We start from the raw sequence: 144,179 nt of genomic DNA on the forward strand, positions 1-144,179 counted from the left end.
CTGAATGAGCGAGCGAATTGTCTGTCCCTGTGTGCCCTGCGACTGGCTGGCAACCAGTTCAGGGTGTTCCCTGCCCACTGCCCGAAAAGAGCTGGGATGGGCACCAGCACCCCCGCGACCCTACTTAGGATAAGCGGTGCAGATAATGGATGGATGGAAATTATTTGTCATTGGGTTTTTATTTGCTTTCTTTTCATTTTAGTGGTTTTGTCTAGTTGATGATAAAGGCTTGGTTAAAATTATGGCCTTAAACAACCCCAAAAATAAAACCTTTTAAAAATGAACTTTTCCTTAATATGGGACAGAATGGGCCCAAATACGCTAGATAATGTGATATAAAATTAAAACATAAGAAAAATGCAGAGTTGGAAGTACTCCACTGCCTTGAAACTGTTCAGTCAATTTGAATCCTAGCACCACCCTCTTAAATTCATTCCTTCCAGAATAAAATCTAAGATTTTTTTCTGAGAACAAAGACTTTCAAGAGAGACAAAAAGGAATGAGAAACCACAATATCCATCAAATTTTGATGGATTATCTATAAAACGATTGAATAATCTGTGTGGATTCCTAACTTTACTGAATACTTATATTTTCGTGTGAGGTTAGCTTGTTTTTGAGAAAAGAGGTAGATTATTTTGTATTATTTGTTACTTGTTTTAATTTTAAAAAGCAAAGAAAAATAAATCATTTTTTAACCAGTCAGACACTGTTCTGAAGCTAAAATCGTCCCTGGTTAAAATGAATGTTTTATTTTCATTGAATCCCTACATATATCGTATTTTTCGGACTATAAATCGCAGATTATTTCATTGTTCAGCTGGGGTGTTCGACTGATTCTCTTTTGCAACTTGTATATGGTTTTTCCTTCTTAATTGTGCATTCTTTTTAGCTGGTGCGTTTTAAAATCCAGAGCGATTTATAGTCTGGAAGATATGTGTTGTTTTCCCTTTATTCTATAAATACTCCATTTGTGTCTTTGTCCAATACCCTGGAACATTCTGATACAAATGCATATAATGTTATAGAGATCGTTTGTGTGCGCGTGAAAAATAACTTTAAAAAGTAGCTGTGTGCTTGATTTCGATACTAAACATAAACTGATGAAATTCTTGACAGTATTTAGGGCACACTTTTTCATTTTCAATCTGACTATTTTATTATCGTACCACTAAACAAGAATATGAGACTAAGAACAAAATATAGCTTTCCTATGTATATAAAAATGCATATTCATATTTTGTTTCATTACTCTTATTTTGGATGTAGAGTGCTGTTCAAAGGAATAGCAGTGCAATGTGACTAACTAGAACATCTCAGGTTTTAGTAATTTTTTTCTATTGTCAAACAAGTTATCAGTAGGTGCAGTAGATTCTCAGAAAACAAACCAGACCCAGATTTCATAATAGGCATGCTCTGAAGGCTATGCAATTGGGCAAATCGCTCAAAGGGATGCGTTCAAAAAAAACTTGCAGTGTCTGCTGCTGACTGTAAAAACTCAAAACTAGTTTGGATTTTTTTTAAAAAGGTAGGATTTGGCAATCTTAATATTGAGTTGCATGCTCTGTTTTTTTATATAACTGCTTTACATCTGTGTGGCATAGAGTCAACCAACTTCTGGCACCTTTTTGGTTATTTCACTCCATGATTACTTAACAACATTCCACAATTCATTCACTTTTATTGGTTTTGCTTCAGTGTTTTTGTATCATCCAAGTTCTCGATTGGATTAAAACACCCTTTTCAGCATAAGGCAACGTAACCTCTCCAAGTATCTTGACAAAACAGATCCACGATCCCTGGTATCCGATAAAAAGATTGATTGCCACACTGCTATTTTTTGAAACAATTGCACAGGCTTCGGAGCGTGCCCATTATGAACACTAGGTCTTGTTTTTTGAGAATCTAGTAACCGGCATGTAACAATAAAAATACACTAAAAACTGGGATATTCTGGTTAGTCTATTTATATTGAACAGCACTGTTCATTGCTATGACATTGTACTATTTTTCATTGCATTGTTGTTCTGATGCTCTTACAACTTAGGCCAGACTGCAAGCTCTATATTGTATATCTTTTTCTTACATATCCTCACATTCTTTTTGGGGTATTATTTCCCTCTCAAGTATTCTATTACATGTTTATCTTTGTAGTGCCATGTCTTTTATCATTTTAAAGATGGTTCACTATGATGTTAGCTATGACAATAAAGACGATTGTAATTGTAACTCTAATCTAATGTAATTGCACAAAACAATATTACGGTAAATCAATTTTTCAACATTTCCTTTAATTAAATAGGTTTACACACTAGAATAGAATATAGAATAGAATATACCTTTATTGTCATTGTTACAAAATGGGTTAACATATTGTGACAACGAAATTGGGCATGACACTCCAGTTTTACACATTATACTGTATACATATATAGTATTTATACTTAAAAAGTGTAATTAGGTACACCATGCTAGTAACGACAGGTAGGACCCCTTTTGCCTTCAGAACTGCCTCAATTCTTCGTGGCATGGATTTAATAAGGTGCTGGAAGCATTCCTCAGAGACTTTGGTCCATATTAGCATGATTACACAGTTAGCACAGATTTGTCGGCTGCACATCCATGATGTAAACCTCCTGTTCCACCACATCCTAAAGATGCTCTATTGGATTGAGATCTGGTGACTGTGGAGGTCGTTTGAATACAGTGAACTCATTGTCATGTTCAAGAAACCAGTCTGAGATGATTCCAGCTTTATGACATGGAGCTGAAAGTAGCCATCAGAACTTGGGTACGTTGTCATAAAGAGATGGACATGGTCCGCAACGATACTCAGGTAGGCTGTGGCTTTGTAATCATGTTCAATTGGTGTCAAGGGGCCAAAAGAGGGCCAAGAAAATGTTCTCCACACCATTAAACCACCACCAGCAGCCTGAACTGTCAATACAAGGCAGGATCGATCCATGCGTTCATGCTGTTGACGCCAAATTATGACCATACCATCTGAATGTTGTTGCCCAAATAGAGACTCATCAGACCAGGTAGGCAATGTTTTTTTTCCAATCTTCTACTGTCCAATTTCGTTGATCTTGTGCAAATAGTAGCCTCAGTTTCCTGTTCTTAGCTAAAAGGAGTGGCACCCAGCGTGGTCTTCTGCAGCTGTAGGACATATGCCTCAAAGTTCGGCGTACTGTGCATTCAGAGATGTTCTTCTGCCTACCTAGGTTGTAACAGGTGGTTATTTGAGTCAGTGTCGCCTTTCAATCAGCTTGAACCTGTTTGGCCATTCTCTTCTGACCTCGCACCAACAAGTTATTTGCGACCACAGAACTGACACTCACTGTATATTTTTTTCTTTTTCAGACCATTCTCTGTAAACCCAAGAGATGGTTGTGCGTGAAAATCCCAGTAGATCAACAGTTACTGAGAAACTTAGACCAGCTCTTCTAGCACGAATACCAATGCCACATTCAAAGTCACTTAAATCAACTTTCTTCCTCATAGTGATACTCTTTTTGAATGGCAGGAGATTGTCTTCACCATGTCTACATCACTAAATGCACTGCTTTGCTGCTATGTGATTGGCTGTTTAGAACTTAAGTGTAAACGAGTAGTTGGACAGCAGTATCTAATAAAGTGGCTGGTGAGTTTGCTTCTACTTCCCTTCTCCATCCGTCCATTTCCTGTGCAGCTCATCCTCATTGGGGTGGCAGGGGTCCTGGAGCCCATCCCAGCCACTTCAAGCAGTGGGCAGGGGACACCCTGAACTGGTTGCCAGTCAGTTGCAGGGCATACAATGACCGACAATTGACTTGCTCATTCACACCTAGGTACAATTTGGACTGGCCAGAGGAAACCCACGCAGGCACGAGGAAGAACATGCAAACTCCACACGGGGAGGTTGCAGTAGCTGGAATCAAACCCCGGACCCCTGCACCGCGGGGCTGCATGCTAACATAAATATATGATGTGTGTGTGTATATTTATACATATAATATATAATGCTGGAGGGATCTTGGCCCACTCCTCCACATATATATATATATATATATATATATATATATATATATATATATATATATATTATATAAAAATACTTATACGTATTATTACAACTATATATACATATTTATACATATAATATTTTCCATATTGACTTTTAAAAATATATTTTATTTGTCAAACGCATATTGTTGAAGTTTAAGGTTTTTAACTGGTAAAGACCGCATCTGTCGTTCACTCTGCCTTGTGAAAGACATTTATTTCTCAGCGTGTAGGTTCCTCGTTACATATAAGATCTTTGGCGTGACTCAAAGGCTCCTGATTGGTCGCTTCACGTGGGGGATTTCCGCTGGAGAACTTCCTCACTACTCCAAAATTCTCGTCTTCTGTCACTTGACTGAGCAAGTCGAAACGCTTCTGACAAGTCAACACTTTGTTTGAGTGTGCAGTATGGATGGTGAGTAGTAATTCTTTCTTTTTAAATTAACTTTTAGAAAAAAGTTAATATTTTAATTCAGTGACATGTTATAAATGAAAATACCGTTTCTTGTGAGGTCATTTCTGACCCCTCGAATGACGACAATGTCGGCTTTTTTATTTTGATGTTTTTAAAAAAAAAAAAATCTCGTCTTTTTTCATAAACAGCGACTTTTTTCCCCTTTTTATACTGTTAGAATGTTAAACAATATTGTTAATTTTGTCAAATGAAGCAAAACTTTCGTCAAATATACCTTTTTACCCTATTATACATACAATGAGGTCACAATTTGCTTTCCTATTCTTCTAGTCCTTCTGCCCTCCATGCTTGAGGACGATCCACACATTAGTAAGTACAATTTTTTAAGACTTTAAAAATACACACACACGCTCTAAATCAGGGGGTCGAGAAACCTTTGGACCTAAAGAGCCATAAAAGCACAAATATTTATATTTTTCTTGATTTTGAGAGAGCCACACCATATATATATTTCTCCAGACAAAAGTAATTCTTCAGCACAATTGATTTTACTGTGTGATGTTTGATATAATCTATGAAATAACAATGCCAAAGCCTGTGTCTCATATTATTATAAATATACATCTTGAAATTTGTCTCCCTCCCGCAGTTAGTTCAAAGTTCTGAGGCTCATTATGACAGCCATTTTGTCCTAAATAATGGTTTCAAAACAAGGTGCAAGTAAAGTTCTTTTGTAAAAGTCTCACTGAGTACAGATGCTTCCCTACTTACTAACATTCGAGTGACGGAAAACTGTAGATACGAAGAATTTTTTTCGGGATATCGATTGTATTGTGTGCACCTTTTTCCAAAAACAGAACAGTACTATAGTACTTATTTCCACCGCTACTGGCGTGTGGCGCTGTGAGAGCTCACCGGCATCCACTCCGAAGTAGAAATCCGCTTCCTCTTCCTAGTTTGTGTGTAATGTAAACACACTGCACTGTATTTCTAGCGCTCTAAAAACGTTGACATTTATATGGTTTAATATCTCGTGCATCCATTCAATATGGTTGGTGTAAAGTGTGAAGAAGAGACAAGCAGTTTTCTTTTGAAATGAAAGTGGAATAGGAAAGCTTGATGCCGTTGAGAAAATGGTTGGATTGCTTTATATCGGCCTCTTTCTACAACAGAGGAGGAAGTCGACTAACTCTTGAAGCGCATCTCCCATAAGTAAGTTAAACTTAACTTTATCTTTATAGAACATATTATTCTAGGAAATGTCTATTTTTTAGTACAAAACTATCAGGTTACCTATACAAGCTTTAAACATACTTAATTAAACTTTAAAGATACAAAATATAGTGCTGAAGTAACTTACGAACTAATTCTACTTACAAAAGATCGTCCGGTACGTGTTTACACCTTTAGTGCAGACGGCGCCGGGCGAGGAGAAAGAGTGAGCTGTGTATAGCTCCGCCCATCTCTACTGCTCACCCAATCAAATTGTTCTGGGTGCTTTGCTAGAGCTTTTAGGTCAAAAGTTTGTTTTGAGTTCAATTTTTTTTTCCTGTGGCTTTTTATCATAGTGTCTCAACAGCCACAACGGGGTCTGTTGGTGTGACACCTTGACATAAACTTGAGTTAAAATGGTGTCCTATGCATAGTGGACCAAACCCATTGTCTCGGCTTCACCTGTGCGGCAATCGGCTTTCCAAACAATAGACTAAATAATAACACAATTTCAATTTTAGCCCCGAGCCATATGTACTTATTAAAAGCTATATATGGCTCGCGAGCCATAGGTTCCCAACCCCTGCTCTGAATGCATAGAGTTGTGCTTTCACTTCCACATTCTTTCAGGGAAGAACTAAAGTGGCTTTTTTTTTTGTTTCAATGCTGTGTTTGTGAGTTTGTGGGACTTCAACTTGGGGTTGATGTTGAGATTCACGTTTTCCTATTAGATTTGGGGTTGGAAACCTATTTGACCCAAAGAGCCATGAAGGATAAATATTTGGATTTTTGAGAGTGAGAGAGAGAGAAAGCAAGAGAGAGAGAAGGAGAGAGGGAGAGCAAGAGAAAGAGAGAGCAACCAAGAGAGAGGGAGAGCAAGAGAGAGAGAAACAGCAAGAGAGAATAAGAGAAAGAGAAAGCAAGAGAGTGAGAGCAAGAGAGAGAGAGCAAGAGAAAGAGAGAGAAATTTGATAACATTTTTAAAAACAAAATAAATACACCACTTAAAATTTGTCTCCATCCCGCAGTTGAGTGTGTTAAAACCTTGAAAGTAGAATATTTTTTCTTTTAAAAGTATGTGTTAACAATGCCCAACTGAGTTCAAAGAGCCTTTATTTATTTTTTCCCACCGCACCTATCTACTTTTATCTTACTTTGACCAGACCTGTTGGAGACGCTCGACACTTTAGGAAGCAGGAAACTTGGGTCGGGGGCGGAGGGGCGGAGAGTAATTCCATGCTAATGATTACAGTTTTTTAGAAGTGTAGCATAAAAATAGCGAAAGTACAAAAAGGCCTGTTTCAAATACAGTCCAAACGCCAATTTATAAACCAAAAAAGAAAAAAGTTAATCGAGTGCGTCCAGCCAGAAGATGGCCTCAGTGAGTAGAAAATGCTCAAATTCTGGACAGCACCTTTAAGATCGTCAAGGCTCATTTTACCGTCATTTTTCATAAATAATGGTTTCAAAATAAATGAGTTCTTTTGTAAAAATGTCACAAAATACTGCAAACGAGGAGAATATGGATGTATTTACCTATGCTCCAGGGCGCGCTGGGCAAGTATCCGCCCACACCCTACCACTCACAAAATCCAATTGCTCTGGGTTCTTGGCTGGCGTTTTTGGGTGTTTACAGTTGTTCCTGTGGGTTTTTGTCATAAAGTGTCTCAACAGTGACCATAGATTGTTTAGTGAGCTTCCATATACAGGATTTTTAAGAGACATACAGCTAAAACAAGGGCTGTAACACTGTGACTGTAAACTATCGTTGGGACTATGCACTATATATTCTGGACCAAACCAACTGGCCACAGCGTCGCTTCAACTTAGCATGTACAGTAGTACAACGGAGGCAATAAAACAAGAATAGAATTGCCCTCGTTTTATCTCCGAGCCTGACGTATTACCGTAAGTGAGATCGTGTGAGAGAGCTCAGTCTGCTTAGAATACTTGCCACAATGAAGTTCAGTCCACTTCCATAAAACTTCCTGGTTCGTTTCTAGTTCCTCTGCGTTGTTCTTCAAGTTTAAGAGAGGGCACTGAACTGATATTGCTCGGAAAGGAGAGCCACAACCAAACGCAACATAATAAAATTTATTTAAGTGAAGTTTTCTTCGTCCCACTCACTTACAGGCATTCTGTGTACACAAAGATCGTAACTGCGTGTAAATAAATAAATAAATTAACTGATTACAGATGAGTGTATGTTGTTCACAAGATTAGGTCAGGTCGGGTTGTCTCTTAAAGGTTTAGCATGTTTAAGAGCGGGGAAATCTGCACAGAAGGCAAAAGAATCGTCCGTTGACTATACTCAAATGAAATTGTAGTGTACAATATATACAAGAAAATGAGACGTGGTAGTCCATGAAAAACATGTAATAAAAAACGTAGAAAAGAAAAACAAGATTAAAAAAAAGAAATGTACGATAAATAGGTAAACATCGACAAGGTAGTGCTTGTAGACTACCCTTAGTTGTAAGTGAAAGTAGAAAGTCTGAGTTATCCCATGTTACTCTTGTGTGTGCAAGACTTAACACGACAAGAAACGATGTGCCTGTTTATTGGAACAGTCGTGACATCATCGAGGTGTACCTTAAAGGCCCAGCATGTTTAAGAGCAAGGAAATCTGCACATAAGGCAAAAAAAAAAAAATACGAACCGATCTGAATATTTGAGCAAATTTTTTTGTAAAATATGACTAAATAATATAGAATTAGAGTTGTCTTTATTGACTTTGATAATAAAATAGTGAACATTGTATCCAATGGGATTAGACGTGGGACTCCAGATCCAGAATAAACATGTAATTAAAAAGTAAGCTAAAAATAACGTTACGATAAGCCACATATTTTCAAAAAATAAAATATGAATACACATTTTTTCATACATATAAAAATATATATATTTTTCATCATCTTGGTGATAGTTTAGGGTGGTCATGGCCCTGAGGAAGACACTGTCCTTCAGCTAGTCAGTCTTTGTTTTAAGGGGAACTGTAGCATCTGCCAGAGGTTACCGAGTCCAAGAGGTTGTGGCCGGTGTTGGTGAAGGGGTCCTTAATAATGCCCCTCAGACTGGGCAGAGAACAGCCAATTATTTTCTGGGTGTGTTGATGACTCTTTGTTACACACAAAATACAGTCCGTGTTGTCTGCATAAACTTTCCTATAATAAAACCGCAAAGTGACCGCTTTGTAGGAGGTAGAAAGCTTTGCAAAAAAATAAAAAGTGGAAGTGTGTCCAAAGAATAGACGTTAAAAAGGGGAAACTGTCATCCCATGGTTTGTTTTTAAAAAGCCAGGCCCTGAACCGGAAACAAACCTATTACGATGTTTATACCCTGCTGATAAAATATTCGTTCTTCATATTGTTTTCTTCTTATACTATATTTTTCAAAATTGTCTTTTCATTTTTTTAACTAGATTTTTTGCTCTGCGAAACTTGAACAACTCCTACTATTTGCATCTCATCTCATCTCATTAGCTACACCGCTTATCCTCAGTAGGGTCGCGGGGGTGCTGGAGCCCATTCCAGCAATCATCAGGCAGTGGGCAGGGGACAAGTGAGAAGAAATTTGAAGTGTCCTTAAAGAGTTGAAAGTATTTTTTTCTCTCTATTAGGTATGTTTTGACATTGCCCAAATGAGTTCAAAGAGCCTTTATATATATTTTTTCCACCGCGCCTATCTGCTTTTATCTTTTACCCTCAGTGATCCGGCCACAGAGCGCGTTACACTGGAGGAAAGGAGGTGGGGGGATGAGAGGGATTTAACGCACGTGCTTGCTGTAGTCTTTCATTTCAGGATGAAAATGGTGAAAGTAAGAAAAGGACCGTTTCAAACACAACCCCAAAAAATAGCTTGACGGAAGTTACAAGGACGATTTCAGCCAGAAGATGGCGTCAGCTAGTAGAATATTTTAAAATGACAGACACCTCCTTTAACTGACTGAATTTTGACAAAGCCTTAAAGGCACAATGTATGGTATTTAGTACCTCCTAGTTGTAAAAACTTCATTAAAGAAAAAAAACAATACTAGTTTAGATAATAAAGCAAAAATATAAAACCCGTCATATTAACGTACATAATAAAATACTCGTAGGTTGAGAAATCCGTATTTGTTTTACATATCATGAGCCTCACCTAGAGGGAGCTGGCATAATTGTCATCGTCTTGCTACTACGGGTACACCAACAAAAACAAAAATTCAGAAGAAACAATGTCCAGTTCGGTCCCTTTAAGGCTGGATAGTTTGTATTCTTCCGAATTCTTTTTAGAACTCACTTTCTGTTGTACTACGCAATAAAGCGACACCTAGTGGTGAAATAACACTCTGCCTCTTATACTACACCGAAGTCCCTAAGTGATTAGAGTGAAATAAAAGCATTAGGCATGTTTTCCTGTCTAACAATGACACATGTTAATACATGTGAAAGAAAACAGTAAAAAAAAATAAACGACTCCATTTTAAGAGACTATGTTTTGTTTCTTAAGCTGACAAACTTGTCATCCTAAATAGTAATCACTGGATGTTTTTGTGTACTAATTATTATGATTACAATTGTTAACATGATAGACACGGGATTTTCTCAAGTACTCTACTGCACACTGTAATTCCTCTCTACTTATTGCTTCGAACTTAGAGGCCTCAGTGCATCTCGGGTTGAAAAATATCCCGCGATCCATTATTCCCGATCGCATACTGCTGCGAGAGGGTGTTTGAAAAGCGCATTTCTGAAGGGCCTGTGGATGTTTTTTCTGCAGTTCTGTCCACCAAAAGCTGTGCTCATGGCTGTCATCCATTATCCCTGATTGGATATGGCGGTGACTGGCAGAGCGCATTTTCGTGGGACCTGGTGGCTCTTTTTTTTTTTTTGCTGTTATTTCCGTCTAAAACGAACTGCACCTGTGCAACCACGATCCATTATCTCCGAATCCTGTATTGCTAAAAAGCCCTTTTGTTGGAAAGCATGCCGTTTTGGCCAACCTAAATTGAAATGCACCGTTGTTGCTGCGATTCTTTATCCCCGGTCGACTATTGCTGTTTTTTTGTTTTGTTCAGGCAACTAAAGTGTGACATTGTATCCTGCCTGAAATGGACCACACGGTTTTGGCTGAGATTCATTATCGCCAGTCAACTATTGCTCAGTGTAGAGGCTGGCAGAGCGCATTTCCTTCATAGGTTCAAGCTGCTGAACCGTGTCATTGTGGCCTGCCTAAAATGAATGGGACTGTTTTCGCCATGATCTATTGTCCCCAGTAGATTATTGCTGAGTTCAGGGGGCCAAGAGATGAAATTTGTCTCATGTGTACCAGATTTTCTTTAGATTTCTTTGCGCCTAAAATGAATCGCACTGTTGTGGTCGTGATCCATTATTTCTGGTCAACTATTGCTAACAGCAAGGATGGGTGGAGTACTTTTTTTCCCGGTTTGGGTCCCTGAAACATGCCTTTGGGACCTTCCTAAAATGAATTGCACTGTTTAGGCCACGATCCATCATCCCATGTCGACTATTGCTGAAAACGGGGGCAGAGAGAGCTAATTTGGTCTCTTGGGTGGCTGGTCTTTTTTTTTTGTCTTCTTTCCACCTAAAACGGACATCACGGTTGTGATCCATTATCCCCAGTGGACTAGTGCTCAAAACAGGGGCGGGGAGAACAAATTTGGGTCATGGGTGGCAGGTCTTTTTGCCTGCTCCTTACGTCCAATATGAACCGCACCCGTGCGGTCGCGATCCATTATTCTAGGTCAATTATGTGTTGTGGTCAAGGGCTGCTAAAAATAGGGGGGGACTAGTGTATGCAGATTTTCTATTCTCTCAGACTGTTTAGCCAATCAGAATAACGAATGCACAATCTGTGAAGAACCAAGACATGAAAGGGGTTACTGTAATGAGCAAAAAGAGCAAAATGTTCTGCCAGTGGTAGCTTAAATATCATGTTAAAACATAATAAGTTCACAATATTACTGACTTACTGGAAACCAAAGAATATTACTGTTAGTTTGCTGATTACTGGAAGACCGCACATATACTTGAGAACAGAACAATTTATTGTCTCCAATTAGACATAATTGGATGACAGGCATGTTTTGGCAAACACAAGTACATTTGTGCAAAGTCATCGTTTTAAACCTTGTGTCATCTCATAGTTGAACTGCCGGTTCTGAATCATATTTTATCTTGCTGAAAATTTTATGTCAAGTCATATTTATTTGGGTGGCCCTTAATCACGAAGAGTCTCAAAGGGCTGCACAGACCACAGATTATTGCAAACCACAGACTATTATGACACCATTTCCTGATCTAAAACCTACACGAGGGCAAGGTTAAAACTCAAAAACTAATGAAAGCCAAGTCAAGTTATGTTTATTTGTATTGCCCTTATCACAAGGAGTCTCATAGGGCTGCATAGACCACAGATTGTTGCAAACCACAGACTATTATTATACAATCCCCTGATCTAAAACCTACATCAGGGCAAGGAAAAACTTAAAAACTTAAACATGAGGAAAATGAAGAAACCTTCAGAAGGGACCACAAATGAGTTTAATCCAACTTCCACGATGACCAGGAGCAATGGATGTTGCAATAACAAATACTAAACACATATTGTCAATATAAAATATAGGTTATTCATATGCTATAGAGTAGAAGTGTGTTTTAAGCCTAGATTTAAAAAATTCCACTGAGGTTGCAGATCGAATCTCAGGGGGAAGAGCATTCCACAGCACCGGGGCCCGAAATTTATTTTGTTTTTTTCCCATTTATTATTTGAAGGCATGTTTTAGCAAACAGCAAATCACAAAGTGCACAAACTATTCAGTGTCATTTATGAATGTTGAAATGAATCCATCGATGAATAATACAAGAAGTACATTTCAATATTTTAATCACTATTTTTCGTCTTTACTAATAAGAATTCTTACCAAAATTGTAAATAAGAAGAATAATGCCAGGATATTCAACAACAAAAATGTTCGAAAGGTTTAGTATTTTACTCGCACTATTTTAATGATCTTTTTTTATCCTTAATTTCACATAAAAATTAATAAAAATACTCAGAATTATTAAAAAAATGTATTTTATTTAAGTTTTGTACAAAACAAGTTAAAAATATGGAAAAAGAAAAACATATTTATCTCAATTAAAGGATTTTTGAATTTTTTTTGTAAAATGATTGAAAATACTTACAATTAGTAGAACATTTGACTACATTTTTTTAAATATTGACAAAGAATTGTTTTAGTTTTATATAAATATTATTCTATGTATTTGTTATTGTTGACCAAAATCAATCCAAGGAAAGTCAGAAAAAAGCAAAGAAATGCTTATCACTACCTACCGGGTGCTCCGTGGATTGTTTTTGTGTCCGGGGAGAGACTGATACTTAAATCTAGTAAAGTTGTCTCTTATGTTATTACAAAAACAAGTGAACAAGTGTATCTTGACTTAATACTATTTTAGGACATTGATCTTATTTTAGAACAAAGACAAGTTTAAAATACGTATTGTAAAAGGGGTAATTATTCAAATTTAAGGATTATTTGAAGTATTCATAGTAAAATATAAGGAATACAAGAGCAAGTTTAAAATATTAAAAAATAAAAATCTATGTAGCCCAGGTTAATGGTTCTTTGAAGTACCAATATTATTTTCAATATTTAAAAAAAAAATAGGTTTAAATATAGTAACATGAAAAAAGTATTACAATTCTTCAACATTTCTTATTACCAAAACTGTTTAAAAAATGTCAATAATTTGGTTTAGTTTAAGTATTACAGTATTTTTGTTTTAGTAAAATAATAAAAAAGACAAAACATGCAAAACATTTTGTCTGTTTCATTACAAAAACACGGTGGAGTATTTGAAAATAATCTCATCTCATCTCAATTGGAATATTTTTCACCCATTAATTAAAAACCACGATTACAAAAAAAACAAGTTATACTTTGGAAAATTCTTCTAATGGAAATTTTCTTTTTTAATGTACTTTTTAAAAAAAATAAAATAACAACTACGGTGTAATGATAGATGTGGCATTTATTCACCATGCTTGTACTTTCCAGAGATCAAGTCTCTTTATAGAATCCAACCTGTCTTTATCACTGATTATTGTTATTAGTGTCTATAAACGTGTTACTAGGATTCTGTTGGTTACAAATTTAGTTTAGTACTGTTATTTGTGTGCGTGTACTGCAGTCATTATGAAAATCCGTACAAAGAATTCAGAGAGTTAAGAGAAAATGACTGCGGTTATTTAAGGGAAGTATGCTCATGGGGCGGATACTTCCTCCGTCATATTGTCTTTCTCCTCCCCAGTGAGCGAGCCCGCCATCCGCATCTTTGAGCAACCCCGAGCGAGAGGGATGCGATTTCGCTACAAATGCGAAGGTCGCTCCGCCGGCAGCATCCCTGGCGAGAACAGCACGGACAACAACAGGACCTACCCCAGCCTGCAGGTGACCACTTCCTGCCGGCATTTGCGTTTATAGCTCATAAGATACCTCAAACAAGGAGAGAAGACATTAATGTATTTTGAGCTTGCAAGGAGGATAAGAGAGGAAGCCTCAGGATGTAAAAACCTGTTCTAACGGTCCTCTCTTTTATCAAAATTCCCTAGTTTATAAAATCAGAAAAACCCTAAAGCGGGGGACAGTTGAGGTTCTGAGTCATTGTGATTTTCTAATGTTTCTATTTTTTGACTGAGTCCATTCAACCACATTTTTAATAATCAACCAGGTGATAAGATAGTAAAAACAAATAAATTCCAGTTCATTGGCTTCAAGAACAAAAAAACATCAATTCAAGTATTTCTAATTATTTTTAAGCAATTAATTAGGAGAATAGAATGAGTATCTGTTTATGTTTTAAAGAAATGTATTTGTCCTTTTATCAATTTATTTTAAAGGAAATACAACAAACTAAATTCGTACTTACGGGTTTTACAAAGCGTATGGGAATAAATATGCCCATTTTTAGCTAGCTATTTTCCTGCTTCCAGCCATCCATCCATTATCTGCACCACTTATCCTCAGTAGGGTCGCTAACCACTGTGCCGCCGTGTTGCCCTATCTTCCTACATTTGTAGCTATTTAACAAGCTATCGAGTTAGCTTTTTACATTTTTATACATGCTATCTAGTTAGCTTTTCACATTTTTATGCATGCTATCAAGCTAAATTTTGGCCGACCTTCTAGCTAGCTATCTTTAACTTTCAAGCTGGCTATTTAGATGACTTTTACTCTTTCAGCTAGCTATCTAGCTATCTTTGAGTTTTTACCTATTAGCTTGATAGTTGGCTAGAAAGGTTATCTTTTTAGCTATTTAGCAAGCCACTACCTAAGTTGCTATTTTAGAAAACATATCAAACTGGGTTCCCTTGATGCTAATTGGTAACAAAAAGTAGCTCAACGCTTGGGAAATATTGGAGACTCCTGCCCTAAAGGGTGTGCAAATCAAAGAACAGCAACATGATTGGCAAATGGTGACGATGATTCAAACAGTAAACAAGCTTTCAATAATAGTTGACATGTTGTCTGTCTGCCGCCATACTTGCTGCTGTTTGTTGCGTTGAGAACGTTGGTTACTCATAGTAGTAGTTGTCAGTGGGTTAACAGCGGGTTTACAGGGTTAACAGTGCGGCATTATCAGGTTGAAAACCAGTTCCGTATGACCTTCAAACTGAGGATCTTGTTTACATTCTTCAATTTTTGCTTGGTTTTCTGAACAAACGTTTTGCTTTCTTTCTCTGGAGCACATGTTGGGTCGAAGCCAATATGGCTGTCTTTCAGGAAGTTGCTGTCACCTGAGGAAGTTAGGAACTTTTTGTTCACTGAGTGTTGTACTGACCCCTGCAGGTCCGGATAAAGACATAGGTGAATGTGACTGAAGATGTGTGTGATTTGTTTCTGTTTAGACAATTGACGTAACAATAGTCAAAATAACCTAAGCCAAGTCATGTTTATTTGTATAGCCCTTAATCACAAAGAGTCTCAAAGGGCTGCACAGATCAAAGACTATTGCAAACTATTATTACAGACTATTATGTTTCCCTACTTCTTTTGAGCCAAGTTGTTGTCAAGTCAAGTTTATGTGTATAGCCCTTAATTACAAGAAGTTTCGAAAGGCTGCACAGTCTACAGACTACCATTACCACCACCCCCTGATCACCACCTGTCAAAAATGTTTGAAAATTAATTCCTCGATTCAGTTTTATCGATTTTTTTTAAAAGAATAAATGACCATATTAGACAGTATAAGGTTTTCCTTATCATTTTTGCTCAGAGGGCAATCCATGTTATTTTTTTTGGTCGATAACTTTGTTGTCATTTGACTATATTTTAACATATTTTTAGAGTTTTACTACATTGTTATCTTGTTTTTGTTCCTTCAACCAACAATAGTTCTAAAAAGGAGCAAAAATGATCTGCTATTGGAACGAAAGAAAAATCTTTTACTATATTGTAATTATATTGTATTTTTTTTTAATAAGGAAAAAAGTTTTCTGTCATTTTTTTATTTTACTATTCTTCAACCTGTTATATCATATTTTATTTTGTTTTGTAACCTAAAACATTTGTAGGTAGAGGTATTTTATAGTTGTCAATCTGGCTTAGATGCAAGTATATACAGTTGGGAGAATATCTGCATAAGGAGAAATTCAGCATCCTTATACCCTGTGCTTGAGATGGTGGATGCCACGTAACTGTATTCAGTCGTACTTTGTCGGTATATATAAACATGGCCACTTATTACTTCTGTTCGAATGAGGGTTGACACTATGAACGATTCAACTACTCAACAGTCGGAGAACTTTGCAATTCTTTACCTGCATTTGACGAGTAACACGGTAAGGGTGTCCCCTGCCCACTGCCTGAAGATGGCTGGGATGGGCTCCAGCATCGCTGTGACCCTACTGAGAATAAGCGGTGTTGATAATGGATGGATATATGAAAGTAGAACCCATTACATTAAATTAGGTGTTCCCCAAGGTTCATTTCGAGACCCAGTACTTTTTTCATATTCAATAGTAACTTCAATGGTTAAGCACCTTCGAGTTGCATTTTTATGTAGGAATTTTGCTCCACAAATAAATGTCAACATTAATAAAAATGATGTCATAAAATAAGCTCCGCGTAACAATCGTTAAGTATCCGATTTGTATTAGGTGTAAGAGTAAATCCCGAAACGTTCCAGGGTGAGTCACCGACCGACTTGATGATTGTTCCCGACGTTTCCCACAGATTCTCAACTACTGCGGCAGAGGTAAAGTGTGCGTTTACCTGGTGACCAAGAACGAGCCTTACAGACCGCACCCTCACGACCTGGTGGGGAAGGACTGCAAAGACGGCTACTACGAGGCCGAGTTCGGACCGGAACGCAAAGTCATCGCGTGAGCATTCCAAACTCGGCGTCGGTCCGCACACAAACAAATAACAACACATGGCACAATGGAATTTCCCCATTGACATCACTAATACGAGGAGAAAGGGAAAACCGCGGTTCTCCTTCAACATTTGTAATGAGTCACAATGTTTTTTGCTGTGTCTAATTTTAAATTCTTTCATGGGCCGGGCAGTAGTAAACGATGACATAAAACATACCGCACCCCGCTCCGTCGTTTATTCGCTTGGATAAAAAATGTCGAGATTACACAACGAGCGGAAGAGAGTAGTAAAGAGACTATTATGCTTTATTGACGTTTATTTTTAGTGTCTTCGGGTCGAAATGCAATCATGGAGTCGAATCCCTTGATGGTTTTTGTGCTCGTTTTCACTTTTCGGTTCTGTCCTTCAGTTTCCAGAATCTCGGTATACGATGTGTGAAAAAGCGGGAGGTGAAGGACGCCATTTTGCAAAGGATTAACAGAGGGATCAACCCCTTCAACGGTGAGTTTCCTTTTCGTTACGGTTCAAGGAAATCATGTTTGTGCGGTTTGGTTTTCACGCTCGATTTTCATCAACACTTGCCTGCATTATAAATTTAACACACTAGAAAAAGGCGTGTTATTTTGTTTTATTTGATTTATTAACCACCAAGCCAAATTGTGAATGGAGGCCTTAGTACTTAATGTGGTATTGTAAACATTAAATGGAACATTATTTTTTTTAAAAGTCCTTCAGATATTGCAAAATCTTAATTTTAATGCATGATGGAATATCCGACTGCATTTGAATGCACCTCACGACTCCTAAGCAGTTTGTAAGAAAACCTATTTTGTTACACAGGAAATAGTGTTGTACCTCCCTTAATTCCGATGCTATAAAGCACGATACCACCCAAATAGCTTTCTGTAAAGCTTAATTTATTTGGTTTGAGATGTTGTTTTTCAATTTATAATCATAAATATATATATATATATATCTCAAAGTGCTGCACGGTAGTGCAGTGGTTAGCGTGTCAGCTGCACAGTTCTGAGGTCATGGGTTCAAAGCCAGCCTTCTGGTGCGGAGTTTGTATGTTCTCTCCGTGCTTGCATGGGTTTCATCCGGGCACTCCGGTTTCCTCCCACATTCCCAAGAACACGCATGTCGGGTAAATTGGACGATCCAAATTGTCCCTAGGTGTGAATGAGCGAGTGAGTTGTCCTTCCTGTGTGGAGTTTGCATGTTCTCCCCGTGCTTGCGTAGGATTCCTCCGGGCGCTCCGGTTTCCTCCCGCATTCCACAAACATTGCATGTCAGGTTGATTGGCCATATCCAAATTGTCCCAATTAGCGAGTGAGTTGTCCATCTCTGTGTGCCCTGCGACTGGCTTGTAACTCGTTCAGGGTGTCCCCTGCCCACTGCCCGAAGATGGCTGGGATGGGCTCCAGCACCGCCGTGACCCTACTGAGGATAAGGGGTGCAGATAATTGATGGATATATCAAAATAGAACCCATTACATTAAATTAGGTGTTCCCCAAGACTCATTTCGAGACCCAGTACTTTTTCATCTTCAATAGCAACTTCAATAGTTAAGCACCTTTGAGTTGCATTTTTATGTAGGAATTGTGCTCCACGAATAAATGTAAACTTTAATAAAAATGATGTCATAAAATAAGAAAATAATGATTTGAATAGCTTAAGTATCAGCCAAAGGAACAGGGAAATTTGACTAGGAATGTTTTTACTGTTATATCACTTGTTTTATTTTTTAAATTTACTTTTTTTAATTGAGTGATTGCGGTGACGTGGGAAAATGAGATAAAAGTAGGTCTACCTTGGTTTATATTATTTCTATTCCAAGAATTTAATATATACTTATTGACCGTCAGTCTAGTTAAAAGGATATTGTTTATTATTTATCACCTTTTAGTGGTAAAAAACAAAACAGTATTTATTTGAACAACAATCAAAAAGACATGAACTATCATGTAATCATACATTCTTTTAAACATTTGTATATTATGATATTTGTTTTCTTTTTACACAAATTGAGTCTCAATAGTTTTTAGTCTTCCTTGTGCTTTGTAGCACTCTTTTTGGACAAAACAGTGACATCTAGTGATCAAATATTACACAGTGTCCCTTTTAAAATAGATATTTGATGTTTTGGACCCCAGTGGCATTAAAATGTGCTCGTTAAAATAAAGTATAGGCGTACATACAACATACTTATCCAAATCATTTGAGGGTTTCAGTTCTTCTAATTTCTCAACACATCCAACTCGAGTCCATAAATCAAGTGCTCTAAAAAATGAATGGAAAACTACAAACCCACATTCCTCTTTTACAATACAGTATATTTTATCTGCTGCTGCTAAAAGAAAAAAAAAGCAGAAAGCTTAACCGTGATTAATGCATCACAGCATACTTGAATCCTCAATCGTTTAATACGGTATCAAAACGCCCCAAAGCAAAGTGTTTGGAGACGTCATTCATGATGAGATCTCTCTTTTTTTTTCCGCCGAGATTAAAGTGGCCAAAATGCGACTACAATTACAATAATAAACTACTAATTGCTTTCCATTGTAGGTAAGCTTGTGGTGAGCCAGGTAAAACAACTGACTCATGTTTCCCACTCGTCTTAAGTGTACTGCCAATGTTTTATTTACAATGTTTCTACATCGTTAACATGTATGCAAATAAATAATGATTACGTTTTAAAATAAAACTATTTGTGTGAACAAAATAGTAAGTCTACTCTACTAGTTTCAGTTTTCCATCGACTAAAGCACGGACTACAACTGTGGTGGACTGCTGCTGCCTTTGTGGAAATAAATGCATGAATAAATACCTACAAATATATGCCATGTCAATAAATGAACACTAAAATACCTAACTGTGCACTGTTAGAGCATCACCCGCATGGAGACATATTTGGGTGGCATTTTCCTTTTTTGGCACGTGACGATGAAAAACCCAAAGAGTAAGAGTGTGGCCTTGGAGAGTAGAATGTCTTTCTGGGAAAACTGCTGGGTCACCAAAACCAAAAAGTCATTTTTGGAGCAGTTTTCACATTCGGGTAACCTACCTACCTACCTGACTGCCTGTAAAATATGATGTTGACATTCAACGTGATTGTGTTCTGGGAAAGTGGAATGTCTTGCAAAGTCAACAAAAGCAGAAGTGATGAGTCAGCTTTTTTTCACATCTAGGTTTACTTACCTGTTTGCCTGTGAAATATGATGTTGACATTCAATGTGATTGTGGTCTGGAAAAGTGGAATGTCTTTCTGGGGAAAAAAATGCAAAGGCAACAAAAGCAGAAGTGCTGAGTCAGCTTTTTTCACATCCAGGTTTACTTACCTGATTGCCTGTGAAATATGATGTTGACATTCAATGAGATTGTGGTCTGGAAAAGTGGAATGTCTTTCTAGGGAAAAAAATGCAAAGGCAACAAAAGCAGAAGTGCTGAGTCAGCTTTTTTTCACATCTAGGTTTACTTACCTGATTCCCTGTGAAAGATGGTGTCTATATCTAAACTGTATAAAATCCCAAACATGACAGATTAGCTTAATTTGAGGGACTGGGCCCGAAGTAAACCTGCATTTCGGTGACGTGCGTACTTCGAGTTGACTTGTACTTCTGCGCCGAAGTGTTACTCAAGTCAAAGTACAGTTACTTCAGAATAATATCACTCAAGTAAAAGCAAAAAGTAGTCATCCAAATAATGACTTGAGTGAAAGTTCTTGTTGTAGTTTATATGGTTTCACCACTTAACACAGAAATGATTCATATTTCGCTATTGTGGACTAAATTTCAAGCATTTTTCAAAGGCAACCTCCAACCTGCCGTACTTCAGAATCCTGCAAGCGTGCGGTACATACTTAAAGTCCTTCAGAGAGATCCTAAGACAAAATGAAATGTCCATATCTATGGGCAATTATTATGCAATGACCCGTTTCAGAAGAAGCAGGAGAGGAGTTGTCTTTAATATGACACAGTATTTCTATTCAATGACTACCATTTCAGTGTACTTTGAAGTGTGTGTGTGTACACACACAGAATACATGTGCAGTTGACAGCAGCAAGTGGCTAACAAAGGTTAGAATAGAATAGAATATACCTTTATTGTCATTGTTACAAAATGCGTTAACATATTGTGACAACAAATTTGGGCATGACACTCCAGATTACACATTCACAGTGAGGTAAAAAAAAACAAGAAGATAAAGGAACAGAGAAGATAAGGTTATAAAACAAGGAGGATAAAGTTAGTTAAAATTTACACTATATTTACACAAGAAATGTCGTCATGTAGGATGTTACATACAGTTTGGTATCGTAAGGGTTTGTGCAATATGCATTTGGTGCAAAAATAGTCATCATAGTGCAAAAAAATCGTCAACATTGTGCAAGGCGAGCAGTAAACATAGTGCAGTCAACATGTGCAAGAAACATAGACATTTTACGTTCGTATGAGGTAGTTGTTTTGCAAGAGTTTTTCAGTTTTTTTGTGCAGTGTCTGTTTAGGGTGGTAATGGCTCTGGGGAAGAAACTGAGCCATTACCACCCTAAACGGCACAGTGTATATTTGTAAGCACATGCTGTGCAGATGACACACACGTCACCAGTTGTTTGGAGAATGAGCTCTAGATCATACACGCGATGGCAGGCCCATTTCTTTCCATTCTGCCGTGACGTCGCCCGGAACCGCGATGATGACAAATCGCGGGCGGGGAACTCGATGCCTTTCGATTGCTCGGTGACAGTAACACATTTGGAGCGCACGCTTGTTTGTGTTTGACCACAGTACCACAAGAGCATCTGCTGCAGACGGAAGAGTACGACCTCAACGTGGTACGCTTGTGTATACAAGTCTTCCTGCAGGATGACAAGAGCCACTACACTCGAGCGCTCCACCCCGTCGTCAGCAACCCCATCTATGATAACAGTGAGTCGCTTTTGGCTGTCCTTTTCAATGCGGAGACGTTATGGGTCAAAAAGACTATCGTCGAATCGAGACTTTCTTGAGAGGGTCCTAAATCACTCTCAATAGTAAGTTCTTTTACAAGTCACAAATGTGTCATTTTCAAGGAAATACCTGTATATCGTAGCTACCAAATACTCAGAATCTTATGGAGTTTACTACGCCAGTTTATGGCATATTACTAAATAGACAATATCTACGGAAACTACAAAAAGTTGATTGTTACAAATATTAAACAGTTATATTCATACAATTTTTTTACGATAAAGGTATTATTGATCCACTATTTTATAAAGGAACAGAGTATTATTTAGCAGATAATCGTGGTAAAAAGTGTTCTGACCATTTTCTCAACCGCATCAAGCTTTCTTATTCCACTTTAATTTCAAAAGAAACAGCTCACAGCTTCTTTACACTTTATACCAACCGTATTGAATGGATGCACGAGATATTAAACATTAAAAATGTCAAAGTTCTTAGCGCGCTGGAGATACAATATAGAACGTTTACACACGAACTAGGAAGAGGAAGCTGATTTTTTCTTAGCGGTGGATGCTGGGTGACCTCTCACAGCGCTACCACACGTAGGTAGTGGCGGAAAGAAGTACTACAGTACTGTCCTGTACTCTGAAAAAGGTGCACACAATAAAAAATCTAACAGAACTGTCCAAGTATTTTTCAATATCCTTAAAAATATGTCCGTTACTACAGTTTTGCGTTAGTGAAATGGTCGTAAGTAGGGGAGCGTCTGTATGCATCGAGAGTAGAGTTGGCACTCCTCGGTAAAACATATACTAAAGACTTTAAAGAGATAAAAAGAAAAAAATACTATCGGATAAATGGCCAATGAAAATAATTTCAACGTAGTGCTTTGAAAAGTTATAACAATAAAAATGCAATGAGAAAGAATAGTGCATTGTAACTATAGTGCAATGGAAAAATATATATATATATCAATTCACAGTTTAATGAAATTGCTTTTCTTTCATTTTTATTCAGCAACAACAAAAAAAGATTTTCTTTTTTTGGAGTACTTGTTGGTCGAGAAAATTACATTGATTTGACATAACATGAGCCCCACCTCGAGGGAGCTAACATCATTGTCCGACATCTTGTTGGTACCCAAAAATCTCAAAATGAGACTTTGAGTCTCTGTAGTTTGTATTCTTCCATTTGTTTTTTTAGCACTCGCTGACATCAAGTGCACACTGTCTTTTTAAGCGAAAACATTGTCTAAGAACCACTTTCAGCCTAAAAATGGCAATCAAAATCTCTGATTTAATCTATTGAACATTTTGGAATATGATTTTTATTATCTGTGCATATTTATTCTAGATATTGCTAATTGGGATAATAGAAAAGTGCTATTCATTATGCATTCAGGGCTTTAAAATATGTTTCAATATCATGCATCCTCCACCAATGTACACTGATCCCTCGACATATTCCAATTCTTCTTTTGCGTCCTCGGTGTATCACGTGTTTTTTTCCTCTCACGTATAAATATGTACTTTGCGCAATTACAACACCGCTTCACAACTGCCTTTACATGCAAGCCTTTTTTTAGAACTGCCTTCTCTTTCTCAACAGTCTGAATGAGTTTCTTCAAGACTAGTGACGATCCAATAACCCCTCATTCATGCACTTATCGAGCAAACATATCTGGGGCCAAGCACGAGCTGTATCTCGTGTGTTGCCAGAATCCTAGACTTACACTGTACATGGATGGATACAAATGTGGCATTTTCGTTGTGGCGCCAGAAAATAAAATCTACAGGAGTAATCGACCAATACACACGCGTGGATAATTTGTCTCTGTACTACCAGTTTTGCGACATGATAGTATGCTGAATGATGGAAACTGTAATTCGCAGTTGTGTTACACCAACCTGTATACCGTATTGTCCAGACTATAAGGCGTATTTGATTATAAGGCGCTCCTTTAGAAGTATTTCCCTTGTAAACGGTTTTTCATGTATTGGCACACTTGACTATACAGCACATGAAATTAAAACTTTAGTCAGCAAGAGGATTGCACGAAAACAAAATGTCAGAAAATGTAAAAACTCGAATTCATTGAATAGAAATTCTAGTGGCACAACGGCAGTGCATTAATTCCTTCATAAATTGTTTCTAAATGTAGAGGTATTTAGTTGAAACTGTGCATTTCTTTTTTTTAACCGTATTTCCCGTTTATAAGGTGCACCAGATTATGTGCAGTCCCTTCTCAAGGTTTCTTCATTTTCCTCATGTTGAGGTTTTTGAGTTTTTCCTTGCCCTTATGTAGGTTTTAGATCAGGGGATGGTGTCATAATAGTCTGTGGTCTGTGCAGCCCTCTGAGACTCCTTGTGATAAGGGCTATACAAACTAACATATCTTGACTTGACTTTCCTTATTCTAAAGTTTTTGAGTTTTTCCTTGCCCTCATGTAGGTTTTAGATCAGGGCATGGTGTCATAATAGTCTGTAGTTTGCAATATTATGTGGTTTGTGAAGGCCTTTGAGACTCCTAGTGATTATGGGCTATAAAAATAAACATGACTTGACTTTAGGTTTTTGAGTTTTTCCTTGCCCTCATGTAGGTTTTAGATCAGGGGATAGTGTAATAATAGTCTGTAGTTTGCAGTAGTCTGTGCAGCTTTTTCAGATTAAGGGTGTCACAATTAAACATGACTTGACTTTCCTCACAGTAAAGTTTTGGAGATTTTCCTTGCCCTCATGTAGGTTTTAGATCAGGGGATGGTGTCTTAATAGTCTGTAGTTTGCAATAATCTGTAGTCTGTGCAGCCCTTTGAGACTCTTTGTGATTAAGGGCATCACAAATAAACATGACTTGACCTTTGAATTTCCGGCAAATTTTTAGTTGCGCCTTATAGTACATAAAATACGCTAAATGGTGTTCTACCTCATGGAAATTCACTTAATACGGAACGTTATGGATCAGATTAGCTGTGAAAATAAAGGGAATACTGTAGAATGTAGTTTTTTTTATTTTACTTCCCACAAACTTCAAATAAAGCGACTTTCTTGGAAGTTTCTCGTCATATATAAAACAAAGAGTAACAGTATTTTAGAGACAACCGTTGCAGGTGCCCAATCACTCGTGACCTAATTCAGGAGAAATCATGCACGCACTGAAAAAAGGGGAAGTAGAAGTCACATTCTACACCGACACTCAAACCAACGTCGCTGAGGAAAACTTCCTCTTCTGACAGCGAGTCATGTGACTCAACTCGAAGTCAAATATTTCACGCGTTGCTTTTCGTTTAACGTCCGGAATGCGTTGACAACCCGGATGCCGCTCTTGATTGGGCCTTGACCCACTTCTCCATTTGCGATTCTTAGGGGCCCCCAACACTGCCGAGCTGAAGATCTGCCGAGTGAACAGCAACAGCGGTTCCGTGAAGGGGGGAGACGAGCTCTTCCTGCTTTGTGATAAAGTGCAAAAAGGTAAGGCGGGGTCTGTTTGTGGTTTAGGGTAAGGGGCTTGAATAACTATGTCATAAATCAGGAGTCATCAACCTTTTTCAGAATGAGAGCTATTTTATATTTACAGATTAAACCTACCAGCATTTCTAGAAAGAATGTTATTATTATGGTATAACCAGGTTGTAATCATTAATCGCATCAAAAACTTATCCGAGTGATCAACATTTAGAAATTATTGGTGATAAGTTTATAGTCACTCAAAATAAGGAGAGAAGACATCAATGTACTTTAAGCTTGCAAGGGGAACAGGGGAGAGAGCCAGAACCTCAGATAAGAAAATCCAACCTGTTCTAAAAGCCCGCCCCTGAGTCCTTTCTTTTTATAAAATCTCCTGGGTTACGAAAGCATATCCGCTTTTAAGGTTTCGGAAATCAAATCATTCATCAAAATCAAACGAACTGGCATCAAATGCAATCTTCTTTGCAAGTGTCCGATATTAAAAACAGAATTAGCTTATCTATAGAGTAATTTTCAAGAGAAATTGGATGAGTTTATCATATACTTAAAGACTGTGATCATCCATCCATCCATCCATTATCTGCACCGCTTATCCTCAGTAGGGTCGCGGGGGTGCTGGAGCCCATCCCAGCCATCTTTGGGCAGTGGGCAGGGGACACCCTGAACTGGTTGCCAGCCAGTCGCAGGGCACACAGGAACAGACAAACCGTTCGCTCATTCACACCTAGGGACAATTTGGACGGGCCATTAACCTAACATGCATGTTTTTGGAAGGTGGGAGGAAACCAGAGTGCCTTAAAGGAAACCCACGCAAGCACGGGGAGAACATGCAAACTCCACACAGGAAGGTTCAATCTCATGAACTCAGAACTGTGCCGCACACGCAATAACCACTGCGCCGCCGTGCTGCCCTAGACTGTGATCATGCCGGTTAGAAATCAAATTTCCTAGAAAATCGCAATATCACTGGGGAGTGCTGATCATTTGAGATTTTTCGATCCACAAAATACTTTACACAAAAACTAATTTAAAAAACTCTTCTTTGGCCAAAACAATAAGCGGATAACTCTTATCTGAGATCACTGATAATAAAATAAAAACAATGGAAATAAAGATAAATCGTCTTTGGTACTGAGTGAGTTAGGCTATTCGTGGAACACGTGGCCAAATCATGGCCTGTGGGTCAAATGAGGCCCGCCAGATAATTTTATGTGGCCTGGGAGACAATGCTGAGAGAAGCACAAGGGAAAAACGATTTAAATCGCGTCAAACAATGACTTGCAGATTTAGATATACCCACTGGATGTCGCCAAGGCAACCACCAATAGTTGACTACCATTAATCCAACAGAGAACATCAGGGAAACCCATCCTGATGTTATTTTACTTCAAATAAAAATCTGTTTAAGGCAAAAAAAGAAAAAAAAATAGCACCTTGGTGATTTTGCAGAAGATTAAAGAAGCTTTAGCATCTTTTCATGATATATCTAATCGAAAAGTTCCCATATACAGGTAAACTGTTTTATATAAAAGTAAATACAGAAAGAGTTTTGACTGATTTATCATTCAAATGAGTGTCTTACGCTACTTTTGTGACTTTCCACTCTGCATGAGTTTACCAAGGTTAAACTGTACTAGAAATCAATTCAGTTGTTAGTTTACTTTATTCACTCATGCACAGTTGAGGGACTTAGAAACTCTTGATATATCAAATCTTACATCCCTGAATCATAATTTAATTAGTCGCTTCCAAAAAGAACCCCGTCCTTCCAGCGAAAGCATACTTTTATTGCCTTTAGATTACTAATCCTGCCTCCTTCAGAATGTCTTTTCTTTCATGTGGCCCCTGAGCGAAAATGAGTTTGACACTCCTGTCCTAGAAAATCACAATGACCCATTTCTGTTGTTCTTTTCAGAACCGGTCCGCGGCCTATGTAGGTGTTTTTATGGCAGTGTTCTTCAACTTTTTTTGAGCCGAGGCACATTTCTTTCATTAAAATAATCCCACCATCTGAAAATGTATATTTTTATTAGCAATATGTGTTTTTTAACATTGAAGAATGACCTTCTATGCTAGTGGTTTGAAAAGGAATCAAATAAACACAAAGAAGAAAGTATTTCATAATCCATTACATTTATACTCACTCAGTGTGAAACCTGGGGGTGTTGAGATGAACAAAGAGCTGATATCCTAGCATGAATCGATGGAAAAGACACGCAGGAAGCTCTTCCTCCACAGCTCTCGGTCTTTCTCTCACTAATTCGCTTGACTCCAAGCGCAAGGCTTCCTGCTGCTGCCGCTTATGGTCTGGAAGAGTATTGCATGATGACTGCCAGGTGCTAGACGGCACAGGCACACAAATTGGAAATTTCCCACGGCACACCTGACGTCTGTAATCGTCGATGTCAAGTCCTTCTTTTTTTTTCTTCGAGTCTTATCGTCCGCACCCCCCCTCTTTTTCAGATGACATCGAGGTGTTTTTCTCCTGCAACGGCTGGGAAGCCAAAGGCTCTTTCTCCCAAGCCGACGTCCACAGGCAGGTGGCCATCGTCTTCAAAACACCTCCTTTCTACAACACGTCCATCGGCGAGTCCGTCACCGTCCGCATGCAACTGCGCCGCCCTTCTGACGGGGAGGTCAGCGAGCCGCTGGACTTTCGATACGTCCCCGACGATAAAGGTTAGCCCCGTGCCTACAAAACTAGCGCCCACTTTTGGAGAATAATCCCCTTTTTCTGTGTGTGTGTGTTTGTTTTTAGACCCTTATGGTTATAATAAGAAGAAACGCAGTAGAGAGAACTTAATGAAGATGTCAGGGTTGTCAGGTAAGGTTTTTCCCTGAATATCAATCTGCTTAATGAATACATAAATGTGTTTCTGCATGTTTTTTTTCAGCTGTTCCGTTTCATGGTCTAACTATGAGCAGACAAAGGGCTGTGCCGCAGAATACCAGGAATCCCATGCAGGGTACGATTGGTTTTTATATTTGTTTAATATCCGTTATCTTACTTGCAGAATGAATGAAACTTTATTTTGTACATAACAACAAAAACAAAACTAAAAGTTAAAAAATGAAGATGTCCGAGAAGGAATACAGAGAAGCATATGCTTATTTGATCCTACCCCACTTCCTTAATAATTGTGTCTTACAGCTAAATATCCCGTGTATTTACATGTAACAAACACTGAATGTCAGGTCCAGGACAGGAAGCAGAACCCACTCGCGTAACGTTACTCACAGGTTATTGGGGAGAAGAGAAAGGAGCGCACACTCGATCCGGAGATCGTTGGTCGCGGGGAGTCGATTGCTCAGAACGCGGAAGTGGTCAAAATCAAACAGATCGTGGTGAGAGTAAAACAGGAGCAAAAACACAGGAAAAAAACGGAGATTTGCAGGGATTGGCAAAACAAGAGCAAAAACACAGAAAAAAACGGAGATTCTCAGGACGTGACGTGTCAAAACAGTTACGCAGGCGCTCTGACCAAAAAACGGCTCACAGGACAGCGTTTAAGTAGTCACAGGGAGCAATCTGTTAACGAGTTTCAGTTGGTGTCCATGGGCAGGGCCAATTGGGCGCCCTGGCAACCGTGACACTAAAGAATATACATATTTACATTGTATATTTTTCAGTTTTGTGGATGCACAGTCACTCTGTCATCGTCATCATCATTGCTGTCTCCATCCGTTCTCAGTATACTATATAATAAGAGTATCGATTAAAAATAGCAATTCCTGTGGCGTGTGTTTCCCCTCATACAAAGTGTACGTTTCTCTCAGTTTTATTGGGAAGAAATGAAAGGATTGCACACACGATCCGGTGATCGCTGGCCACGGGAAACGGGTCGCTCTGAACGCGGAAGTGGCTTTTCCGTGGCGAGCGATGGCGGTGTCGGGAATGGAAAAAACCGGTCAGTAGCCAGGACAGGAAAGCAAAAATGTGGTCGGGATCAGCAACGAGTCGAACGCCAGGAGAGGAGAGTAGACGTGGTCAAGATCAAAAAACGGGTCGAAGCTGGGAAACAGACGGGAGCAAAAGCAGGAGTGAGTCAGGGTCGAAACGCTTGCCTAGTGTAAACTGAGGTTCGCAGACGGACTGACAACAGGGGACATATAGGAGTGAGTTTAAATAGGGACAGAGAGCCAATCAGAGTCCGAGGCAGTTGGTGCCAAAGGAGCGGGCGCAGGTGAAGCATATCGGTAATCATGACAGACCGATCAGTCCAAAATATCGCCGAACAAAATTCCAAAACATTGGATGCAGCAGGAATCAAACCTGATCTGCCGGTATCTTAACCACTAGATCATCAGTGATACAGACGGCATACGGAAAAGCATTCCATTTGACCTCGTTGTCGTACTGTTTTTATTCACGGTACCAAAGACGAACGTTAGAGAACGGAGAAAATGGAAGGTTGTACTGGATATAAAAAAACAGGGAGGGGAGCAACTCTTAGGTGTATCTAATGATGAATCCAAATTTGAAGGACATGTTGGTAGTGTGTTCCTATCCAGTTGGTTTCTTACAATGGTTAGATTGAGCTTAGAAAAAGTCACATTAGTAGCACGTGCTATACACGCTATACACAAATAGTCTTCGGCAAGAGATCATCCTCAAGGAAATTGCGTTTGTGGTTGACTGAGCCCGATTTAGAAGTACTTCCAATAACACAATATAGTAACAACATAGTAATAACGGTTATTTCAGAATATACTTGTGAAACCGGTCGCCCTTTAGATGAATCGGAATCCAAGAAGTAGCTCTCCGCCAATATTCCTGTTGTAAACAATGCTTTGTTTGTATCCCATTTCCCGCTTTGCTGTTTCACGATCAAAAGGGATTTTATTACAATAGTGTAGTGACTTGACTATTAGGGCTTTAAAATCGGTGGATTATTGAGAATATCTAATCCAAACGTCTAGATTCAAGTCAAGTCATGTTTATTTGTATAGCCCTTAATCACAGAGTCTCACAGATCAAAGACTATTGCAAACTACAGACTATTATGGCAGCATCCCCTGATCTAAAACCTACATGAGGGCAAGGAAAAACTCCAAAACTTTAGCATGAGGAAAGTCAAGTCATGTTTATTTGTATAGCTACCGATTCCGGTTGGCCTTGTTAACAATTTTGGGCATTAACACGATGTCTCGTCGGCATTTTGGTAAGGATCGGTTTTCTTGACAAAGGACCAAAGCGCGTCAACACAAATAAAGACATATTTACTGTAGGGCACTTTTCTGTTTTCCAGACAGCAACATGTACCAGAGACCACCCACACGTCCCACGCAGCAACAACCCGTCTTCAACCAACCTTACCATCCAAATATTGCAGTCAGCGATTCCTGGACAAAACCTAACCCGGTTCTTCCCATGGACACCGTCCCCGTCAACCATTCCGACGTGATGAGCAGCCCTTCCCAGCACAATACTTGTCCAAATTCAGCTTCTGCGTTTCCCAGCCAAAACAATATCCTTCCCGAGCTCTCCATGAGGGACTTGCAGTGCTTGGAGGCAGTTCCTCAAGTTCCTGCGATGAGCCAGGCCAACTCAAACACGCTCTTCCAGAACCAGCCGGGATTCACCGATCGGGGGCATCTCGGGACCTTTCAGAACGTGTGGAACTTCGGCAGCCCCGGTTCATTTCAGAACACGTTTGAAAAGGGTGTCCGAGGGTCTTTCCCGCTATTGGAGGGGATGGAGAGGAACGAGTATTTGAAGGTCCGAGTCGAGCGAGAACCTCAGACCGGGTTCCGCCTGAAGCAAGATTCTCACATCTCGGTCAAACGAGAGTCTCAGATGCCGTTTGAAGCAAACACGTACACGAATCTCCTCCCTCACCCGGTGAGGAACGGCACCAACGTTTCGAGTCAAGACGGTGCCAGGAAACCGGATCTCAAAGACCCTTACTCTGACCATATGACTTCGGAGACTCACTTTTCGTCTTTGGATGACTGGATCCGAGCAGAGACCGGTCGTTCCTCCAAACAGTGACAACTGCGACTAAAATCGGGTCGCGTTTAGAATAGAGTCCCTGAAAACTGAAACCGAAATCTTGGGCCTTCGACTGTCTATACCCTGCAAAGATAAACTCTTACCTCATTGGCTAAAATTTCTGTTTTTTCTTGTTATATTTCTGTCTTATTTCCAGATGTTTTTCCAAAATGAGCAAAATATCTCTTAAGTCAGGAGTGAACCGTTAGACCTGGTTTGGTTTTCTGCAGGAAATGATCGGATTATTTGAGGTTTTCAGGTGAATATTAACACAATTTATTTGGCCTGAAAATGCTGTAATCACTCGTTTACTGCAGGTTAATGTGGACCAGAATCCCTTCCAATATGTGGAAATTTGCGAATTAGCCCCACCCCCCATTTTCAACATGCGCTATTTCACAGCAAAAGTCAACCAGGGATAGTGGATCGCTGCCACTTTGCATTTCATCTCATGGCAGGCCAGAACTGACAAAAGTGCCTTCTTCCCGTCCCCGCTCGCAGCAATATAAGATTGACTATAATTGATTGCGGCCGCGCAAGTGCAGCTTAACGTGAAATAAAAGGCGCTGCCAGGCCAAACATAAGTGCGCTCTGCCAGTGCCTGCTTGCACCAATATGAGATTGTGGATATTGGGTCACAGCCGCAACAGTGCAGTTCACTTTTTGCTGGACGTTTGATTTGGGATAATGGCTCGGGGAATATTTTTCAACACGCGATGCACCGAGGTCACAAAGCGTAAAATAGTGTAGGATAACAGTCATGTTTGAGCTACCAATGCCCCCCTAAACTCTCATTTGTCCTATTTAAAGTATTTATATTATATTAGTGAAAAAATAACTTGTTGTTCTACGAGAAGATAAATGCTACATCAATTTGTTGTCAGGACCAGACGGAAACAGGACCCACTCGCGTAACGTTTATCACAAGTTTTAAGAAAGAGAGGGGGTTGCGCCCACGATCCGGGGATTGCTGGTCGCAGGAAACAGGTCGCTCTGAACGCGGAAGTGGATGGCGATGGCGGGAACAGAAAAAACGGGTCAGTAGCTGGGAAAGAAGAGCAAAAACGTGATCGGGAACGGAAACAAGTTGAAAGCCAGGATAGAGTAGACGTGGTCGAGATCAAAAAAACGGATCATTATTCGGGACGGGAGAGCAGACGTGGTCTAGCTCAAAACAGATCGTAACGGGAGACTAACAGGAACAAAACAATAGGACAGGCGAAAAAGGGCTTGCTGTGTAAAAACAGGGATTCGCAGACGGGACCGACAAAAGGGGACTGACAGGACAGAGTGTAAATACAGACAGGGAGCCAATCTGTCAACATGCTGCAGCTGGCGGCACACAGGCAGGGCCAATTGGGCGCCATGGCAAACGTGACACACAAGCCGGGCAAATTGGGCGCCATGGCAACCGTGACATTTGTATTAATAATATTATCTTATTTTACTTGACAAAAATAAACAGTTTTGAAAGACCAATAACAATGAAAGTAGTTGCCAAAATGATGTCCCCATACCACTTCCTAAGGCACAGCAATGAAATAATAAACCTATTCATCACATCAAATGTATGTTGTCAACGTTTAACTCCGTTATAGCCCTTTAACAATGTAAATGTAAAACGGAAACAGAAAAGCTGTATTTCATCTAAAAATGTTTTATGGTTGGGGTTCCATAACATCCATCCATCCATCAGCTGTACCGCTTATCCTCAGTAGGGTCGCGGGGGTGCTGGAGCCCATCCAGGCAATCATCGGGCAGTGGGCAGGGGACACCCTGAACTGGTTGCCAGCCAATCGCAGGGCACACGGGGACAGACAACTCACTTGCTCATTCACACCTAGGGACAATTTGGACCGGCCAATTCACCTGACATGCATGTTTTTGGAATGTGGGAGGAAACCGGGGTGCCCGGAGGAAACCCACGCAAGCACGGGGAGAACATACAAACTCCGCACAGGAAGTCGGGTAGCTGGATTTGAACCCACGCAGGAGGTTCCCAAGACCTTAGAACTGTGCCGCGCACGCGCTAACCACTGCGCTGCCGTGCTGCCCGGTTCCATAAAAAACAGTGGAAAAACACATTTGTAAATAGTAGATGAGAAATATTTTCGACCAAGATTAGAAAAAAAACTTAACAATGTACAAGACAATCTAAAAAAAACAATAAGATAAATGTCTTACAATAAGAAAAAAAAAATATATATATGTATATATATACCTGGGCAGCATAGCGACGCACTGGTTATCGCTTGTGTGGCACAGTTCTGAGGTCATGAGATCAAGCCTCCTGTGTGGAGTTTGCATGTTCCCCTCGTGCCTGCATGCGTTTTCTCCCACGTTCCCAAAAACATGCATATTAGGTTAATTGACTGGTCCTGATTGTCCCCAGGTGTGAATGAGCGAGCGGATTGTCTGTCTCTTTGTGCCCTGCGACTGGCTGGCAACCGGTTCAGGGTGTTTGAAGATAACTGGGATGGGCTCCAGCACCCCCGCGACCCTACTGAGAATAAGTGGTGCAGATAATGAATGAATGAATGAATGAATGAACAAACCCACAGGAAAAGTTTTATCTTGTATGGGCCAACAAGGCATGGAGCAGAGGTTCAGGGTTCAAGTCCAGCTACCGCAACCTTCCTGTGTGGAGTTTGCGTGTTCTCCCTGTGCCTGCGTGGGTTTTCCTCCGGGCACTCCGGTTTCCTCCCACATTCCAAAAACATGCATGTCAGGTGAATTGGCCGGTCCAAATTGTCCCTAGGTGTGACTGAGGCTGTCCCCTGCCTGAAGATAGCTGGGATGGGCTCCAGCACCCCCGCGTGACCCTACTGATGATAAGCGGTGCAGATAATGGATATAAATATATATACTGGACTGTCTCAGAAAATTAGAATATTGTGATAAAGTTCTTTATTTTCTGTAATGCAATTAAAAAAACAAAAATGTCATACATTCTGGATTCATTACACATCAACTGAACTATTTCAAGCCTTTTATTATTTGAATATTGCTGAATTTGGCTTACAGCTTAAGAAAACTCAAAAATCCTATCTCAAAATATTAGAATATCATGAAAAAGTATACAAGTAGGCTATTCAAGTAATCACCTGAATCATCTAATTAACTCGAAACACCTTGCGAGGGTTTCCTGAGCCTTAAAAACACTCAGCTTGGTTCAGTAAACTAAATCACAAATATGCGGCAGACTGCTGATCTGACTGCTGTCCAGAGAACCATCATTGATACCCTCCATCAGGAGGGTAAGACACAAAAAGAAATTTCTCAAAGAGCAGGCTGTTCACAGAGTGCAGTTTCAAAGCATATCCACAAAAAGTCTGTTGGAAGGGAAAAATGTGGCCGGAAACGCTGCACAACCAAGAGAGATGACCGCAGCCTTAACAAAATTGTGAAGAAGAGCCGCTTCCAGAATTTTGGGGAGCTTCAAAGACAGTGGGCTGAAGCTGGAGTCCAGGTATCAAAAGCCACAGTTCACAGACGTGTCCGGGAAATGGGCTACAATAGCCGTATTCCCATGGTCAAGCCACTTCTGAACTCAAGACGACGGAAGAAGCGTCTGACTTGGGCTATGGAGAAGAAGCACTGGACAGTTGCAGAGTGGTCCAAAGTCCTCTTTTCAGACGAAAGCAAGTTTTGCATTTCATTTGGAAGTCAAGGCGCCAGAGTCTGGAGAAAGGCTGGAGAAGAGCAAAATCCAAGTTGCTTGAAATCCAGTGTGAAGTTCCCACAGTCAGCAATGGTTTGGGGAGCCATGTCAGCTGCTGGTGTTGGTCCACTGTGTTTCATCAAGTCCAGAGTAAATGCAACTGTGTACCAAGAGATTTTAGAGCACTACATGCTTCCATCTGCTGAAAAGCTCTATGGAGATGAGGATTTCATTTTCCAGCATGATCTGGCACCTGCCCACAGTGCCAAAACCACCAGTAACTGGTGCACTGACCATGGCATCACTGTCCTTGATTGGCCTGCTAATTCCCCTGACCTGAACCCCATCGAGAATTTGTGGGGTATAGTTAAGAAGAAGATGAAAGACACCAGACCTACAAATGCAAATGAGCTGAAGGCCGCTATCGAAGCATCCTGGGCATCAATAACACCTCAGCAACGCCACAGGCTGATTGCCTCCATGCCACGCCGGATTGATGCAGTAATCCGTGCAAAAGGATTCCCAACCAAGTACTGAGTGCATCAATGGACATTTTCAAATGTTTGATTTAGTTTTGCTGTTATAAAATTATTTTTTTTACTTGGTCTGAGGAAGTATTCTAATATTTTGAGATAGGATTTTGGAGTTTTTTTCAGCTGTAAGCCAAAATCAGCAATATTCAAATAATAAAAGGCTTGAAATAGTTCAGTTGATGTGTAATGAATCCAGAATGTATGACATTTTTGTTTTTTTAATTGCATTACAGAAAATAAAGAACTTTATCACAATATTCTAATTTTCTGAGACAGTCCAGTATATATACCTGTGCTTAAAACGAGCAAAACGTCCTGCCAATGGAGTAAGAGTGTATTTTCTGCAGGGTATTGAACTACACCAGCTCAGTAGCCTAGATGGTAGTGTGGCCGCTTTGAGACTGGGAGGTCGCTGGTTCGCGCCTCGACCGAGACATACCTAATTGGTATAATGGCGGCGCCCTCTGGCTGCGGTTGCATCGACTCGCTACAACGGGTCAGGTGTATCGACATTTCGTTCTGTGTACATTGTTACAAAGAATGACAATACAAAGGAAATTATTATTATTATTATATTATTACATCAGACCATACCATCACAAATCAATGCAAATCTTTGATATGATGCAGTGAAGTACTCACATTTAACGCTACTTCTAATATGCTTTTACACGCAATTTTTAACTCGTGAGTACTCTGCAAGCTCATAAACGACTTAAAAGTGGGTTAGTTAGCAGTACTGCATGTGTTCGAAAGGATATCCGAACATACTGTATCAAATTTCATTGAAAGTTCTATTATCAGGGGGAAAGTGGGGGATTTTTTATTCGATTTTTATTCGCTTATATAAGAATGTATATCGGATGTACGGAGTTGCGTATTTTCTTATTTTCTTTCACGGCACTTGTCATTTTCGGCATCAATCGGTCCTACCTGGCTTATGAACCGACGAGGTTTTGATTCAAATTTCCAAAGAGGAAGTTGAAGGAAGCGCACGGAGTTGTGACTTTCCTCTGTAATGACTATGTCACGCTAATGCTAACGATCTTCGCACGTGATTTTCTGAGAGGCAAACGTGTTTGACTGATGTGCCGAGGTTACACCCTTTCATTCAACTCGGGCTTAGAATGCTATGACGGTTGTTTTGCCAGACGGTTAATTAGGGGGGGAAACGCTTTCGCTTATGCGCGAGTGCTTAATTAACGCTTGTACATTTGTCAAAGAATTGCTGTTGTTTTTTGGGGGGGGTGAGGGTTTTGCAACAGAAGCGTTTTTAATAAAGAATTTTGTACAGGAGTTGAGCGATTGACTTTTTTTCAAGGGGGGGGGAAACGACACTGGTGCCAGTTATTGAGTGATTTAACAAATTATTTTTATCTTTTACTCCACAGAATTGAGTTAGGATAAAGTTCTTATGAGATTTCAAAATTATCAAAATAAAATTGCTGAGGCAATAGTGTGAAAGGTCGTGATTATAAAATGAATTACATTCAGATTCAATTCAAAATGAGTCGGTACAAACTTGCTAACATAAGGTGTCTCTGTCACAAACCAGAGCAGGATCAGGACCCAAACGCGTGACGTTCCACACACAAGCCTTTCATTTTACAGGAAATGGGGAGTCATGCACGTTAGGCAGCCGTCTGGCGTGAAATGATAGGAAGCCAGAGGCCGACGAGATGGATACCAATTGCCCGAGTTGATATCGGACAGACGGGGTCGATACCGAACAGGACGGGACAGACAGGATATATAGTGAAATAGGATATCGAAATTAAACAGGACCAACTAGACGGGAACGAAGACTGGAGAGAATAAACAGGACAAAAATAGACGGGAACAAAACTGGAAACCGATATTAAACAGGTCAAAAATAAACAGGAACAATACCAGACAGGAAATACCAACAGGAAAACAGGACCAAGTCAAAACCCAGGTCTTGCGGGGCAGAGGTTCGTTGACGGACTGACAAAAGAAAAATGAGAGAACTGAGCTTAAATAGACGGAAAGCCAATCTGTCAATGAGCTGCCACACAGGCGGGGCCAAATGGGCGCCAAATGAATTTTCTATATCTATCTACCCTGGTCATATCCCTCAAGAGGGGAGATGGACAACAAGACAAACACATACACAAAATCAAAAAAAAGTAGCAAAAAACTCACACAAAAATGTTTTGGGCCATGACCAACCTAAACCCCCAAAAGAGTTAAGCACCTCTGCACCCAAGTTGTTCATCTTTTCATCCCTCCAGATGAAACGGGACACAAGAAAGCGGCCATGTCACTCGGGTCAGGGTGACACAACACACTCTTCTGTTCAACAGCAGGGCCTGACAGCTTTCGCTGGTTTACCCCTGTTGCATCATACAGGTGCCCTGCCCCCATCCCTTAGAACACGTCTATACATCCCACTATCCTTTCACAACACCTCTCCACTCATTCCTATCACCAACGAGAGGAAACCGGAGTGCCCAGAGGAAACCCACGCAAGCAAGGGGAGAACATGCAAACTCCACACAGGAAGGTTTGATAAGATTGAACATAATAAAGATAAAAATCTACAACATGTATTTTAAAGTCAAAGCACACAGGCCAAATCCAACCCAATAGAAGGTCTTCTACGGCCCCTAAGGCACAGGTGTCAAACAGGCAGCCCGCGGGCCAGATCAGGCCCGCTAAGGGATTGAATCCGGCCTGCGAGACAACACTCAGAGAGGCGCAAGAGAAAAACAAGCTGCAGGTTGAAATAGGTCCAATTGATGTTGCCAAAGCCAGGTTCCTCGAACAAAGACACTGTACTTGTATTTCTTTGTCCCTAACTCTCTCTCTCTCTCTTTTCCAACCCTTTTCTCCCACTCTCTGTCTATTTCACTCTCTGTCTCTCTCTTTTTCTCTTCCTTTGTTGCTCGTTGTCTCTTTCTCTCTCGCTGTATTTTTAACTTCTTTTCCTCTAACTTCCTTTTTTCCTTTTCTCTTTCTCTCTTCCTACCCTTTGCGCTTTCTTTTTCTCTTTTCTCTCTTTCTATTTCTCTTTGGATTTCTTTCTTCCGCTCCCTTTCTTTTTCCCCTCTCTCATGACTTTTTATCTCTTTTGTTTCTCACGCTCTCTCCCTCTCTCTCTTTTTCTTTCTTTGTCCCGCCCTCTCTCCTTTTCCCTCCCTCTTTCTCTTATTTCTTTATCCCTCTTTTTCTTTCTCTTTAATCTACTAGTCTGGCCCCCGAGTTCAAATGAGTTTGACACCCCTGCCCTAAGGTGATCTTGCTTCACTATTGTATTACTGTATACGCCAACAATTGTTGTGTTGTTGTTTTTTTTTTAATATTTGCACCTTTTTATAATTCAAATCAGATTACGATTTAACAAATATTTCTGTTAAGTGAATGATGGAAAATGGCTGCTAAGTAAATTTAGCCTACTTCTGCTAAAATCGAAATTGAAAGCTAATGATGGTGTCTGAATAATACCAGCTTCTTCCTTTTAATTGTCATGTTATAGGGATTTTTATTAGTATATGGCTGGCAACCAGTTCAGGGTGTCCCCTGCCCACTGCCCGATGGTTGCTGGGCTGGGCTCCAGCACCCCCGCGACCCTACTGAGGATAAGCGGTGTAGCTAATGACATGACATGACATGACATATATTTTTTTTTCTAGTTGAGAATTGAAACATTACTGATAGAGCCATAAAAAATATGACTACATTTATCTGATCATATTGGAAAATATCTATTTGGTTTTCATTGGGTTCAATGAAGTTCACTAGACTATAACGCTCAATTCGTCCAACCCTCCATTTTTTGTATTTGGCCCCTCTGACCATTTGGTGTTGGCACCTCTGATATAGAGCCATGCACTGTACCTTTTAGAAGCAGTTTGATGTCAGACACTCGTACACCGTTCTTGTATTTCGCATCTCGATCGTCGTTCTCACTGTTTTGCTTTATCGCTCACTTTCTTGGGACCCATTAGTATCTGCAAAAGAGGAAATAAGACACACAAAATCACAAAACGCTCTCAACACGCGTTGTCAGACTGACAACCTCTCTCTAAATCAGGGGTGTCAAACTCATTTGAACTCGGGGGCCACACCATAGAACAAACATTCTGTCGGGGGCCGGACTAGGAGATTAAAGAGAAAGAAAAAGAGAGATAAAGAAATAAGAGAAAGAGGGAGGGAAAAGGAGAGAGGGCGGGACAAAGAGAGAGAGGGAGGGAGTGTGAGAAACAAAAGAGATAAAAAGAGAAGTCGTGAGAGAAGGGGAAAGAAAGGGAGAGGAAGAAAGAAATCCAAAGAGAAATAGTGAGACAGAAGGAGAGAAAAGAGAAAAAGCGCAAAGGGTATGAGGAGAGAAAGAGAAAAGAGACAAAAGGAAAAAAGGGAGAGAGAGAGAGAGAGAGAGAAAGAGAGACAAATAGAGAGAGAGACAAAGAGAGAGAGACAAAGAGAGAGAGAGAGAGACAGAGACAAAGATGAGATACAAAGAGACAAAGATGAGAGAGAGACAAAGATGAGAAAGAGAGAGAAACAAAGATGAGAAAGGGAGAGGGAGAGACAAAGATGAGAGAGAGAGAGAGAGAGGGAGACAAAGATGAGAAAGGGAGAGAGAGAGACAAAGATGAGAGAGAGAGAGAGAGAGAGACAAAGATGAGAGAGAGAGACAAAGATGAGAGAGAGAGAGAGAGGGAGACAAAGATGAGAGAGAGAGAGAGAGAGAGAGAGAGAGAGAGAGAGAGAGACAAAGATGAGAGAGAGAGACAAAGATGAGAGAGAGAGAGAGAGAGAGAGAGAGAGAGAGAGAGAGAGAGAGAGAGAGAGAGAGAGAGAGAGAGAGAGAGACAAAGATGAGAGAGAGAGACAAAGATGAGAGAGAGAGAGAGAGAGAGAGAGAGAGAGAGAGAGAGAGAGAGAGAGAGAGAGAGAGAGAGAGAGAGAGAGAGAGAGAAATAAATACAAGTACAGTGTCTTTGTTGGAGGCACCTGGCTTTGGCAACATCAAGTTGACATATTTCAACCTGCAGCTTGTTTTTCTCTTGCACCTCTCTGAGGGCCGCCTGTTTGACACCTGTGCTCTAAATGATGCTACCCGCCCCATGGTCTTCAAGATGGCCACTCATCTCACACGTGTTCAATTTCTGAATGTTCCTTCCAATACCAAAGCAAGAACGACCGTATTTTTGAGACCATAAGACGCCCCTAAAAACCAAAGTACACCAGAAATTTGAAAGTGCGCCTTAATAATCCAGTGCGCCTTATATATACTAAAATACCCTGATTTTAATTGGGAATGAATAGTTACAATTAAATGATACCACATACACTAACTGCTTTACCTTTGAGAAACATATAGATAGATAGATAGATAGATAGGGAAATTCACACTTCCAGCAGTATCCTTTTGTTGTTTATTAACAGATTAACAGGATGGCCTCAGGGTACTGTGTTGTAGTTTAGCAACAGCGGAGTGGATGACGTCACACGCTAGGCCAAAAGTGCGACGTCCCTGCAGCAGATGGAAATCTTTGTGCCCAGGGTTACACCGTCTCGTGTCCACGTAGATAGCGAGTCCACCTCCTCTCCGCTTCCCGCAGGCTTTTGTGTCTCTGTGTGTCCTAACAGCGCTGAAGCCAGGTAGCTCCACGTTAGCTAGATGCTAGACGTGAGCCATGTTTCCATAAAACACAGCAAACTGCACTCCCTGTACGCTTTGATGTTTTTCACCAGCGCAGCCAGTTCTTCGGTCTAATTTGGTAGAGAGTTCGCATTTACCATGATTACGGACGGGACCGATGGCTTATAACGCCGCTAGCCGCTTAGCCTTCATCTTAACTCCGGCTCTGCGGCCAGGATAGGGCCCCCTCATCACGCCGGCACGAGAATTTTTCAGGGCAAGGAGTCGATTCCTCGAATAAACGCATTTTTGTGCCTCAAAACCCATAACCATAGGATAGAAAGTAATAGAGAGTGGTCTTTGAAAATTTTAGCCCATTTTCAAACTCATTTTCGAAAAAATGTCCACAAGTATAGAACGTAGTGTGCTTATTTTATACAAAATAAAGTACTTTTGTTTAAATGACAGAGAACAGAGCAATCTCGTTTGTCTGAAGAGCTGAAGATTTGGAACAAAGTTCAGTCCTAAAGATAATAAATCAAAATTGAAGACGAGAATAATAGCGTGATGATGAACTGTTGTGTTTGTTTGTTACGATTGACTTACCAAACAAAGCCTCATTATTTTAATGACACAATTAAGATGATTAAGAATCATTATCCATTGTCTTTCCCCACTGCTGTATATTTTGCATCATGCATGCAGCATCTTCAGTCAAATTGCTGAATAAACATTTTCCCTTGTTAGGGATTTATTGCATATGCAACTGTTAAACGATGTAAAACTTGTGCACGGCTACACAATATTTTGCATGGTATCTTCTCGAGAATTATTTTTGGAAAGTACAAGCTGGACCAGTTTGCTCTACCCGCTTCCAGGAAAGTCCCGCCTCATCTGGCTCGGGTTAGAGCGCCTCACCTTCTTAAAGCTTGTCATCGTCCCCTAAACATGGCACAGTGACAATGCGACGCGCTGTACCGTTTTCGTGTTATCTAAGCTAATTATACGGAACAGGGCAGCCGGGTTGTTATGTTTTCCCCTCGACGACGTTGACACCGGCTATTGTAGGATACTTTTCCAATACAAGTTCTAAATGAGCTCATATTTACAAAGACTTTAGTCGTGTATCTTTGTAGTGTATTCATTTGTGTTGAAGGATTTTATACATTTGACTATAAAGGATTTTATATGATTAAATACAAGTTACTACGTCTACTCTCCCGTTCTGGATTACGACTCGTTTCAGACCCCCACCACGCGTTGCTCTCCCAGTCCCGGCTACTGACCAGTTTTTCCATCCCCGACATCACCAGCGCTCGCTACGGAAGATCCACTTCCGTGTTCGGAACACAAACGAGAGCGACTTGCTTCCCGCGTCCAGCAAACACTGGATCGTGGGTGCTGCCCTTCCTCTTTCCTTCAATAAAACTTGAGGCAAATGCTACACAATTAGGTCCTGTTTCCGTTCTGGTCCTGACATTTAGTATATATTTTCATTGTTACATGTCAGACAAGTTAGCAGTAGATCCAGTAGATACTGAAGAATTGTATACATTTGACTATAAAGGATTTTATACTGATTAAATACAAGTTACATTTATCGAGTGCAATGAAGATTTTCACTGAGTGGGTTTCAGGTCGCGCCGTTCCAAGTGATGAGTGTTTTGGCTGGGCAATTTTGATAACAGGGCGCAGACGAAGGACGTCAGGCATTGTTTTGATAAACGCTTAGTGTTGTTTGAGTTTCTTCAGACATCGAGGAGCCGTGAAGCCCACATGGGGGGTTCTTTCCTGACGCGCCCATGGGAGAAGCCGACACACCAGCTTGGGAAAAAGGCGTGGGCAGAGGAAGAACTTCAGAAGATTGGAGATTGAGAAGGACGATCGAGAGAGGAGGCTCAGCGAAGACTAATTCAGCTAATTCGATGGAGTTCACTTAGTTAAATACTTTAAGAAAATCAATCTGCCCCTGTGTCTCTTGTCAGTCTTTTCACAAAAAGAAACGAGCATGCATTGTTAGGTGAACGAAGGTTATGTTTAGTTAATGGAGTCAGGTAACTAATTCGAACAATTTGGTAAACAATACAATTTTAAGATATTTATTTCCTAACAGTATAGATGTATTTATATTATCACAGTGTCTGAAACTCATGACAAAAAGTTATCGGACATCAGGGCAAAAAACTCTAAAAAGTTGCCTGCCCCATTTTTCATAACTTGAAACACAATAGACGACTACTGGTAATCACAAAAAAAACATTGTTGCAAGTAGTAAGGATTGATAATGAGAATAAATCATAGAGCAATACTTTAAAATTAAGTTTATTATAAATCTACTTATAAGATTCATTGCATGTATATGACATCGCTGTTTTCCATCTGCCATCAGTATGTATCTGTATTTACTCATCTTCATTCCAATGCTTGCGTTGCGTCGTCTGCTTTTAATGTACGTTTACGTTTTGTAGCGCCATAAATGTTGTTAGCTTCTTTTGAATCTTTCTTCTGGGGCTGAGGTTTTGGCTTGATTCCTAACCACTTATCCATTTTTCTTGTGTTCTCTGTGCGTCTACTTTGGAAAACCATATGCAAATGCACGACCTTATAACACTCAGGAAAGTCCGGAAGCACGAAGTTATTCGATGCGGGCTTCTGAATGGCTGCCGAGTATGCAAATTGCCAAACGAACCGATATTCAATAAATTTCCAAACCGAACGAAGATTTCGAAATTGGAATAAAGCAAACATTTTTGTTTTTTTCCTTGAAAAAGTTGTCGGCCAGCCGGGCGGAGACGTTTTGTAAGTTGTACGCCCGATGTAAAAGATGCCCGGGCGTCCGGGCAGACGTTATTTCAGACACTGATTATCAGCAAATGAATCTCTGTCTTTTTCATCATACACTTAAAATGCTAACCTCACTGCTATTGGTTTGTATTGCTTCCTGTATCAAAAGTATTGGAACAACAACTAATCCATCATTAAATTAATTAAAGACTATTTTTCATAATTGATTATTCTTTTTAATATGTTGCATTCGATAGTTTCTAGTCGTGTCATGTTTATTTCTATAGCCCTTCATCGCAAGAAGTCACAAAAGGCTTTCTAAATCTGTCAGGACCCAATTGCGTAGCGTTTACCACAAGTTTTATTGAAAGAAAGAGGATCCGGTGTTTGCTGGACGCGAGAAGTAAGTCGCTCTCGTACTCGGATTGTGATCCGAACACGGAAGTGGATCTTCCGTAGCGAGCGATGGTGGTGTCAAGGACGGAAAAACTGGTCGATAGCCGGGACCGGGAGAGCAAGGTGTGGTCGCGGTCGGAAACGAGACGTAAGCCAGAACTGGAGAGTAGACATAGTCGGGGACAAAAAGAGGTCGTAAGACGAGGCGGAGGAGCAGACGTGGTCAGGATCAAAACAGGTCGTAGCCGGAGGAAGACGGGAGCAAAAACGGGACAGGTGGGAGTCGGGGTCAAAAAAGGCTTGCCTAGTATACACTGGGCGTGCACATCTCCGACGACCTCTCCTGGTCAGCCAACACCAGGGCGGTTCCTCCACTTCCTGGGGGTCCTCAGGAGGAACAATCTGGAACAAAAGCTACTGGTGTCCTTCCACAAAGCCACACTGATGAGCATTCTGGCATAGAGCATCACCATGTGGTGTGCTAGGAGCGCGGCAGCGGGCAAGAAAAACATACAGAGAACGATCAACACAACCCAGAAGATCATCGGCTGCTCTCTGCCCAGTCTGGAAGACATTTCTAGCTTGCGATACCATAGCAGAGCCATCAACATTGTAAAAGATTCTTCCCTAGGCACTACCGGTCCCTTATTTCTTTTTTTGTTGCCGCTAAATGTTATTGTTCTTCTTTTCATTGCACCATTGTTACAATGCACTACTTTTTTCATACACAAACATTGCACTATTACGTAAAGTTAGGCCAGTCTCTAGGCATTCATTCATTTTTTATCTTTAAATTGTTATGACATGTTTACTCTGGAGTACCATGTCTAATATTGTTGTCTTTAACGACAATAAGGACAATTCAAATCAAAATACATCATTGATTCTTCCAAAATGAACTCATATTTGTAACTTACACTATAGTTATAACCCAATAATAACATAGTCATGATAAATGGTTTATTTTAGTGAAGTTACAAATACTGGTACCCTTTTGCGCTAATCAAGTCTACTAGATTTGAAATAGTCTCTTGTAGCTTAAGACAATATACCTCTTAGAATTGCTTCTCAGAGTTAAAATTCGCAGAATTTAAGAAAATCGACATGACATGTAGAGACCTGGCCTAACTTGAATGCGAACATTGTTAGACCCAAAATCGATTCCTTGCAATTTTTTTCTTAAAACATCTTAGTATTGCAGGTGTTATCTTGACAAAGTAATCACTGTTTCTAGGGTTTGCTTATGAATGAATGGCTTCGGCCTGACGTTGTACTAGGAACTGAATTATCCTAAATGCATGTTTCTGTAATGGTTTTAACCATTTTTTTTCTGTTTTGTACCATAAAGATTGAGACAAAATCTTTTGCTTATTATTTGACTCATCAACATGATAAAAAATGATTGAAATTGTACTTTAAACATTATTTTTGATTATTTAAAGCCTTGGTGCATATTATACAGCAACCCCTACTGGTTTAAATGTACCTAAATGAAATGTTTTTCAATGAAACACCATTGATTCAACTAACTAGCAAAACCACATATACTCACTCATATCTGCATGTGATCTGTAATTCAGGCATCTTAGACTTTTTTTCCACTGTTCCCTTCTCTAGCCACTTAGCTGCAGGCTATGGCTTGCCACTGGCTGCTTTTATTATTGTCAGCTGCTCCGTGGAAATAAGGCTTACTGGCTTTGCTATGCTATTACTGTGTTATTATTAGGTTATTACTAGAGGGTCTCTTGCATTCCACATTTGGTCAATCAAGTTCTCAGATTCAGAGTCCTGACGTTTTACAAATTCTGGCTCGGCTCTTTTTAGTAGCTTCTTCTTTAGTAGATTCTTTCGCTAGCCATTAAAGTAAGCTACTGAAGTTATATACTATTTCATACACTGTTTTATCTTACGCAAAGTCAAATATACTTGTTCTATAATCTGACTTCAGTGTTTGAGGGCAAACTATGAGAGAAGGATGTCGTAAAACGCCTGTGCTTTGGAATGTTTTCTTTGGTTTACTTATCACCCCGCTTGGGGGGATTAGAATGTGTGTGTGCCCTATTCTGTCCGGAGGGCGATGACTTATCACCCTTCTCCCAAGCTTCAAAGGACGATTGGGAAATTCGCATCAATACGGCGCGGACCAATCAGCCAGAGGCTTGGCCATGGGGCGCTCCGGGTGTATTGGCATGCTTGGTCTTTCGTTGTTGTTCGCAAGGATTAACACCAGTTCTCATGTCCTGTTGCTGGCTGCAATTCATTTTTACTCACGTAAGGAAATACTGAATCCATCTTCTGAACTTTCCACAGTTGAGCTATGCAGGTCATTCCGACATCTTCGACTTCTTTTTTTTTGACTGTTTCCTACCCTAGCCACTCACGTTAGCCAGGCGAATGAGAGTTATGAGTCGCCGCTAGCAAATTTGGTGAAGTGGTAGCCTTGGAGCTTCTTCAAATGCACACGCTACAGCTCCCTTCAAAGGTACTATGACCTCTAGTGGGGACTTGTGTAACTTTCCCGTTAATGTCTTCTGCTCTGTATTCGTAAGTTGTCTTACTGTACAGACAGATATGTATATACAGTGGAACCTCGGTTTTCGAACGCCTCTCAGTTCGAACAAATCGGAGTCCGACCAAAAATTTGGAAAAATTCTTGCTTCGCTGTTTGGTCAAAAAAATCGGAGTTCGGACGCCGGTAATGCCTGAGTGCGTACGCTAGGGTGCGATGCTGAGCAGCGTACGGGTGTTTTAGCCCCTAATTATGCCTCCAAAGAAAGTCAGTGCAAGCAGCAAGGTTGCTACAGGTGAAAAAAGAAGAGTAGTGCGTACAACTATTGCTGATCTTGCCTGTGCCTTCTGCTGACCACCACAAAGGTAAGAAATCCTATTCATAATTCTTTTCTTTATCCTTTTTTTTTATTTTTACACGTTCATGTTAGCGTAATCTTTCGTACGGAAGATTACGATAACGCGAACGTACGATTAGCCTGGGTTAGCTTTAAGTTTACGTTAAACATTCAAGGTAAACATTCAGGGTGTTGGAACGGAGCCCAACATTGAGGGTGTTGGAACGGAGCCCCCTTTCCAATGAACCGCTCACCACTTGTTGTGGAGACCCGGGTGCTAAATGACTTGTAAACGACCTGATTTTTAAAATTTTTACACGTTCATGCTAGCGTAATCTTTCGTACGGAAGATTACGATAATGCGGACATACGATTAGCCTGGGTTAGCTTTATGTTTATGTTAAACATTCAAGGTAAACATTAAGGGTGTTCGAACGGATTAAAACAATTTACATTATTTGTAATGGGAAAAATGAATTCGGTGATCGAACAAATCTGTTTTCGAACAGGGTTCTGGAACGGATTATGGTCGAGAACCGAGGTTCCACTGTATGTAACTATGGTATGTTGAGCTCATCGAGATGCCCAAGTGACATTCGGCTGATTTATGATCAAAGTCATGGAATAATTCCAAGTTGTACTCTCATCTTGTATAACACAATGTGAATTCAGGTTTAAAATAAACTTTCTCTTGTAATTATAGCAATCACAGTTCAACAAGTCTACTCTCTTGCTTGAAGAACTCATATGGAAAGGGGAAAACCTACAGTCATATGAAAAATGTTGGGCAGCCCTGATCATTTTCAGGTTTTTCCTTCATATATCATCGTTTTAAGCATTGTCAGTTAATGAAATCTTATAGCAAACGAACATGGAGCGGTATTAGAAAAGTGAAATGACGTTTATAGGTTTTACAGTGTGTGTGAAATAATCACTTAAACAAAAGTAGGTGTATAAATTCTGGACACCCCAAAAGAAAAATGGCATCAATGTTTCGTAGATCCTCCTTTGGCAGAAATAACCGTCATGACTCTGATTGGCTCCCTGTCCCTATTTAAACACACTGTCTGTCGTCTTTTGTCAGTCCGTCTGCGAACCTAAGTTAACGCTAGGCAAGCCTTTTTCGACTCTGACTCCCATCTGTTTTTTGCTCCCGTCCTTACCCCGGCTTCTACCCGTTTTTGATCCCTACCACGTCTACTCTCGTTTTCCTGGCTTCCGACCCCGACCACTTTTTTGCTCTCTGGTCCTGGCTACTGACCCGTTTTTCCGTTCCCGACACCACCAGCGCTCGCCACGGAAGTCCCACTTCCACGTTCAGAGCAACCTGCTTCCCGTGTACAGCAATCACCGGATCGTGGGCGCAACCCTTTTCCTTTTTTCCATTAAAACTGAGAGAAACATAATGAAAGTAGGTCCTGTCTCCATTCTGGTCCTGACAATAACAAACTCTAAACAAGCGGTCTCAAACTCAATTGAGTTGGGGGCCACTGAAGCTAGAATCCAGGTGAGGTTGGGCCAAATGGGGTTTTCCACAAAAAAAACATGCTGATGAAAATATTCCGCTGTTCTTAAAGGGACAGTGTTTTAGATATCACTGTAATGTGTAGTGCAACTAAAGATAAGTCCAAGTAAGACTACAAACTACAGAGGCTGAAAGTGAGCAGAAAACAAACAGTTTTTTCCATTTTTTTACCCAGCCTTTCTCAAGGAAAGGCAAAAAGAAGGGATTTTTTTTAATAAAAAAAGAATAAAAAACAGGGAAGAAGAAATAAAAAAGGAGGCAAAAAAGAATAGCGGGAATAAAGAGAAAAGTAGGGGTAAAGAAAGCAAATAAAGGAAAATAGAGGAGAAAAAAAAGAAAAGGAAAGAAAGAAAATAATTACAGAGTAAATCCAAATTTCTCTCTTTCTTTTTCCCTTTTTACTTTATTTTTCATTTTTCTTGAATTTTACGTTTTGCCTTTTTTTTTCATTTTTCCCTTTTCATCATTCTTTTCTTCTCTTGTTTCTCTCTTTTCAAAAGTAATAAGGTGCGTTATGGTCACTTAAATCCCCGTATTTTGTCTACTCCCGTTGTGTTTTTAGCACTTGTTTTCGATAGCACAAAAGAATACAGCAACATATAGTGGGAAAACAATACACACTGTCCCTTTGAATTTCAAGGGGTGGGCCCCGAACTATCTTCCTGGGGGCCGCAATTGGCCTCTACCATCAGACCACTGCTCAATGCTTCCTATAGCTTCCAATGACATTCTGTATTCTGGTTGAAGGAATTTGGCCCATTCTTCTTTACAAAACATTTCCATTTCACTCAGGTTTGTTGGTTTCCAGGCACGGACAGTGTGCTTTAAATCACACCACAGATTTTCAATAATAATCAGGTCTAGGCACTGACATGGCCATTCCTGTCAAGGCCAGTACGGAAACGGGGCACAATTACGTAACGTTTACCACAAGTTTTATTGAAAGAAAGAGGAAGGGCAGCACCCGCGATCCGGTGCTCACTAGATCCGAATACGGAAGTGGATCTTCCGTAGCGAGCGATAGCGGTGTTAGGGACGCAAAAACCGGTCGGTAGCCGGGACAGGGAGAGAAAACGTGGCCAAGGTTGGAAACGAGTCGTAAGCCAGGACGGGAGAGTAGACGTAGTCGGTATTAAAAATGGGTCGTAAGACGGGACGGGAGAGCAGACGTGGTCGGGATCAAAACAGGTCGTCGCCGGAGACAAACGGGACAGGGTCGAAAAAGGCCTCCCCTTTATAAACAGAGGTTCGCAGACGGACTGACAACAGGGGACTGACAGGACTGGGTTTAAATAGTGAATGGGAGACAATCAGAGCCCGCAGCGGTTGGCGGCAAATGAGTGGGCACAGGCGATTCACATCGGTAATCATGACAATTCCAGGACGTTCATACGTGTTCCTTTGTGTGAATACCTCAGTAGAATATGAGCAATTTTTAGGGTCGTTGTCTAGTTGAAGTATCCAGCCTTGGCGCAACTTCAACTTTGTCAATGATTCTTGAACATTGTTCTTAAGTACAGTGTCGGTGTTGATACTGACTGGAATCCATGCGACCTTCCTCAAAACAAGATTGCCGTTGTGAGCACTGGACGCACAACCCCACAACATGATAGAACCAGCACCAAATTTTACCGTGGGTAGTAAAGGATTTTATACATTTGACTATAAAGGATTTTATACGATTGACCACAAGTTACATATGTTCAGTTTAATGCAATAAAGATATTCACTGACTGTGCTTTAGTTCAATGTACAATAAAAGGTCAGGACGGGCTGTGTGAAATGCAGAATGTTTTGTCTAGGACTTTGAAGAAACAAGTGGCAAGTATTTGTCTTGGAATTCTGTATTCTACTGCAGCCATGCATACCGCCCTTTATTTGGTCTAAGTACTTCAATATTAGTTTCATGAGTCGGCTTGAAGAATACTGAAGCACATTTCGACAAGCCAGTTCCATGATGGAATAAGGTGCCATTAAACGAATGAAGTACTTTTACACGAGTAAGGGTCACTGGATAATACCCAACGAGGGTTTAAGTGTGTGGTTGCAATTATAAAAAGAATGGTTAAAACGCTGCACGAATAAAATGCTGGGTAGAAAAAGTTCCTAATGAATTGATTAATGGATGGCTATTGCACTGGAAAGGAAAACAAACGTCACTGTATTTGAAGGCATCGACAAGTGGAACGGCAGTCGGGTACAACCAGTTCTTAAGTCTATGTTTTATTTTAAACTTCTGACTCTGATGCCGGAGGCCAGATCTTGGAAGAGTTCATGGCCTGGGAGGAATGGATCCTGGTAGGGTTCAAGAATTGTTTGAAAGATTTTGAGACAATTGCTGCATTCAATTGATTTGGGTGAGATCTTCTGTATCCGTTGGACAGGGTTCGTACACCTTTTTCATGGCCAAATTCAAGCACTTTTTTAGCCATTTTTTCATTTTTTTCCAGTGCCAAAAGAAAAAAATCCGGTATGAATCATGTATCTTATAGAGCCACGAGTATATCGGTGATTTACATATACCATTTTTTAATCTTGGGTGTGCTTTTATCAAGACATAAAATCTTTTAGAATCCTGTGTAATTCACAAATATATTTGTGGATCCAAACAATACATGTATAAATATTTTTGAGAAAAATATCTCCACACATGACTTTAATATGTACCTTACTTTTTACAGGAAGTTCTTCCCATTACAATTTACCACTAGGAAAGACAACCATAATTTTTGCATTGCCCATAATAAATGTCCATAATGGATAAATACTCGTTGCACTAATACACTTTTCATAGTACCCTGTTTAGGTGTAGCATGAAGCAAACTGTTAGCAAAAGAAAATCATATTTAAGCGAGTCATCTGCGTGGAAAACGCTGCCTCTCCCATTGTAAAGAGATTTCTTTATTTTGCACATGTTGCAGCATGCTGTGCGTGGATTTGTTCTATATTTTAGCCATGGTTTGTATTCTTTTTCAGGCCACCCTCTATTAAAACTGCATCCTCCTAACATTTTGGTGTGGCTTACATGCTCTAAGGCACCTTTCCTAATGTGTTATGCGTGGCTGAAATAGAATACAGAATTCCAAGATGACGATTCATATGCCATACAAAGGCATCGCAGCTTCCGTGTTGGCGTCATTTTTAGGAGCCTTCAGCTGGTACAAAATGCTGCAGCGAGGCTTTTAACTAAGAAAGTTTGATCCCTGTTAGCTTAAGATGTGATTTTAAGATTCTGTTGGTAGTATACAAAATCATGCATGGACTTACTCCCTCATATCTTTCAGATATAATCTCCCCCCTATGTTTCGGTCCGGAGCCTTCGCACTGAAAATGCTGTTCTACTAGTGATCTCAAGATCCAAGAAGAGATCCGCAGTTTGAGAGTGTTCTCCATTCGGGCCCCAGTGCTGTGGAATGCTCTTCCCCCTGAGATTTGATCTGGAACCTCAGTGGAAATGTTTAAATCTAAGCTTAAAACACACTTCTATTCTATAGCATATGAATAACCTATATTTTATGTTGACAGTATCTGTTTATTACTTGTTATTGCAACATCCATTGCAGCCTGGTCATCCTGGAAGGGGGATTACCTCATGTGCGGTCCCTCCTCAAGGTTTCTTCATTTTCCTCATGTTGAGGTTTTTGAGTTTTTCCTTGCTCTCATGTAGGTTTTAGATCAGGGGGATGGTGTCTTAATAGTCTGTAGTTTGCAATAGTCTATGGTCTGTGAAGCCCTTTCAGACTCCTTGTGATTAAGGGCGTCACCAATAAACATAACTTGACCTAACTATGAGAACTGCTTTATTTCAGTAGTTGGTCAGCAGTCTTTATTATTTGTAATATATGATATACATACAAAACAACATGACTTCACTTGACTAATAATAGTCTGTGGTCTGCAATAGTCTGTGGTCTGTCCTTTGAGACTTTTTTGTGAATAAGGGTGTCACAAATAAGGGATCATGATACAAAAGTTTTAAAATCGCTACATTGGCTCTCTCTGCATTTCAGGATTGATTTTAATGTGCTTTTACAAATTTTTAAATGTCTTAAAGGTCTTGGGCCATGCTATTTGTCTTTTTTTTTTTTTAATTATATCAGCCCGCACGGTCCCTGGGGACTAATGCCCACAATGGTAAGATGTGGTTCTCGGCTGTGATTGATTATCCACGGATGGGTAGAATCACGGAATGATATGGACGGACGGACAGAAGTACAGCTATTGATAGAGAGATGGATAGATAGAGATTAGATGGATGGATGAATAGATAGATGCAGGCATAGAGAGATTGAATGGTTGCATAGATACAGAGATAGAGAGATTAAATGGAGGGATAGATAGAGAGAGAGAGAGAGAGCGCGAGAGAGAGTGATGCTTGGATGGATAGATAGATGGATGGAGATTAGATGGATGGATGAAAAGATAGATAGATAGAGAGAATAGATAGACCAAGGGGGAGAACAGAGAGAGAGAAATAGATCTGATGGATAGATAGATAAAAAGACAGAGATTACATGGATGGCTGGATATATAGATAGAGATAGAGGGGGGGTGAGAGACAGAGAGAGAGAGAGAGAAAGAGAGAGATTTAATGCATGAATAGAGAGAAATGAAAAGAGAGAGATTAGATGGATGGATGGATGGAAGGATGGGTGGATAGAGAGAGAGGGAAAGAATGGATAGATAGATATATAGATGGACAGAGAGAGCAAGAGCAAGGGGGAGAAAGAGAGACACAGAGAGAGAAATAGATTTAATGGATGGATGGATAGATTGATAGATAGAAAGAGACCGAGATTAGATGGATAGATAGATAGATAGATAGATAGATAGATAGATAGATAGATAGATAGATAGATAGATAGATAGATAGATAGATAGATAGATAGATAGATAGATAGATAGATAGATAGATAGATAGATAGATAGATAGATAGATAGATAGATAGATAGATAGATAGATAGATAGATAGATAGATAGATAGATAGATAGATAGATAGATACTTTATTCATCCTTGTAGGCAAATTGAGGCCATCTGCTGCTATCCCTATCTCACATGGTTAGTCTGTGCCTTGTCGTGATCATATTTCATTTCTATGAGTGTTTATTTTGTCTTTATTGTATTTTAACTATTGTGTGTGTCAGTATTAGGTGTTTCTGGTTGAAGGGTGGGGATACAGAAAGGGACTTAACGTCTTCTTGATTTCATTTGAATGTTGTACGCATATACGGCATTTCAGCTCAAACAAAGGCAACGCCTATTTTGACCATAAATCAAAAGGTGAGAGGCCCAAATACCATCTCCACACACCGTGACATCACAAACCTCTACTTTCCCATCCCTGAAAAGCGACAGCATCGTCACACAAATGGCATTCAAACTTTCGCACGCCTCCACCTGCAGCATCTCGTCGCATTGACATCACTCGGCTTTTTGGGGCAAACCACAAGACACGCTTCTCCGCTGGCTTTCTTCAAAGAAGGTGTCGGCATTCTCACAGCAGCCGCCTCCTCGCACGCCCCAATCGGGCGTCGATGTCACTTCCAATTTAATATCTACCGCAAAGTGGGGGGAATTCATGTTTCACGACCATATTGAATAGGAAATCGAAACTAGATGTATCTAGGGGCGGGAGGACAGAAATTATTTGTTTTTTAGGATCATTTTGCTTTTGATAATCAGGGCAAATAGAAATGATATTTAAAAAGGTGCATAACAACTGACAATACAGTACATCCCTTGTATTGTTTGTTAGTTGCATCATTAATATGTGTTTTGAGATTATAAACCGCTACTTTTTTTATAGGTTTTAAGTCATTCAGCCTAGAGAACTATTGTGTGGACTTTTCTTCCAGATGAATTGTAAAGGATTAAAGAAAATATTCATTTGATTTAAATGTTTTCGTTTTGGGTAATGAATGGCCTAAATTAGCATACGGCAAATTTACAATCACAGTCTTTTGACATAAACCACATGTACTAAGACAGATAAGAAAATGTAACCATGTCCTAATAATAAGATGATGATCTTTTTTTGTGGTGGGTAGATCATTTTGACTGGTTATTTTGTCAGTAGCTCTTATGCTAATAAGGGCCTGGCAAACAACATAATGGATTATCCATTTTTGCAAATTAGGGATGCACCAAAATGAAAAACTGGGGCCGAAATCAAAAAAACGAAGATGGGAATTTTAAGCGTTTTATTTATTAAATTTAAGTTCTTCAAAAATCCGGTCAGACAATAAATATATTCAGAAAAGTAAAACTTTTAGTACACCTTTTGCATTTTTTTCAGCTTTTAGTGGACAAACAATGGAAAAAGGGAACATGTACTGAATCCCTAAGGCCCCCAATGAGCAGGTAGGCGCCTGGCATGGCTGACTCCCTATCAGTGTGTGAGTGTGCGTGTGAATGGGTAAGTGTGAAGCACATTGTAAAGCGCTTTGGAAGGTCTTCATTGACTTGAAAAGCGCTATAGAAATGCAGACCATTTACATAACTATACAATTATACATTTTGTAAACAGGCCTCAAGAAAAATCACATTTATTTCATGTATTTTTATTTAATTTAGTTTAATGACAATATTCAATCAACTAAATGCCGATAACTCTTATAACTTAGATCAGGGGGTGTCAAACAGGCGGCCCGCGGGCCAGATGAGGCTTGCTAAGGGATTGAATCCAGCCCGCGAGACAACGATGAGGGAAACACAAGAGAAAAATGAGCTGCAAGTTGAAATATGTCCACTTGAGGTTGCCAAAGCCAGGTGCCTCGAACAAAGGCTGTAGTTGTATTTCTTTCTCTCGCTCTCTCTCACTCTCTCTCTCTCTTTTTTGATTTCTTTGTTCCTCTTTGTCTCTCTCTGTGTCTTTTTACCTTCTTTTGCTCTCTCTTCCTTTTTTTGCTTTTCTATGTCTTTTCTCTCTTTTTCTTTCTCCCACTTGCTTTCGTGTTCTCTCTTACTCCCTTCTCTTATTCTCTCCTTCTCTTTTCTCTCCTCCTCTTTTTCTATTTCTCTTTGGATTATTTTCTTTCCCCCCTCTCTCACCATTTCTCTTTTAACGCTTTTGTTTCTCACATTCACTCTCTCTCTCTTTCTCACCCTCTCTCTCTCTCTCTCTCTCTCTCTTCTCTCTCTCTTTTTTTCCTTGTTTCTCTTTTTTTGTCCCACCCTCTCTCTTTTTCTCTCCCTCTCGCTCTTATTTCTTCCTCTCTATTTTTCTTTCTCTCTAATCTACTAGTCCGGCCCCCGAGTTTTACACCCCTGACTTAGATTAAATCAGAACAACGTAGAAAATACACAACAATGAAATTTGCCAAGGCTTTTAAAAGCTTTTTGAAATCAAGGTGGTTGTCATAAATTAAGGAGCACAAAAAAAGAGAACGCACATAAATCAAACATGTTTTATATTTAAGGAGTGAATTTGTGGAAAAATTACGATGTATGATTATAAAAAGTACTTCTTTTGTTATTTCTTGAAAATATTTTAAAATATTTTCTTATAAAATAGGCATCATGCTTGATTATACTTCGATTACATGCATATAATTAAACTGTTTAGCCTATTTATCATTTTATAATTCTCCTTTTTGAGCAATTTGGCAGGCTGAGTTTCGTTTCCTTTTTATTATATATTTCTATATATAATTTGTATAAATAATCGTTTGCTATGATGATATGGAAATCACTTATAGGACTGGATAACCTCTTGTACTTTTTCCTACCCCGTTTGAATATGTAAATAAAGTGTGTACTTTGCTGTTTACAAATTATTGTTTTCCAAAATATATTCATATAACCAATATGATGGTTGGTTGGTGGGTTGGATCCCTTAGCCCACATGTGTCAAACAGGCGGCCCGTGGGCCGAATCAGGCCCGCCGAGGATTTTAATCCGGCCCGCTACACAACACTGAGCAAAGCGCAAGAGAAAAATGAGCTGTATTTTAAATAGCAAAGCATTTGTAGTAGTATTTCTTTCTCTCTCTCTCTCTCTCTCTCTCTCTCTCTCTCTCTCTCTCTCTCTCTCTCTCTCTCTCTCTCTCTCTTTTTTTCTTTCTCTTTCTTGCTCTCTTTTTCTCTTTCTTGCTTTCTCTTTCTTCTCTTTCCTTCTCACACTCTCTTTCCCTTGTTATCTTCTCTCTCTCTCTTTCATTTTTTCTCTCTATTGTTTTCTTTCTCTGTCTTGCTCCTTTCTTGTTTTGATCTTTCTCTCTCTTTCTCACTTTCTTTCTTTAATTTTTTTTTCGGTCTCTTTTTACTCCTTTTTTCTCACTTTCTGTCTATCGTGTTCTCTCTGTCTCAATTTCTCTCACTTTTTCTCCATGTTTGTGTCTCTCTCACCTTCTGTGTCTCTTACGCTGTCTCCCATGTTCTCTCTCTCTCTTTATCTTTCTCTCTTCTTTCCCCCTCTCCTTTTCTCTTTCCTTTTCTCTTTCTTTTTCTTAGACCCCTGAGATTTTTCTTTGAAGCATGTGGCCCCCAGCTCAATTGAGTTTGACACTCCTGCCTTAACCACTGAAATTCTTAGGGGCGCTATTTCCTGTGGTGTGTCTTGGGCAAGTATAGCCAAGTGGCGCCCATCCCTCTTCAGAAATGAAAGTTAATCAAGCTAGCTATGTTATTTTGTGCCCAATAAAAAATCTCTTCTACAATGGCGCTCTCTAGTGCAGGAAAATTGCATTACATTTCATGCACGATTAGCAAAAGTACAAACACAGGGAAAGGGGGAAATGTAACTACACGTTTGAACAACCCTATTGCAAATATTGACAGCAAATGATTAAAATAGAATACATGAATTTCTTCTGAACCTTTCCAAGGGAAAATGAACAAGAAACACAAATTTACGATCCAAACCTGAAGGCATCACAAGAGGCGTTCACGGACGTTCCGTCTAGCCCACTAGTGGTTTATTTTGACACCGACGGTTCATTTTTCTGCAAATGGACCCGCAACGGCCTCCAAAGCCGTGGGAACGGCGAATTCCTGGCACCATCGGCCCACCTGTAAATTACAGGTAAAGAAAAAGGCGATTAAATATCATCATATACGGTTGGATCGTTATTTACTTACAATAACTTTGTAATCCTGATAGCTTGGTTGCGTGCTTGCTAACCACCAATGCTAAAGTCCAAGTTTGTGCGTCTAAAGTTTGGCATTTTGAGAGCGGGACTGTGATAATTAATAACAAGAATAACAGTGTCACGTACCTCCATATTGTGCGGCTTATCTCTGCTTGGAGAAGTTAATGAGGAAATATATTGTTTAGCTAACTTTAGCTTTTCTGATATTGTGGCCTTCGAGTTTGTTTTTGGCACATTACTCGCACTTGTTTATTTTATTTGTTTATCTTTTTATATTTAGAAAATTGTATATAAAATGGAAGCAGTCAGACTAAAATTTACGACTTATTCGTACTTATAAGATACCGACGTATGAGACGTACCGTTGCCATATGTCACAAACTTTTGGCGAAAGTGAAGAATGCTAATACTCAACTTTCGGTTGTTAATAATTGAATTAAATGAAAAGCTTCTTGGATTAGCCCTGTTCATCTCTGTTTACCTATGTTTCCTGAAAGAAATAATGAGAAAATAATCGTATATTAAGTTAGACATCATATACAAGAGGGCGCTGTTGTTCATGTTACGGCTGCTATAATGGCGTATCTTGTCCGTCCGCAATCCGGTCCGTCGGCAAGTAAATGTTGCTCATCGCAAAATCCACTTAAGGAAGGTAAATAATAAAATAAACCCCACAAATTATGTATAATAAATCTTTAGATATTTTTAAATTGTTTTTGAGGATTTTGTATTAGTTTTCGCTAATAATGACTTTCGGAACCAAGTATTTGCGACTGTTTTACCCGAGACGAGTATGTATGAACGTTATACCTAAAATATATTTGTTTGTAATATTTATTTATCCATTTATTTATTTTTATTGGACAACAGGTATTAAATTGTTTATTCAAGCAAAAAATAACTACAGTCATTCATATAATGTCGTATAATATTGGAAAAACAAAATGTCAGGGGTTCACCTAGATTTAAAGAACTATTTCTTAAAAATATTGTTAGTTTTCCACTACTTTCATTGGATGAGAGTTTCAAGTAAGCGATTCTCTTAAAATAAAAGTATTAAAAAATGTCATTGCTTGCCATTCTTGCGTTTACAATGCAATCTCAAATGTGTTACTAAAATGAATAACATCTTTAATGGCATGTTTTCTAAAATGTAAAACGTATTTTTGCTCAATTCAAGGAAAAGTCTTGGTGCAGAGGTCCAACAATGACTATGAATCTTTTCAAATGTTCATAGGGTTTTATGCATTCTTTTCTTGTCTAGATAAATAACTGAAAAAAATATCAACCATATTTTCCAGACTTTAAGGCACCTATAAAATCCTAAATCGGCCAGAAAACCGAAGGTGCGCCTCATGAACTGGTGCGCCTTATATACTGCAAAATATGATGGATTAGATTAGAAAAGCATGCAGTATTTATACGTGTGGGTCACTACACAACGTTTTAAGGAACGCTACTGTATTTTTGCAATGTTGATCATTTAAAAACATAGCTGACCATAATCGCAAAGCATTGTATGAAATGGGAATCCAACCTGAGTCGCGGTGGTGAGAGAAGTGACACTGTACCCCTAGACCACGAGTGATACAGATGACGTACAAAAAGGCATTCGATTTTATCTTATCATCACACTATTGTGTTCATCCATCCATTCATCCATTATCTGCACCACTTATCCTCAGTAGGGTCGCGGGAGTGCTGGAGCCCATCCCAGCTATCTTCGGGCAGTGGGCAGGGGACACCCTGAACTGGTTGCCAGCCTGTCGCAGGGCACAGACAACTCGTTCATTCACACTTAGGGACAGTTTGGACTAGCCAATTAACCTAACATACATGTTTTTGGAATGTGGGAGGAAACCAGAGTGCCCGGAGGAAACCCACGCAAGCACGGGGTAGAACATGCAAACTCCACATAGGAGGTTCGATCTCATGTCCTCAGAACTGTGCCGCTTACGCACTAACCACTGTGCCGCCGCGCTGCCCTCTATTGTATTCATGTTGCCAGAAATGGATGTTAGAGATTGGAGAAAACAAAAAATGTCCTGAAATATATAAGTAGACGCAAATTCTAATTCATCATCACACACACCGGAGTTGTTTCCCTCGTCATGCTTTTTTTGATTTATTAATATATTTCAAGGCATTTTTCAGGTTTCTTAATTTTCTAACATTCGCCTCTGGCACTGTGAGTAAAAATGGTCTGTTAACGAGATGAAATCCAATATCTTTTCGCTTGTGCTATGTATCAGAGGGGGAAAAAGAGAGAGAAAGAAAGAAATCCAAAGAGAAATAAAAAAGAGAAGGAGAGAAGGGGAGAAAGAGAGTGGGTAAGCGAGAGAAAGAGAGAGAGAATAGGAAAGAGTGAGAGAGAGAAAGGGAGGAAGAGAGAGATACAGAGAGAGAGAGAATGTGAGAAACAAAAGAGAAATTGTGAAAGAAGGGGATAGAAAGTGAGAGAAAGAGAGAGAATAGGAAAAAAGGAAGAAAGCAAAAGAAGGTGAAACGACAGAGAGAGAGAAAGACAAAGAGGAACAAGAAAAGAGAAAAAGAGAGAGAGAGAATGTGAGAAACAAAAGAGAAACAGTGAAAGAAGGGGATAGAAAGTGAGAGAAAGAGAGAGGGAATAGGAAAAAAAAGAAAGCAAAATAAGGTAAAACGACACAAAGAGAGAAAGAGACAAAGAAGAACAAAGAAAGAGACAGAGAGAGAGAGAGAGAGAGAGAGAGAGAGAGAATGTGAGAAACAAAAGAGAAATAGTGAAAGAAGGGGATAGAAAGCGAGAGAAATAAAGAAATCCAAAGAGAAATAGAAAAAGGTTTGTTAATGAGATAAAATCCAATACCTTTTCGTGTATCTACGCATCACCAGTGGGCTAGTGGTTAGGTTTCAACATATATACTGCTGTGACCTGGGTTCAATTCCCGTTGAATACAATGTTTTGCAATATTGGTCAAGGCCATTTTAGACTGATCCATCATTGCGCAATATTAAGCATGTAAAATGTCCAATTTCCGAATAAATACGGTAGCTTTTGATGTACTGTAGTTTCAATTCCATAGTCCAGTCCTTGTATCTGAAAAATATATGACATAAGACTAATTGGGAGGGCCAGCACGGCGGAACAGTGGTTAGCGTGTGCAGCACAGTTCTGAGGTCATGAGATCGAACCTTCCTGTGTGGAGTTTGCATGTTCTCCCCGTGCTTGCGTGGGTTTCCTCCGGGCACTCCGGTTTCCTCCCACATTCCAAAAACATGCATGTCAGGTTAATTGGCCGGTCCAAATTGTCCCTAGGTGTGAATGAGTGAGTGACTTGTCTTTCAGGGTGCCCATTGCCCGAAGATAGCTGGGATGGGCTCCAGCACCCCCGCGACCCTCCTGAGGATAAGTGGTGGAGATAATGGATAATGGAGAATCTGGAGGGCTGTGATTTATAATCCGCTGCTCTTTTTTTTTAAGTGTGTAAAATACAGTATTCAAGCACATCTGTTCTCCTCACCCAACAGGTCTACAGACTTTGGACCTCCTTCCGGCCCGTCTATGGGCCCCCCCATGATGACCCGAGTCGCGCCTCCCCTCCCTCCCCGTCCCTTGCAGCAGTCCTACCGTCCGGCCTACAGCTCCTTCACCTCCTCCTACAGCCCGTACGGGAGCTCCATGTACACCGGTTACAACCACTACAACAGCGGTTACGTCCCCGGCAGTTACAGCCGCTTCCCACAAGGGGACGACATCCCCCCTAACCGCTTCGTGCAACAGGCCGAGGAAAGCAGCCGCGGCGCTTTCCAGTCCATCGAAAGCATCGTCCAAGCTTTCTCCTCCGTTAGCATGATGCTGGACGCGACGTTTTCCGCCGTCTACAACAGTTTCCGCGCCGTGCTGGATGTGGCCAATCACCTGTCGCGCTTACGTGCGCATCTCACTAGGGTTTTGTCCGCTTTTGCCTTGGTGCGCACTTTGAGGTACCTGTACCGGCGGCTGCAGAGACTCGTGGGTCGGGGGTCCGGGACCGACGTTGATGACCTATGGGCGGATAGCGCCGGTGATGCCCTGGCAGTACCAAGAGGGTCTGGAACCGGAACGGAGGATCAGACTGTGAAGTCGTGGCCCATCTTGCTCTTTTTTGCCGTCGTGCTTGGGGGACCGTACCTGGTTTGGAAACTGCTGAGCTCTGACACTTCCGCTGAAGAGAAAAGTGAGTGCATCGAAGTATCCAGTCGTTTATCAGCCAATGGGTGGAAAGCTAGTAGCGCACGGGTTGCGCAAACTACGGCTAGTAGGTCACATAACCAGAATATCACTGGTTTTTAGCATATTTTCTATCCTCCGAAAAATAGTAGTGTGCCAATCTTTGAGTTCATTGAGTTTTTTGAACACACCCCTTTGAACTATTTGTCCAATTGCACGGCCTTCGGAGCGTTCCCATTATGAATGTTGGGTCTTCTTTGTTTTCCGAGGGTTGTTAGGAATTAAATATTAAAATGTACCGTTTACCAGATTGTTCGGATTAGTTATCTGACTCCATTAACCAGACACAACATACATTCACCTAACGATGCGCGCTCGTTTCTTGATGGAAAAATGAACAAGAGACCGGCATTTCCACACGGGGGGCAGATTTAGTTTCTTAAACGAATTAACTAAGTGAACTCCATCCAATATGGCCGGACTAGTATCGCTCGAGTCTCTGTCAAGCCTCCTCTCTCGTTCTTCTGCTTCCTTCTCTCGGCCCACGTTTTTTTCCGCAAGCTGGTGTGCCGGCTCCTCCCATGGGCGTGCCAGGAAAGCCCCCACGTGGGGTCCACCTCCTTTGAGACATCTTGTGATTAAGGGCGTCACAAATAAACATGACTTGACTGTCCGCATGTTGAGGTTTTTGAGTTTTTCCTTGCCCTCATAATAGTCCGTGGTTTGCAATAATCTGTGGTCTGTTTAGCCCTTTGAGACCCCTTGTGATGAAGGGCGTCACAAATAAACATGACTTGACTTTCCTCATGCTAAAGTTTTTGAGCTTTTCCTTGCCCCCATGTAGGTTTTAGATCAGGGGATGGTGTCATCATAGTCTGTAGTTTGCAATAATCTGTGGTCTGTGCAGCTCTTTGAGACTCTTTGTGATTAAGGGCGTCACAAATTAACATGGCTTGACTTGACTTTCATCATGCTAAAGTTTTTGAGTTTTTTCCTTGTCCTCATGTAGGTTTTAGATCAGGGGATGGTGTCATTTTTGTCTGTAGTTTGCAATAATCTGTGGTCTGTGCAGCCCTTTGAGACTCCCTGTGATTAAGGGTGTCACAAATAAACATGACTTGACTTGAATTTGAATGTATTTTTGTCTGTAATCTCACCCGATTGTGTCTTGCAGCCACCAACTGGGCCAATGGAGAAGACGATCACGTGGTGGCGAGAGCTGACTTCGATTTTGCAGCTTCATCCGAGGAAGAGATTTCTTTCCGGGCTGGGGATATGCTCAATCTGGCACCTAAAGGTGAGGAGAGGGATCTGTCACAATCTATCTTTAAATGATTCATCTCTCAGGGAAATTCCAAATCGCATGTGCTTCATCTCTCATCTCATCTCATTAGCTACACCGCTTATCCTCAGTAGGGTCGCGGGGGTGCTGGAGCCCATCCCAGCAATCATCGGGCAGTGGGCAGGGGACACCCTGAACTGGTTGCCAGCCAATCGCAGGGCACACTGGAGCAGACAACTCACTCGCTCATTCACACCTAGGGACAATTTGGCCCGGCCAATTCACATGAAATGCATGTTTTTGGAATGTGGGAGGAAACCGGAGTGCCCGGAGGAAACCCACGCAAGCACGGGGAGAACATACAAACTCCGCACAGGAAGTCTGGAGCTGGATTTGAACCCACGCAGGAGGTTCCCAAGACATGAACTGTGCCGCGCATGTGCTAACCACTGCTCCGCCGTGCTGTAAGGATGTGCTTCATGTGGTTCTTAAAAGGAGATTTCAATGGTATTTTATTTAGATTTTCTTTCAGATTTTTCTTCAGATCGGTTGTTTGTTAGACATTCCTGATTTCTTTGATTTTCAAACATCCATCCCTCCATTATCTGCACCGCTTATCCTCAGTAGGGTCGCGGGGGTGCTGGAGCCCATCCCAGCAATCATCGGGCAGTAGGCAGGGGACACCCTGAACTGGTTGCCAGCCAGTCGCAGGACACACAGGGACAGACTATTCACTCGCTCATTCACACCTAGGTCCAATTAATCTGACATTCTTGTTTTTGTAATGTGGGAGGAAACAAGAGAGCCCAGAGGAAACCCACGCAAGCACAGGGAGAACATGCAAACTCCACACAGGAGGTTCGATCTCATGACCTCAGAACTATGCCGCACACGCGCAAACCACTGCGCCGCCGCGCTGCCCGATTTTCAAACATGTCATCGATTAAAACTTTCACGAAAGCTTCATCCCATTATGATAGTCTACATCAGGGGTGTCAAACTCATTTTAACTCGGGGGGCCACACGGTAGAGCAAATACTCTCTCGGGGGCCGGATTAGTAGATTAGAGAGAAAGCAAAAGCGAGATAGAGAAACAAGAGAAAGAAAGGGAGAGAAAAAAAAGAGGGTGGGACAAAGAAAGAAGGAAAGGGAGAAAGAGTTAGAGAGTGAGAAACAAAAGAGAAAGGGGGGAAAGAAAGAGAAAGAAAGAAAGTAATCCAAAGAGAGATTGAAAAAGAGAAGGGGAGAAAGAGAGTAGGGGAAAGCAAGAGAGAGAAAAGAAAAAGGAGAGCAAAAGAAGGTAAAAGGCATACTATATAATAAGATGGCTTGGATCAGGCCCGCTAAGGGATTGAATCATGCCTGCGAGGCTACGCCTAGAGAAGCGCAAGAGAAAAATGAGCTGCAGGTCAAAATATAGTCCACTTGATGTTGCCAAAGCCAGGTGCCTCTCACAAACGCTGTACTTGTATCCCTCTTTCTCTCTCTCTGTCTCCCTCCCTCCCCTTTTCTCTTCCTCAATTTCTCTTTCTCTCTCTCTCTTCCAATCTTTCTCCCCTTCTCTTTCTCTCCTCTTTTTCTTTCCATTTCTCTTTGGATTGCTTTCTTTCTCTCACTTTCTTCCCCCTTCTTTGACTATATCTCTTTGTAACTCACATTATCTGTCTCTCTCTCTCTCTCCCTCTTTTTTCTTTCTTTGTTCATCTTTGTCTCTTTCTCTGTGTCTTTTTACCCTCTTTTGCTTTCTTCCTTTTCTCCTTTTCTCTCTCTCTTTTTCTCTCTTGCTTTCCTATTCTCTCTTTCTCCCCTTCTCTCCTTTTCATTTTCATTTCTCTTTCGATTTGTTTCTCTTTCTTACCGCCTCTTTTACTATGTCTCTTTTGTTTCTCACTCTCTTTTCTCTCTTTTTTTGTTGGTTCGCTATCTCTCTTTTTCTTTCTCTCTAATCTACTAGCCCGACCCCCGAGAGAATGTTTATTCTATCGTGTGGCCCCCGATTTAAAATGAGATTGACAACCCTGGGTTAAGGGATCCAACCACCCAACCATAGAATACGAGTATCTATTACTGTATAATAGAGAATAGAATAGAATATACCTTTATTGTCATTGTTACAACATGGGATATATTGTGACAACGAAATTGGACGACTCCAGTTCCACATTTTACAGTGAGGATAAGGAAACAAAGAGATAAAGGAACAAAGAAGATGTTTGTACTGTCCTTGTTGTATAGGCTTTGTTTTCCTCCGGAGGGGGGGTGTATGAGGGGGTGAGGGACAGACAGAGATGGGCGGATCCAACTAGATATTTGATCTTACTGTAAACACGGTCCAGTGTTTTTTTCCCTAATTGCTCAGTCCACGTATTGAATGGATTTGGGAAGTACAGTCCTTAAACATGCCCGTTTAAAGTCGCCGGCGACGATAAAAGCTCCGTCGGGGTGTGCAAGCTGCTGTTTATTGATAGCAGCGGGCAGGAGATTTAGCGCTATGCTAATGTTAGCATCCAGTGGAACGTTAGAATCTGGTGGGGTGTAAACAGCAAGCACAATGACCACAGTTAGCTCTCTCGGTTGATAGAAGGGTCTACACCAGGGGTGTCAAACAGGCGGACCGTGGGTCGGATTAGGCCCGCTAAGGGATTGAAACCGGCCCGCGAGACAAGGCTGAGGGAAGTGCAGGAGAAAAACGAGCTGCAGGTTGTCCACTTGATGTTGCCAAAGCCAGGTTTCTCTCACAAAGATGCTGTAGTTGTATTTCTTTCTCTCTCTCTATCTCTCTCACTGTCTATCTCTCTCTTTCACACTCTCTGTCTCTCTTTTTCTCTTTCTTTGTTCCTCTGTCTCTTTCTCTCTGTGTGTCTTTCTAGCTTATTTTGCTCTCTTTTCCTTTTCTATATTTATCTCTCTCTCGTTTTCCCCTTCTCTTGTCTCACCCTTCTCTCTTTCTCTCCTCTTTTCTCTCCTTTTTTCGGTCTATTTCACTTTGGATTTCTTTCTCTCTCTTTTTTTACCCCTCTCACTATTTCTCTTTTTATCTCTTTTGTTTCTCATGTTATCTCTCTCTCTCTCTCTCGTTTTTTTTCCTTGTCCCACACTATCTCTTTTTCTCTCCCTCTTTTTCTCTTATTCCTTTTACTCTCTTTTTCTTTCTCCTCAATCTACTAGTCCGGCCCCCGAGAGAAGTTTGTTCTATAGTGTGGCCCCCGAGTTAAAATGAGTTTGACACCCCTGGTCTACACGATACTGCTAGAAACTCTATATCGAGTGAGCAGTGTGTGTCAATGATTCGGCTGTTATAGTAGCGCATAGTCCCCCACCCCTGTTTTTACCGGAGTCTCCGGTGGACGATGGATCTGGCGTTGGTTAGGAACATGCTTGGGAGCGCTGGTCTGTGTGGTCGTCTTCTCAGCCCAGACCCGACTGGCAGCCTTTTTCTTTTGCTCCGTCGTTGTCGGCAGGCAGATCACCCAGGGAGATCCGGTGGTCTCTGTATATCCCTCGGGATGTTGTGGATGTTATTGTATTTGCGAAGGGAGTCGAAGGAAAAATATGAGGGATAAAGGGACACTGAAAAACAAAAGACGAACTGGAGCCCATGAAGCCGCTGCGTTTAGACGCGCCGCCATCTTGGAGGTAATAACAATGATTCTCATTGGTGCTCATGGTGACACCTGACTGTTCTCTGGTGTGTGTTGTCTATCCTACAAAGTATTTTGCAGTGGTTATGAAAATTTCGCTCCTCTTTTGTTATCATTTTTTTTTGTGCTTATCGTGTGCCTCGTTGTTCTTTTTCGTCCCGTTCAGAGCAACAGCCCCGTGTGCGTGGCTGGCTTCTGGCCAGCCAGGACGGGCAGACTACGGGTCTCATCCCTGCAAATTACGTCAAGGTCCTCGGCAAGAGGAAAGGCCTCAAGGTGGAGAAACCCACTCAGGTGCAGCAAGGGAACACCCAAGACTCCCAGACCTTCAATGCAAATCTCCCCCGAGAAGAATTGATGGAGTCTACGTGTAAAGAAACGCCAACTTCTAATGATGTGGGACTTTCGAATTCCACTTCCAGCGCTGTGGTTGACATCCCAGAAAAAGCAGATCTGTGAATCTTGGGCGCTATTTTTTAATGACTTTCACTCTTCGTGTGGAAAGCATTACTGATGAAAGGTAATTTGTGCAAATGTTTAATTTATCGTCAATTCAGAGTTTTTCTTGTTTTTGTGTGTTAATGGCGTGGAGGCGGGGTTTTAGATGAGTTCAACTAAATATTTTACATGTGAAGAATAATGAGAGAAATCCTATCATTGATGCAGTACATGAGGACTATGTTATGTCTGTTTATAATAAGAAGAAAATGACTTCCGGCTTCCCAAAACATATTTTATTGTAAATACTAATTAATCGATACCATTATTTTCTGAAATAAAGCTTTAAAAAAATCTTTTGTCTCAATTTATGTCTTAATTTTATTGTTCACATTACAAAATCCTGTGGCTTGAATTAGTCAAATCAAATGGCATCAGGGCTCAGGCTATCTGCTGCCATTTCTATCAACGTGGATGAGTCTTCCTCTGGTCCTTTTCCTCACATGGGCTGGGGCAAGGGTGTCAATTTTAACTCTGGGGCCACACGATAGAAAAGCATTCTCTCGGGGGCCAGACTAGTAAATTAGAGAGAAAGAAGAAAAGAGAGAAAGAAAGAGGGAGAGAAAAGTAGAGAGGTCGAGACAAAGAGAGACAGAAAAGAGAGAGAGAAACAAAAGAGATAAAAAATAGTGAGAGAGGGGGAAAGAAATAGAAAGAAAGAAATCCAAAGGGAAATAGAAAGAGAAAATGGGAGAAAAGAGAAGGGAAGAAAGAGAGAAGGGGAAAGGAAGCGAGCAAAAGAAGATAAAAGGATACAGAGAGAAAGACAAAGAGGAACAAAGAAAGAGAGAAAGAGCGAGTGAAAAGGAGTGAGAGAAAAGGGGAGGATGAGAGAGGGATTAACAGTGAAAGAGAGAGAGAGAAAGAAAAACAAGTACAGCATTTGTGAGAGGCAACGAGCTTTGGCAACATCAAGTCGACATATTTCAACCTGTAAAAGAGATCAAAAATAGTGAGAGAGGGGGAAAGAAATAGAAAGAAAGAAATCCAAAGGGAAATAGAAAGAGAGAATGGGAGAAAAGAGAAGGGAAGAAAGGGAGAAGGGGAAAGGAAGAGAGCAAAAGAAGATAAAAGGATACAGAGAGAAAGACAAAGAGGAACAAAGAAAGAGAGAAAGAATGGATTCTTATTGACTTAATTAATGTACACTGAAAGTTTTAATACACTAGTGTTTGTAAATGCTTGAGATTGTTGCAATGTTTCTCTGCAGTTTGACTTAATAGACCATGCGTTAAATGAAGAAAAATAAAACCAGTTTGCTTAAAAATGACGCTTTTATAATCCTGCAGTCGTCTCCTACTTAAAGTGTTAATATTGACAGGTATGCATCATTAGTGTTAGTGTTTGTAGGATCAATGATAATAAAAACAATCAGTAAATATCATTCCTAACAGTATAATACTGTAATGCGTTTCTTGTTTTAATTGTACTGGAGAAATTTGAAAATTGTCTTTAAAAGTCCTTAAAATCTGTGGTCTGTGCAGCCCTTTGAGATTCCTTGTGATTAAGGGCGTCACAAATAAATATGACTTCACTTGACTTGACTTTCCTCGTGCTTGTTTTTGAGTTTTTCCTTGCCCTCATGTAGGTTTTAGATCTGGGGATGGTGTCATAATAGTCTGTGGTTTTCAATAGTCTGTGGTCTGTGCAGCCCTTTGAGACTCTTTGTGATTAAGGGCGTCACAAATAAACATGACTTGACTTAACTTCCATCATGCTAAAGTTTTTGAGTTTTTCCTTGCCCTCATGCAGGTTTTAGATCAGGGGATGGTGTCATAATAGTCTGTGGTTTTCAATAGTCTGTGGTCTGTGCAGCCCTTTGAGACTCTTTGTGATTAAGGGCTGTACAAATAAACATGACTTGACTTGACTTTCATCATGCCAAAGTTTTTGAGTTTTTCCTTGCCCTCATGTAGGTTTTAGATCAGGGGATGATGTCATTATAGTCTGCAGTCTTTAATAGTCTGTGGTCTGTGCAGCCTTTTCAGACTCCTTGTGATTAAGGGCGTCACAAATAAACATGACTTGACTTGAATGTCCTCATGTTGAGGTTTTTGAGTTTTTCCTTGCCCTCATGCAGGTTTTAGATCAGGGGATGGTGTCATAATAGTCTGTGGTTTTCAATAGTCTGTGGTCTGTGCAGCCCTTTGAGACTCTTTGTGATTAAGGGCGTCACAAATAAACATGTCTTGACTTGGCTTTCATCATGCTAAAGTTTTTGAGTTTTTCCTTTCCCTCATGCAGGTTTTAGATCAGGGGATGGTGTCATAATAGTCTGTGGTTTTCAATAGTCTGTGGTCTGTGCAGCCCTTTGAGACTCCTTGTGATTAAGGGCGTCACAAATAAACATGACTTGACTTGAATGTCCTCATGTTGAGGTTTTTGAGTTTTTCCTTGCCCTCATGCAGGTTTTAGATCAGGGGATGGTGTCATAATAGTCTGTGGTTTTCAATAGTCTGTGGTCTGTGCAGCCCTTTGAGACTCTTTGTGATTAAGGCCATCACAAATAAAAATCACTTGACTTGACAATAAATACCGTCAATTTTATCTCGAGGGGACTCGCTAACAGCCGTCGCTTAGCAACGGGACGCTAATTATCCAGTTTCGGTTCAATGAAGACGCAAAAAAGGGAAGTGCAAGTGCCTAAAATATATTTTTCATCGTTATTGAAGACTTTCTAGCAGGATGTGTTTTCTCGGCACAAATTTAGTAAATCAAGTGAGTATAAATATGTTAACGAACTAGTCATTGCTAAGAGCGCTAAAGGAGGATTCACGTAAAGTAGTAATATTGTAACTTTACGATATAATAGTGAATGCATCTAATAATACCACGCTCGAGAAAAATCATTTACCTTTATGTTTTTAACTTATATTGTCATCATGGAGGTTTTAAAGAGGAAAGCTTGTAAAAATAACCTACTACAGCAAAAGAGAGGTTAAATTCCGAGGAGCCGTGAAAGCACCACGTCCAGCAAAGTTAGCTAGCAATAGCAATGCAGTGAGCCGCCAGCAGGACGCCTCAGCATCAGCATCATTGACATCGTTCCCGGTATAAACCCGCAACAAATTTCATCTGACGGTAGATAAGTATGTATTTTATGCTTTTGGTGTTTTCAGCAAGGATTTATTTACCCAGGAAATTGAATAAGCCATCTTTTAGTCGAGGGACCCGGCCTTTGTTAGCATCTTCTCTCTAACATCAATGTATGGATGAAGATACATTTTCTAGATCCAATTCTTTAATTGTCACACGAAGATTCTTAAAACAGTTAAAATACAACTTATTTCCTGTTTTGCAAGCTAACAATAACTATTACTTGCATATGTCTGAGGGGAGGAGGTTTCATCCATCCATCCATCCATTATCTGCACCGCTTATCCATAGTAGGGCCGCGGGGGTAATGGAGCCCATCCCAGTCATCTTCGTGCAGTGGGAAGGGGACACCCTGAACTGGTTGTCAGCCAGTCGCAGCGCACACACAGACAGATTACCTACTTTGTGGAGTTTGCATGTTCTCCCCATGCTTGCATGTTTTTTGTTGGAATAATGTACATGAATTATTCAACTTTACTATAATTTATGTGTGTTATATGTTTGCTTGAAATATTGTGCTTACAAAATAGGATAATTCTCACAGCAAAAGTTTTCCACTGCACCCTGGCAAGAACTAACGGTATGAATCAGTTACACATTTGACCGCAGGCCAAGGATCTTTCCTGAAGATAGCGTGAAGAGAGTTAATCAGTCACATTTCAAATAACAAGTTGTTGTGCAAGAACTGGTTTCAACTAGAACATTTAACCTTCAAACGTATTCCGTTTAGCAGTCGAAACCACCTTGTAACTAGGGCGTTCCCTTTCTAAATAAAAGGCAAGCAGAGGGAAGACTGCTTTGGAGTGAGTTGGAAGCAGTTTTCCGTTCACTTCCCTTGCAAGTAAAACCATACACAATTCGCTGTGTCTTTTTGTATGCAGGTTTTTGTTACAAGTGTTGGGTTGAACCTGACAGTTTTCCTTCGGGCAATCCGGTTTCCTCCCACATTCGAAAAATATGCATGTCAGGTGAATTGACCAATCCAAATTGTCCCTAGGTGTGAATGAGCGAGCGAACTGTCTGTTCCTGTGTGCCCTGCGACTGGCTGTCAACCAGTTCAGGGTGTCCCCTGCCCACTGCCCGAAGATGGCTGGGATGGGCTCCAGCACCCCCGCGACCCTACTGAGGATAAGCAGTGCAGATAATGGATGGATGGGAGGCGGTTTCATTTTATTAAAAACAATTTTGACTTTTCGTTATGCTGCTAGAGATGAGCCACTGCTCCGTGGACAACAACAACTTTCCCTACGACAACAATGTCCTGGTGCTAGACATGGTGCTGGGTTCCCTCTGGGGACTGTCCAAGCCAATAGATTGGGACAGTGTAGCAAAGATTGTTCCAAGCTTCACTCCTAAAGAGGTATGTAAATGCGGAGTAGACCCCAGAATATGACATTTCTTTTGTCTTTTATTAGCATATTTGGTATTGGAGTAATCCAAAAGTCATTGAAAGTAATCCAGTTAAAGTAACCCTACCCAATCCTGCTCGTCATGTGCATGAACCCCACAAAATTGGAATATTATACGTTTTGGGGAATTAGTTAGTGTTATATAGCAAGGGGAAATTGCCCTAAAGAATGACCAAAAAACACGTTATGTGGCATTGTAGAGGGAAAAGATAGGAAAGCGGGGATGCCGTTTCCCGGGTTTCCACTCTATATTCATGAAGTTGCTTGCGACCAGTTGTTAACATCGAACTTTTTCCCGAACGTCACAGTGCGCTCTTCGCTTTGAGGAACTGAAAAGTTCCGGAAGTCTTCCCCTTGTGGACGACCAGTGTAATTCAATCACAACCGGAGCGGCCTTACTGGACACTGGTCAAGAAACGGGGACAGGATGTAAGCACAGTTTTAATCAAAGTACAGGAAAATGAGTTAATCCATGCTGAAGTGAGATCCATTATCTCTTATAGCAGCTCTAAAATCCACACAATCAGGAAATATTTGCAAATTAGAGAAGAAAGACTTGGAAGAAGATGCGGAGAAACCTCAAAAACCAAGAGAGTGAGGTTTCATTTTCCTCGTTTGAGGGCCTCAGTTGAGATAACCAACGTTGAAAATGTGTCTTCCCCTCCACAGTCCCAACATGGTCATCCACGTTTGTGATGAGACCAAGAACCTGAAGCAAGAATTCACATGTCCCAGAGATCTTCTCGTCAAAGAAATGCGCTATTTTGCCGAGTATCTGTCGGTGGACTCGCAGAGATGGGAAGAGGTGGACATCTCGGTCCACTGCGACGTCCAGATCTTCCACTGGCTCATGAACTTCGTCAAAAGGAACTCGTCCAAGGAAAAGCCTCGGCTCGGTAAAATCCTGGACGGTGTTGCAAGTATTCCAACTTTGAAAGTGGTTGATTGTGTTTTTGATTTTTTGTTGGGGTTTTTCACTCGCAGAGCCCAGTAATGTGATCTCAATCCTGATCTCCTCGGAGTTCTTGAAGATGGACACGTTGGTAAGTGTTGTGATGTGCATCGTTGGGTTCTGTCAAATTTGAGGTCACTTTTGTAAATATGGTTGTTAATTCTATCCATTTATCTATCAATCTATATTCATATCCATCCATCTAATCTCTCTATCTCTCTCTCCCTCAATATATATGGATATATAGCTATCTATCTGTCTATCTATCTATCCATCTATCTATCTATTTATCCAATCCCTCTCTCTTTCTATTTATGCATCCAGCTAATCTCTCTCTCTTTATCTCTATCTACGGTATATATCCATCCATCTAATCTCTGTCTCTATCTATTCATTCATCCATCTGATCTCTTTCTCTTCTACTCTGTCCATCCATCAAATCACTATCTCTCTCTCTCCCCCTCGCTCTCTCTTACTCTCTATCTATCTATCTATCTATCTATCTATCTATCTATCTATCTATCTATCTATCTATCTATCTATCTATCTATCTAATCCCTCTCTCTTTCTATCCATGCATCCAGCTAATCTCTCTCTCTTTATCTCTATCTACAGTATATATCCATCCATCTAATCTCTGTCTCTATCTATCTATTTATTCATCCATCTTATCTCTTTCTCTTCCTCTTTCTCTCTGTCCATCCATCAAATCACTATCTCTCTCTCCCCTCGCTCTCTCTTACCATCTATCTATCTATCTATCTATCTATCCAGACATCTATCTATCTATCTATCTATCCATCTATCTATCTAGCTAGCTATCTATCTATCTAGCTATCCATCCATCTAATCTCGGTCTCTTTCTATCTATCTATCTATCCATCCATCCATCCATCCATCCATTAAATCTATTTCTCTCTCTCTCTGTCTCTCTTTCTCCCCCTTGCTCTCACTCTCTCTATCCATCTATATATATGTATATATATCTATTCTTTCCCTCTCTATCCCTCTCTCTCTATCCATCCATCCATCTAATCTCTATCTTTTTATTTCTCTCTATTCATCCATTAAATCTCTCTCTTTCTTTCTCTCTCTCTGTCTCTTTCCCCCCTCTATCTATCTATCCATCCATCCATCCATCAGATCTATTTCTCTCTCTCCGTCTCTCTTTCTCCCCCTGGGTCTATCTATCTATTCTCTCTATCTATCTATCTTTTCATCCATCCATCTAATCTCCATCCATATATCTATCCATCCAAGCATCACTCTCTCTCACGCTCTCTCTCTCTATCTATCCCTCCATCTAATCTCTCTATGTATCTATGCAACCATTCAATCTCTCTATGTCTCTATCTATCTATTCATCCATCCATCTAATCTCTATCTATCCATCTCTCTATCAATAGCTGTACTTCAGTCCGTCCGTCCATATCATTCTGTGATTCTACCCATCCGTCTGCCATCCATCCATCCATCCATCCGTTCCTCCGTCACTAATGAGCACAAATATGTAAAAACACATGGAAAGAATCGAAAAACTTTGTGCAGCATTCTAGCCGGCACACTCACCAGAACCTCAACTGTGGTAGTGATATCATCCGCATTTCCTAATAATATCCATTCTTCCGTCTGCACACAGGTGGAAGAGTGCGTCCAGTACTGCCACAAACATATGAGCGCCATTGTGGCCACGCCCTGCAACATGAACTGCATCAACAGCAATCTGGTGGCACGCATCGCCGAGCTTTTTAACCACAACGAGGCCGACGACATCCGGGATCAAAAAGACAAGTTCAAAAGGTAAGAAGCTTTGAAAGTGCGTTAAAGTCAAGCTCAGTTTTGGGAAAGACACAGAACCCCTACCGCTAGTGGTGTGTAAGTGTGTGTGTGAATGGGTAAGTGTAAAGCACATACCTGTCGCGCTCCAGGGCTCCATGCCCTTACAACATATCCTATTTCCCTTACAAAATACAAAAAAATCTTACACCATATATTTTTTTTAAACGTGTTTATTGATGCAGTTTAACATGTTATATTCTACATGTGTTTCGTGATATCATATATACTAATGAACATTTTGTTGTGAGATACTGAGTTGCTGGACATGAATGAGGTTTATTAAAAAAAAGGTTCAAAAATGAAGTCGCTTGGAAAAATACATGCAAATATAATGAAGTAGAATAATACATTTTCTTATTCCAATTATGAATTTATTTTCTGCATTCAATTATTGTTAGTAATATACTGATTCAAGGGATAACCACAAACCTGTCATTTTTCATTTTCTCCTTTTATACTTCCTTTTTTTCTTAAACTTCTTTATACAACAATAATGATAGCAAGTGAGCCGTTTGAAAGACGGCTCACTTTAATGAGTTGAGCCGAAAAAGCCGGTTCTCTAAGAAGAGACGGACTTCCTTTCACTACACAACTACCACGGAATGATGCATGATGGGAAATCCCCAGGCGGCAGACGCATGCGCACAGTAGCATCAAACCGCTCGCTTCGTTTGCAACGGAAAAAAAACGATACCGAGATAGAGGCTACCGCGGCGAACTGGTTTGACTTGATTGATTTGCCACCAGGCTGTACTTTCCCAAGACACACCACTGGTAATGGTTCCCCTATAAAACGTGTAGTTGAGGGATCCACCCCACCAACCAGGAATATGACCTTCTTCTTTGACTGTTCTTTTCCTTTTACTTCACAAAGCAAATTGTTCCAAAAGAAGATCGAGCTCCTCTTCGACCCCAACCACAAGAACCGAGACTCCCCCAGAAACGCCGCAACTCTCTACAGGTCAGACATTTTTTTATTGTTGGATAAAAATGATTGGATTTTGCTTCTGATCCTGAATATCACGTAAAGATTTGTGACAACATATTTTCATAAAGAAATCTTTTGGCTTGACTTCCCCTTTAAGACGTTACAATTTGGTTTCAGATGCGGTTCCTGTTTGAAGATGCTAACCGATGACACGGAGCGGAAGATTTCTTGCATGCCAGGAAAAATTAACATCGACCCTCGCGGAGAAATTGTCTACACGCATTCGAGGTGCTGCAGATGAGTCCCCTCCTTGCAGTTTGTGAACTCCCGACATCAATTTTTGCTTGATTTTCCTGGCCTTATGTAGGTTTTGGATCAGGGGATGGTGTCATAATAGTCTTTAGTTTGCAATAGTCTGTGCAGCCCTTTGAGACTCCTTGTGATTAAGGGTGGCACAAATAAACATGACTTGACTTTCCTCACAGTAAAGTTTTTTAGATTTTCCTTGCCCTCATGTAGGTTTTAGATCAGGGGATAGTGTCATAATAGTCTTTAGTTTGCAATAGTCTGTGCAGCCCTTTGAGACTCCTTGTGATTAAGGGTGTCACAATTAAACATGACTTGACTTGACTTGACTTGAGGTTTTTGATTTTTTTTCCTTGCCCTCATGTAGGTTTTAGATCAGGGGATGGTGTCATACTAGTCTGTAGTTTGCAATAATCTGTAGTCTGTGCAGCTCTTAGAGACTCCTTGTGATTAAGGGGGTCACAAATAAACATGACTTGACTTTCCTCATAGTAAAGTTTTTGAGATTTTCCTTTCCCTCGTGTAGGTCTTAGATCAGGGGATAGTGTCATAATAGTCTGTAGTTTGCAATGGTCTGTGGTCTGTGCAGCCCTTTGGAACTCCTTGTGATTAAGGGCGTCACAAATAAAAATCACTTGACTTAACTTTCTTCAAGCTAAAGTTTTTAAGCTTTTTCCTTGCCCTTATGTAGGTTTTAGATCAGGGAATGGTGTCATAATAGACTGTAGTTTGCAATAATCTGTGGTCTTTGCAGCCCTTTGAGACTCCTTTTGACAAAGGGCGTTACAAATAAACATGACTTGACTTAAGGTTTTTTAGTTTTTCCTTGCCCTCATGTTGGTTTTAGATCAGGGGTTGGTGTCATAATAGTCTGTAGTTTGGAATAGTCTTTGATCTGAGCAGCCCTTTGAGACTCCTTTTGACAAAGGGCGTTACAAATAAACATGACTTGACTGAAGGTTTTTTAGTTTTTCCTTGCTCCCATGTAGGTTTTAGATCAGGGGATGTTATCATAATAGTCTGTAGTTTGCAATAGTCTGTGGTCTGTGCAGCCCTTTGAGACTCCTTTTGACAAAGGGCGTTACAAATAAACATGACTTGACTTACGGTTTTTTAGTTTTTCCTTGCTCCCATGTAGGTTTTAGATCAGGGGATGGTATCATAATAGTCTGTAGTTTGCAATAGTCTGTGGTCTGTGCAGCCCTTTGAGACTCTTTGTGATTAAGGGCGTCACAAATAAACTTGACTTGACTTAAGGTTTTTTAGTTTTTCCTTGCCCTCATGTTGGTTTTAGATCAGGGGTTGGTGTCATAATAGTCTGTAGTTTGGAATAGTCTTTGATCTGAGCAGCCCTTTGAGACTCCTTTTGACAAAGGGCGTTACAAATAAACATGACTTGACTGAAGGTTTTTTAGTTTTTCCTTGCTCCCATGTAGGTTTTAGATCAGGGGATGGTATCATAATAGTCTGTAGTTTGCAATAGTCTGTGGTCTGTGCAGCCCTTAGAGACTCCTTATGAAAAGGAGTCACATAAAACATGACTTGACTTGAGGTCTTTGAGTTTTTCCTTGCCCTCATGTAGGTTTTAGATCAGGGGATGGTATCATAATAGTCTGTAGTTTGCAATAGCCTGTGGTCTGTGCAGCCCTTAGAGACTCCTTATGATTAAGGGCGTCACAAATGAACATGACTTGTGTTTTTGCAGGCAGAAGAACTGGGACATCAACGAATACATCAGTAGTCTGTTCGAGGAGCTAAAATCTTGGGTCCTGGTTTATTGGAGGATCTGGGGGACCGTCAACTGTCTGACCTGCTTCCGTTGCCAGCAGGTTTGAATTTACGATGTAGGGCTGGGTGAGCGAAATCTTGAGTTTATCGGTCATTCTGTACGATTACGACTTTTAACCGGTTTTAAGTCATAAATATCCCTAGCAGATATTTTTTTCAAGATAATTATATTTATTAAAAATACATAAAGATGTATTGTTATTGGCTGGCAACCAATTTAAGGTGTCCCCTATCCACCGCCCAAACAATGGCTGGGACGGATAAGCAGTCCAGAAAAAAATGATTTATGGACAAGTCAAAAAATGATAAAAATAACAAATTTAGAATTGGTTTTAATACAAATTTGCGTGAGTTAACACCGTATCTCCAGCTTCGGTCACTTCTCCTGCTAAATTCCTAACGTCAATTTCCCGATTCAGCAAATTTTCAAATTCTACATTTGAAAACGTATTGATCGCCCAGCCCTAATACAAGATCTCAGCTCAAATTTTGGAATATTTGTTTTCTAGTGTCGGTGTTGTGTGCGTACTGTAGGAGTTTGTATGTGCAGAGTTGAATCACTGCCGCTACCACCCAGAAAGTGTCACCTACCCCAACCCGGGGGACAAAAGCTGCCGAGGGACGGGACTCTACCCTTGCTGCAACCGGACCGTATTACGCTTTGACCCTTCTGGTGTCCCTCAGGTACCAACAATGTTCCCTGTAAGCTGCGCCATGAGGCTCTTTAACTTCACCCGGGGGAGTAAAAGCCCACATTAAACCCCACATTTGCATATTACCCTATTTTTATTACAGTGTGTATTTTATGTAGCACTATTTAAATACTTTAAATAATATATATGTCAAACTCATTTGAACTCGGGGGCCACACGATAGAACAAGCATTCTGTAGGGGGCCGGACGAGTAGATTAAAGAGAAAGAAAAAGAGAGATAAAGAAAAAAGAGAAAGAGGAAGGGAAAAGGAGAGAGGGCGGGACAAAGAAAGAGAGAGAGGGAGAGAGCGTGAGAAACAAAAGATAAAAAGTTGTGAGAGGGGGGGAAAAGAAAGGGAGAGGAAAAAAGAAATCCAAAGAGAAATAGAAAGACAGAAGGAGAGAAAAGAGAAAAGAAAGTGCAAAGGGTAGGAAGAGAGAAAGAGAAAAGAGAGAAAAGGAAAAAGGGAAGTTAGAGCAAAAGAAATGAAAAAGACACCGAGAGAGAAAGAGACAAAGAGCAACAAAGGAAGAGAAAAAGAGACACAGAGAGTGAAAGAGACAGAGAGTGGGAGAAAAGGTGTGAAAAGAGAGAGAGAGGTACAAGTACAGTGTCTTTGCTTGAGGCACCTTTCTTTGGCAACATCAAGTGGACATATTTCAACCTGCAGCTTGTTTTCCTCTTGCGCTTCTCTGAGTGTTGTCTCGCGAGCCTGATTTGGCCCGCGGGACGCCTGTTTGACACACGTAGAGACTACAATCGCGAGAGTGGGAGAAAAGTGGTGAGAGAGAGAGTGAAAGAGACAGAGAGTGGGAGAAAAGGGGAGAGAGAGAGAGAGATTGAAAGAGACAGAGTGTGAGAAAAGGGGTGAGAGAGAAAGAGAGAGAGAGAGAGAGAGAAAGAGAGAGAGAGAGAGCGAGAGAGAGAGAGAGACAGACAGACAGAGAGTGGGAGAAAGGGGGTGAGAGAGAGAGAGAAAGAGACAGAGAGTGGGAGAAAAGGGGAGAGAGAGAGAGATTGAAAGAGACAGAGTGTGAGAAAAGGGGTGAGAGAGAAAGAGAGAGAGAGAGAGAGAAAGAGAGAGAGAGAGAGAGAGAGAGAGAGAGAGACAGAGAGTGGGAGAAAGGGGGTGAGAGAGAGAGAGATTGAAAGAGACAGAGTGTGAGAAAAGCGGTGAGAGAGAAAGAGAGAGAGAGAGAGAGAGAGAGAAAGAGAGAGAGAGAGCGCGAGAGAGAGAGAGAGACAGACAGACAGAGAGTGGGATGGGAGAAAGGGGGTGAGAGAGAGAGAGAAAGAGACAGAGAGTGGGAGAAAAGGGGAGAGAGAGAGAGAGATTGAAAGAGACAGAGTGTGAGAAAAGCGGTGAGAGAGAAAGAGAGAGAGAGAGAAAGAGAGAGAGAGAGAGCGAGAGAGAGAGAGAGACAGACAGACAGAGAGTGGGAGAAAGGGGGTGAGAGAGAGAGAGAAAGAGACAGAGAGTGGGAGAAAAGGGGAGAGAGAGAGAGATTGAAAGAGACAGAGTGTGAGAAAAGCGGTGAGAGAGAAAGAGAGAGAGAGAGAGAGAGAGAGAAAGAGAGAGAGAGAGCGCGAGAGAGAGAGAGAGACAGACAGACAGAGAGTGGGAGAAAGGGGGTGAGAGAGAGAGAGAAAGAGACAGAGAGTGGGAGAAAAGGGGAGAGAGAGAGAGAGAGAGATTGAAAGAGACAGAGTGTGAGAAAAGCGGTGAGAGAGAAAGAGAGAGAGAGAGAGAGAGAGAAAGAGAGAGAGCGAGAGAGAGAGAGACAGACAGACAGAGAGTGGGAGAAAGGGGGTGAGAGAGAGAGAGAAAGAGACAGAGAGTGGGAGTAAAGGGGAGAGAGAGAGAGAGATTGAAAGAGACAGAGTGTGAGAAAAGGGGTGAGAGAGAAAGAGAGAGAGAGAGAAAGAGAGAGAGAGAGAGAGAGACAGACAGACAGACAGAGAGTGGGAAAAGGGATGAGAGAGAGAGAGAAAGAGACAGAGAGTGGGAGAAAAGGGGAGAGAGAGAGAGAGATTGAAAGAGACAGAGTGTGAGAAAAGCGGTGAGAGAGAAAGAGAGAGAGAGAGAGAGAGAGAAAGAGAGAGAGCGAGAGAGAGAGAGACAGACAGACAGAGAGTGGGAGAAAGGGGGTGAGAGAGAGAGAGAAAGAGACAGAGAGTGGGAGTAAAGGGGAGAGAGAGAGAGAGATTGAAAGAGACAGAGTGTGAGAAAAGCGGTGAGAGAGAAAGAGAGAGAGAGAGAGAGAAAGAGAGAGAGAGAGTGAGAGAGAGACAGACAGACAGAGAGTGGGAGAAAGGGGGTGAGAGAGAGAGAGAAAGAGACAGAGAGTGGGAGAGAGTGGGATAATGTCATCTTCCCTTATTCTCACTCCCTGAAGCCTGTTGGAGAGATAAAGTATCTATCTATCTATCTAATCATGACAACCGATTGCCAAATCTAAACCCTAACTCTAAGCTGAAAAAGCCTAACTTGGATGTAAACTCTAAACCAAGTTTTTTTTAACACTTATTGAGGGTTAAGCTAATCACCCTTGCCCACAAGATCCTCTTCCTTGGTAAAAAGAGACCGGAAAAAAAGCGATCCAACCATTTTATCAACCGCATCAAGCTTTCTTATTCCAATTGAATTTCAAAAGAAACGGCTCGCCTCTTCTTAACACCAACCATATTGAATGGATGCACGAGATATTAAACAATAAAAACGACAAAGTTCTGGAGATACGGTAGAGAATGTTTACACATGAAAGAAGGCAGAAAATAGGAGAAAGAGAGAGAGGAAAAAAAGATGGGAAAAGAAAGTGATAAAAGAATGACAAAGGGAAAGAGTTAGAAAAAAAGAATGAAGGAAGAAAAAGAAAGACAAAGAGAGGGAGAGAAAGATAGCACAATAGGGAAATAGGGCGCAATAAGGAGAAAGAGCACAATAAGGGAGAGAAAGGGAGAAAAAAAGATGGGAAACAAAAGTTGTAAGGGGATAAAGAGAACAAAAGAATGAGGGAAGAGAAAGAGAGAGACGGAAGAGAGAGAGACATAGATGAAAGAGAAAAAGAGTGAGTGTGAGAAAAGAAAGAATGAGAAAGCAAGTGAGAAAAAGAAAAAGTGAGAGTGAGGAGAGAGAAATGGAAAAGGAGAAAAGGAAATAAGGTCAGGGAGAAAAAAGATAAAAAAAAGATAGGGTGAGAAACAAAGAAAAGACAGGAAGAGTGAGAAAGTGAGAGAAGTGAGAGAAGAAGACAGAAAGAGCATGAAAAAAATGAAACGAAAAAGGTAACAAAAGAAAATGAAAATGAGATGAACTGAGAGGAGGAAAGAGAGAGAACAGGCAGAAAGAAAGAGAACAAAAAGCGAGAGAGAAAGACAAAGTTAGAGAGAGCAAGAAAAAGAGAGAAAAAAAATACAGCTTCTGTCTGAAATTGATACTTTAGTTCACAGGTGTCAAACAGGCGGCCCGCGGGCCGGATCAGGCCCGCTAAGGGATTGAATCCGGCCCGCGAGACAACCCTCAGAGAAGCGCAAGAGAAAAACGAGCTGCAGGTTGAACTATGTCAACTTGATGTTGCCAAAGCCAGGTGCCTCTCACAAAGACACTGTACTTGTATTTATTTATCTCTCTCTCTTTCTCTCTCTCTTTTTTTTCCTGTCTTCCTTGTTGTCTATTGTTCTATTTGTTTCTCTCCATTTTTGCCTCCCTGCCATCGATCTCGCTCCATCACTTCCTCTCTCTTTTTCCTGTTCTCTTTTCTATTTGCATCTCTATCTCTCTCTCACTCTCTCTGCCTCCTCTGCCCATCTCTCCCTTGCTCTTTGTCTGTCTGTCTCTCTTGTTTCCTATTGTTGTATTTGTTTCTCTCTATTTTTTGCCTCCCCACCATCTATTTCTCTCTCTTTCTCTCTTTTTCTTGTTCTCGTTTCCATTTGCTTCTCTCTTTCTCTCTCTCACCCCTTTCCCCCCACTCTCTGTCTCCATCTCTTTCACTCTCCGTGTCTCTTTTTCCCTTCCTCTGTTGCTCTTTCTCTCTGTCTTTTTAACTTATTTTGCTCTAACTTCCTTTTTTTCGTGTCAAGACTTTTCCAGGGTGATTCCTTTCCACAAATTCTGAGAATTTTGCGATCATGTCTCTCAATTTGGTCTGATCAAAAAATGGCTGCCTACTCCTACCTGCCATCTTGACGGAATCCCTCCCCCTACTCATCTCTGAACTGTGACGGTGACACGAAGAGCACGGTGGGAGGCAGATTTTAACCGATATCCGGTTCATTTACGTTCAGGAAACTCCGGGAATGGCTAGCAATTTTTGACTTTTGTGATTCTGAAAAACGCCGCACAGATTTTAGGCACCATTTTTTTTATATTTTTTATGAAACAAAAAAATTAGAAAAAGAAAATAGAAAGAAACGTTTCAGGGCAAAAATCTAGATCCAAACCTCAAAAGCAGCAATGTAACGAAAATGCGCTGACACGGCAACCAAAATACCCTAAAACTCTTAAAGACGATCATAGTATCGATCCCGACCGAATATCGATAATATCGATATTTGTATCCACGTCCTCAGGGCTGCCGAACGCGAGACCACATCGTGAACGTCCCCGACGAGGACAAAATCCAGGACGCGGTGGCGGCGGCTCAAACCAGAGTCCTGAACGACTTGCTGCTGCACAGGGATGCCGTGTGCCTTGCAGTCCCTTCTCCCACCAGCGGGTGAGTATTATTTCGCGCGGTGCGTTTGAGGAAGTTCGTTAAAACGGGTTTTGTTCACAAACTGTGTGTGTCAGAAGTAGTCGGGAGCAGGACTCCCAAGTCCTCTCGGAGCCGTCGCTGGTCGGGGGAGAAGTCGGCACTGTAAGTTTTTTGTTTTTTTTTAAATCTTTATTTTTTTATATTTTTGACTTCTGGTCTTTTATCTTTCGACCAGTTTTCTCTTTTAAGAAATTGGACTCTGCAACTGGTAGGACTGCTTCCTTCAATTCATAGATATAGGACCATGTTTGATAGATTTGAAGGTATCGATTAAGAATGTGGATCACCATGAAAGTGCTTTGTGGAACGCCACTGCGTTATCATTTGGAATGGGCAAGTATCGACACCGGGTATCGTTTTTATCTTTTTTTTTTTCAGGACAAAAATCAAAATCCAAACCACAAAAGCGGTTATGTAACGAATATACGCCGCCACGGCAACCAAAATACCCTAAAAACTTAAAAACGACAATAGTATCGATCGATAATATCGATATTTGTATCGACAGAGGCTGATATCAGTATTTGCTGACTTCTACTGATCATTCAGCAATTAAGAACTGTATCTCTTTTTTATAGCCACTTTTAGATTTATTTTTATGCTAGTGATATCAGTTCCTGATTTTAGTATCGGTACAAATTGACGAGTTGGGTATTGATATTGGTCTGACAAAGTATCCTGAGTTATGAAATAGATGTATATCAAGTCAAGTACAAAAGGTATCAAAGGGCTGTGAAGACTATTGTAACACCTGTGGATTTCTTCTTGGCTCTTGGAATCTGTAAGATAGGTGTACATCAGGGGTCTCCAACCGTTTTTGCTGCTTATTAGTGAAAAAGGCACCCAGTTTGATTGACATTACTAAAATAAAATGTCTTCATCTACTACTTACTATGTTACATGTAAAACTAAAAAGAGAAACAAACAGAAAGAAAGAGAGGAAGAAAAGGTTATAAGATTAGAGAAAGAGAAAGGAAAGAAAAGAAAGAGAGAAGGAAAACGTTATGAAATTAGAGAAAGAGAAAGAGAAAGAAAGAGAGAAAGACGGAGTGGAAGAAAGAGAGAGGAAAGGAAAACATTATAAAATTAGAGAAAGAAAAGAAAGAAAGACAGAGTGGAGGAAAGAGAGAGAGAAGGAAAACGTTATAAAATTAGAAAGAGAAAGAAAACAAAGAGAAAGACAGAGTGGAAGCAAGAGAGGGAGAAGGAAAACGTTATAAAATTAGAGAAAGAGAAAGAAAAGAAAGAGAAAGACGGAGTGGAAGAAAGAGAGAGAAGGAAAAACGTTATGAAATTAGAGAAAGAGAATGAAAAGAAAGAGAAAGACAGAGTGGAAGAAAGAGAGCAAAGGAAAATGTTATAAAATCAGAGATAGATAAAAGAAAGAGAGAAAGACGGAGTGGAAGAAAGAGAGGGAGAAAGAAAACGTTGTCAAATTAGAGAAAGAGAAAGAAAAGAAAGAGAAAGACGGAGTGGAAAAAATAGAGAGAGAAGAAAAACGTTGTCAAATTAGAGAAAGAGAAAGAAAAGAAAGAGAAAGACAGAGTGGAAGAAAGAGAGAGTGAAGGAAAACGTTATAAAATTAGAGAAAGAGAAAGAAAAGAAAGAGAGAAAGACAGAGTGGAAGAAAGAGAGAGAGAAGGAAAACGATATAAAATTAGAGAAAGAGAAAGAAAAGAAAAAGAGAAAGACAGAGTGGAAGAAAGAGAGAGAGAGAAAATGAGAAAACAAAAGAGAAAAAGAAAGGGAGGGGAAATAAGAAAGAGAAAGAGAGTAGAAGAGTGAAAGAGAAAGAGAAGAAAATAAAAGACAAAGACCGAAAGACAGAACAAGTGTAAGAAAAGAACAAAGAAAAAAGACAGAAAGTGAAAGACTGAAGGACAGAAAGAAAAAAAAGGAAAAGAAAAAGAAAGATGAAGAAAGGAAGGAAGAGATAAAAAGATAAAGAGAAAAAGAAAGAAAAGAAGGAAGAGATAAAGACAGAAAAAGAGAAAGATGAAGAAAGCTAAGCAGGGTAAATTTGATGCAGTCAACCACCCAAAGGAAAAAACATTTGGCTAGAAAATCCCAATGACCCACCTCAACTTAGATGGAGACCCCTCACCGTACATTTAGCATGGAAAGGGTACGGTTTTAGTCAAGGTGAAAAATGTCCTTTCAGAATAAAAGCTCGTGTGTTTTGTCCGAAGACGAGGATTTCACCACGGGATCCGAAGTGACCGAAGACGAGGTGGGAGATGAAGAGGACCTGTCCAAGAAGCAAGGTCCATCATTATAAGACTTTTTTTAAATTGGTGCTGGGTCATTGTGATTTACTAGTTTTATGCCTTTTTTTTTAAAGCCTACCCCTCTGTTTTCTCTGTCTTTTTGCGGTCTTACTCTTTTTATTCTTTCTTTTTCTCTCTTCCTTCTTTCTATACCTTGCTCTCTTTTCTGTCTTTTTCTTCTCTTCTTCCCTTCTTCCTCTTGTTCCCTCCCAGTCTCTTTTCTATTTCTCATTCTTCACACTCACTCTTTTTCTCTTCCCTTATTCTTTTGTTCTCTTTATCCCCTTTAGCACTTTTGTTTCCCATCTTTCTCTCTCCCTATTGTGCTCTTTCTCTCTATTGCACCCTCTTTCCCTATCATGCTATATTTCTCTCTGTCTTTTTTCTCCCCTCATTCTTTTTCTCTATCTCTTTCCCTTTGTCTCTCTTTTATTACTTCCTTTCCCCATTCTTTTCTCTCTCTCTTTCTCCTTTTTTCTGCCTTTCTCTCCCTATTGGCTCTCTCTCCCTATTGTGCTCTATTTGCCTTGGGTATTCTCTTTCTCTCAGTCTTTCTTCCCTCATTCTTTTTCTCTCTCTTTCCCTTTGTCTCTCTTTTATCACTTTCTTTTCCCATCTTTTCTCTCTCTCTCCCTCTTTCTCCTGCCTTTCTCTCCCTATTGGCTCTCTCTCCCTATTGTGCTCTATTTGCCTTGGGTATTCTCTTTCTCTCAGTCTTTCTTCCCTCATTCTTTTTCTCTCTTTTTCATCACTTTCTTTTCCCATCTTTTCTCTCTCCCTCCTCTATTTTTCTGCCTTTCTCTCCCTATTTTGCTCCATTTCCCTTTGGTGCTCTTTTTTCTCTTCTCTCATTCTTTTTCTCTATCACTTTTTCCATTCTTTTTTTGTATATATTTCTCTCTCCTATTTCCTCTCTCTCTCTCTTTTTTTTCTTCTCTTCTTCCCTTTCGTTTTTTTCCTTCTTCCTCTTTTTCTATTCCTCATTCTTCTCTATTTTTCTATTTTCTTTTTTTATCTCTTGTTCTCCCTTTTCTTTCTTTTTCCAGTAATTTTTTAGTGGTCGACTGGGTCAATTTAACCTTACTTCCTACCTCTCTCTATCTTCTTCCTTTCTTTTTCTCTTCTCCTACTCTCTTTTTCTTTCTTCCCTTCTTTCTCATTCTCCCTTTCTCTCTGTTCTTTTTTTCTAACTTTCATTCTCTCACTCCCTTTTTGTCTTTCTTTTTCTCTCTTCTTTTTACATCCAATAATTAACTTGGTAATAACATGAACTACATAGTAAGTAGTACAAAATGTTATTCTCGAAATGCAAATCAGCCTAATAGGTAGCAAAAGAAGCTCTCAGCTTGAAAAATGTTTTGTTTGTTCTTGACCAGCAGGTGGCGTCAGAAACGCCCGAAAGCATTCACCTTCCTCTCTCTTTTCCGTTTCTCCAGCTGCCAAAAGAGCCAAAAAGAACAAGGTTCTGAAAAAACAAACATCCTCGTCCAACCTACAACCAAAAGTCAAACCGGAGAAAGTGAGTCCCAAAATGGTGGCTTTCTTTTTGGATCTTTTCAAACGCTGTTTTCTCTCTTTCAACAGACACGGTCCAGAGAGGGCGCCCCCTTCATGTAAGCGCCGTAATGACACCCGCAGTGGAATCGTCGGACTGATTTGCTTGTCTCCGCTGCAGGTTTAGTGTCCAGAAGACAAAATGGGACGCGTCTCGTTCCTTGCGCTACAACCAGGACATTCAGAGAGAGGAAGGTAGGCATGGGTCTAGGTTAGAATTGGAAGTTTGTCTGGGTCATTGTGATTTTCTAGTGAAGTGTGATTTATGGGGTGGTTGACTGTGTCAAATTAAGCCTATTTCCTGCTTGTCTCACTTCTTTTTGTTTCTTTCCTTCCATCCTTTTTTTCTCTCTCTTTATCATCCTTCTGTTTTTGTCACTTTTTTCCTCTCATCTCTCTATCACACCTTTTTATCCACATTTTTCTCTTTGTCCCTATATTTTTCTTACTTTTCTCTTTAAGTCCTTCGTTTTGCTCTTTTTTTTAATTTGGGTCAATATGTCTTTTCTCTTTCTCCCCCTTTTTGCTCTCTCCATTTTCTCTCTCTGTGTCCTTTTCTCTTCTATCTTTTCTTTTTATCTTCCCGTTTCTCTTGTTTTCTTTTTATCATTTCTCCCCTTTTTGCTCTCTTTCTCCCTTTACTTTTTCGCTAGTTTTTTTCTTAAGCTTATTATATGGCTATTTGCTTTTTATTCATTTGGCTAGCTTTCTATATCCCTTTTAGCTAAAAAGAACTAAACCGGTAAATAAAAAAAATAATTATTGTCAAGCTACTTTTTTTTAAGCTAATCTGCAAGCTATCTAGCTAGCTTTTCCATTTTTTGCATGCTATCTAGCTTATAGTTCATCCCTTTTTTCTAGTTGCAGCCCTTTTAAACTCTTTGGGATTAAGGGCTATACAAATAAAAATAAAAAAAAAAGACTAGTTAAGCTGAATTTTGGCCTCCTTTCTAGATGGATATCTAGCTTTTTTGTTTCGCTTACATTATGGCCATTTAGTTGGCTTTTTACTCATTGAGCTAGCTTTCTAACTCCTGTTTAGTCTTTTTTTTTTTACCTTTTTAGCAAACTACCAACCTACTTCATTAAGCTAATCAGCAAGTTATCTAGGTAGCTTTTTACATTTTCCGCATGCTACCTAGCTAATATTTTTTGCCTTTTTAGAAAACAAGCTAATCAGCAAGCTATTTGGGTAGCCTTCTACATGTTTTGCATTGAATCTAGCTAACGTTTGATATATATATTTTTGCTAAGTATTAGACTACATTTTGGCCTCCTTTCTAGCTAGGTATTTGGCTTTTTTCTTAAGCTAACTATATGGCTATTCATGTGGCTTTTTACGCATTTAGCTAGCTTTCCAACTTCTGTTTAGTGTTAGCAAATTATCAAGCTACTTTTAAGCTAATCAGCAAGCTATCTAGATAGCCTTTTACATTTTTCACATGCCAATATTTTCTTTTTTTTGCAAGTTATATATATATATTTTTTTACTTTTTAGAAAACAAGTTAATCAACCACGTTTATAGGTAGCTTTTTATATGTTTTGCATCAAATCTAACGTTTGGTGTTTTTTGCTAGGTATTAGCCAACATTTTAGCCTCCTTTCTAGCTAGGTATCTAGCTTTTTTCTTAAGCCATTGCTATTTATGTGGCTTTTTACTCATTTGGCTAGCTTCCTACTTCCCTTTTAGCTAAAAAGTAAACAGGTAAAAAGCTATCAAGCTACTTTTTTTTAAGCTAATCAGCAAGCTAGCATATATATTTTTGCTAGTTATGCTAATTTGTCATCTCCTTCTTAGTGAGGTATCTAGTTTTTTTCTCTTTATCTTACTTTAAGGCTATTTAGTTTGCTTTTTATTCGTTTATCTAGCTCCCTTTTAGCTTTTTATCGTTTTAATAGCTATTTAGCAATTGTTATTTCAAAACTTCATACAAAAGTGTGTGAGATCCTTGTTATAAATGAACCTTGTATGATGGCACTAGGCATAGATTAAAATGTTTTTTCTAGGTGAACTCCAAAATTGGAGTGGAGTTCATCAAGCTGAATCCACCCTAAAACTCTTGTATTTTCTATGTATCGCCATGAAAATGCTTCTTTTGAGTTGTATTTTCTATATATTTATAAGACAAAATCTAAAAAATATACGCGTTTCCTGCCAGACCAGCGCCGCATGGCCGAACTCATCGACCACCTGACCAAGCTGCGTTTCGGAGACCAGGAACAAAACAAATCCAAAGACCCGAAAGAGGTGCACGTCTCAAAACCTGCAACACAAAAACTTTAATTTCGGATCTATTTGGTGTATTTGTCCTCTGTAGCCTGCAGGTGGAATCTACGCTAGACTGGAGGCGCAATTCAGGAGCGCGAATCACAACAAGACACCGAGGTGAGCTCATCCTTCAATTATCGTGAAATTGATTGATTTGTTTGGTCTATGTGTCCTTGTAGATCTAAAGTACGCTACGCTCAGATCCGGACTAACGTGGAGAAGTGAAGGTTGATTGGGACGGTGACCCCGAAGACCATGGAGGACGCTCACCCGCCCGACTATCAAGAGTGTAGAGAACGACTTTGGGGTTCTGTTTTTGCAGCTGGAGACAGTTTTTTTGGGAAAACAAACTCCAGGAATTTCTCATCTTGGAGGAAAGATTGCTCTCGAGGCGATTTTGTTTTCGAAGGGGCTCAAAAAACGACAACACGAGCGTATCTAGATGACCCGAGCTCTGCAGGGGAAGAAGGAAAGCATGAACGTGCATCTATAGCAGGGGTTCAGAAAACCAGAAAAGAGACATTACAGACTAGTAGAAGCTCTTTTTTTAGTCATATCAAAAAAAAGGAGTCGACTTCTTAAAAAGTTACTCATCTAATATTTATCGTTAACATTTTTACAGCCGCGAAAAACGTTACAAATATTAGTCCTCCTTCCAACTATTTAACTCCCTCTTCCTGAGCAGTTTTGAAAACGCTCCAGGGGAGTCCACTAGGAGACCACTAAAGAGTGCATGCAGTTCTAGAGCCGCAGGTTGCTAGACCCCAGATCTCCAGCAGGGGGTCTCAATCTTGCAGCCCAAGGATGATAGATAGTTTGAGGCCCCCACCTTATTATCTCTCTGTTCTTGAAATGTATATAATGCACAAGAAAATTAAAAGGTGCCATGCTGAAATGCAATATATAATAAAACAATCTACATTATTTCGTAATGTGTTACTTATTTTAATTTGTGTGGAAAATGATTTATATATTTTCTTGGGAAAAAAACTTGAGGCCCCCAAGAAATTTGGGTCCGAGAAACCTGCATATTAACCAACACTACCGTTTTATGCATTGGACTACCACTTTGGCCCCCTTAAAACAAATGCGTTTTTTTCTGATTTCGACAATTTAAAAATTACTGACTCGATTGTAGCATTTTTGACTACAGCTGCTTTTATTTTGATGCAAAACAATCTTTTGAAAGTGAATACATCACCTCGGCCTTTACATTACATTTCTGTTTAGGTAAAAGTCTGCCACTTTTAGTTTTACACAAGCACAAATTTGCTTTCTTTGAATATATATATTCTGAAGAGGGAGTGTGTGATAACCTATATGCCCCTTATCTCTAGTTACCCCAAATCATGTACAATGCAATTAATGTGTGTAGCATTCGTAGCACCATCAAGTTAAAAAAATGTTATCCTGTTCACCATATTGTAACTGCTTCATCTGGAATCAAACATTGCTTCCTAAGCGGCCACTAAGTGATGTACAATAATCACCAAAAACAGACGCTTATAAAACTCTAACTCTTTTTAATCGGTTCCAAAAAAAAAAAAATTCACAACCAATGTAACACCTCGCAGAAGGGATATTTAACCATTAGAGACCGGGTACTTATTAAGATTTCTTTACATTCCGAGCCGAATCGTTTGGACAGAACTCGACACGTACGGATGAAAAAAATACAAAATTATATGTAAACCCGATTTTATTCTTTGTGGTTTTTGCTTTCTAGGTAGTGTCTTGCCGCACTACTGCCTGGTAAACAATCTAAATGAGTACGAGTGAACACGTTGAAAGCAAGAATCCATAAATACCTCTGCCACTTTAAAACGTCCCATTCGTGGAGGCTCACAAACGAGCGACAATCCTCTTAGAGGAAAACAAAAGCCTGATGTCGACAACGCGACAGTACCCACACGCACACCAAAAAAAAGAAACCATAGAATAAGTGGAAAAAAAAATGTTCCCATGGTATTAAGATGCTATACAATAGGGATGATATGCACATTGCTGCGTTCCTTAGAAAAAGAGTCGGGACAACTGAAGACGCCGACATCTTTGGAGCCTTCATTCAATCCAGTCGCCTATGTGCCTCTAAGCCACTCCAACGCCACCAGTCATGATGCCCATCGACAACCGAAACAACTCTCACGCTATATAAATATATATATTTCACTCACATATATATATATTTATACATCAACAAAGTTACGGGAAGGGACGTGGAGAAAAACGAAGCGAGACGGTCGACTTGTTCATGCAGTTCGGCGGCCGGGCCGCACTGATAAAACGCAACTTGTGGAAAGAGATTAGAGGAAAAAGTCTTCATACAAAACGTAGATTATGTAAAAAGGGCCGGGGTTCATTTACATGTTATAGGCGCCGTCCATTTTGCCGACACGCTGAAACGTCTTTCTGGGCTTTTGTCGTCTCTGCCGCGGTTAGTGGAGTTAGTCGGACAGTTTGACGGGGCGGGGAGTCGGTTTTCGGGGCTCAGTCGCACATCTCCTCGGGGATCTCGTGCGGGTTGAGGATGCCGGGAACCGACATTTGGATTTTGTGTTTCTCTTCCTGAGCCTGACGGAGCGACGCTTCCCTCTCCTCCAGGAAAAGGTCCGTCGTGTCCTCGCCGGCAAACTCCTGCCGAGGCAAATGTCGGGATTTTAAGGCTGCGGGTGAGCAACTCATTGCTTTCGGCATTAACAGGCCCGTTGAGACTTTGTGTAAACAGGCTACACAGATATCCAATTTATTAATGTATATCACACGCGTTTTTGTCCTAAAATAGAACTCAGGGTGAGGGGAGCATTATATACCCAAGCTAAGGTGACATGCACAATTAGTATACGTTTTTTGCGCAATGATTCATCAGTCAAAGATATCGCTGACCCAATTGCAAAAAGTGAAATGCTTTATTTTTAGTAACAATATCCAAACCACTTAGACAGGAGATGCCATTATAATAATGAGGTAGAGAACTGTAGAATATGCACAAGTTAACTCTAGTGAACTCCCGCATGTGCAGCATGAAGTCACAACCACCACATCACTGCTACTGGGGCATACCAGTGCACAGAGGGGTTCACACACCCTTTTATACCCGGTGGCCTTACCATACCATTTTCACTTACAATTCTTAGTTTGAGCTGAGAAAAAAACAAAAATAAAACTGTATACCAATTTTTGATATGGTAAAATACGATATGAATTGACTTCAAAAGAGAAATGTCTTATTACATTATTTAATTATGATACTGTGTTGAAATATAGGTAGTTGCAATATTAGCAATTGCAACTGACTAAAATGGGGCTGACTGGAAAAATAACTAGTAAAAAAAAAAAAAAAAAATGTTATCAGGGCCGAAACACCGTATTCTTATAGATTAGACGGCCGTTTTTTCATTTATCAGCAACAAAAAAATAACAATCCTGGTATGATTTTTTTAAACTATAAATCAACTATAGATATATATATGCACACACGGCCATTTACTTACCGTTATTGTCCATACATTTGGACAATTTACCATTGCAAAAGCAAATCGCTGGTATAATGAATAAAAACACCCCCCAAAAATAAGCTCATCAATTCTCAAAAATAGCACTTAAAGGTTTACTGAAAATCACTTAATTTTGCACTTTAAAGTTAAGTTCAAACATCAATTACGTTTTATTTCAATTCCCCACTGAGATAAAAGTATATCGTGAACACAAGAAAAATGTGTAAGTATTTACTGTTGAAGGTTCTGAAAACCTTTAAAATAAGATATTTCACAAACTATAAATTGACTATAAAAATAGTTAGGCATTGATCTGATAATTGTTGCACCTCTATGTGTAATTGGTAATTGGGATATAGTTGTTTTTTTTTTTTACAAATCAATAATCATGTGTTTGAAATGAAATGATCTGCATTTATATAGCGCTTTTCAAGTCAAGACTTCCCATGTTTGTATATCGTTTATGATAAATCACTTTATGCACATTAACTAAATCAAATTGGACTTTTCAGACTAACGCGTTGCTCATGCTCGTTAAAATGATTGCACAATGAACTGCAATTATTATCCCACTACACATCCTCAAGATCTAATTAATATCAATCAGTTCCACAGCTGTTCGGCATCATGATGCCACTAGATGGGGCTCGAGCAGTACTTGACATGCACATAGGCTTAAATCCCCTCAAAAATACAGCAAATAGGTTTTTTTAAATATACTCCAGGGTGGCAGATACAAACACAAAATTTAAATACACTATGTTGAGGCATTTAAAAGCTGCCGTTTCATTCATTCAAATTTCCAAATTAAGGCTGTACATTAAGGCTCCAAAATGTTTTTTAAGTCGATTAGAGCGCGCTTTTGACGGGTTTTACATACATGTTCCATTTTAAAAGCAGTCTTCCTTGACTACCAGCTGCGGATCTCACCTTAATCTGAACGAGGAAGTCCCTAAGATGTTCTTTGAAGGCAGCAATGTCCTGGTTGAGGCTGAACAGTCCGGTGACAAACACCTTTACTTGAGCACTGCAAAAAAACGCCAAGGTGACGTTAGATTGGAGACACGGGCGGGGCAGCAGGCGATGGCTGCAGTTGCGTGCCGACTTACTCCTGTAGGTGTGGGAAAGCAGTTTTGAGCAGGTTGGCCACGTATTCCTGAATGAAGACCTGGTTGTTGGCGGTGCTGCTGGGGTTCAGTGTCGTGGTGATGTTGCCCTCTTCCACCAGGTTAAACATGTAGGCCAGAATAGAGGCGTGCATTGTAAGACCTGAAAGAAAAAAAAAACAAGCACGTTACCTCATTGATTTCTGTGACATGAATGATATCCTCCTTTATTCAATGTCAAAATTAAATGCGGAAACGACATCAGTTTGTTCCCGCTTCACCATTGTAATCTGAATACAGCCGTATCTCTTTGAGGGCACCTCTAAATATGAGAATTGCAGTATAAGAGTGTTAATTGCAACAAAAATTTAGCTCACTCTACAAAAGGAATTCCAGTTTACGAGCAGTCCCAGAGGCTACCACTTGAGACTACTCAACATCAGCATCTCGTCCAGATGAAAAAAAAGTGTGCCATTATTATCTTTGGGTGTACATTAGTTTAAAGTTACAGTAACTTTAATTTTAAGTGTATAGTAAGTGTCTCTGAATCGTCAACAGTCTTCACCTCATACCTGTAAACCCCCGACAATTGCTCTCCTTTTTAAAAGATTGCAACTTCTCCTTATTAAGCTATAATAAACCTTACAGACGCAACGCGGCACCCATTTAGTCACAGCTAGACCGATTATGCAGAATACCGCAACAAAATTAGCTATCGAGGATGATGTTGTCGTCTGCGACCAGTGTAAGAGACGATCTGAGTTAATTTCTCACATAGTTTGTAATACAGCATACACAAATGGAAATGATTAAAAAAATCATTAAAAAAAACGTATAGTCAGACTATTCTCTGCATGTAAACATAGTCATGGTTGTCATGATACGTTCACACTCACCGGCAGTGTGGGACGTGTCAGTCACCACAGAGAAAATGTGCTGGAGGATATCGCAGAAATACGTTTGGTAAAAGCTCTGAGCCGCCGCTTCCTCTTGTCCCACATTCTGAAGCATTGTGTAGAGAATCTGCAGACCTGAACAACACAAACATCAAAGTTCACCTGGAGAATTGTTTTTATGCCAACAGCGCCACGCTAAATAAACTGCTTGTGTTTTTGCTGCCATGAGCAAGCGCCCTATCAAACGGCATTCCTGATAGATTATGTTTCCGCCAAAGTCCTTACCAGTGTCAGCAACATTCCTCATGGTGTGTTTGAAGGCCCAGATGATGGAGTCCAGCACAAGTTTGAACTGGGCAGGGGGAATGGCGAGAAACGCCGGGAAGCAGTGAGAATTGACGGCGTGCAGCAGGTAGAAGAAGTGAGTTCGGTGCTCGGGGTATTCTTCAAAATTCTGCCAGCAAAACCAGAAAACGTTTTAGACATTGCTAAATATCTGAAAAGGCTTTTCAAGATATAGTTCATACAGCTTTTAAGATGAAGTGCATCATTTCAATTGGTAAAGACCTAAAATGTTAAAATCATTCATAGATATTATGTACAGGAGATGTACGGAATTTGGAACTGTAACTCCCTGCGGTCTTCTCTTGGCAGAAATGATTACAGCTCTCCTCAGCTCCTTCATAATGTGTGTGCAAGTACACGCATTTATAAGCTACACTCCAATAATTCTTTAGTCTTTCTTAGGGTGGCGTTTGGATGATAATTGAAATAAGCCTCTTACTTTCACCATTTTTAAGCGACACTAATAGAAGAAAAAATGTAAGGACGAGCATGACGTCAACCTCCAGCACTCCCCCACAGCCCCATTCCTCAAACCTAATGTGTTCCAAAACAGCTCTGCTAAAAGTAAGATAAAATCAGATGAGCTCAGTGGAAAATAAAACATTAGGGCTCTTTCAACTCAGTTGGGCATTGTCAACACACACAATAGAAAATATTTAACCTTCAACTTTTTTTAAGGACATCTCAAACCACACATCCCACCCAAGTTTATTAAAAAGACCAATAGTTGCTTACTGACTTTTTTAATGTCATTGTATATTATAAGCAACATTTTAACATAACATTATAAATGTCATCTCACTGAAGGGAGGGTAGTTATATTTGAGTCTACATATCCGTTTTGGGGGAATATATACGAGAGTCAGAAAAACGTCTAGAAGATCCTCAATAAATAATTTAAGTATATTATCTTTTTTTAATGTTCAGAAATGTTATACTTTATGAAGTCTAAACGTCATTCTAATTTTTCCGTTTTTGTGTTGATTTGACCCCATGCAAAAATCCAATGACGCCACTACCTCCAAAAGAGGAACAAGTACGGGGTATCTACACCAGATCATATGTGAGTAAATTAATACTTAGGGACTTACATAGGGTTGCAAAATGTTGGACTATGATAAGATTTGGGTAAAATTGCATTGTGAAATCAAGCTGAGCCATGATCAGATGATAGACTAAATCAATTAAAATCCAATCAATGATAAAGCCTTGACTACAATAGATATTACAAGTGAAACCATACCTTGTTGATCATGTTAAGAGTACACTCAAAAACAGCGTCAAAGATTTGGGGAATTTCTGTGGTGATGTGCCCCTCCAGCTTGTTCACAATAGTCGCCATGGTGCTGAGAACCTCTGGCTCCCGAGCAGCAGGAACGTTGCGTTGATAGTCGATGAGGACGGCATCAAGCAACGGGGGGACAAAATTTTCCCCAACCTGCAAATGACAGGATGAAGTCTCTCAATCACAAGCAGCAATCCATTAGGTAACATGAGCAGTATGCTTTTTTTTTAATATTGCCTTATTTTTAAGACCATAAAGGTGCACATAAAGGTGTCAGATTTTCTTCAAATTGTGCAGCTCGCCCCACTTGCAGTACATCCTGTGTCAACTTACATCATATAAAAGCGACGGGCGTAGCTGAAGACACAATGAGGCTGCTGTTCACACTGCAAAGCTAAATGCTCAATTTCATTTTTGGAGGTGATCTCCGATGCTTTTGAGAGATTTACTTCTATGCGTCTCGTGTTTGATTGCCATCAAATCCCACTTACACGGAAGAGGACGCGTGACGTCACATGCAATGCATAGTTAGAGTAAGTGTTCATGAATGCCAACCCTGTAGTGTATCGATATATCTAAATTTGAAAGTTATTGTGCTACTGGAGGCTGAACAGTGTCATTTTTCAACACATCAGCTGCCACAGCTGAAGGCACTCGCATCCTATTGTGCAGCGCACCCTGTGTAGGGTTATATACAAAAATAGAACCAGCTACAAAGACTGTGCTTTTTAACATGGTGCACCCCAGAGTCGTGAAAATACGGTAGTCATATTTTAGGCTTTGCATTGCATTTTACTTTGTCATATGAGAGATTCTCACCATTTGTGGATCATTGGATCGGTTGACCCAGCCAGAGATCAGTTTCAAGGTCTCCCGCTTCACGGTCCTCATGCTCCTGATCAGAGGCTGCTTGGTCACCATCTCTCCTGCACACAGAAAGCAAAGTGTCAGACACACAGCAAGGACAAAATCAGAACGAAAGAGTCTGGGGCTGGTGGTCGCTTTTCAGTAACCACCAGAATACTGACATCTGTCTAACTCAAAATGCTTTCGTGCACACTGTACTCTAGGACTGACCCATATTTGGTGGGTTGAAGAAGAATAAAGTAGCTGTGTGCTTGCATGAATATCACACATACGTTTTTAAAAAAATGACGATTCTTATTTTATAACATAGCAAAGTCTCGAAGCAATGCCGGCCTTATGAATCCTTGAGTTAATATCAACCAGTAGAGGGTGCAATTACTTTAAACCAAACAACATTGCAGTCGGTCTGGCTAAGAAATGTTTATCAATATCAAAAAAGTAACAGAAATGCACCAACAATTACGTTGTATCTTACTTAAATTATGTAATAGAATTTCAAAATGAAGGTCCTAAAACATGTCAGGCTGATTTCCATTTCTGTGTCAGCTTTAAATTAGTTAGGCAAATATCTCCCCCCATTAGACTATTATTCCGAACTTCAAGGGCAACGAGCATATTGTGAATTCATAATTAGGGAGGAAGAATGTGAAAAAGATGCAGAATGTTCAAATATCTCCAAAGTCCAAACACATGAATGCCATAATGAACACACACCTCCCATACCATTTGTCTGAATGGCAGCAGATATGTTCTCGCTGAGGCACTTGTACACATTGAGCATGTCGAGATAAATCCGTCCCAGTTGGATGACAAACGGGTGTCCTACTGCCTTACAGGCTCTGACGTTGGTCTTAAGGATGCTTCCAAGTTGCTTCACCGTCTCGGGGTCCTTCAAAATGTCCACATTCTGAAGGCGGATGCAGCAGGAGAGAGGGGAAAAACAACGGATCAATCGATGTTAATTCAATAGAACTCCAAAAGGATGGCGAGCAGCTTAAAAACATCTTCACTAAGACCATGTTTGTAAGATGTTTCACATTCTGAATTAAAAAGGATGCAAACTGATAGGGCGTTACCTTGGTGGCCTGTTGGATGATGCTGTCCCACACTTGATTAGGCAGCAACATGTATTTCTCGATGAGATGCTCCTGCACAGCCTGGTCTGTTTGAGCGCCGATCATATAACCGACAGCCTCATAGAAGGTGTGCACCTTAGACACAGATCAAAGAGGATCAGTTTTAAAATGTTCTTTTTTTTGCATTTTCACACTTGTAAAACAAAGGCATGTCTTTATTTGAACGGACCTGTTGTGGCTGCAGGTCACAGATGATAGTGTTGATGTTGTTGAGGATCTCATCAATGAAGGGCATCACTTCTCCAACCTGCACCTGGATGAAGTGGCGCCGGCACTTCTGTGCAATCTTGATGAACGTGTCACAAGCCATGTCCTGAACTCCATCATGGGTCTCTGATGATCGTTGAAAAACGCTCAAATTATATAGTTAAAAGATGACATCCCAAAATCATCTGCTTTCAAATATCTCACCATGCATGAATTCAAAGAGCTTGTTGACCACCGTCTTCAAAAACTTCCAGTGGGCTCGGAGAAACCGGGGATACTGGCCAACGATGTACATAATGTTGGAGGCTATGATAGCCTTGTTGTCCTTCCCTCTTTTTTGTTCACATAGACCTAACAAATCCTAAAACAAATCCATCAGATTAATGAGCCGGCACAAGTGCTCTCCTTTGCATAATCTTTGGTTACATTTTTCTTCATACTGTGAAATAAATTTCCTGGTTTTATGATGTTATGAAGCAAATTAACTCTTGTAAATTATAAGATCTTTATCAACAAAATGTATTTCATTTGGACTCTTACAGACCTTAACATCTGCCTTTGGTACATTTGATGTTAATAAAGTGTATGCTCCTATACATAGTTAATAATAATGAGTACCTGTTCAGCATTATTTACCAAAGCATATTAGCATCTAGTGTCCTTCCGCCTCTTGAACTAAATACCAGTCAAAAAGTTCATAAAATCTGTGCTGTGCATTGGAGGCCAAAGCTATGATCCACATGGGCCATCAAAATTTTGATAACTGGCATTATAGTGTCATATGATACATAATTACAGCTGTAAAATGATGTATTCTGAAAAACTGGGAAAGTGGACAAAATATAAAATATTAGTCGAGAAGGTGTAACATTCTAAATTTAAAATCCTTTGTTTTTTTTCTAAATAAGTCACAGCGTCCCATCAGTGAGCTATTTTTAGGCCCATGGGCAGGGCTACTGAAGTTGTCCTTGATGCTACTAAATACCGACAGACATATTAAATATACATTTTATAAAATGTTGACAAAACGAATAACTTTCACGTTATTCCCTTTTCCTCTCAAAAAAAAGACATAAAAAGAAAAAAGGTTATTCCCTGTGACAACATGATGAAATACAATTTTTCATCTTGCATCCGCAGCAAGTACTCTTGTAAAAATGCAAACCGGTCTCACAGCATTTACTTTGTCATCTTTTTTCCCCAATCACAAGTTTACAGTGTTTAAAAATACCTTAATGACTGTGACCAAGAACCGCTTCTCATCCTCTTCGTGCATCGCTCCACTGATAGAGCCAATAGCCCAACACAAGGTGTTGAGATTCTTCCAAGACCACTCGGTACCGTTCACCTGGTTGTGAAGCTTTTCAGTCATTATACGCTCAGTGTCTGCATAGTCCAAATGAGTCAGGTATACTGCAAAGCAACACAGACCATTTATTGTCAGTTTCGCGCAAAGAGGATACAAAACAAAGTACAAGCATTATTTTAATACACTTGTCCAAGATAGTGGTCAACCTATGAACATTACAATTAGTTTCATCTTAATAGGCCTTAGTTTTGGTAGCTGAATAGGGACCTAGAAGACACCCACCGAGTGTTTCTCTCATGTTCTTGTAGAGGTTTATAGAGTCTGTGTCCTTCATGAACTCTCTGACCACTTCCCCTTGGTCATTTTCCACGACCAATACTTCCTCTGGTTTTGCCATTCGGCTTACCATCAAAAGACGCACCTGTTGGAATTTGAAAACAAAAGATGTTTCACCAAATGTAGCAGCCATACACAACAGGTATCCACAGTTTTATTCCCATTTGGCCTGTACCAATTATACCTAGACAATAGACTCATTGCTGTACCAGACAATTTCGAAATGCATTGTGGGAATGAATACTATTTTGGTTATAATAGTGTTTCCCATATTCAAGGGTGAGATGCAACATATCATTAACTGCTTCATAACTGATTTATCCATTTTTCTTAAAGAAATTAAATCTATATATTGTAGTCAAATATCATCAGGATATACATTCATTATTTGTATGCAATAGACTTATAGGAAATTGTAAACTCCAAAGGTGAATTAAATTAGATGTTACCTTGGACAGTACGGGTAGGTAAAGCTGCCTTCGTGGCGGCACGTCAAAGTGCTGGTTGCCAGACAGCAAAGGAGATGTGGATGTGGAGAATGGACTTTCCCTGTAGAGTTCTGCTGCCAAATGGTTCCAATATTCCAGACAAATTTTAAAGATTTCTGTCTCTTCTACTTCTGATACAAGCAGCATGTAGTGAAGTGCCTGAAGCAGGACAGTAAAATGACGTTAGCTCACCAGATTTTTTTAAGATTGTTCCGATTTTAATACATCACCACGCAATCTTACCTCCATTAATGTTTCTCTAAGGTTAAGCCGTGTTTCGATGAGGGTGCCATGCTCTTTCAGGAATGTACAGAGGAAGAGACTGAGGTTCTGGATGAAATTCTGCTCCTCGTCCTTCCCATTGGCATAGGCTAATCGGATGTTAGTGTTGAGGGGTAGCATCTAAACAAATGATTTGGGTTGGAATCATATTTTACAAAAGGCAAAACTGTAAACTTATGTTTGCTTAACAGCATCTGGGATATCACGGTCACCTGCTTCAGTTGACACATTGTCAGGGTGAAAAGTGTGACAAACTGCTCCTCGTACTGACTGACGCTGACTCCAGCGATTTCTGTTAAACATTTCAGTGTCACATTGCGGAACATAGGGACGTTCAGGAACTGAAAATAAAAAGAAATTTAGCTGCATCCACAAGAAATTATTGATAATTGAATTTGACTTTTCTTCCCTCTTCCTGCCTACCTTATACACTAACGTGCAGATTAATTTGGTTTCAAATATATAACCAAGGGGAATCCAGTTAAGGAAACGCAAGAGGGTCTCTAGAGTAGCATGAACCAAGGGTGCATTCTGGGAATTTTCCTAAAACACAAAATGCAAAGAGTTACAAGCAGCAGTCTGGAAACAAAAATGTTTTATGATGAAGGACAACGACTTACATACCATAACAAACTGGCACAGTTGGAATATTTGGGAGAACTCATTGCACATACTGAAAAGAAACAAGGTTATATTAAAAGCGTTTCAAAGTTAAATGTTAAAGTGTGGTCTTCTCCTAACCTGTCCTTTAAATGTTTGGCTTTGACCTGGGTCATCTGGCCACTGGAGAAGTCAAAGACCTCCTCACTAAGGAGTTTGAGAATAACCATGTTGTTCTGACAAAGACTCTCACTGGTACGACTTGCTCCTACAATGTCACTGATGAACGTGGGCCAGTGCTTGGGCCACTCCTGCTTCAAGATCTATACCACAAACACACAGCATAATAATTCAAACTTTCTCTACAGTGACAGAGACATCAAATGTTAAATGTAATTCGTGACACCTGCTAAAACAAGTCAACCTTAGAAAAACAATTAAAGATCAAGCACATAACACCTCAGTGATGGAATAAAATAGAACTGTTTGGCAATGTTAAATTGTAGTATTTTTCTTTTTCAATTCAAATTAATCCTTCCATCAACCGTGGCCCAAATTATTATATTCAACAGTACATTGGATTTTGGACCCAAAAAAGTATGGAAAGTGTAAGTTCACCAGTAAAAAAAACAATCTACAGGCCTTATATACAATAAACCATAAAGCCAAGAGGGAGACTGTTGCCACTGGCTACAAATAATTTCAAGCCCAAGCAATACTGCAGTTACAAACAGGGCTTCATGACAATATTCATATGACTCACAATATATAATTGAACAAGTTAACCTTTTATGTTTTCAAAGTTAACCAATTTTAAAAAAACAGCAACGTCAAGTTTGTAAAAAAAAACAAAAAACTTCTACACAGCATGAACAAATAGGAATAGGATGTAAATGATTATTGACTGCCGATTATTAACCACACATTTCATATTTAACTGGTGTATCAACACTAAATTGTATAAAGGGCAATGAAAAGTATTTATTTAAAGATGACACGGCAACCCTTAACTTGAGAAACTATTGAAAGCAATCAGTCATAAAGTTGTAAATCATGTGATAGATAAACCAGCTAAGCATTCCTTATGGGTTCTTAATGCATTGTTTATGCACAGTTTACCACATTATCAGGCAGGAAATGTTCTTTAAAGGCTCACCTGAACCAGAATCATGTTCAGCTTTCCAATGTACACCTTTTCTTTCTGAAAAAAAAGTTCACATGTAAAAAAATAGATAAAGAATAAATACAGAAAAAAGTTGAGGTGATGAAAAATGGCACACATGGTCTTGATATGAGAACTGGAAAGAATGGGAACAGGGTTTGTACAGTCTTTTTACGGCCAAATTCAAGCTTCTTTTCAAGAACTTTTAAGGACAATCTTTTTCCAGTACCTGCGAAGATAGAAATCTAGCGGGGAACATATTTATTTTTGTTAATGACTTTGATGACTAAAATGAGGTAGTTATCTTGCTGCTAGCACATACTTTGTGCTATTTCGATCCGTTGCCACCTGTGATCTTTTTAAGTTAATGGGCTGCTATAAACTGACATGAATTCCGCTTCAATTATGCATGCGCAGCTGGGGTACATCGAACTTGTTTACAAACATGGAAAAGGATTCTATAGGTGTTGGATAAAATTTGAGTTACATACAGTAAACAAAAAAAAGTAATGTATGCATGAAAAGCAGAAAATTAGAAAAATGTTCTCATTTTATTGATATAAATTGCTCCGAAGCAGAGTGCATTCAATGTTTTGATCTTGGAGACTGCTGATCTTTTGCTTTTTGTTTTACTCATTTTAATTGATATCCATTTTGTGTTTTTCAGAGGATCTGACTAAATTTGTTAATAGAATTGTAATGTTTCATTTCTTAGTATTTTATCATTTATTTATAACACCGACGAGTTAATATTTTAAATTTATATGCGTTTGCTTTTTATGGGATTTTGTGTTAATGTTGGACTTTAAATCTGTTCTGTGTGTAAAAAGTTAAAATAGTTTTGTACCCTACATTTTTTGTAGGTCTGTAAATATTTTGATTTATATTTCATGTCGTTTTCAGGGAACACCTGCAAAACATAAAATTACAAAATAATTTGGTACATAATGTATTATATGAGAGCGAGAGAGACGGCTCTTCTCAGTTGAGCCAAAAGAGCAGTTTTCTAAATAGAGCTCTTCTATTTTGTGCTACCGGTAGGGGGACGTGATGCTTCAAATAACGCAAAATTGACAGGCCACCAGAGCAGGCGTGTCGGTGCCATTTTTCCACACTATTTTAAGCACTTCACCCCAAATTCAGGCATTTTCTTAACCTTGAAAACACAACATAAAAAGTAAATCATTTTCAAAGATTGAGGCCTATAAAACTTAGCCCATTACTGTGGCATTGACTCAAATTTCATATAAGTAAACCATTATTAGTTAAAGAAACTTCAGTTTATCAGAGCCGAAGTGTAGTGCAAAACAGATCAAATTAATTGTTGTTTATGTAATTTGTTGATAGCTGCCATTTCGAGACAGGGAATGATTTTGAGATGAGAAACTCTTCAAGGGGAACACTACACACTTATTATTAGACCCAATGCAAAGTTTGAATTAGTCGAAATTTTACCTATTAAATACACGAGACACAATAAATGCTGCTACATACCTCCACATTTGCTGCATCAGATGATGTCTTAATAATGAGACCAACAACATACTTCTTTATCCCTGAAAAACAATAACAGTACACAAGTTTAAAAGGTCTAATCGAAAAACACAGCAGGAAACAAACATCTCAAAATGTGCCGGGGGAAAAAACAGTTATGGTTGTATTTATTGTTTGAGTATAGTGCTAATGCAAATTTGTTTGAATATAGCCAATGTGTTGACATTTTTTTCTTCAAACAAGCGCGCTTTACCATGCCAGCACCCCTGTGTCAGAAACTTTGACAGAATACCACTGATTGTAGCAAAAATAATCCTGACAAAATGGACCAATTCCCAAGAGCCTAAATTGCCTGAATAATAGTCAAAAGCCAGAAAAGGGGTACTCCCCGAAAATTTCCTAAACCCTAGTGTCCAACCTGGCTAGAATATTGTAAAAAATGTACAGATGTGAAAATGAGACACGACCGAAGGGCCAGGCCAAAAAGATAGCTTTAACCAAACATAGGGTGTAAATCTGGGTTGTACTCACACCTTTGAGAAAGAATAATGTAGCTCGGGTAAGAGGTAATGATTGCTTAAATTATCGCCTAAAATTGATTGTTAAAAGGCTTTTGAGAAGACATGCATGGACAAAGCTTCACACAAAATGTCCCTGAACAACCTGTACCGGAACAAGAGGTTACTGCAACTAAGAATTACAGCAAGGATTATGGAGAGCGCAAAAAAATCACCAAAATGGATACAGCAAAGCATCAAGCTTGATATTCTCAAATCTTCCAACTTCTTCAGTTATTGTTAAACACAGGATATAAAAAATATATGACTGTCAAAGACAAAGGCAACTTGGAAAATTGTAGGTTTGGTTTTATGTTACATTCTACAGCAATGTTGGTCTGCGTGAGCAATCCAAAACAATTAGGCAGGGATCTCAATTAGTTCCCTGGGAGCCTTGGTCCTGTCAGTTTACAACGTTACCCCCCCCCACACACACACACATGAGAATCAGATATCTAACATCCTTAGAAAGTGTCTGCAGCACTTGCTTGTGTATTGATTGTTAGACTCCCATGTGTTTAAAAAGGAAAACACACAAAAGAAACAACTGTTAGGGGCCACGAGATCTGGATTTGGTCTCTAAACCTAGTCAATCATCTTGAATATTTTAACAAACCTGTCATTCTGATCTGACCATGATTCTAATCTTCTCCAATAAGTTGGCCAAGTTGTTAGATACACGCCTTTGACCAGTGTACAAGAGTGCCCTTCACGTTATCCTGAATGTGAGGGTCATCAGACTGTGGGCGGGCCAGATGCAGACCCCCAGCTGTACTTTGCCCATGTCTGCATTAAATACTTGACAAGGTTAAGAGACCACCTACTAACATTATGATAGAGATATTCCCACATCATATTTTAATGTATTTGCGGACATGGAATATTTGTTCATAAGAACGAGGGCACAAAAACAAACAAAAAAAAAAAACAATGATTAACCCTCGGACACTTTTAAGGCTGTCGGTATGGTGAATTCAAACAACAGTATAGAAAGATAATCAGTTTGAGATGAAAATGAGGACCACTGCGCATAAGTCTTTGAATTTTACAATATTAATTCCAACAGATCAGTGGAAGATCTTGCTGAAGGTTGGGACCCACTGAGAAGATGTATTGAGAGTATCGTTTATAAAATACATACCTTCACATTGATTCCTTGGAAGAATTTTCCATCTTGTTTTGATAACAGTTTCCAGGATCTGGAGGGCGTAGTACTGAACATGCAGAAAGAGACACACACACTCACTAAGTCTCTGCTATGCAATTGACTAGTTGAATGTGTTAAATATCCAAAGCAACTGATTTCTTTTTATCTTAATACAATTTAACCGTGACTATCCAATCTTTAACAATTACTATGCCAAAACTTGTTTGTACCGCATTTATGATTGATATATGTTTTTAAATGCAGAGTCACCTGTGGGATCTTAAAAAAAAAAACAATGTGCGTGTTTCTAAATCACGTCAAATAAACTTAATTTCACATAAAAGGAGTCCAGTTAGGATACAGGAACCGCTCAGGAACAATTAATTGACACATGGTGCACTTCAGTTCAAGTATGACCTTTATGGCAAAGGAATTAGATGCCGAAGTAACTATAATTATTTAATTAAATCAAAATTAAAAACCTTTGCTGTATTATTTAGAAATATGGGTCATGAAATGTGAATAAATGAAGTGCTACAACACATTTCTGGATGAAAGACAAATCATTGATGCACTGTATTCTTATGGACAGGAATAAGAACATAATAGTCCATCTGGTTACATGTATGTAACAACATTCCAACACCTAAATACAAAATGCAAATATCGATTTTTATTTATTTTTTTACAGATAATTTATGGGGTTCAATAAATTAAAATGTTTAGTATAACAACAAATAAAAAACAACAAATATACAGTAATTTTAAGTTGAAAGAAGTCAAATAAGAATTGAATTCCATTTCCACTTTTTTTCGGGGAAAAATAACTTGAACAACTGCTAAGTCGGCCCATAGTTTTTCCTGGAAGATTAAGTTCACTTATTTCAACCTGAAGGCACAGACAAAATTCGTGCTGATATTTTCAAACACACAGCTTACTTTGGTGTTCATGTTCTGGGAGAACTCCAAAATGGTGTCCACTCTTGTCCAGGCATCTGGGTGTTCTTTGAGGTGTGTCAACACTTCTTGGGCCATTCGTTGCTGCGAAACAATTATCCAACAAACTGATGAATTAAAAAACAAATACAGGAGGGATAGAACCCGGGGAGTATACGTATAAAATTTTAAGGATTTAAGATTCAAATACACTACCATGGATATGATGGAAGATTATTTACCTGTGGACCCACCCCATGATATACACAGTTCACCACGTTATCCAGCAGGTTGATGTCCAGTTTCTGGTTAAAGTCCAGCAGCTGCTGTGCTGCATGGTCTGCTAACATTGTCATAATTGCTGGCATAGAGCTCTGAAAGAACGACAGGAAAGAGAGGAGGGGTCAGGCAAGCACCGAATTCATTCAACTGACAAAGTCATGTGCAGTCAGTTCACCATGTGTTTTGAAACCATTCCAAACAGCTGACAATGAAACAACATCCCCTCAGTCCACCAATGGTCAACATGTCTGAAAGCAATTAAGGTACAAGGACGTGCACTTGTATAGTTCTTAATCGCTAAACGACTCAAAGGGCTGCACAGATAGTCGGATTTTAGTTGACGGCGTACATCAAGTCTAAGTGCTGGTACAATGGCTTCAAACACATGCACCGTGCAATAACCAGGCTCATTCTTCTCCCTCAAAGACAAGTAGACATGACTATGAGATCAACATCCCTCATAAGCCATATAATATAAGTGTGTCTTAAACATGGATTTAAACACTTGGTTGCAGATCCTATCTCAGAGGGCAGAGAATTCCCGGAACTGAGGCCGAATAGAAAACGCCCTTGAATCTGTGAATTTCTTCTTGGCTCTTGATATCACAATTAGACCAGCATTTTCCAAGCAAAAGCGCTGAGCAGGAACATAGGGGGCATTTAAATCAGAAAGATGTGAGGGGGCAATTCCATGTATGCATGTTACCAACAGCACATTAAAATCACATCTGACAACTGACAGGGAGACATGCAGGTCAGCTAAAATCAGACGATTGTGCTAAATTAAAAACAAAAGGTTTTGTATATTTTGTACAAGCGCCAAACTTTTGATGCTAAATACCCAGAGACCAGAGAGGACAATACAGGTATGGAGAAAGGAGGTAACAAATCATTGAACTGTAATCTCAGCATCAGACAGACCGCAAAGGGTGAATCGCTGCGATGCTGTGAAACTAGGGGGAAAAGCTTGTTTCTAAATATTAAAACACATGAAAGGGGTTTCAACTTGTATTTTTTCTGAAAAGTAACAGACCAAACCACGTGCCTGATACTTCTCTTGCAGTCACTCTGTTTACATCTTAAACACAGTAGCCTGGAGTGCATTTTTAAGTGAGCAATCCGCACAACTACACGAACACCCCTCCGAAACATTAGATCACCCTTTAGCTGCATTTGGGGAAGATGTAGAGCTTTTAACAGTTACCATGTGGTCTTGCAATGGCGCTGTGCAACCCCTCCCACCACAAGACTTTCAGAGCCATCGATTAGGCAGTAGTAACACGGCAATGCCTATTTGGCGCTCTCGGTTTACCGTTACCGCTAAATGCATGGCTTTAAAGTCGGTGTGCTGGTGTACACGTGACAAAGACAAGGCTAACGGTGCCTAGCAACACCAACTTGACATCCACTGCCATCACGTACACGAGTGATGCTGGCTTACAAGAGGCGTGGATTCAATCACACAACCCTGAATTGAAGTTCAAGCACATTACTGGTCAAACACGCGTGACTACCACCTCACTCGTACACGCGAATCCCAAGCGTGAGGATTTATTATTTAATCACGTGAGGTATCTTTTTTTCCGACAGTTTTTGAGCACGCGAACGTGACATTAAACAATACCCGCTCGCCTATGTCGTGTACGGAAAGCCAAACGACAACTTGCCGCTTTTACACTTCGCTCCAGTTTACGTACCTTTAGTCCGAAGCTCTGATTGAAAAGTGCGGCGTTAGCCAAACAAACCCACAACGACACACTTAAAACGAATCACGGTAGATAAGAGAAAAAAGGTTTGCCATTTTCTCAGCGTTGACTATCTCCAGCTCCGGAGCAGCGAGGGATGTCTGCCTTGTTAATAACCATTGATTGGCTCCCGTCCCAAAACTACTCCCGAAGCCAACAAACCGTCACTCCCGAGACATTTTATCGAACAATAAAAGACCTTAATTCACAAACCTAATAAATGCGTTACTCTTTATGAATTTCCAGCGGAGGTTTGTGTGCCTGCGCCTCCTTTCCTCTCTCAAGCAACTAACTCATAACCGGTTGAAACCGGTTCAGACTGGGAGATTCCATCTCGGTTTAGTTTTCAGCCGATGGCGCCGCGTAAAGTTTGGACTGCGGTTCCGCCCATTCCGTCAGCTGATTGGCTGTCGCTTTGGCGGAGAAATCCCGGTCGTGATATCATTGCGCGCGGGGCCTGTCAATCAATTTCAATTGGCTCTAGCGCCCACGCGACCACACCGCCAGGAGAGAAAAAGAGGGCTGACTCTTATGTTAGAATGGATTTCTTCACGGAGTCGCTAAAACACTGAAAACACATGAAACCCCTTTCATCTAGGTTTTAAAAACAAACCGAACGTGACACACGTCGATTGTTGTTGATAACACGTATGCAATAAGCAATTCAAACAAAGTGACGCGGGTAATACTAATCCATTGCACTTAAAAACCTAACTATGTCTAAAATATCACCGAAAAGAAATGCACACTCCCCACTGATGCACACACCGCCGTTGTATTCGAAATCCACCGCAAGTACCATTCATATGCCTGTTGCTTGTAAGCTGGTAATTTTCCACCAGCCACGAAGTGGGAGTGGTTACGCGATCACGAACGCACGAGGTTACAAAAAAACGATCGAGAGGAAGATTCGCCTTAAGAAAAATGACAGGTGGACTTTAGATACTAGGATCGTCAGTAGAAGCAGAAATAGATGATGAAGTTGCAGGATTAGCCCGTCCTGAGCCATAATACTCGGGGCATTGCTGTCAACTAGGATGCAAACATGACAGCACCCCCCCCCCCCTTCCCGTGGTCACGTGGTCCAGCGCGCTACTTGATGGAAAAATACTGGATTTGGTGTTGAGTGGAGAGACAGTACACAACGGCTACAAAGTCATTTCACTGAGGATTTTTCTTAGGGCGTCACGGACTTTACCCAGCAACAACGTTTTTATGTCCGCGTGGACCATAATCGACGACGCTTGTTATGAATATTGCAAGTTTGAGCAAGCGTGTTGCTTTAAAGTAACACTATTTGTCAACCTGCTTTGGCAATAGTTGCATGCTTTAATTGCTTGTGCATATTGTTGCATTTTACGTTATTCATTGTTGCTAGATATGCAAATGAGTGCATAGCAGGTGGATTACATTTTGTAATGCACATGAAATGACCGGTGACATCACTATTAAATGCACTTTAATGCAGGTTTGGCAACGTCAAGGTTGTTCAAAGGCCAAAACAAGGATGAATTTTAAACAATAGGGTCCTGGTCACCATTTCTTTTGTGTGTCTTGGGAAAGGACAGCCTGGTAGCGCCCATACCTCTCCAGGCCATTATATGTTCCGACCCAGTCTCGATCCAAGGACCTTTTGCATGATGGGCGAATGTGCTAACACACTGTTTCAAAATTTGTACATATATTATCATAAATGCCAATCTTTTGACTTTTAAAAGCGGTAGATGTACTCGCACACCCGATTTTTACACGCGATACACAATCTGTCCCCAGTATATCCAAAGTACGTACGGTATGTCGGTTGAGCTATCCTTAAAAAGTTGAAAGTAGAATCTTTTGTTAACAAAAAAATGATTAGTCTCTCAGGAACCGTCCTCTTATGGTTCAGATCCTACCCCTCAGTTAGGACGCACTGTGTTAAATATGGTGGAATGACATCTGAGCCCTTTAGTGTTACCTGTGGTGTTCCGCAGGGTTCAGTACTTGGCCCCCTTCTTTTCAGTATTTGCATGCTTCAATTAGCGCTTCCCCCTGAGATTCGATCTGCAACCTTAGTGGAAATGTTTAAATCTAAGTTTAAAACACACTTCTATTCCATAGCATAGGAATAACCTATATTTTAGGTTGACAAAATATGTGTATTATTTGCCCACATGTAGGTTTTAGATCAGGGGATGGTGTCATAATAGTCTTTAGTTTGCAATAGTCTTTGATCTCTGCAGCCCTTAGAGACTCTTTGTTATTAAGGGATATACAAATAAACATGACTTAACAATGCTCTACTGAGTTCAAAGAGCACTTGTAATTTTTCCCACTGCGCCTATATGCTTTTATCTTACTTTTAGCTAAGCTGTTCAGGCCGTAGAACACATTAGGTAGGAGGAAAGGGGCTTGGGGGTTTGAAGAGTGACCTTATTCCCGACACTGCAGTTTATGGTTATTGTGGCATGAAAATGGTGAAAGTAATAAAAGGCCCGTTTCAAGTACAGTCCAAATGCCAACCCAAACCCCGAACCCAAATGTGCTCACTTGCACGTGTAACATAAGTAGCTTGACAGAGGCTGCAATGACGACACAATCGGCAAGATGCAGAAGATCAACGAATAAACAAGTTCTACCTTATTTACAGCACTTAAAAACCTTAAAAACAAACAACATGCGCTTGTTTGAGACTGGAAATGACAAACCTTTACCAAAACAGACATCTAATACGATTGTTGTAGCGGTTTATTTACGCACAAAGATTTAGTCTCACTTCAAAATAAAGCAGCCGTAGACTAAAAATTCTACTCTTGAGTCAAGATTTTTTGTTGTTGTTTAGATTTGAAAAAGCGGTAGGTCTTTTGAAGAGGAAAGAAGCAGTTGTGTTGACAGGTATGTTTTAGCCAAGTGTTTTCTATTGAAGTGTGCATATTTAGTCACGATTGTATAACTTCTTCATTATCTCAGTTGAGCTTTGTTTTGAGGCCAGATGTGGCCTTGAGCGATTTTGCATCAGTGCGAGTTGATATCTGAAGAGAAACGGTTTGCACAAAACCTATTGTATAGTGAACAATTCCATCCGTTGCACCAATAGTTTCGCTTTCATTTCAAGTCAAGTCAAGTCAAGTCATTTTTATTTGTATAGCCCTAAATCACAAAGAGTCTCAAAGGGCTTCACAGATTATTACACTATATTACACAGACTATTTTTCAGAATATTATTATACACTCCCCTGCTCTGGAGCCGACGAGAAAAGTAGGTTATTTTTATGCTATAGAGTAGAAGTGAGTTTTAAGCTTAGATTTAAACATTTCCACTGAAAGAAAGATAACGGAAAAAATAAAATGGAAAGACAGAATTAAAAAACAAAAATAAGAGAATAGTAATAAAGACAAAAAGAGAAATACATATTGAGAGAAAGATAACAGAAATAAAGAGAGAGAAAAAGAGAAACAGAAATGTAAGGGGAAGAGAAAGAAATGGAAAGACTGAATAAAAAAGGCAGCAAAAAAGAGAAAACGAGAGAGAAAAAGAAATAGAAAGAAATTAGAGATAGAGAATTAAAAAAAGAGCAAAAGAGAAACAAAGAAAGTGAAAGTGACAGAGACAGAGAGAAAGTACCATTTCAGCTTCGGTTCCCCCTCTTTCGATAGTATTAGACGGAGTGGGAACTCTCTGCTTCTCCGCACTCGTGATCTGCTATAGACATTGACACCAACTCATTTATGCTTGAAATATTCTGCAAATGATAACTTTGGAGGAACTTTTCATCATTTTCAGCCTGTATATGGATTTTCACTGGCCAAAATCTGAAGAACGTGGGGGGAAAAAGCGTCCTCCAACACTTTTTTTTGTCCGCATTTGTGATCTACTGCAGCCATTGCCTGTAACTTAATAATGCCTGGAATATTCTACAAATAAATGTTTTGAACGAAAAGTTCGCAGTGTGGGCAGCGCGGCGGCGCAGTGGTTATAATGTGTGCGGCACAGTTCTAAGGTCTTGGGAACCAGCTACCGGACTTCCTGTGCGGAGTTTGTATGTTCTCCCGTGCTTGCGTGGTTTTCCTCCGGGCACTCCGGTTTCCTCCCACATTCCAAAGACATGGATTTCAGATGGATTGGCTGGTGCAAATTGTCCCTAGGTGTGAATGAGCGAGCGAGTTGTCTGTCCCTGTGTGCCCTGCGATTGGCTGGCAACCAGTTCAGGGTGTCCCCTGCCCACTGCCCGATGATTGCTGGGATGGGCTCCAGCACCCCCGCGACCCTACTGAGGAAAAGCGGTGCAGATAATGAGATGAGAGTTCGCAGTGTGCAGCCCTACGGTGCAGAGGCTCAGGGTTCAAGTCCAGCTACTGCAGCCTCCCCGTGTGGAGTTTGCATGTTCCTCTGTTTTTCTCCCACGCATGTCAGGTGAATTGGCCCTCCTACCACATTCCAAAGACATGCATTTCAGGTGAATTGACCCTCCCAAATTGTCCCTAGGTTTGAATAAGCGAGTGAGTTGTCTGTCTCTGTGTCCCCTGCCAACTGCCCGAAGATGGCTGGGATGGGCTCCAGTACCCCCGGGACCCTACTGAGGATAAGCGGTGCAGATAATGGATGGATGGATGGTGTTCATCCTCTCTAGCTTGTGTTTGGATAACCTGTTAGGGTCTGACACACCTCCTACCACCAGAGGTCTCCATCCAGTGTTTGAACGGGGATGGGTTGGTCCAATTATCACACACCTGTACCCTTTAAAGCACAGGTGTCAAACAGGCGGCCCGTGGGCCAGATCAGGCCCGCTAAAGGATTGAATCCGGCCCGCGAGACAACACTCAGAGAAGCACAGGAGAAAAACAAGCTGCAGGTTGAAATATGTCAACTTGCCTCTCACAAAGACACTGTACTTGTATTTATTTCCCTCTCTCTCTCTCTCTCTCTCTCTCTTTTTCCCACCCCTTTTCTCCCACTCTGTCTCTGTCTCTTTCACTCTCTGTGTCTCTCTTTTTATCTTCCTTTGTTGCTCTTTGTCTTTTTCTCGCTCTGTGTCTTTTAATCTCTTTTGCTCTGACTTCCTTTTTTCCTTTTCTCTCTTTTCTCTTTCTCTCTTCATACCCTTTGTGCTTTCTTTTCTCTTTTCTCTCCTTCTGTCTTTCTATTTCTCTTTGGATTTCTTTCTTCCTCTCCCTTACTTTTCCCCCTCTCTCACGACTTTTTATCTTTTGCTTCTCACGCTCTCTCCCTCTCTCTTTCTCTCTTTCTTTCTTTGTCCTGCCTTCTCTCCTTTACTCTCCCTCTTTCTCTTATTTCTTTATCCCTCTTTTTGTTTCTCTTTAATCTACTAGTCCGGCCCCCGACAGAATGTTTGTTTCAACGTGTGGCCCCGAGTTAAAATGAGTTTGACACCCCTGCTTTAAAGGGATAATGTTAACACTGAACTTTCTCAGGTCATTGTCATTTTGAATTCTTCTGGCATCCTTGTCCTCTTCTTATTTCTATCATCACAATGCCAGGTTTGTTTGGGTTTGTCATGTCCTTTTTTTCGTTACTTTGTGCGAGTATTTTGGGGTTTAGGTCTTTGTTTTTGTTTTGGACATTACCTTGTTTAGTGAATCCATGTTTGTTTGCTACTTAGCACCTTGTTTTCTTATTAAATTTAATCTCTTTTCTCTTTTTTCCCCTACATGGGTCCATCCTCCTCTAAAACATTAACACCAACATTCTCACTACCTGCGGAAAAAAACATGCATCTGAAAAAGTGTCGGTTTTCATGACATGGTCCGATGATTGCACCTGTCATTTGAAGTGGAACTGGACATAGAGTGGCCATTTTTGGGTACCATTTCCACTGCAAGGATTTTTTTCCACAAAACGGTCAAAGTTGTGGTCCCATGGACAGTTGGCCTATATAAATGGCATTTGATTAATATACCTATATTTGAAATGAATACATGAGAAAAATATTGCAAATTGAGGGAAAAATCACATTGAAAAAATGAATACACATTACACGTGAATGCCTTGTGAAAAATATATTTCTATAGAGTAATAATGGTCTGTAATAGTTTATGGTCTCTTCAGCCCTTTTGAGAGTCGTAATTAAGGGCTATACAAATAAACAGGACATGACTATGTAATTAGAGGTAATGTATTGTATTTCAAAGCCTATTATAAGAACTGTCACGTGTTCCATCAGACTTTCACATTGTTTGAATCGCATAAACCTGCACGGAAATAGTCAAATGTCTTTGAAAAATAGTCAAGTTGTGTTTATTTGTGACGCCCTTAATCACAAGGAGTCTCGAAGGGCTGCACAGACCACAGACGATTGCAGACTACAGACCATCCCCTGATCTGAAACCTGCATGAGGGCAAAGAAAACTCAAAAACATCAACATAAGGAACATGAAAACCTTGAAAAGGGACCCCACATGAGGTAATTCCCCCTTCCAGGGTGACCAGGGTGCAATACATTTAGCACTGGGTAACAGTACACAAAATGTAGTGAAAATCAATTTAAAAAAATAAACAAAGGTGATATATATAAATTTGTCCATTAAAGTCGCTGACAGCAACAAAACCTCAAACCTGTAAAACGGTCCAAAAAGTCAAGTCATGTTTATGTGTGACACCCTTAATCATATGGAGTCTCACAGATTATTGCAAACCACAGACTATTATGACACATCCCCTGATCTAAAACCTACATGAGGTCAAGGAAAAACTCAAATACCTCAACATGAGGAACATGAAGAAACCTTGAGAAGGGCCCGCACATGAGGTAATCCCCCTTCCAGGATGACCAGGCTGCAATGCATGTTGCAATAACAAATAACACACAGATATTGTCAACATGGAATAAAGGTCATTCATAAGCTACAGAATAGAAGTGTGTTTTAAGCCTAGATTTAAACAGTTCCACTGAGGTTCTAGATCGAATCCCAGGGGGCAGAGCATTCCACAGCACCGGGGCCCGAACGGAGAACGCTCTCGAACCTGCTGATTTCTTCTTGGCTCTTGGGATCACTAGTAGACCAGCATTTTCAGGGCGAAGGCTCTGGACCGGAACATAAGGGGGAAATTAAATCTGAGCAAGTCCATGTATGATTTTGTATGGTACCAACAGAGCCTTAAAATCCCATTTTAAGCTAACAGGGAACCAATGCATGTTGGGTAATGCGATCAAACTTTCTTGTCTTAGTTAAAAGCCTCGCTGCAGCATTTTGTAGCAGCTCCAGGCTCTTACATTAAATTGTGTTCGATTGTTAAAACAGGTCTCTGAGTATGTTGTCACCACAACATGAGTTTCTTTTAGCTATATTACGTTTATTATTTAATCATCACAGTATTACTTCAATAATAACAATACTCATTTATTTATTTATATTTGAGTAAAGTATTTACTTGCAGTACGTTCCCAGCAATGGTCTTCCACGCATATCTTATACATTAAAAATCCATCTGTTTGCAGTTTAACAAAAGTCTCTTGTTCATTGAGATCATTTATTTTATCTTGTAATGTGAGTTCCCAGGAGAGTTTCCTTTTTACGTTTTGCATAATCCTTGTCTTTCTCCTATTCCACAGGTGTGAAACAGGCGCCTCGCGGGCCAGATCAGGCCCGCTAAGGGATTGAATCCGGCCCGCGAGACAACACTCAGAGAAGCGCAAGAGAAAAACAAGCTGCAGGTTGAAATATGTCAACATGATGTTGCCAAAGCCAGGTGCCTCGAACAAAGACGCTGGACTTGTATTTCTCTCTCTCTCTCTTTTCCACCCCTTTTCTTCCACTCTGTCTCTTTCACTCTCTGTGTCTCTTTTTTTCTCTTCCTTTGTTGCTCTTTGTCTCTTTCTCTCTCTGTATCTTTTTAACTTCTTTTGCTCTAACTTCCTTTTTTCCTTTTCTCTCTTCCTACCCTTGGTGCTTTCTTTTCTCTTTTCTCTCCTTCTGTCTTTCGATTTCTCTTTGGATTTCTTTCTTCCTCTCCCTTTCTTTTCCCCCTCTCTCACGACTTTTTATCTTTTGTTTCTCACGTTCTCTCCCTCCCTCTTTCTCTCATTTCTTTATCTCTCTCTTTAATCTACTAGTCCGGCCCCCAACAGAATGTTTGTTCTATCTTGTGGCCCCCGAGTTAAAATGAGTTTGACACCCCTGTCCTATTCGGTGAGACGCGTTTCCCATCGACTGGAGCGGATGGCACTCTGATTTTGTCTTTATTCTAAAACTTTGTAATGAATATCATCAACTGCATTGCTTCTCCCCAGCTCTATTTTTTCAAAGTCCGGTGTTTAACATTTTTCCTTTATTTTGTATTATAAAAAATGCATCTACATTGTGGGCAGCACGGCGGCGCAGTGGTTAGCGCGTGTGCGGCACAGTTCTAAGGTCTTGGCAACCTGTGTGGGTTCAAATCCAGCTACCGGACTTACTGTGCGGAGTTTGTATGTTCTCCCCGTGCTTGCGTGGGTTTCCTCCTGGCACTCCGGTTTCCTCCCACATGCCAAAGACATGCATTTCAGGTGAATTGGCCGGTCCAAATTGTCCTTAGGTGTGATTGAGCGAACGAGTTGTCTGTCCCTGTGTGCCCTGCGATTGGCTGGCAACCAGTTCAGGGTGTCCCCTGCCCACTGCCCGATGATTGCTGGGATGGGCTCCAGCACCCCCGTGACCCTACTGAGGATAAGCGGTGCAGCTGATGAGACATCTACATTGTCGATGTTGGAGTGGTGGGTGACTTTCATTTTTTTCCTGAGATTTTTTTTCCCCTGAACGTTCAGCTAACCGACTTTATAACATTTTTGCAGCTCTGACAAATAGTACAATGCTGTTATTAATAGATCAATCTTTTAACGCATTCGGTTTCGGTTTAGAAATCGAGCTCTCCACAATGCAACTGAGCTGGAATGCATTGTTATACGTGTGCAAACTAAGTTCGGGTAAAAGCAAGGGAAGCCCGGTTAAGGCTGGTTTTGGCTTGCGTAGTCCAGTTGAAGGAGTGACACTTTGTTTATTTACGTTTTTGCCTTTCGTTGATCTAACCACCATGCAAAAACCGGCTCAACTTTGTGTGGTTGCAAAACAGACTTATTACACAGGTGTTTTTTCCCCATTTTATGTCGTATTACTTTTATAATTATTCAAATTATTTGAGATCACTTTTATTTGATCGTAAAGTATTGCATTTACTTTACCAGTCGAGAAAAAGTATATAAGTGATTAGTTAAGGTATTCCAGTCCATGCTTTCAGACAAGACAACTTTCGAAATGTCAACAAAAAGCAGCGCCATCGTCTGCTTTTTTAGTGTTTGGCGTGGTTGATTTTTTTGTGGACCTCTACTGTCCTCTACTGGGGGGAAAGTATTTTTTTTTAACAATTTTATTGACACTAATAACAGGAAATAAACAATCTGAGGTTTGAACACATTTTCTCGACAATCTCAACAGCATTGACAATTTGACGTTTTAACATTTTTTCCCGACTTTTTCAACATCAATTAAACAGACAATTTCGTTATATCATATCTTTTAACAGCAATTAAATACATTCACAATTTCATTATATCATGTTGTAACAATATGAGGTTTGAACAATTTTTATCGACACTTTTAAATGCGTCTAAAAAGCGCTTCTGAAATGGGCCATTATAAGGCAGATATGGAAGATGAATGAACATTTAATTAATGAAAACGACTTTTAAACGAACACTCAAACAATAAAAACGTTCTTGAAAATGAATTAATAAAAACGGTCTTTTATTATAAAAAGCCCTTTAGCAAAAAAATGTAATTAAATTTTATTATAATTTAATCTAACGTGGTTCCATTTTTCAAAAAAATCATTTGCATTTTCCAGTTTTACACTTTGCAAGACGACTCAAGTTGTCAATCGAAGATGTTCAGTTAATAACATGAACATTTAATTATTGAAAACGTCTTTTAAACGAACACTCAATCAATAAAAAGTTCTTAAAACGAACATTGAATTAAAAATGAAAGCCTTTAGCAAAAAAAAATGCTCTCAAAATTCAATTTTTACATAATTGCCATGGTTCTATTTTTCGAAAAATAATTTGCATTTCCGGTTTTACGAGTCAAGCTGTCAATCTAAGTTGATGGGTAGTATGGAAGCCCAAAAGTGTCAAAATTTAGCTAATAAAATGAACATATAATTTTTAAAAACTCCTTGAACAATAACTCAAAGAATAAAAACGTATTTAAAACGAACATTCAATTAATTAAAACGGCCTTTTAAAATTGAAAGCCTTTAGCATTTTTTAAAAATTAGAATACTCTCATAATTCAATTTATATTTTTCGAAAAATAATTTGCATTTCCGGTTTTACGAGTCAAGCTGTCAATCGAAGTTGATGGGTAGTATGGAATCCCAAAAGTGTCAAAATTTAGTTAATGGAATGAACTTTTAATTTATAAAACATCCTTGATGCGAATACTCAAAGAATAAAAACTGGTCTTTAAAACTAACATTCAATTGATAAAAACGGCCTTTTAAACTAAAAACCCTTCAGCAAAACATTTGAATGAAAATAATATCATAATTCAATTTTACACAATTGCCAGGGTTCTATTTAAAAATATATATATATTTCAAAACTTAATTAAGTTTAAAGTCCTTTTGTCTCCAAAAGCTGTTTTGACGAAGCCTGATTTGCCACATGAAGTCTTGATAGTTAAAATGTATGTGTTCTACCCGGTACGGTTAGACAGGTGCACCAACTTGTAATGAGGGTTTCCGGTAAAGCTGATGATAAACTTCTGTGTGCGCGTCTTCATTTAAATATAATATCTCACATAAAACATGGTGGCAGCGGTATTATCGAACTCATAGACGCTAACAGATTTCGAATGAAGAAGGTGAGGTGAAAGAAGAAGCGGTAGACCGTGTAAACGAACGTAAAAATACAATGTATGCATTCGGTCTAAAACCTCCCGCCACATTAGATTGGCATTCCACCTGCCTGGCGAAAACATGGAAGACGTGGAAAGATGGGTTTTCATTGTATGTGGACATACATTTCGCAGAGTCAGACGACAAGACAAAGGTAAAAGTGTTCAAATACTTGATTGGAGAAACTGGCAGGGAACTGGGGAAAGCCTTGTGGACTACACTCACACCAGAAGAGCAAAGGGAGGAAACTTTAGTCAAGCTAATAGCATTGTTCGACAAACACTGCAATCCTAAAGTAAATGAAACTGTTGAGAGGTACAGGTTTTTCTCCAGAAACCAGAACGCTAATGAAACGATCGACAAGTATGTTACTGATTTAAAAGTACTTGCAGAGACTTGCAACTTTGGGACTGCAAACGACTCATTGATTAGGGATAAAATTGTGTGCGGAATCCACGATTCGCACGTGAGAGAGCGCTTGCTGTGCGAGGCAGATCTGACGTTGGAAAGAAGCATTGAAATATACAGAGCCATGACTGCCCATTAGGACCATGGGCAAAAGTTGGCACAGACATTTTTATCTTTAACAATAAAGATTACCTAGTTGAATGTCTGCTGATACCAAGTCCACCACAGTCATCCACAAACTAAAGGAACATTTCGCTCGCCATGGTGTTCCTGGTGTGGTGTTTTCGGACTATTGCCCACAATATAGCTCACAGGAGTTGAAGATATTCAGCCAGTCTTGGGAATTTAAACATGTAACATCATCGCCCACGTATCCCCAAAGGAATGGAAAAGCAAAGTCTTAGCCATACTGGCTGACAGAAACACTCCTGCTTAGGGTTTCCAGGTCAGTCCTCTCAAAGACTGATGAGCTGATGGACAAAGACATTACTGCCCATGTTTGAAAATCTGCTTAAACCTGCAATTGTGGACACTGATAAGGCTTTGCGGGAAAACAAGCGCAGACAGGCTATTACAATAGAGGGGCTGAGGGACTACGGCCTCTGCAGAATGGAGAACGGGTGCGAGTACAGTCACAAGTGGCCGGACGTCTGGACATCTGCATCGGTGGTACAACGGGACCAGAGTAGGTCCTATTTGGTGAAGCTGGATAATGGGACTGTGCTGAGACGCAACCATAGACACGTGAGGTCACACCAGGGGTCTCACCATCAGTAGAGAACGTCAGCGGGGTCACGCTCATCTCCGCCCCCTAGTGGTGATGATCACGTCACAGACACACCACAACCCTGCTCACCAGCTGTGCTAGATCCTCAGATGGCCCAGACGGGTGTCACCACCACCAGATGCGGCAGGGTTGTCAGGAGGCCTGCACACCTTTTGGGTCTTTGTTTAACACAATGTGACGATGTACCTGCAAATGTTGGATTGGGTAAAGCACCGTTGTGTTGTGTTTACCTCGTGAGCCCTTGCTTTCAATGTTCATGTGGGGGGGGTCGATTTAAAAAAAAAAAAAAGGGGGGGGAAGCTGTTACAATGTATATGTTCTACCCGCTGCGCTGAGAGAGGTGCACCAAGTTGCAATGAGAGCACTTAAGTTTCCGGTAAAGCTGATGAACATACTTCTGTGTGCGAGTCTTCATTTACATATAATATTTAACAAAACATTGATCATTTGCAATTTCCAGTTTTACATTTTGGAAGGCGACTCAATTTTTCAAGCCCAAGAGTGCCAAAACTCACTTAATAAAATGAAGATTTAATTTTTGAAAACGTCCTTTAAACGAACATTCAATTAATAAAAATAGCCTTTTAAAATCGAGAGCCTTTAGCAAAATATTTCAATTAAAAAGTTTTCATAATTCCATTTTGCATATTTTCAATGGTTCTTCTTTTTATTTTTTTGTGACCAATATTTTTTTAACAAGTAGTTTTTATATCTAAACATCATTTTCCTTCATGCCATTTTGTATTTCTGAACGCCGTTTTGCTGAACCCTGGTTTGCCACAAGACGTTTTGACCATTTGCATTTTCCAGTTTTACACTTCGCAAGACGACTCTTGCTGTCAATCAAACTAAGAGAGGCGGGGCTAAAGACGTAATTGGGTTATTGATTCAAGTAGCAGACTCTGGAATTATCGATCTTTAGTCTCAAACTTTATTGTTGTCCATCGTCAGGTATCTTGATCTTTGCTTTTTTTAAAGGACAAAGACGCAATGCGCGGGGAGACAAAAATATCATTTTGGGAAAAAAAGTTTGTACTTTATATAAGGGTTATGAGTGATTTAGTTCTGTAAATTATCGTCCAATTTTAGGAAGATTTTTGGAAGAGTTGACTGTGTTTAAGACTCTTAGGCGACATGAATCAAGTTTCCTTGCAATCGCAATGATCCACTGATGAGCTATTTTTAGAACGACTTGGTGCTCACGGGCACTACATTGGTGACCCATGCTCTACTTAGTAATATTAAATATAAAACTTGGGTTTTTTACAAAACATATAATTATTATGTTAATAGGTTACTTACAGCCCTTGCACTAATTAAATGTGCTTGCATGGGTTTTCTTATAGTACTTTTTTTCCCCAGCTTTCCAAATCATGCATAAGTAGTTTTATAGAATAGGTTTTCGGTGTTAATAATTGTTTGTATGGCTTCTTGTAGGCCTGTGCAACCCTTCCAGGGTGTATTGGCGTTGTTTCCTAAGCAGTGTACTCATCCCACCCATTTTAAGTTAAACAGACAACTATAAAATATTTTTAGATAATGAGAACTGTTACGATCATAGTAATGGTAATGAATCGTATACTGTTGCTGCTACTAGCAATAATGTGAATAGTGAGAGAGAAAAAAAACAGCTGTTGTTGGTCTAGATTCAAACTTCAGTTGCTGGCAATGAAGCCCCTGCTCTTATGTAATAGGGTTGAATCGCAAGATTACAATTTTAGCATTCAGGGCCCACCATCACATGCTGGTTATATATCCAATCCAAGTCAGCCATGGAGTACTCTACTACTTACAATTTAGGACTGTCATGTTAGAGGGAAACCCCCTAAACCTACTATGATCTATCCTTTTTTCGACTCCCTTTTCTTTGGAGTGTCACCAAGACTCCCTACACCTTGAAATGACCACAAGACTACCGGAATAATTGAATAGAATTGAGAATTGATTGTGTTCTCTGGTATTTTAGGGTTTTATAAAAAGGAATTGTTTTCAAGCGATGTTGCTCTTTCTCGGGCTTGGCACACAACACTACACGGTTCACAAAATCATCGCTTACATACTGTGGCATTCGGAAGATTCCCAGTTATGTTGGGGACAAGAGTAAGGAAAAACGGAATTTACAAAAACACACTGAATGAATAGCCGAATCCCCAAAAGAAATACCAGTTCAGCCAAGACTTGTGAAATATGCTAACGTTGCTCATTTCCCTGAAATTTGTCATCTGCATGCTGCATTCTTCATTATGCAACTTTTTTATCACGGCCTTGCAACAAAATCCAGTCCTTAAACGGAGTAAAAAATTTAGAGACATAAAAATCATGGAGAAAAGTTGCAAAACAAAGCAGGTTGCACAACCTTTGAAGGATTTGTCATTTTGTTTTTACGTAGTTTGTAAATACTTTCCCTCTTAAAAGAGCAACAGGTTTAAATGGGAACATTTTTAAGACCACATTTCCATGATGTTATTTACTTTCCTATATTTATAGTTGTGAAATAGTCCAGAAAACCCTTGTGCAGCCAAATTGCGCTGACACTATCTTGAAAAAAAATGTGTCTCTCGAACAATTCTACTGGTATACAGTAATGTATCTTCTTTTTGTCCTAAAATAAGGTTGCTGCCATTTTACTACATGGGGGGTCTCAAACGTAGTGCCTGCGGCCCAAAGGTGCCACCCGAGGGCAGCTGAGGTGCCTGCGGACCTGTTTGGAAATGAAAACGCATGTGCCGGGTCATTGTGATTTTCTAGTGAAATTATTTATTTTTGTGATTGATCGAGTCTATTTAACCCTACTTCCAATAATTAACCAGGTAAGGTCATTCTATTTATCTATCTATCTAGACATCTACACATCTATCTAGACATCTATCTATCTAGACATTTATCTAGCTACCCTGGTCATATCCCCGAGAGGGATGACCGACAGCAAGACAAACACCCACACAAAAACAAAGAAAATTAAAAAAAGGGAAAAAGTAGCAAAAAACACAAGTTTTGTGGGACCACAGCCAACCCAAATGCCCAAACAAGTTAAGCACCTCGGCACCCAAGTTGGTCCTGTTTTCGTCCCTTCAGATGAAACGGGACACAAGAAAGCGGTCATGTCACTCAGGTCAGGGTAAAAAGATAAAAAGAATGTCACGGCCTGAACCCATCTGGAAAGACAAGAACATGTGAAATCAAAGATCACACTCATGCAAATGCTGGTTACCTCCATCTTACTCTACGCGTATGACACATGGACTATAACAGCGAAACTGGAAAAGAAAATCAAGGCCATGGAGATGTGATGCTACAGGAAAATTTCTAGGAATCAGTTGCATAGCCCTTTTCACAATCGAAAGAGTTCGCAACACCATCAGTGGACACATTGGACCCTACAAAGAACTGTTGTCAACTGTGCGCTGATAAAAGCTGCTGTTATGGTCATGACACAAGATCATCAGGACTGGCCAAGATCATTCTCAAGGGCACAGCCTAAGGAGGCAGAACCCAAACTCAGGCCATGAACAAAAGCTGTCCAGAGTTTCCTTTAGAATAGAAGTCAAGCCACGTGCAAAAGTTTGCTGATGACACTGCGATCGTGGGATGTATCCGAAGTGGGCAGGAGGAGGAGTACAGGAAATTGATTCAGGACTTTGTCCAATGGAGCGACGCAAATGGAGCGGAACACTTCTTGGCTCTTGGGATCACCAGAAGACCGGCGCTCTCAGAACGAAAGCTTCGGGCCGGAACATAGGGGGAAAGTCCATGTATGATTTTGTATCATAATAAGAGAACCTTGAAATCACATCTTGGGCTAACAGGGAGCCAATGCAGGTTAGCCAAAATTGGGGTGATGTGATCGGACTTTTTTGTCCTAGTTAAAAGCCTCGCTGTGGCATTTTTTACCAGCTGAAGACTCTTGAGTCTGGTCATCGGAAGACCGGAGAGTAGTGCATTACAGTAATCGAGACGGGAGGTAACAAACGCGTGAATTATAATCTCCGCATCCGACTGAGACAGTATAGGACGAATTTTAGCAATGTCGCGAAGATGGAAGAAAGCGGTTCTAGTAATTTTCCTCACATGTGTTTGAAAGGACAGATCGGGGTCAAATGTGACACCTAAATTTTTAAGTGAGTCACTCTGTGTGATGTGACATTTTTCAATGTTCACAGCAGTTTTAGAGAATAAGTCGCGGCATTTAGATGGACCAATAACTAACATTTCGGTCTTTTCAGAGTTAAGACGCAAGAAATTGAGTGACATCCACTCCTTTATCTCAGTAAGGCAGGCCTCCAAATTTCCTGGCAGATTCCTCCATCGGGAGATATAGTTGAGTGTCATCTGCGTAGCAATGGACGGATAGCAACTAGCCGCCGCAACGTAAACACGCGCCGCCATGTTGGAGAATAGAATAGAATTTACTTTTATTGTCATTCTTTGTAACCATGCACACAGAACGAAATGTCGATACACCCGTACAGTCAAACAGGGCGCCGCCATTTCAGACCCAACTCCTGTGTTGGGAGTCATTAGGTGACCAAACCCCCCAATTCCAACCCTTAATGCTGAGCGTCAAGCAGGGAGGCAATGAGTACCAATGTTGTAAGTCTTAGGTATGACTCAGCCAAGGCCTGAACCAGAGACCTCCCAGTCTCGGAGCGGGCGCCCTACCATCTAGGCTACTGAGCTGGTGACAGTGGTGTCCCAACAACCAGGGTGGTTAAGGGAGCTGAGAACAATGAGCGCCTACCAGTGGGTAAGAAGTCAAAAAGGAGGTGGCCGGGTGAGAGGACTCCATTAAAATGTTGCAATGTCCTCCAGATTGGGCAGAGACCAATTTGGAGCGATTTAATTCATCATAGAAGCGGAAGTGAGTCTGGCTTTTGTTTTAGTTGTGACGGAAAAATGCTGTCTTTCTTGTTTTTGCAGAGCTTACTTCATATCGGCACCTTAGAACAGTCTTTCTCAACTGTTGGGTCGCGACCCAAATATGGAACGAACCAAAATCAAACATGGTTGAGACAGCCACTCACATTTGATGATGAGACAGCAGAACTCAATGATGAATACCTTGTTAAAATCACTGAAATTCTGCAGAACCAGGTTTGAAAGCGACTCTGCAGAACAATAACTGTCAGGACCAGAACAGAGAAAGGACCCACTTGCGTTACGTTTCTCACAGTTTTATTGGGAAGAAAGGAAAGGATTGCACACACGATCCGGTGATCGCTGGGCGCGGGAAGCAGGTCGCTCTGAACGTGGAAGTGGGACTTCCGTGGCGAGCGATGGCGGTGTCGGGAATGGAAAAACGGGTCGGTAGCCGGGACAGGAGAGCAAAAACGTGGTCGTGAGCGAGTCGTAAGCCAGGAAAGGGGAGTAGATGTGGTCGAGGACAAAAAATGTCGAAAGCCGGGACGAGAGAGTAGACGTGATCAGGATCAAAAACGGGTCGAAGCCAGGGGACAGACAGGAGCAAAAAACGGGTTGGAGTCAGGGTCGAAAAAAAAGCTTGCCTAGTGTAAACTGAGATTCACAGACAGACTGACAACAGGTGACAGAAATGAGTGGGTTTAAATAAGGACAGGGAGCCAATCAGAGTCCAATGCAGTTGGCGCCAAAGGTGTGTCAAACCAGTAATCATGACAATAACACTTAAGACGTTTTGGTGTCAACAAATGGAAAAGTATCCATTTATCCCCAAGAAAGCTCTAAATTTTTCTATATCATTTGTTCTAACATATCTTCGCAGGCAGTCCTTTTTCAGGATACTGGACAGAAAATAACAAAAAGTAAATACTTTGCTGTGAAGATGACCTGAGAGGAGAACTTTTGAGGTCATGTTATTTTGGATCTGCTCGGTTCATTTTGTGCACCAGCAGGTAAATGTCTTGATTTTCAATAAAATGTTTATTATACTTGACATGAAAGTAGATTTTGGTGTATTAAAAGATTTTATACATTTTACTATAAAGGATTTTATACAATTTAATACAAATTATATTTATTGAGTGCAATGAAGATTTTCACCGAGTAGGCTTAAGTTCAATGAGATGTCACGCTGATCCGAATGCAGAATATTTTGTCTAGTTCTGTTGATAACAGGACTCTGACGCAGGACGGCAGGCATTGTTTGGAGAAGTTGTTTTTGTTGGTCCAGACATCGGGACGCTCTTCTCCGAGATGGTGGAGCCCGCGTGGGGGCTTCCCTGGCACGCCCATGGGACGAGCCGGCACACCAGCTTGCGGAAAAACGTGGGCCGAGAGAAGAAAGCGAGAGAACGAGAGAGAGGAGGCTTGTCAGAGACTCGAGCGACACTAATTCGGCCATATTCGATGGAGTTCACTTAGTTAAGTTGTTTAAGAAATTAAAACTGCCCCCAAGTGGAAATGCCGGTTTCTTGTCCATCTTTTCTATCAAGAAACAAGCGCACATGTAACAGAGTTGAAATTTGATTGTTTTGAATGTTTTTTTGAATTCTCACAAAATCTGTGTTTTTGTTGTATTACTGTTAATATTCCGGTACCTCATTCGGTTGTTAAGTCATGGGCGTCTGCGACTGTCTTTTTCGTTTGGCACTTTATGGGCTTCAGCGCTTGCTGTAGCTTAAGTGAATTTGTAAGCGCTGAAGGTAAGATGTGCCCAATATCAGTTGGATAAAAAATGCATATTTTGCTAGACATATGAGCTGCTTTTGCAAATTATTTTTGTATATAAAGATATATAAGTTGTGCTAAATGAAAAAAAGCACTAAATAAGAAGTAAAGCAATACAGCTTGAGACGATGATGCAACGTGTTTTGATGCAAACACGCCACGAGGGGCGGCCTGTTGAGTGATGACCCGTTTTTTTGTATCTTTAATATTTTAGATAATTGCAGTCGTGAACAGATGCCCCTGATTTTTGTATTGTTTTGTTTACTGAATGCACGTACGTGGGAAAGTTATGTTCATTGTTATTATGGAAGTTTCATTATTAATGTGCTCGCATGTTGTCTGCTTGCTGTAGTTTAAGTGAATTTGTAAGCGCTGAAGATAATTGCAGTCGTGAACAGATGCCCCTGATTTTTGTATTGTTTTGTTTACTGAATGCAGGCAATAAACCCAGAGACTGTGAAACCTTGTGTCGTGCATGAAAGAGGGTCGCTACACACATTGTTAGGTGAATGTAGGTTGTTTGGTTAATGGAGTCAGATAACTAATTTGAACCATTTGGTAAACGGTACATTTTAATATAAAATTCCTAACAGTATGCAACTATGAAACTAGAGGAAGTTTGGTAGTTGCATCAAGGTTAGGAACCACTGGGTGAGAAACAGGCTTTAACTGTGATTACAGTTTGGGTGGCTTTCTCAAGATGTTCCCACGATTTGCAAACATGCAACTGATCTATTGAAAGCGTTTAGATCGTGTCCTGCTGCACCATGCTGGGAAGGAGGAGAAAAGAAGCAGGGGGAGGTGGAAGGAAAAACCTAAAAAGGGGGTAGGCGGGAGTAGAAGCGAAGGGGGAAGGGGAGTGAAAGCAGATCTGCTAGTCTGCAACGCACACGGCGAATCACATGAGCGTGGATCTGTTTACAAACTGAGAGCTCCACACGCACCGAGTGAAGAGAAGAAACCAGGGTGGTGAGTATGAGCACAATCGGGAGAGGAAGACCTCAATTGAGGGAATATGGAGTTTAAAGTATTTGCTATGTGCCTGTGTGTTACACAGCCTCTTTTGTTGAGAATTCACACCAGGAATGCAGGTGAGCTAGGAGATGAAGATCTGCTTCCCTCAAGAACATCGAGGTTCCTCGCTTGACTGGCCCTGCAGCTGCCATCCGCGTCCTTTTCCTTCCTATCTCCATAATTGGAGGAGGAAAGCGACCTGGATATCTAAAACAGGACAGAACCACGGCAAAGAGGAGAAGAAAGAACGAAGGGAGGGAAAACGCCTCGTGATGATGTTTTGAGTGGGAGACGAAGCAAAACGCTTAAGCTTCCAAGAACAGGAGTCAAGTTTTTTTTTTTTAATCAGACATTTTCATCTTTCTCTTGTGCCTTCAACCCAATGTGACGCAGAAGATTTGATTCATTTCGGAGGATGTCACATTTTTGGGTGATTCATCACCGTCACAGTTATTTAATTGGAGAACAAATAAGCAGATTGTTACACCGATGAGGACCTCCTGAGAAACTGCTTATCTTCTGGACGATAAGAATTCTATGTTTGGAATTCTATTTTTTTTGTGTGCAAATCATTTTCAGATTTTTGATATCTCTACATCTATAATATTTGATGCAACCTTTCCAGTGGTGTAACGGTGAGTTATTATATTACTGTATTGTTACTGTTTTTACTGCTAGTAGGTCAGGGCATGTATTTTACAGAACATGAAGCTCACCTACACGATTGACCACTATCTTGCTGCTACGGGTATCCCCCCTTAACAAAAACCTGGTAAAAGGCTGGGCAAAAATATTAGAAAAAAAATGTGGTTTGGTCACTTTGAATCTTCATTGTTGCATACTTCAATGTCTTTTGTAGCACCCGTTTTCGGTTGCACTACAGAATACAGCAACATCTAGTGGTAAAATAACATGCAGTGTCCCTTTTATATAGTTTATGCAATAATACAAATAAAATGAAAAGTAAACATCAGGAGTTATATCGCCTCATCTCTTGCAAAGTCTAAGAAATTTAAATCGTGAAAACCAGATAAGTACACACCCATGGGCATGTTTTGAAATATTAAAACAAATGAATAGATAAAAAATGGTAATTTGCACAAAGCATTATTCATTTAAACCCATAAAAACATTATTTTTCAAGTCAAGTCATGTTTATTTGTATAACCCTTAATCACAAAGAGTCTCAAAGGGCTGCACAGACCACAGATTATTACAAACCACAGACTATTATGACACCATCCCCTGATCTAAAACCTACATGAGGGCAAGGAAAAACTCAAAAACCTCAACATAAGGACAGTCAAGTCATGTTTATTTGTGGCGCCCTTAATCACAAGGATTCTCAAAGGGCTGCACAGACCACAGATGATTGCAAACCACAGACTATTATGGCACCATCCCCTGATCTAAAACCTACATGAGGGCAAGGAAAAACTAGTATTAGTATTCCTTCCCCAAAAATTGGTATTAATATAAAAGCATAAAATGTCAAATTTAATTCACCAGGTCGAATTACATTTTTTACATAAGACATTAGCCATCCATTTTCACACCGCTTATCTTCAGTTGGGTCGCGGGGGTGGTGGAGCCCATCCCAGCAATCTTCAGGCAGTGGGCAGGGGACACCCTGAACTGGTTGCCAGCCAGTCGCAGGGCACACAGAGAAAACTCACTCGCTCATTCACACTCGGGGACAATTTGGATGTTTTTGGAATGAAGAGGGCAACAGGAATGGCCGGAGGATTCCTACACAGGCATGTGGAGAACATGCAAACTGCGTACGGGGAGGATGCAATAGCTGGATTTGATCCCTGGACCTCCTCCCCACTATGGGGCTGCGTGCTAATGACCCAGCCGCCATGCATGACATGCATGTTAGGTTGAATTTCGGTCCAAATTGTAGGTGTGAATGAGCGAGCGAATTGTCTGTCTCTGTGTGTCCTGTTATTGGCTGGCAACCAGTTCATGATATCCCCTGCCCACTGCTCGAAGATAGCTGGGATGGGCTCCAGCACCCTCGTGACCCTACTGATGATAAGCGATGCAGATGATGGATGGATTGACAAAAAATATCATGATAATTCCATCCATCCATCATCTGCACCGCTTATCCTCAGTAGGGTCGCGGATGGTGCTGGAGCCCATCCCAGTTATTTTCGGGCAGTGGGCAGGGGACACCCTGAACTAGTTGCCAGCCAATCACAGGACACACAGAGATAGACAATTGGCTTGCTCATTCACACCTAGGGACAATTTGGACTGGCCAATTAACCTAACAGGCATGTTTTTGGAATGTGGGAAAAAAGTTCCCGGGTGAAACCCACGCAAGCACGGGGAGAACATGCAAACTCCACACAGGAGGTTCAATCTCATGACCTCAGAACTGTGCCGCACATGCGCTAATCACTGCCCTGCCTGAAGATAGCCGGGATGGGCTCCAGCACCCTCGTGACCCTACTGAGGATAAGCGATGCAGATGATGGATGGATGGATGGACAAAAAATATCACGAATAGTAACTACTTTTATTTTTTTAAACAAAATTAGCAATAATATATTTTAAAAAATATGACTGCAAACTGATGCCATGTTCACTAGTGCAAATTTCCAAACATTCGGTACCATCACCTGTGATATAACGAAAAAAATAACCATTACTGGGTTAATTTTAAACATTTCATATAGTTGAAAACACATCTTGGATGAAATTCTACAATTAAATAACTGTAAAAAAAAATTGCCTTATATTTATAGGTTGTTTTGTATCTAAGGCTGATAAATTTAGGGCTGTTCACAGAGCCTGGCAGAATGCTTCTGCAGACCAGTAGATGAATGAGAAATTGGATTGAGTGTTTTTTAAAATATGGATTCGGTGCCAGAATTGTTGATACGTGTGTATTTATTTGTTGTGATTATTCAGTATACTTGATTTCTCAAAATTTTCAGGGTGTCGCTGCGACCTTGCATTGCAAAACTCGGACCCTTCCTGCAAGATGACATCCGAACACCTATTCCATTTGCCGCTCAATGCATTTGTCATCATTCTGGGCGTCGGGCTTTTTATCCTTATGCTTAGCCTCATCTTTTGCTGTTACCTGTTCAGGTAAGAGACGCTAGCCACTTGTGATTGGTAACCTTCACACTGATTTCAAAGTAAGATTTGGGTACAAAAGGGCAAGTACTGATACAGAGTATTATTTTTAGCGCACAGTACCGTATTTTCCGCACTATAAGGCGCACCTAAAAGCCTTTATTTTTTCAAAAGCTGACCATGCGCCTTATAATACAGTGCGCCTTATATATGGATCAATATTAAGTCTTGCAACTAAGGCAAGCAGCCGCCGACTCGATTTTCCCCCGAAGGCGAAGTCGTCCGCGGCGTATGCTGGGATTTATATACCGGCGTTTCATTTCCTAACCAATGTGTCAATCATCATTTGAATCAGTCAGTATTGGCTAAAGTTATTCGAAGGTAAAGGGGGCAGATCCTTTTTATCATTTACAGGCTCGCATAGGCTAAAGGGGCGAAACAAAGCCTGCAATTGGCCGAAAAAGATGAATGTGAATCACATGTTGGGTTGCACTACGACATAGAGAAAACATTTACTATTCTGTTTTTGTAAATATTTGACTCTCCTGGATTTACGACACTCACGGTTGTAAGAAGACCATGGTTACGTATCATTATTGAACGTGATGGCTGCAAGAGAACTTAGGTGAGCTATGCGACTTTATATTTTCCCGGTATCTTTTTTAGAACGATCTTGATGTTTCTCTGATGAGTCTATTTTTAAACTAAATTCAATTCAAAGTGTTTATTGTCATATGCACAGCAAAGAACCCCGTTTCCCTGCACAATAAAATTCTTACTTTGCTGTCCACACAGTTGCCAGCAAAAAATAAAATGGAAACTAAGGAATGGTTGGCATTTCTTGAATCCCAAGACTTTCACCTTCCGAATGATGGAACGATGCATTTGAGTGACATCGTACGGACACCGCATCCGCACGTGTTCTCGACACGTATTTGCGTCTTTGCAAGCTTTGGGAATGTTAAGGGGGTAATAAGTTGGACTGAACTATCTGACTTGTCGACGTTCCCATTGTAGCGCCTTATAATCCGGTGCGCCTTATGTATGGAAAATATAGGACCAAAAACTATTTTTTGGGGGTGCGCCCTATAACCCGGTGCGCCTTATGGTGCGGAAAATAGGGTATTTTTCAAAGCTATGAATATCAGCGATACCCTGTACTGTAACTGTCTTAGGATAAAACATAATTAATTACAGCATTTCATTCTATTTCTAGAACTGTCTCACTCGGAGAGGTCTTTCTCTAGAATGGGATTTTTATTTTATGATGAATATGAATTTTTGATATTATTGGTTTGAGGGGATTGTTTTTTGTTCTAGAAGTCTCTCCTTGATGGAAAGTCCTTTTCCTCCCAGGCAAATATTATGGGAAAAATATTTCGGGAAAAAAAAGTTATGTAATCTTTTACACTCAGGCCACCAGAACGAGAAGATGAAATGCTTATTTGCACGCTGAAACCCAAAATATCTAGCACCAAACTTGCAGTTCTAACATCTATTCTCACAGCTTTTTTTTTCTTTTTTCTTTGGGTGGCTACTCTGAAAAGTGTCTCATGAGGTGAGCTTTGATGGGCAGGCTGTGACATGAATGTGAATTCCAAGACTTTTTAAAAGACTATGGCTGCTGTTTTTAAAGGGAAGCCTACATGCAGTGACAATGACCGAAATGCATGCAAAGAGTTCATGTTATATCATTCTCATGGCTATTGATTGCTAAATATAGTCAAGTCAAGTCATGTTTATTTGTATAGCACTAATCAGAAGGATTCTCAAAGGGCTGCACAGACCACAGACTATTGCAAACTAGGGATTATTATTACACCATCCCTTGATCTAAAACCTACATGAGGGCAAGGAAAAACTCAAAAACTTAAGCATGCGGAAAGTCAAGCCATGTTTATTTGTGACACCCTCAATGACGAGGAGTCTCAAAGGGCTGCACAGACCACAGACTATTGCAGACTACAGATCATGCCCTGATCTAAAACCTACACGAGGGCAAGGAAAACCTCAATATGAGGAAAGTCAAGTCATGTTTAATTTTGATGCCCTTAATCACAAGAAGTCTCAAAGGGCTGAACAGACCACAGACTATTGCAAACTACAGACTGTTATGAATGACACCATCCCATGATCTAAAGCCTACATAAGGGCAAGGAAAAATTAAAAAACCTCAACATGAGGACAGTCAAGTCATGTTTATTTGTGACTCCCTTAATCACAAGGAGTCTCAAAAGGCTGCACGGACCACAGATTATTGCAAACCTCAGACTATTATGACACAATCTCTGATCTAAAACCTACATGAGGGCAAGGAAAAACTCAAAAACCTCATCATGAGGACAGTCAAGTCAAGTCCTGTTTAATTGTGACACCCTTAATCACAAGGAGTCTCAAAGGGCTGCACAGACCACAGATTATTTCAAACCACAGATTATTTTGACACCCTCCCCTGATCTAAAACCTACATGAGTGCAAGGAAAAAACTCAAAAACTTTAGCATGAGGAAAGTCGAGTCAAGTTTATTTGTGACGCCCTTAATGACAAGGTGTCTCAAAGGGCTTCACAGACTACATACTACAGACTATTATGACACCATCCCCTGATCTAAAACCTTCATGAGGGCATGGAAAAACTCAAAAACCTCAACATGAGGACAGTCAACTCAAGTCATGTTTATTTGTGACGCCCTCAATCACAAGGAGTCTCAAAGGGCTGCAGAGACCACAGATTATTGCAAACTACAGACTATTAAAGCACAATCTCCTGATCTAAAACCTACACGATGGCAAGGAAAAACTTAAAAACCTTAATATGAGGAAAGTCAAGTCATGTTTAATTGTGACACCCTTAATCACAAGGAGTCTCAAAGGGCTGCACAGACCACAGATGATTGCAACAAGTCGCATAAAAAATGTCATTGTATTCCACAGGCTCAGGCGACAAAGCGCAAGAGACCACTTTGGTTATAATGAGGTAAGATAGTAGTATAACTGAACCACTAAATCACATTATTATCTTCTTCGATTATGTATATATAACACATTTGGATTTTACTTCTTTCCTACAGGTTGTTTTGAAAGGACCAGGGAAGAAACTGAGCCTCCTTGGTGTGAGTTCAGCGCTTGTAACAAATGCACAGGAAAAAAATGAGTGCAGAATTTAAAATGTGTTGCCATAGCGTCCCATTAAGCTGCACTTGGTTTTTAGATCAATTGCATGTCATAATACCAACTCAATGTTATGATATAAGGAAACTCAAATCTGATTTTTTTTTCCCCTGCAGCAAACATGTGCAGTGTGTTTAGAAGAGTTTCGTAACCGGGATGAGCTTGGAGTGTGTCCATGTTCACATGCTTTTCATAAGAAGTAAGTTACGGGCTGACTAGGAATCAGTATTTAACATGAGAGGAGAGGACGGGAGAGGAGAGGAAGAGGGCTTTCTTTCCTTAAAATTTCTTTTCTTCACTAAAATTCAATTTAATCTCGTGTTTATCAACTTTCCATTTGTAAAAAAAAAATCAAGACCACAATTGGATTCATTTCCACTACAGTTTATTTAAATTGAGGAAGCTCATACAGAATGGAAAGTGGCAACAATAGCATAGAAAAACTAATTAAATTATTAATAAAAATATTTTTCTTTTTTTTTTCTTTTTTTAGAAAATGTTTACCTGATTACAGGAACTTAGATGTTGAATTTCATAGCTATTATTATAGAAAGAAGCTAAAGTGTCTTGAAACTTCTGCAAAGACACCTAGTTGCTCTTTGTAAAATGTTGTAATTAACGGACAGCACATCCGTGACTTTTATTTTAAGTAGAATACCAACAGGTTGTGTTTCCTCAATGTTCTCTGGTTGATTAATGGTTGTCAGCAAATACAGCTACAATGGGTGTGTCCCGGGCCATGAGTAAAACAGATATGCTTTATAGTAGGGGTCAGCAATCTTTTCAGTTTGGAGTGCCACTTTTAAATGTCCTTGTAAATCAGTGCCACACCAAGATTAATGACTCGCACAACAATTTTTTTATATCCAACAGAACTGTCATTTTACACCAGTCCAAATATACAACATGGATATACATTGAAATTGTATAACTGACCAATTTATCTTCCACTATTCTTGTTGATCAACAAACTAAAAAATGACTGTGAGCAACATGTGGAAAGGCCTGTCGACATCCAGGACTTCAACTATTCTTCATCAACAATGAACTACAATCAAAATCAATTGATATGGACAGCTACCATACCATTCATCAATAAAATCTTATTTTCGAAAACTTGAAACACACACACACACGCACAAAAACACCTTTAAAATATTCGCCATCAGTAAATGGTTTTCCGTGCTTTGCCATGCAGTGAGCAATGTGATAGTTTGCTTCCGTGGTGGCGTTTGTATCAGTGACAAATGTTTTCAGGGTCTGTGTTTGTTTGCCGTACCTGAACGCGTTTTAATGTCTACGCCTTTCCAGACTCGTCCTTGAATGCATGTTCATGTTTCGTCTCGTAATGACGCTTAACACTTGACGTGCGAGGTACAATACTCTCAAGGCATAATGCACAAACAGCACGGTCATTTTTTTTTGCACAAAGCCTCAGTCATCTGTCCACGCTGGCTGAAAAGAACAAGATTTTTTCACTGGAGGAGCTGTTGTGATTCGTTCATTTATCGCGCGCTGGTGTATCTGTGGGTGGGTTAAAACACAGATCTTTCCTCCTCTGCGAGGCGTGGCGCAAACACGCTCACACACGGAGCAGAGGAGGGGCGCTACCGTAAAGCCTCTAAATAACACAGCGCGCGTCTGAAAATGTCTGAATTTCACCTAAAATGCGCATGAAAAAAAACATTATTATTTTGTTGTGGAAAATAGACTTGCATTTGTAGAATAGAGTTACATACATTTAGAAAGAAATGTAGAAAGACTTGCTTACAGTGTGACAGAATGTTGACATCATTTCGGGAAGGTCCTTGGGACCTTCAAGGACTCTCTGAGCAAACTGAGGCGAACAACATGTCCTAATAAGGGTACGACAGCATCTTCCTTGTTGTTACTGAGGACGAGGGCCGCCTTTTGGGTTGTACTCAAACTGAAGCTATAAAAGCGTTGTTATGTCTGGAGTTCTCTGAGTTTCTTTGGGATGACGAAATAAAGAGCTCCCCCTCATGGCAAGCCCCGGTGTACTTTATAAATCACGTAAGAAGACTTAAAAGATATCGAACCTGCATTTTCTCCTACAATTTTGCCATGCGCTCGCGTGCCACTGGTTGCCAATCCCTGCTTTATAGCATAATACTGATAATAGTTCTAAATTTTCCTTTTGTTGTTTCCAGATGTCTACTGAAATGGTTAGAAATCCGAAGTGTCTGCCCCATGTGCAACAAGCCAATATGCCGCCTCCAGCCCGGTCTACCACAAGCTGCCGAGCAGCCACAAGGCCTCATGGAGGTCTGACAGGGACTGATGCACAACTGTTCAACTTTAGTGTATAAACAACCCTTTCGCCAAACACCAGACAATAGTTCAAGTACATTTTTTAAGACAATTCCTATGGGGAAAAAATTTACTCAAATAAGAATGCGTTTTGTAGTTTCTGTTTATAAAAATGAAGTACGAATGTTACGTTTTGCAAACATGGCATAGTCGTATCGAGTTCACTGCATATGTTACACAATTGTGTGCTTATTTGTCTCCTGAATTTGTAAAGTACAAACGTCAAATAAAAGTGTACATTTGCTTAACATTTGCTGCTCTTGGCATAAATATATATTTGCATGCATTAGTAAAACATGAACCCTGAAAACTGGGATTGGGTGACCAGGACCCATTTGTATTACTTCGTCACATTCCCTATTGTTTAAAGCAGGGGTGTCAAACTCATTTGAACTCGGGGGCCACACGATACAACAAAAATTCTGTCCGGGGCCGGACTAGTAGATTAAATAGAAAGAAAAAGAGAGATAAAGAAATAAGAGAAAGAGGGCGGGAAAAGGAGAGAGGACAGGACAACGAAAGAGAGAGAGGGAGAGAACATTAGAAAGAAAAGAGATCAAAAGAGAAGTTGTGAGAGAAGGGGAAAGAAAGGGAGAGGAAGAAAGAAATCCAAAGAGATATCGAAAGACAGAAGGAGAGAAACAAGAAAAGAAAGCAGGAAGGGGAGGAAGAGAAAAGGAAAAAAGGAAGTTAAAGCAAAATAAGTTAAAAAGACACAGAGAGAAAGAGACAAAGAACAACAAAGTAAGAGAAAAAGAGACACAGAGAGTGAAGACCGAGACAGAGAGTGGTTGAAAAGGGGTGGAAAAGAGAGAGAGAGAGAAATAAATTCAAGTACAGTGTCTTTGTGAGCGCCACCTGGCTTTGGCAACATCAAGTGGACGTACAGTAAGACCTCGGTTATCGCGGAAAATGGGGACCAAAACCACCCGCGATAAGTGAAAATCTGCGAAGTAGCGGTGCACCTTCAAAAAAAAAAAAAAAAAAAAAGAAAAAAAGACATCTCATCTCATTATCTGCACCACTTATCCTTATTAGAGTTACGCCGCGTCCGCCGAACTCGCTCCGTCGCGCGGCCCGGGAGTGACCTCCGCCGATTAAAGCCGAGTTTTTCCTTGCCCATGTGTAGGCTTTAGATCAGGGGATGGTGTCATAACAGTCTGTGGTTTGCAATAATCTGTGGCCTGTGCAGCCCTTTGAGGCTCTTTGTGATTAAGGGCTATACAAATAAACATGACTTGACTTGACTTAAACGGCCTCAGAAGGTTGATCAAATTGAGCAATGGTCTATTTTTGACCGATTTTATTGATAATGCATTAAAATGTGTTTTTTTTTAGGAACAACCCCAAAAAAGGTTAATCAACTTGAACTTGTCAAGTCAAAATTTTTTGTATAGCTGTAATGATAATAATAATAATAATAATAATACATTGTATTTTGAAGCGCCTTTCAGGACACCCAAGGTCGCTGTACATATGAGTAGGACACAACAATAAATGAAGAATAAAACAAGCAAAAAAATAAATATCAAATATAAACACAGTACAGTTAAAAGGGGGTGGTATGTGAGGCATATGGTCAAGAATAGGTGAGATTTGAGTCTGGATTTGAAGGTGGACAGGGTCGCAGAATTTTGGAGGTCAGGCGGCAATGAGTTCCAGAGCTGGGGGGCAGAGCGACTGAAAGCTCTGCTCCCCATAGAGGTGAGGCGGGCAGCAGGTATAGTAAGATGGAGGGAGGAAGATGATCTGTGGGTGCGGGATGGCGTGGCAGTGTGAAGGAGGTTGGAATGGTAGGGAGGGGCAAGGTTATGAATGGCCTTGTAGGGTTTTGTAGTTGATTCTATGGTAGATTTGGAGCCATTGGAGTTGCTGAAGGACAGGGGTGATGTGATGGCGAGAGGGGGTTTTGGTGATGATGCGTGCAGCAGTTATGGACCAGCTGAAGTTCATGGAGGGACTTTTGAGGTAAGCCGTAGAAGAGGGAATTACAGTAATCGACGCGTCAGGTGACAAGGCTATGGACGAGGATGGCTGTTGTGTGTGGGGTGACGGAGGGGGGGGAGATGGTTGATGGAGAATGGGTGAAAGTAGACTGACCAGGTGAGGTTATTTATAGGAGAGTGTGCTATTGAGGATGACACCCTTACTCTTGACCAGAGGGGGAGTGAAAAACTGAGGAATTGTCTACAGAAAGAGAGGAGTCAACTTTAAAGAAGGGGGATTTGGTGCCAATGAGAAGTAGTTCCGTTTTAATGCTGTTCAGTTTTAGGAAGATGACGGTGAATCATGATTTTATTTCTGAAAAGCAAGAGTTGAGGTCAGGTGGTGGGAGAATTGAGTTGGGTTTGCAGGAAAGGTAGAGCTGGGTGTCATCTACAAAGAAGTGGAAGGAAATATTGAATTTCCTGAAGATATGGCCGAGAAGGTAGGTTATAAAGAGGAGGGGCCCCAGGACAGAGCTTGGGGGCACACCTGAGGAGACTGGAGAGGGGTCAGAGGAAAAGGACTTGAGTTGAATGAATTGAGTGCAGCCAGAGAGGTACGATCGAAACCATTGGAGAGGGGTGTTGGGTAGACCAAGTGAAGAGAGTCTGCTCAGAAGGGTTGGATGGCTAAATGTGTCAAGGAGGTCGAGGAGGATGAGAATGGAAAGTCATACCTGTCAACCTGTACGTTTTTGCGTACAGAGTAAGTTTATTATGCAATTTAAGACGTGTACGACGTAGAAGAAACACAAATTTGTCAATTATGGGTACCATCTGGTAAACACCGACTATCACAAAACGGCAAACCAATCAAGTCAAACGAGTTCGCCGCGGTAGCCTCTATCTCGGTATCGTTTTTTTTCGTTGCAAATGAAGCGAGCGGTTTGATGCTACTGTGCGCATGCGTCTGTCTCCTGGGGATTTCCCATCATGCATCATCCCGGAAAAAAAATATGGTGTAAGATTATTTTGTATTTTGTAACGGAAAATACGAAAGTTTGTACGTGCATGGAGCCATAGAGGTTGACAGGTATGGAAAGTAATCCAGAATCAGCAGCAAGGAGGAGGTTGACCAAATAAAGGTTAACTTTATTCATTTAGTTTTTACATTTTTTGTTAAAATCTGGTTTTTGTTTTTCTCAAATAAAAAACCCTGCACAGACGCTTCTTATTCTGAAAACAACAGACCGGAAGCACATCTCAGACGACTTCCTTTGTCAAGCGTTGGACCGCGAATCCGAATTTGTAGTCAAAATAGGAAGTTTACGCACATGTTGATTTTACTATTACTTCTTCATAACAACCTCGTTTACATTTTTAATTCCCTAGACTGAAAAGGACTTTAAATTGAATTTTAATGTGATTTACTAACGAAAGTCAAAGTTTAACGGAAAATTAACATGTTTGAATGAGTTCATCTAGTCGTTAGCGAAACTTAGCCTGGTACCTCAAGCGTTATTTATCTCCTTATTCTGTTTAGTTTCATTTTCTGTCGTTATTTCTTCGACTTTGGGAATGTCGACATCGATATTTAGTCTTTCTCGACACGGGGTATCACCCTGTGACTCTGAAAACGAGGTAAGTTTTTGTTACATTGCCCAACTTTGCAGTTTCGAACAAGATAACAATAAGTCACCTAAAATTACCTTTTAATACTTGTTCAACTGTAAAACCTTCCATCAATATCAGTCTTTGTCATATTGGCGTCTAAATGTAATGTATTTTTTTAACCAATTTTTTTGTTTTACTGTTTAAAATGTTAACATGTGGGCAGTCCGGTGGAGCAGTGGACAGTCATGAGATCGAACCTCCTGTGTGGAGTTTGCATGTTCTCCCCGTGTTTGCGTGGGTTTCCTCCCACATTCCAAAAACATGTATGTCAGGTTAATTGGCCGGTCCAAATTGTCCCTAGGTGTGAGTAAGCGAGTGAATTGTCTGTCCCTGTGTGCCCTGCGACTGGCTGGCAACCAGATCAGGGTGTCCCACTGCCCAAAGATAGCTGGGATGGGCTCCAGCACCCCCGCGACCCTACTGAGGATAAGCGCTGCCTGTAATGGATGGATGGATGTTCTCATCTCATTAGCTGCACCGCTTATCCTCAGTAGGGTCGCAGGGGTGCTGGAGCTCATCCCAGCAATCATCGGGCAGTGGGCAGGGGACACCCTGAACTGGTTGCCAGCCAATCGCAGGGCACACAGGGACAGAAAACTCATTCACACCTAGGGACAATTTGGACCGGCCAATCCACCTGAAATGCATGTCTCTGGAATGTGGGAGTAAACCTTAGTGCCCGGAGGAAACCCACGCAAGCACAGGGAGAACATACAAACTCCGCACAGTAAGCCCGGTAGCTGGATTTGAACCCACACAAGAGGTTCCCAAGACCTTAGAACTGTGTCGCACACGCGCTAACCACTGCGCCGCTGTGCTGCCCTGGATAGATGTCAACATGTTTAAATGTGTTTCTCAACCGGTTCGACTTCAAGACCCACCATCCCAAGCTTGCTTATAATTGGCGATCCAATTCAAGCAAATCAAACATATATTGCAGCTTCAATAGATATATATTTTAATTCCTTAAAGTTCCTGTAAAATTCGCCAAAAATCCCAAAATTAATTAGAATATTGAACTTTATGTAGAATATGGACGTGTTTGGTCTCTTTTGAAAGGTACTACTCTGCAGTTCTACTAACATTGAGTAATCTGAGTTGGAACACACACAAACAGAAGGTTTTTATTCTCCCCTGAATTTATTTTGCAATCAAATGCCTGCCAATAAGTAAAGCATTGGCATCTTAGGAAAACAGGTGAGATAATAGCTTGAAACCTTACCTGGTACATTTGTTAAATCTGATCACAATCTGAAAAACTGACCATTGTATTTTACACAATTTTTTCAATGGTTGATCTGGACGTTTCAAAACGTAACCACTTGTGAAGCCCTTTCTCAAGGTTTCTTACTTTCCTCTTTCTGAGTTTTTGTGTTTTCCCTCGCATGCATGTTGGTTTAAGATCAGGTTATGGTGTAATTGTGCAGTCCTTTGAGACATGTTGTGATTAAGGGCTATACACATAAATGTGACTTCACTTGAGGACCAGATAAAAGCCCTGAAAACTTTGCAACATTGTATTTTATTTGGACATTGTGAAAGAGTTGTAAATGTTTGACTTTTCTTTCTAGAAGTCAATCTGTGATTGTCCACGCAATGACGTAAGACGTATCAACAGAACTTCTGCCTTTTTTATTTTTTCAAAAACTTTATTGAGACTAGGAATAACATATCTGTTTGCTAATCATTTTTTTTCCATTTCATAAATTAGCTATATGACAAAATATTTCACTGAGTTTTCTGTCAGATTTTAATTTCGAATCATTGTGGGGACAACACTTCATCTCTGTGTCTATTCGAAAAAAAAATGTTTGGGAATATTTGATAGTAAAATTACATTTAGGTATTCATGGTATTGGTATGTCTTTGTGGAATCCAGCATTCCTAGTCCAAACAAAATCCAGATTTTTATTATTGATAAACAGGACATACTGTAGGCCAGATCTGGCCCATCATAAATTTCAGAGAAGGTAAAAAAATAAGACTCTTAAGGTCATTTCTATTCAAAGTTGTGATTGTTTTTTTAAATGAATGCAAACCAAATGCGCTCTCTGACCACTAGAGGGCAGTGTTTAGTTTGTATAGCGCGGTGAGTGCTTCAGGTGTAAAACTGCATTCACTCAACCGTGAACACATTCAATGTCAAACACGAAAATCTCCCCCATTTTCTTTGAATAAATGCATTATGATTGGAAAAGATCCCCTGTCATCCATGATTATAATATGTAATGTAGGCTACTAAAGTAGGCCGAATGATGGAGCATAATACTGAAAAACTACTGTATCCTAAAAATGTTAAATTGACATTCTTTTACCGATCCAGCTCGCCCGAGTTCAAAACTTGACAATTAAGCATTGTAGTTCATAGGGTTAAATTTTGTCCTCCGCAGCGCAAGCTACCCCTAAATCAGTTCTACCCTTACATCCGATGTGGCCTTTGCTGTGGCTTCCTCATCGAGGCCACCACCATCACCGAGTGCTTGCATACATGTAAGTAAAGATATGTTTTTCCTTATGACAAATATTGCATTTACCGTAAATTACGGACTATAAGCCGCTACTTTTTTCCCAAACGTTCAACCCTGCAGCTTATTCAGTGATGCGGCCAATTTATGTCATTTTTCTAACGGCCGCCAGCGGCGCTCGAGTACAAAAGGTAAGATTTAGACCGGTGGAATATATGCGCCGAGGAAGACTGCAACTTCTTGGCTTGTGCGTAAATTAAATAAGCGTAAACATTCCCTCATCATGCAAAATGCAAAAAGAAAGACACATGACGTAGCTTTCAAGCTAAAAGCAATCGAGCAGTCCGATAAAGAAGGAGCGAGCGTGTTGCTAGCGTGTTTTGGAATAAGGGAGCGTGGGACGACGTCTATATGACAAAGTTTCCGACACTGAGGAAGACAACTTTGATGGCTTCAGTTCTAAGGAGGAAGATGAGGACGGTTTACCGTGATTTTTACAAGTACGGTATGTTTTTTTTTTAACAGACCCGTTTATTATGTTGCGAGCGTGTTGCTACCATTAACTGCTCTGTCACAGGCACCGTTTGGGATGAAAGTTATATTATTATTATTAAAGCTTTGAAAACTCTCTCGGTGTACTGTCTTTCTTTGTAAATATGTGTAGCCATGTATAATATGTATTTGCAACTGTATATTTTTGTAATGTATTTATTTCAGACACTTATTCGGATATGTTTTGCACGGGCAAAT

The 144,179-nt window shown here is 40.3% G+C and overlaps 6 protein-coding genes across 13 annotated transcripts in view; 5 read left to right on the forward strand and 1 right to left on the reverse strand.

Annotated features, from left to right (window-relative positions):
* The first annotated feature begins 4,326 nt into the window (after positions 1 to 4,326).
* Positions 4,327 to 33,155, forward strand: rel (REL proto-oncogene, NF-kB subunit). Its single transcript, XM_088351220.1, has 11 exons — positions 4,327 to 4,459; positions 4,790 to 4,828; positions 13,990 to 14,129; positions 16,914 to 17,062; positions 17,467 to 17,558; positions 21,847 to 21,987; positions 25,369 to 25,473; positions 27,934 to 28,149; positions 28,229 to 28,294; positions 28,365 to 28,436; positions 30,720 to 33,155. Exons 1-11 carry the CDS (start codon positions 4,453 to 4,455, stop codon positions 31,460 to 31,462), a joined length of 1,770 nt encoding a protein of 589 aa, XP_088207346.1. The 5' UTR covers positions 4,327 to 4,452; the 3' UTR covers positions 31,463 to 33,155.
* Positions 33,156 to 57,698: 24,543 nt separating this feature from the next.
* On the forward strand, positions 57,699 to 67,812 carry pex13 (peroxisomal biogenesis factor 13). The gene is made up of 4 exons (XM_088351221.1): positions 57,699 to 57,839; positions 61,414 to 62,102; positions 63,270 to 63,392; positions 67,185 to 67,812. Exons 1-4 carry the CDS (start codon positions 57,766 to 57,768, stop codon positions 67,475 to 67,477), a joined length of 1,179 nt encoding a protein of 392 aa, XP_088207347.1. The 5' UTR covers positions 57,699 to 57,765; the 3' UTR covers positions 67,478 to 67,812.
* A 2,311-nt stretch (positions 67,813 to 70,123) lies between these two features.
* On the forward strand, positions 70,124 to 90,991 carry sanbr (SANT and BTB domain regulator of CSR). Of its 5 annotated transcripts, none has more exons than XM_088350750.1 (21): positions 70,124 to 70,234; positions 71,821 to 71,972; positions 72,330 to 72,450; positions 72,525 to 72,615; positions 72,691 to 72,917; positions 73,006 to 73,064; positions 74,613 to 74,773; positions 75,687 to 75,773; positions 75,918 to 76,028; positions 77,752 to 77,875; positions 78,369 to 78,518; positions 83,101 to 83,246; positions 83,321 to 83,387; positions 83,461 to 83,493; positions 85,447 to 85,549; positions 86,989 to 87,071; positions 87,137 to 87,165; positions 87,228 to 87,301; positions 89,267 to 89,355; positions 89,426 to 89,493; positions 89,556 to 90,991. In XM_088350750.1, exons 2-21 carry the CDS (start codon positions 71,823 to 71,825, stop codon positions 89,599 to 89,601), a joined length of 2,019 nt encoding a protein of 672 aa, XP_088206876.1. In that variant the 5' UTR covers positions 70,124 to 70,234; positions 71,821 to 71,822; the 3' UTR covers positions 89,602 to 90,991. The 5 variants fall into 5 exon arrangements, with proteins under 5 accessions (XP_088206876.1, XP_088206879.1, XP_088206877.1 ...); XM_088350753.1 differs by lacking the exon at positions 70,124 to 70,234 and adding an exon at positions 70,442 to 70,605 and having other exon boundaries at positions 72,528 to 72,615; XM_088350751.1 differs by lacking the exon at positions 70,124 to 70,234 and adding an exon at positions 70,443 to 70,567.
* Positions 90,880 to 110,059, reverse strand: xpo1b (exportin 1 (CRM1 homolog, yeast) b). Of its 4 annotated transcripts, none has more exons than XM_088350746.1 (25): positions 109,264 to 110,059; positions 107,266 to 107,397; positions 107,027 to 107,128; positions 106,082 to 106,154; positions 104,384 to 104,445; positions 102,884 to 102,928; positions 101,869 to 102,050; positions 101,752 to 101,800; positions 101,551 to 101,670; positions 101,340 to 101,468; positions 101,089 to 101,247; positions 100,807 to 101,004; positions 100,304 to 100,442; positions 99,944 to 100,125; positions 98,917 to 99,073; positions 98,675 to 98,838; positions 98,446 to 98,580; positions 98,084 to 98,276; positions 97,322 to 97,428; positions 96,461 to 96,655; positions 95,158 to 95,326; positions 94,873 to 95,007; positions 93,980 to 94,139; positions 93,801 to 93,897; positions 90,880 to 92,010 (listed from the first exon to the last, which is right to left on the reverse strand). In XM_088350746.1, exons 2-25 carry the CDS (start codon positions 107,389 to 107,391, stop codon positions 91,864 to 91,866), a joined length of 3,225 nt encoding a protein of 1,074 aa, XP_088206872.1. In that variant the 5' UTR covers positions 107,392 to 107,397; positions 109,264 to 110,059; the 3' UTR covers positions 90,880 to 91,863. The 4 variants fall into 4 exon arrangements, with proteins under 4 accessions (XP_088206872.1, XP_088206874.1, XP_088206871.1 ...); XM_088350748.1 differs by lacking the exon at positions 109,264 to 110,059 and adding an exon at positions 109,003 to 109,199; XM_088350745.1 differs by lacking the exon at positions 109,264 to 110,059 and adding an exon at positions 107,481 to 107,499.
* An 18,527-nt stretch (positions 110,060 to 128,586) lies between these two features.
* LOC148354377 (RING finger protein 122-like) lies at positions 128,587 to 137,615 on the forward strand. The gene is made up of 7 exons (XM_088351806.1): positions 128,587 to 128,726; positions 128,815 to 129,406; positions 131,720 to 131,876; positions 134,798 to 134,840; positions 134,935 to 134,976; positions 135,151 to 135,233; positions 137,206 to 137,615. Exons 2-7 carry the CDS (start codon positions 129,382 to 129,384, stop codon positions 137,324 to 137,326), a joined length of 471 nt encoding a protein of 156 aa, XP_088207932.1. The 5' UTR covers positions 128,587 to 128,726; positions 128,815 to 129,381; the 3' UTR covers positions 137,327 to 137,615.
* Positions 137,616 to 140,548: 2,933 nt separating this feature from the next.
* The window catches only part of pcgf6 (polycomb group ring finger 6), a 15,781-nt gene continuing 12,150 nt past the window's right edge, over positions 140,549 to 144,179 (forward strand). Inside the window, exons 1-2 of the mRNA XM_088351222.1 lie at positions 140,549 to 140,931; positions 143,355 to 143,454. Of these exons, the coding sequence (XP_088207348.1) occupies positions 140,869 to 140,931; positions 143,355 to 143,454 (163 nt within the window). The 5' untranslated portion in view covers positions 140,549 to 140,868. The remainder of the gene's footprint in view (positions 140,932 to 143,354; positions 143,455 to 144,179) is intronic.

This window comes from Urocampus carinirostris, chromosome 13 (assembly GCF_059441175.1).
Source record: "Urocampus carinirostris isolate Australia breed hairy pipefish chromosome 13, RoL_Ucar_1.0, whole genome shotgun sequence".
NCBI lineage: Eukaryota > Metazoa > Chordata > Actinopteri > Syngnathiformes > Syngnathidae > Urocampus > Urocampus carinirostris.

Coding starts and splice junctions, on each gene's coding strand:
- pex13 (XM_088351221.1), top strand. CDS start 57,766: ATGGACCCGCAACGGCCTCCAAAGCCGTGGGAACGGCGAATTCCTGGC. Junction 57,840..61,413: donor GGCCCACCTGTAAATTACAG/GTAAAGAAAAAG, acceptor CTCACCCAACAG/GTCTACAGACTTTGGACCTC. Junction 63,393..67,184: donor GCTCAATCTGGCACCTAAAG/GTGAGGAGAGGG, acceptor CGTCCCGTTCAG/AGCAACAGCCCCGTGTGCGT.
- rel (XM_088351220.1), top strand. Junction 17,559..21,846: donor AGGGATCAACCCCTTCAACG/GTGAGTTTCCTT, acceptor GTTTGACCACAG/TACCACAAGAGCATCTGCTG. Junction 28,295..28,364: donor GAAGATGTCAGGGTTGTCAG/GTAAGGTTTTTC, acceptor GTTTTTTTTCAG/CTGTTCCGTTTCATGGTCTA.
- xpo1b (XM_088350745.1), bottom strand. Junction 98,839..98,916: donor GCTCTTTGAATTCATGCATG/GTGAGATATTTG, acceptor AACGATCATCAG/AGACCCATGATGGAGTTCAG. Junction 96,656..97,321: donor GATCCAATGATCCACAAATG/GTGAGAATCTCT, acceptor TGTCATTTGCAG/GTTGGGGAAAATTTTGTCCC.
- LOC148354377 (XM_088351806.1), top strand. CDS start 129,382: ATGCAACCTTTCCAGTGGTGTAACG. Junction 129,407..131,719: donor ACCTTTCCAGTGGTGTAACG/GTGAGTTATTAT, acceptor CAAAATTTTCAG/GGTGTCGCTGCGACCTTGCA. Junction 134,977..135,150: donor AGAAACTGAGCCTCCTTGGT/GTGAGTTCAGCG, acceptor TTTCCCCTGCAG/CAAACATGTGCAGTGTGTTT.
- sanbr (XM_088350750.1), top strand. CDS start 71,823: ATGAGCCACTGCTCCGTGGACAACAACAACTTTCCCTACGACAACAAT. Junction 76,029..77,751: donor ATTGTCTACACGCATTCGAG/GTGCTGCAGATG, acceptor GTGTTTTTGCAG/GCAGAAGAACTGGGACATCA. Junction 83,388..83,460: donor TCGGGGGAGAAGTCGGCACT/GTAAGTTTTTTG, acceptor TCTTTCGACCAG/TTTTCTCTTTTAAGAAATTG.